This window comes from Pyxicephalus adspersus, chromosome 3 (assembly GCF_032062135.1).
Source record: "Pyxicephalus adspersus chromosome 3, UCB_Pads_2.0, whole genome shotgun sequence".
Lineage (NCBI taxonomy): Eukaryota > Metazoa > Chordata > Amphibia > Anura > Pyxicephalidae > Pyxicephalus > Pyxicephalus adspersus.
The window spans coordinates 27,174,439-27,313,334 of record NC_092860.1 but is presented as its reverse complement, the minus strand read 5'-3'; the positions used below and the strand labels follow the sequence as shown (position 1 = coordinate 27,313,334).

Below are 138,896 nucleotides of genomic sequence, written 5' to 3'. Positions count from 1 at the left end.
ATTTGTTTAATACATAGTATTATTTACTAAATTGGGGCAGCCAGGAAACAAATGCCAGGCCATGGGGCATGAATGCTAGCTGTATATATGTCAATTTTGTGATAATTAGACATTTAGCCAATTATATAATCAGCTTTTAACTAGAATTCCAGCAGTTTCCAGCTACCAAATAATTACATAAAGGATGGAAACCTTCAAAACTGTCACAAATATACTGAAAGAGGTATTGTTGATCTATTTCTATCAGTTATTATCATTTTGCAATTTAGAAACAGGAAACTTTATTTTGGTTGATAGCTGATTAAAAACAACAAAATTCCTGGTTTGCCTTGCACTGGCCAAGAGATCATTTGTCCTTTACACCTCATTCAACCAATGGAATCATGACATTATTCATCAGCAAAAAGTGTGATTGATACATATTTGTTCCATGTCCCAATTTTTGCAGGATTTGTAAATTATCCCATGAACCCCCCAGCCTTTCCATGTCCTCTAGAATGTCCCACGAGGCAGAGGGGGAGCATAAATGTTGCCGCTGCATGGCTTTTTATGGGAAAAGTTGTGTGAATCTGAGATTAATCGATCATTTATATGGCCAGCGTTATAGAGAGAGGGTCCCATGTTACTGACAGTTTACTTTAAAAATAAACTGGCCAAATGCAATTCTTAAAGTCAGTTTATGAATAATAAACTATTCAGCCCGTACACACAGCGTGTCATTATAGCATACATACAGATAAGTGGACCTGAAGAGGGTTGTATGAAGACTTTGGCATAATGTGCTGAGAGAAGCAAGAAACCAGTTGGGTGTGCTTCAGAGCCTCTATCAAAGAGAACAATGAGCATTGCAGAAGTGACATCACCAAATACCACTCCTAATAGTATGTATAGATGTCCATATATATATATATATATATATATATATATATATATTGATTAGTAACCCTACTGGGGCAGTTAGACCATGGCCTGGAGTGGAAGAACTGCTAGAAGGTCCCATAAGCCATGTTTGGCTGTCAGTAACAAATATTCATATGTGATGAAAGATTTTAGACCGTCATCTTGCCTGCCATTGCAATCTTGCCAGGTTCTTATGGTTGATCTCCCAATTTGTGCATTTATTTTTTTGTTGTGATTTGTATTTATAGTTTGCCCATTCTGTGCCCATATTTCTATAGCCAAACTGCCAGTGAAGTAGATATAATGGCAGAGAGAGGTCATATTGTATCTTTCTTTCAACCTCTTAGTCTTGAAGCTTACATCTTGTGTAGCTTTATTTAATCATGCGATACGTATGCTAAGTTAAGCCCTGAAGCTGGCACAAGTCTTCCCATGCTGGCACCTTGCCTCACTGCACTGGTTCTTAAAAAAATAGTATTTTCTATGTGGTAATGTGCAGTACTGAAACGTTCGCTGCCATCTCAATTCATTCTCTAGCATCTCGTCGCATGAAAGTGGTTCGGGGGCATAAGGAAAAGCCAACTGCAACGCAAGCCCGCTGCCACTCTGAACATATCAGTCATGTCACACTAGCAAAGCAGCAACAAATCATACTGCTTTTTCTTTTTTCAACTAACTACATAACTGCTGATCCAACTGACTAAAACTCTTATCTGTGCAACTACAAATTTCTGTTGTGCCATGAATATCAGCATCTACATTTTATAACATGAGTAGCTGGTGAAGCTGAGAATTCTACAGCTGGACCAAACACTTCTAAAATATAGTTGCTCAGTGTCTGAGCTAAAAAGTGTTTGGAATCTCTGAGTCACAGACCATTTCTTTACCACAAAAATGTTAAGAATAATAATTCTGCATCTGCTACTAAAATCACATGTGCGATTGTCAGAACCAGACATTTGGTGAGGGCAGGGCTGAGGGGTGGCAAAAAAAGGTGGCTGCTTTGGGGGCTTCAGCAGTAGGAAGGTGCAAATAGGGCACAGCATGAAACATTTGCTGCTAAAACTTTTTTTTTAGCTTACTTTGATTTCCTCTTAACTTCCCCGTAACCTTTAGGGTCTCTCCTAAAACTCCTGCGGATGCATCAGTTAGTTCACTGCTTATAACAATCGGTAATCCATGAAACCTGGAATGAATTCCTTAAAAGTAATTTGCTATTTGTTAGCAAATGTTTTGAATCCTGGACCAGTTCCATTCCAGGTTTGCTGCATCACCCAGCTTCACTGATGAAAGTGTATCCTCTCCAGCCTTAGAGAGCTTTAATAAATCAGGCCCAATGTGTCCATAAAATTGGGTTCTTGTATTGATGTTGATATTAGCAAAGAATCGTTAGTTAATAGGTCTTCTCCTTTCCTACTATGACTTAGGGAAACCTGGTTCACCATTTGATTTAATAAAAAAAAAAGCCTTGCAATGAAAATGTTTTACATTCTCGATATATATCTATATAGTCTATATTTACACTTCAATCAAACTTCAATAAAAAATGCAATGGCTGTCCATATGCAGTGCCAGACTTGTGGAGATAAGAAAGAGACATTTTTTACCCAAAAGTATGTAGTGGACTTACACCCCACCAACCATATAAACATTTTTAAATAAAATATCCACCCAGCTGAGAAAGAATAAAGGATAAGGGGACGTGATCTAAAAAGTGACAGTGCCTCCAAATCAGGGGCAATGGGCACATATGGTATTACAATCAAAAGTGAAGGATATGACAGTTCTGGCAGATTCTATATTAATATTATTATTAATAATAAACAGGATTTATATAGCACCAACATATTATGCAGCCCTGTACATTGCAATAGGGGTTGCAAATGACAGACAGATACAGACAGTGACACAGGAGGAGGAGAGGACCCTGTCCCAAAGAGCTTACTATTTAGGTTGCCCTGCCGTCATTGCGTTAATAAAAATTCTACCTTTAAAGAAGAAAACAAACTTAATTTGAAAAACTGCTCTTCCAATGCCATGTATAAAAAGAATCATTAACATCGTATAGCGCTTTTTTTTCTAAAAAAATAAAAAAAATTGAAAAGAATAATAAAAACGAACAAAACTTTATTGAAAACTTTGTAAACAAATTTCATTTTTTCTCTTTTGCTTTAGAACTCCTTTTGTACAACTTAGTGCAACATGAGATCTTTGCAAAAAAAAAATCAGTTGCAGTTTGCATAATACCCACTAGAGGCGCAATGCGCAGTCCTCGTATTGGCTCTGCCCAGACTACGAACAGATGTGAGATGTCTATCTGCTCCCGCAGCGGTCAGCGCAGCTTCAGACGCTCTGGATTGAGAACAAGCAGCTGTGGGAAAGGAAGCTCATTGCAGCTCTAGCTAAAGAATAACTAGCCGAGCACAGGAAATCATAGAACGTGCTGCAGTATCATGCTTGTGGCTGCTGTAGTCTGTGCTCTGTGTACTCCCTGCACACTATAACTGCACATGGAGATCACCGAACATGCTGAGTATTCAGCCCCTATGTAAGTTTACTGCACATCTTCATTAATCAGCTGCAGGATTGTGCTGGAAGATCCGACATCCCTTCAGTTTGAATCACTGAAATTTACTTTTTTGTGGACTACTACAGTGGAATAATGGATAGAAGCAGCCTGGTGACCCAAACACAGACCATCCTCAGGACAGATCCATTCAATGATAACTACAGAGTGGTGGGCAAAGAGCTGGGAAGGTAAGAAACACCATAAGTTGGGCTGGATGTCCAGAAGGTGGGAGATCTACTACCATCAATAGCCCAGATTGGGGTTATAGAACACACTTGTACATTCATTTTATTTTTATGTTTAGGTAGTTACACCTGGACCAATAGGTAGTTCAAATACATCTTTTTCTCCATGGAAGAGTTCTTCCGAAGGTTCCTATGGGTTCTTTTAGAAGTGCCATCTACGCCCATCACCAATGTTAGGGGCAACATTTATTATAAGAAGTCGCTTCTTTATAATCAAGACACTTTTTATTGATCTTCAATAATATAAATATATATATATAAATCCTGTTTAATAATAATTAACAATAATAATAATATAAGGGTGATCATTGACAACAAATGTAAGGAACTATCTAGTAGTCCCATTCTAATTTCCTAGATTGTAAGCTCTTCGGGGCAGGGTCCTCTTCTCTATCTGTGTCACTGTCTGTATCTGTCTGACATCTGCAACCCCTATTTATTGTACAGCGCTGCGTAATTTGTTGTCTCTATATAAATCCTGATTATTAATAAAAATATTAATAATAATAATATAAGGGTGATCATTGACAGCCAAGGTGAGGAATAGCTAGTAGTAGTGAGTTCCATTCTAATGAACTTGTTCTTGTTGTAATGATTTTTTTATAGCTTGCCCAAACCACTTTTTCAGAACATGTCTAGTTGAATAGGACTAAATACCTCTAGAAATACAATGTCCTGGATGAATTAGAACCTTCTCAAAATGTAAGGGTCTGATCTCCCATCTCTAACCTTCCATGTCAGGGAATATTTCTCTAGTGACCACCAATATAAAGTGGTAATTCTGACCAATCACTAGTATAAGGGAATGCTAGAAGTTAATGTATTGTCCTTTATTATTCATTTCATGATTACTACTCTTTCCTGAAGACCTGAAAGTTAGTTTAAGGGGTTCCCAGTTGAAATACGGCTTTATTGATTGTTTCCTATTACTTTGCTAAGTCGGGAGTTTCCATGTCGGGGTAGTTTTCAGACAAATGCAAAGTTAGGGTAAGGTCACACCAGGTTGCAATATTTTCCAGGGACACTTTGGTTCTGAAACATCAACTTGTTACATTGTTTTGCTTTATAATTGCTAATTTTAAATGAGAAATGTGAAGATCTTGGTAAAGTTGTAGTTGTTTAAAGGTGAGAACATATATATAAGGATAAGATCAATACTTGGGGCGATATGGGGGGTTCAGCCCCATGCTAAGCATACCCTGGAATAGGGACAACCTTATCCTGCCAGACAAGTTCTGAATAGGTGATTAGCTGTAGAAATAAAATGTATAATAGACCTGTGAAGATATTTGGTGGTGAGTTCTCAGCTCTTTGGTTTCCGCTGAGCTATGTGAGTAATAATTGTGTTATCATACAGAAAGTATGGTAATAATGTGTCGGTGGCTTTGTACATGGTTGGAGCACATTGTTTCCTGCTTCTTGATAGAGCCTAAAACACTCATTAAACTATCCCTGAAAATGATCATTATTGATAGATTGCAGTGACAATTGAATGAGCACTGTACAGACTGTGCTATACTCTATTCTACTCTACTCTAAATTATGACCACTTGTAAGCAAAGGTCCTGATTTATTAAAGCTCTCCAAGACTGGAAAAGATAGACTAATATATTATGATCCAGCAAACCTGGAATAGAGTTTCCAAAAATAATTTGCTAATAGATGGCAAATGTACTGGATCAGATCCATTCCAGGTTTGCTGGATCACCCAGGTTCTCCCATGATAGTTTATCTTCTCCACTCTTGGAGAGCTTTAAGCAAGGCCAATAGTATTATATGAAATGCTTCTTTGGAAACTTGTTTTCTTGTAAAATTCTACTATATGTATGATTATCTCCAGGATTTCCATTTCCGACTGTCCAGGGCACAAACCATCCTACAACTGAAGAATTCAGTGCATTTCTGTGCAGACTGGTCATTTTGTACACCATTAGATTGTTTTACTCATTGCTGTTATAGTACCCTTGCTTCCTGTCCTGGTTCATTGCTATTGTACTAATAAATAAATGTTATCTTTAGAGTAATTAAGTGGTAGTTGGTGAATCTGTAAGATAAGACTTTATTGGCTTGCAATCAGATCTGCAAGAAATTGGACCTGATAGGATCTTCATGACTTTACTGTTCCTGGATATACAATGTTTAGCCAATTTATTTCAGTAATAATGGCTGTGGTGTGTGTAGAATGGGGACTGTTTACCATTCCAGCTGTGTACTCAAAAGACCTAAAAAAATGAGAATATCACAAGGGTAAGAAGATCTATCATGGTCACAAATTGGAGGATGAGGATCAAAATGGCCCCAAAAAAGGTGCTGCTCTAAAAACATTACAGCATATAGCAATATAATCCTGTAGTTTATAATATTTTATCCATGTAAAAAGAAACCAAAATACATATTCCAGATAAAAATAATAGAAATGAAGTAAAGAAATGCAAACTGTATTAACTACATAACAAATTGGTCATTTATTCAATGTAATGAAGCAGATCTTCCCCTAAAATGGAAGGTCCACTTACACCTAATGGGTCCCATCCTCCTCCCCGGATCACATAATCTTAGTAACAATTTATCTGAAAAAACCTGAATTTTATTTACCCTATTCTACCTTCCTCATCTTCTAGCTTCATGTCACTGTCCTGTAAGGAAGATACCTGTAGAATGTTGAACAGCTGAAAGTCTTTTGATGGGCACTCATGCAATGGACTGGAGTGTCTTCAAACAAAATTTTGGCTGTTCCACAGTGTACAGAATTCATCCCTAATAGACCGTGACATTGAAGATGTAGTAGGATAAGTATAAATCTAAAGCAACGTACACACTTCCAATGGTTCTCAGGGCCAATATCAGACAAGAATCTGAATTGTGTACAGCGAGCATCGTTGATCCGAACGACTGTCCTGGCGGATCCATGGACGATGAACGACGGACAATCGTAATGCAAATGAAGGGGCAGGGTGCGCAGCGGGGTGCTGCTCTGTCGCTCTCCCCCTCGCCTTTGCATAGAGCAGAATGGTGCTGTATGTACAGCGCTCGTTCATGCATCGTGGAGTGCTTATTAGTTGGAAAGGATTGTGAAAGACCTTTTCCAACAACTATAATTGCAAGTGTGTATGCGGCTTAACTTTTCAGGTACAGTTTTCACCTACTAAGAGAGAGGATGGGGCCTAGAGAGTAGAATATGACCCTTAATTTGGAAGTTCCACCTTAATGAGCCATTTTCAAAATAGTCATGAAATGCAAAATTTTACAAGCTAACTTTCCAATTTTATAAAAAACAAAGGATGAGTACACACAAACCCTGCATGTCATGTTAAGGTAAATGATGTGTGAACCGATGGCTAGTTTCAGGTAATTACCGGGGTCCCTGGTGGTAATGATCTATTCAGCCGTAGACCTACACTGGTGTCTTAGCCTCCCATTTGGAATTTTATTTGCTAGGATAAAAAGGTTGGAAAGAAGTAGAAGGGAAACCTAGGAAATTTGTAAGCGATATCATACCTTTTGTATCCCCAGGAGCTATATAAAGCAAACATTTTATATACCCTACCACTGGGGTGTCCAACAAGTGGATGGCGATCTGCCGGTAGATCACAAAGTCAACAGGAATAGCCTTTCAAAATAAACTCTACTGCGCACAGGAGTTTCTAAGTCTAAGTTTTTATTGTTGGTAGATCATTTTGACTTGGTCATTTTAAAAGTAGCTTGCAAGCCAAAAAAGTTTGGGCACCCCTGCCCTACCAGTATCTTCCCAAAACCAGAATACCAGCCTTGGATGGAGTGATCATTATAAAGAATTTTGAATCTCACTTGGACTTGTCATTTCAACATTAACAACATTAATAAAACCCACCAGCATATCATCCTTTCTAGGAATTACTTTTGGTTAGATTGCCTGCTAGGAAATATTGGTATATGGATAAGTAAAGTAGTAGAAATCCACAACCTACCAATACATTTATTTATTCATGAGGAATGTGATCTGTTCAAGAAAATAGTAATGGAAGTAGAAAGGTTGTAGTAGGTCCACTTTATTAGCCTAAATATCTGCCGGAGGTATACCCTACTATGTGATTTAGCACTTAGGCTTGACTGATTTTTTTAAAAGAACATACCAAATAAACACAAACCCTCCCCAATACAAATCAAACATGTCTGTCGGACTGCTTTGGGAGTCATTTTACTCTGCGCCCTTGCACAAAGTAATGGAGACTTGTGTAATTGTCAAATACCTGCTGTGTGCTTTTCTCAACTATTCATTAGTAACCATTATTACATGTTTACATAAGCACTCTACCCAATTATAGCCTTTGTTCAAATAGGTTAAGATAATAGTGACAACTTCTTCCCAGGCATTCTTTTATTACTAGCCATGAAGCAGATGTATACTCTGTGATCCCTCTGCAGAGATTCCCTGCAGTAACTAAAGAACATCCTCCATAATTGAGACTTGTAGAAAAGGTCTGTCATCTATGTCACCTCCCGGGAAAGTACAAAATATGGTTTAATTATATGTACTGTGCATAGTAACGGAGAATCCAACAGAATAGCAATGTTTTACTTTTACAGTTCTATATATGATCATATTTTCATCAATATTTGAACAGAATGAATATTGAACATTGACCATGCAAGTATTCTTTTATTTCTTGTTACTTGACTAACCATCATATTGAAATCAACATCATTTTTTATGGTAGATCAATGTTTTATTAGATATAATGGTAAGAATGATCAATTATTGAAGAAGTAGATGGTATAAATCGATCCAATAATGATTGTAATATCAAATGTAATATGGCAAATCAAGAGCAAGTCACATGATATTGTATTTATAAAAAAAATAAATGTGATATTTATTAAATAATTCCTTGGTGAAGAATCTTCCAGGGCCATGTGTTTGAATAGCAGTAATTGATTACACCTGCATTGAGTTCACCAGGGACTGTTTCAGTGAATTTCAGATTCACTGTTTTATAAATAAACCCCCTTTGAGCAACATTTATTGGACACACTATGCAGACTACAAAGACTGTATGGTCTCTGTACTATATTTATTGGCTGCCACACTAAAGCTACGTACACACTTCCAATTATTATCGTTGGTAAACGAACGACGAACGATCCTGCACGATATCTGCGAACGATCGTATAGCACCGATCCTGTACATACAGATAACGACACGATCGTTCGTAGATATTGTACACACAATAGATGCGATCGTTTGAATGATACAGGAAGTTACGTGCACCACAGGAACGTTCGTTCATCACGCATGCTCAGACCATGGACGATCAATGAACGATCGTACACACGAACGATGGTCAACGATCGTCGTCCAATCCGATCCGCCGGTCCGGTCGTTCATTTCCAACGACTTTCCTCGTTCGTCGGTTACTTTTTTTACGAACGATTTTTGCCCAATCGATCGTTCGTCGTTCGTTCGTCGTTCATTTTGAACGATAAAAATTGGAAGTGTGTACGCAGCTTAATACCATGGCTAAGTACCTATAACTATGGATGTAGAACAAGCATATAGATAAATAATTCAGACTTAATTTTGATTTTCCTGATTCCTGATGTCAGATGAAGGCTAGTGTTCATCCACTTAGAAGAGAACTGAGAAAGAATCTGTATTGGCTGGTAACTCATTCTGAGAGCTTTAGTCCTATAACACATAATGGACATTAAAGGAAACCAGGTATTTGGAGATAAATGGAGATTGCCATTGCTGATCTTTCTTTCTTTGCCTGGTTATCAGCCTGCCAGTCTTGCTTCAGTCCTTTTACAATCACTGACGATGGAAAAGTATGTAGAGGAGAAGATCGGACTTTATGGTTTTGGGTTAAGGAATCAAGTACTGAACCGGGAGGGAAGCTTAGCAGCCCAGCTTTTAGCTTTTGCTGGAAAATATCAGCAGTGGCAGCCCCTGTATTCTTTTAATGACAAGGTTACATTAACTTGCTTACTTACATCCTTCATAAAAAAAAATTCTATTTTATTCTAGTAGTCAATCTGTATAATAAATATAATATGCTATTTCTGACAATGTTAACATTAAAAATTATGCAGTCCAAAAACACCATCTAAACTAAAATATGCAATGCTACAATAAAGTGTTGGATATGCTATAGCTTCCACATTGCCTGTCTAGTTTACAATATGTTGGCTGCACCATCCGGTCACTGCAGGAAGGGTTAAGATAAGATGTTTATATTGTAAGGAAAGGATTACTCTCTCACAGTCCTTAAATTTCACTGCACATCATCACGATCATTTTTCTGATATAGGATTCACATGGATTGATAAAAGAATCTCCTCATTAGAATACAAAAAAAAAATAAACATGAAATACATTGATTTATGAGCTGAAAACATATTGACTATATTAACATATAATAGAATATAAATAGTTTTATTGATTAGGTGATTAAGTGAGGTAGTATGAGTCCTGATTCATTTATAGTTTGTAATTGTAAAGATATTTCTTATATAGGAATTGTTTTATTTATGTGTCATCATAGTGTAATAAATTGTACTGTGGTATTATTACTGTTATATTTATGAATATGTTGTATGTTACTAGTTTTTATAGATATGAAATATGTTAAAGATTATATATTCATTTATTTTAAGATATATATATTCTTCCAAAACTTTAGGCCGGTATTCTTTTAGTGAAAGTATCATTGAACATAGGAGAACGACAAAATAAAGTATCAGATAGTTACAAGTCAAAACAAGGTGTATGTTGACCATTGCAGGAGGTTTACTTAATCTATGTATGCAGTAGATTATTGCCACTGTAGGAATGAACAGGTGCTGTTAGAACAACAATGTTCCAGCTTTGAAAGGGGGAAGGATAATCTGCATCCTTCTCATAGGAAACAACGCCAGTCATTAGCTGTCAGTCATTCAGTTAACTGGCCGGAGGGACCTCTGGGGACAAATATTTTATCAAAGACAATCACAGTCATTTTGGGTAACAAAAATTAAGCTTTGGCATGAAGCTTTCCTTCTTATACATACCTGTGAATGCCTTTCACAAAATGAACAGTAATTATCCATTACAATCAGAATAAACCCATTGTGGTTTGACAAATACTGAGCATTGCTTGACATATTGCTATGTGAATGAGATAATAAATTCTCTCAAATACCAAGCCAAGTTGGCTCTATGTTGACTCTCCTGATCCAGAATTGTGCCTACAATCAAAAAGGCATGGCCAGGCCAGAAAGGCCGTTTGGAAGTGACAATAATCGAGGGGTTAATTCCATAGATTATGTTTCAATCACACATCCATGCTACTTCTCAAGCACACCAACTTAATGAGTAACACCAACCTTACAAATTCATTCCGAGGTTTAAATGACAAAGCTAATATCTAATAATTGGTGTTTGTCCAGACAGGAGAGCACACATGGCATTGTATTCAGAGAAGAAATACATTTGTAGAAGGGATGATATTATATCCTAAAAAACTCACTGATTTCATTCTTTTTTTTTTTAAACTAGAACCACTCACTACTTGCAGACTGAAACATGGTGAATTGTAATGCCCTGAAATAATGCAGAACTTTCACTATCTTGAACAGTGGACACCACTGTGGTTGAAATTTTTAAATTAGTTCTCAACTGCCATGGTTAGGCTACGTACACAGGTGCAAAAATTATCATTGGAAACGAATGTCTAACCATCGATTGTCCAATAATCATTAACAAAAAAAGTGCACAACAACTGCCCAAGACGCCGATGAATGAGGAATGTCGCTGGGAACCAACGACTGTCCCGGTGGACCTGATTGGGCGACGATTGTTCGCTATCTATTGTGTGTACAGTCGTTCAGTGATCATGGATTGCTCTGTGATACACTTTCTCCTGTACATGTCACTTCCTGCATCGTTCAAACGATCGTATCTAGTGTGTGTACAATATTGGTGGATTATATTTGAACGATCGTATCGTTTCAGCATGTACAGAATTGTGCACAATACGATCGTTCAAAATAGTCGTGAATAATCGTTAATTGGTCATTAATTGTTCGTTTTCAAAGGATAATTATTGCACGTGTGTACCTAGCCCTAGGCTAGGTACACACGTCCAATGGTTCTCGCCCAATAAACGGCTCAGGGCTGATATGGGACGAGAATCTGGCATGTGTACAGCGCCTGAGAGCACACAGCAGGGTGCTGCTCCATCGCTCTCCCCCTCCCCTCTCTGTATGTACAGCACTCGTTCATGCATCGTGCAGTCCTTTGGCTTTGGAAAGAATCGTGAAAGATCCTTTTCAACGACAATAATTGCATGTGTGTATGCAGCTTAAGCCTTGGCCTGATGTCAAGGGGAACCTGTATGTACTTCTGACTTTGGCACTGCCACATGCTGTGTATGGGGTAACACTTCTGGGAAAAGACAAGTACACTTTAAATTTAATTCAGCAATCATCATGTTATCTGTCTGTCATGTGTAATATATCACTCTAATTGCCATTGTCTATTTGTTATTATAGGGCTTAAATATGAGCCATGAAACAACCAATAAATTTGCAGTTTTTTATGGCCACTTTGAGCTCTGACAATCTATTCTAGTTGGAGAAGGATCATCAGAATGATGATGTGCCTATGAACAATTCGAATTGGGATAGGATATGTGACTATAGTTCTGACCTCATGTTTACCCTTCTCATAAAATTAGAGTTGGACTTCTCTTTCAAGGTCCCTGGGGATTTGCTGGAGCCACAGTGAATATATGAGCACACTACATAAAGAGAAAACGTGACCTGCTGTCTGAGAATGTTAGCATGGGATCAGAGACTGGTCAGGTGTTGTGAATGTGTCCTTAGATTTCTAGCTATACATTTACAGCTGGAATGATATCCTGGCCTGTTTATACCAGAGCTGCGAGCTGATGGATTGGAATTCCAAGCTGCCTGCTCAGGTCAGAAGACAATGATTACATGACCTACGCTTGTTTACTGCAAGGAAGTAGCACTCCTCATTTCTTTGTGGTTAGGTTGTTTATCCTCAGAGGACATATGGATGGATAATAAATAAAGACCAATTAATTGGTGAAACTGAATAAACAATTATTTGACCTTCACCTTCAAATTAAATCAGACCTATGCAGAGAATTCCTGGATTACCCAACCTTTGGGTTAAAAAACTTCTTTGAGCACATCAACACATTTTCTCCTGTATATCAATGGGGAAGTTTACCCAGAACTCAAATGGAGTGCAGTTGAAGTATATATATGAAAGGTGGGGGGATTAAGTAGAAGACAATACAGACTGGTTGATTTTATTGATTGGCATAATTGTGGGCACATTATCGTCGTATTGCAGGGTTTAGGTTTGCAGGGTTTCCTCAAAAAAGCCAGTGAGGAATTATTTTTGAATATACCTTTAAAACACCTAATAGATTTCATATGCACTTTTTTTTCAAGACCCATTGGCATTGGCTGTTTACATGTAATTGGCTAAAAAGTTTGCAGCACATCTATCCACAAGGAGATTAAAGTGGAGGGAGCAGAATTGTCAGAGAGATTAACTAATCAGTCTTCTGCTACTATCTGGGTGGGGTTGTGGAGGAGACCCAGAAAGCTACATACACATGCTAGATTATTGTCACCCAAGATAATTGATCGTCTTGAACAAAAATCTATCATGAGTACAGTGATCTTCCCACATTGTTCATTAGTGAGTCTCTCCATAGAACGAAACAGGGCTTTGTGCAACAAGAAAAGATCAGGCCCCTACTTGCAAGGCAGAACTGTGCTATGTAATTCTGACGATTTGTATGATGTGAATTTAAATGTGTATTTTGCTGTTTACCTGGAGTTCAGCTTCTTATACTACTGACCTAAAATCCCTTAAACCCTTTGCCAGCATTGAAAGTCATCTGATTGACTATAAGCTTCTCAGACTGTTCATTCAAACTCTTATTAATCAGTGATCCTCGGGACATGTTTTATTATAATAGCCATACACAAGCTTACAAGGGTCACCCAAAACCGTTGTTCTGATTTTATCACCAAATTCCCATATTTTATTGAGGTTTATTGCAAGTGGTTATATGAGTCAGTGTATGGAGGAATGATTATATCTTCCTTATATATATGATATTGAAGTGGATATTTGTCAGCCAGAATGATTTATACAAAACAATAATCAGCCTATGTTTGGTTGCCTGAAGTTCATCCAGAAGTACTATATCTTTTAAAACTTGTGTTTTAATATGTGTGTTGCATTAGCACACCACCTTTGAATGTTTAGACCAAATAATAGGTTCTTCAGACACCGAGCCACGTGAAAGCATTGTTGTAACCTGGGAGGAGAGTTCTGCCACCTCCAAGTGTCATTGTATTTTTCATTGGTTTTTCCACCTTGCTGTTTCACCATCTTTGGCCTTTATGCCACTGGTGTTCTGTAAAGTGTGTGTCCAGCCAAATATTTTTAGGGGTATATTTCTTCACTTCCAGTCCTAAAGATGCAACATGAAATTAGAATATACAATATTTTCCTCCTAGAGAGTTGTTCCTAAAACAAATCACCCCATAAGAGGATTACCCCTTACCTATTGCTTTGAAAACTACCCAAAATGTTGGTTTTCCCCTCACTTTCTGAGGCAAATGGGCCATCTGGGCAAATAAAAGGGGCAAATGTTAACTATCGGGATGTAGACAAAAAGAAAAAGGAGGTGTAACCCTTCCCTACTTTATCGAAAACAAAGCCATTTAGGAGCTGTAGAGGCACACTTGGACCCTAGATGTTTTAAGTAAGAAGTACCTAAGTCACTGCACACAGGGCTTCCAGAGAGTATCTTTATCTGTAAACTTTGTCACATTAATTTATTATATTTATCTTTAACAGGTTTGTTATAATGCACCAGACACTGGATCTAAACAATGTGCCGAGTCGTATTGATTCTGGATATTTTCAACATGTTCTGTATCTTTTGTGAAAGGCCAATCTAAGGATTTCTATATTCATAAAAAAGTATATTTGTGTAATTCTGGCTTCTATGTCCCAGGAAACCACATAATATAAAGCTGTCAATAAAATGACTAAAAAGAAAGTAATAGGGAAGCCATGCAGATAAAAGGAAGGATGGGGCTGTGAGAAGAACACAGCTTCTCATTATCAGGAGGTTTGGTGTAGAGATATGTGGGTTAAACCTTTCATGACCTAGAGAAATATCCACCTTATCAGGAAACGGGGACCTGTGTATACACACAGGGTATTATGTATACAGCTTCAAAGCTGAAAACACAGACTACTAAATATCAACACAGCACACTCCCAATGATTTGCTTACACAAGATAAAATGATGGGCTTACACAGTAGTAAAGGTGATTTTACATAAGAGCGTGTGATTGAGCTGCATTCCCTCTATGCTGCATGGTCACCCATTGACCTACCAAGATGGCCACATTGGCATATCCAGTTCAACGAGCCTCAGGCAGTGGAATGGGCTGGGTGTAGTTAAAGTAATTTTTAGGGCAAAAAATATATTTATTACAAGTAGAAGATAAGTGCATTATTCTTTTTTAAAGCTTATCTCTAGGCAGATATAAAAGGCCCAAATCAACAAATAAAGTTCTGATTTGTAAGCTCTTCGGGGCAGGGTGCTCTCCTCCTCCTGTGTCTGTATCTATCTGTCATTTGCAACTCCTATTTAATGTACAGCGCTGCATAATATGTTGGTGCTATATAAATTCTGTTTAATAATAATAGTAATTTAAGTAATGTTACTTTTGTCCCTTGTCAGGGCATTACCTACATTCACTCCCAAACTTCCCTGTCCCCCACTTTTTCTCTTTCTTTTTACATCCCATAATGAAGACCAGCTTTTAATACTGCTTGTCATATCATCCTCAGGCTTGTAAATTGTCTTCAGGGGTATTTGTTGAAAGCTCAATTCCTATTCACATAGACATACAAGAGTTCTGTAGTTCACCAGGTAGAAGTGACCAGGCTGGTTGGGATATCATCATAGAAAAAGGTACTGAGATTTTAGTTATTATTATTATTATTATTATTAATATTAATAATAATAATAATAATAATAATAATAAAAAAAAAACAGGATTTATATAGCACCAACATATTATGCAGCGCTGTACATTAAATAGGGGTTGCAAACGACAGACGAATACAGACAGTGACACAGGAGGAGGAGAGGACCCTGCCCCGAAGAGCTTACAATAGTTTATAGGACATTAGGATTTTGAAGTGCTTTTAAAGCGATAACACATAACATAATAGCATTCTCTACCATACACTTTAGCAATGGATTTCCTTTTCATTTATGTATCCCAGACCCTCTTATGTACTGATCTGATAAACTATTTAAGTGCTGCAGTTTGGAGATTACATTTGTAACTTATCTGCTCCATGACACCTCATAAATACACAGCAGACCCATGAACTTTAAGGTATGTACAACATTGTGTACATTCCAGATGGAAAGTGTGGATAAAACCTTCATAAACGTCTCAAAATATGTTAAATTGATAAATGGCTTGGTACAAACTTTGCTTCTTACTGCAAGTCAGAGTATTTTAAATGAAGGATTATGTGATCATTTATAATTCATTATGAGTTACTGCAGTGCTTGCTGGTAATGAGTAAATCCTATATTACAAAATTGTTCATCAATGGGCAGTGGACAACAGGAGATGATGAACAAACAGATAAAATGAAAACCAGAAGCAAAATGCAGCCATAAAAAGCAGAAGTGTGTCAGGGCAGCATGTTGTATATTCATAGTTGACACAGAAAATCAGGACACAGCTTAAGTAAATAATTTAGCAGTGCAGCCATGGAATAAATACCAGGGTGTAAGCAGGAGCAATTTATTAGGCAGGCATTTTGGTGTCCAACACCTTACCCATTGGGCCTGATTTATTAAAGCTCTCCAAGGCTGGAGAGGGTATACCTTCATCAGTAAAGCTGGGTGATCCTGCAAACCTGGAAAGAATCTGGTCCAGGATTCAAAATATCTGCTAGCAAATAACAAATGGCTTTGAAGAAATCCATTCCAGGTTTGCTGGATCACCCAGCTTCACTGATAAAAGTGCATTTTCTCCAGCCTTGGCAAGCCCATTGTCAGAGATAAGCAGTGATCAGTTAAAAAATGAGTACCCTAGATTCAACCAAAAAAGATGCTTTGGACGAACCATTTGGCCAAAAACACTGTTGACTATGTTCATTATGGACAGCTCTATTGGTGTTAAAGATGCAGTCTGTTGACCATTTTGATCCTTGCATGTATATGGTCCTAATGCAATTTGGTATGTTTTACTGCAGTAAATCTGCAGATGAGATAATAAAAAAAGAAACTCAATGATTTGTTTTTTTTTCCAATATGTTTTTATCTGGATAATATCCACTTTATATCTGTCTGTAGGCACAGATAAAGTTATACATAATCATATGTATCCAAGAAGTCTGTATATGTCTTGGCTTGCGTTTTGCATTTGTGAACTGTACCAAGTGTCAGCAGCTGAATTTATCTCACAGTCACATAAATCTGTCAAACAGGGTAGAACCAAACTGTAACTGAATTATATCACTTATGTAACTGGTTTTCCAGGTACAACCAGAGGAGGGAATGTTTTGGTAGTCTATAGTGTTCCAGAAGAAAACCACAGCAGGTAAAAAGTTGGAAGGGAGCAAACTTAGTAACAAGCTTCTGTGTACATAACCAGACATTTTATATGTGTTATAAATTTCACTGTTCTATTGTTGGCATGGGTTCAGATACAAGCCAGTTCTAAATATCAGACATTATGTCCGTCTCTCCACCTCTGCTAAGATGGAATTCTAGGAATCCCACCCTATTTGTAGAATACGTCTTCACCGTCCCTCTGACTGACCACCTTCCAGCTTCTAACAATGAACCTCTTGTCTTTGCATTTTTTGCTTTGTCTGAAAAAATGCTTCCTTCCACAACATTGCTGAATTCCTACTTGAAGGAAGAGGTCTATAAAACAGCATGCCTTGTCTATCAATCTGCTAGAGTCCGACTGAGATTGATCTATGAACACTAAAGTAGTTAAATTGCCTTTCAGACACTACTCACCCCAAGTAAAGCACACTTGTTATAATTCGCATATACATGCTCTTTGGCTGTGCTCTAGCATGTTTGTTTTATTTTGTTATCTACTGGTGCATTTAACACTCATTAGTCTAGCAAAGAATACTTAAACAAATAAAAGCATGTGAAAACACATTTTTCTAAGCTCCAGTTGGGATATATTAGTTCTTTTGTATAGGTGGCTGTATCTTCTAAGAAAATGGCATTTGGAGAAATCAGTCTGGCCATAACCGATCATTATTAATTGAATTGAGGGTGTATAACTTTTTTACATTTAATTTTAACTATGTATTGAGAGAATACATTGCTTTGCTTATTTGTGGTTGCCTGATTATGTACACAGGGTATTATCCATAGTGACTCAAAGTTGCCCCAATGGCATGTGTCAATGAAAATCAGCCTGAATGTATTGTTGGTTGAGGTTTTTGCAGTGACTAATATAATAATATAAACTTTAGGAATGTATTTCTTCACATATATTTATGTTGGCTGTTGTCAAAAATGTCAAATAGGTACTTTGGCTCATGGCCTAAAAGGTGTTTTCTGATCGAGGATACTGTTCTACCCAGTCCATAAACATTAGAGTTAGTGTTTTTAGTTACAATATACTTTATAGCAACAGTTTAGATCAGAGGTTCGCAATCTTTTTCGGCCACTAGGCCATTTATGAGGTGGGCAGGAGCACACTAGGCCGAACTCTCTCTGAGTCCTGCCCTAATTGCTCTGCCCCCACTAGGAATACCCCCTGAAGGGAAATTCCTCTCCTCCGTATGCATTGCGGAGGAGAGGGAATGTTCCTTCTTTACTGCGGCTGCCGTTAACACTTTTGCCCTTGCGGTAAATAGGGAACATAGGGAAGAAGGGAGCCAAAGCAAGAGGAGGCTCAGGAGCCGCATGCTCCAGTTACAGTAGTTTGTTCCAGCCTAATGCTGGCCAGTAACCCGCGGCTCTGGAACCGCGCATTGCCGGCCGGCATTAGGCCGGATCGGCCAGGGGGTGTTAGGCCGGAACAAACTACCGGCTAGGCCGTATCTGGCCTAAAGGCCGGAGTTTGCCGACCTCTGGTTTAGATCATTGTGTAGTTCTGGTCAGTTCAAAAATCAGCAATAATAAGTGCTCATTAGCAGTTCTAAGTGCTTCTGAGTGCTTGTTCAGGATAGCACTTGAAAATGCTTGATAATAATGATTGCTGTGCACTAGGATAATCAGAGTTTTAAGTCAGCAAATCCTTTTTTTATTTTTATATAGAGTGGAGAAGAATTATTTTATTACAGAGCTTTACCTATGTCTTTTTACTTTTCTGACAATAGCTTTACCAGATAGGAAGTGCAGGAAAATCTACAAATAATCAGAGATAAAAACATTGGTGATTCCCCTATTCTCCAGCAGCCATATTTTTTCTCTTTAGTTCTTAGATTGTAAGCTCTTCGGGGCAGGGTTCTACAGTCAAGAATCTCCGTAAGGTGCATTTATATCAGAGAGCAAATATTGTTATGTTGTGCCACTTCCCTTCTATTTGATCGGAGCACATGTTGTCTTCTGATTGACAGATTAACAGAATTTTGAAAAATCTATGTGAGCATTTATTGACTTTTTACTTTTATTCTGCACTTCACAATTAATTACATTGGGCAGATATGGCTGAAGGTACTATAGATTTCAAGAGAAGGCGATAAGAAGTCTCATCACCCAACCCTTGTAGCACTCCAACTATAAAACAAACACCATGTTAAATATTGGACAACATAGGATTAGTACCCAGGATACCTTGATAAAACAAAATTGCTCTTCCAAGGTATATTTTTGTAAATCAATTGCAGCAGGTTACTTTGAAGCCAGTATGTAAAGAACAAGGTCTCTGTTTGACTTCTTACATAGACATGTATAAGAAATACTAGCTTCTAATCTCTGTATGGAATTTAGGAGCTTGCTTGTCCTAGATGAGTAGAAATGACACATTAGAATGTTCCTTATCTACTCAGGTGCATTAGAGAAAGCAAACTTGGCCCTTTTCTATTCACTAATATCTCTAGATTTATGACCTCCAACCCCTTGGCTAATACTTATATAAAGTGTTCCCTCCGTAAGTGCTGAAGAAGAAAATCTGGTTTTCTAGCTAGAAACAATTAGGCCGTTAGACTGTCAAATAGTTATGTGTCAGATCATACGAACATAACTTGTACTTCAACAAATCGATATGGACTTATATTATTACCAAATATATAGGTAGCAGGTGTAGTTTAGATACAAACTCAAAAAGCAAAATTAGGAAGATACCCATACCTGTGTTTCCTCGATTACTTAGCAGTAAGCTAGGGCTAAAGCCTTGGTGACATGGTTTTGTCTATAAACCTGAAGAAACACATATCCTTATTAAATTTTGTACTAAGGTTCGGTACACACGTGCAATGGTTCTCGTCCGATAATCGGCTCAGGGCTGATGTGAGAATGTGCGTGTGTACAGTGCTCATCATCCATCGTCAGAACGACCATCCTGGTGGATCCATGGACAACGAACGACCATAATGGAAGTAAAGGGGAGAGAGCAGAGCGGTGCTGTATGTACAGCACTCGTTCATGCATCGTGCAGTCGTTGGAAAAGATTGTGAAAGATCCTTTCCAATGACAATTACTGCACATGTGTACATAGCCTAAACAAAATCCCAGCAAACATCATGGAGAACTATGTATGAGATGGAGTCAGGCCACAGCCTTCTGACTTCCAATGAAATAGATATGTATAAACAACTTTCCATATCTTCCTTTCAACAAATTTAAAACAATGGAAGAATAACTATATATATATATATATATATATATATATATATATATATATATACAGAGCTCAACCCAGGAATTTTTTTGAGCCGGTTGGGAAGAAATTGTAGGCGGGGGGCATCCCCTGTATTGTGACCCAACTCTTCAGCAGCCACATAAAAACAGCCGGGTGGTTACTAAAAAGAGCCGGGTTGTGCGCCCAGCTAAAAGGGGCTGGGGAGAACAGTGATATATATATATATATATATATATATATATATATATATATATATATCACAAATACCCATACCCCTCACTATATCACAACCCACCTATTTTCTTCTGATTTTTAGCTATTTACCTTACATAATCTAAAAACTATCTAGATGTGCATTATTCATATAAGTTTAATTTATATCTAAACCTGTTGCTTTATATATCAGGTAACCAAGGTAGCCCAGTCCATACACATATGTTCATCATGTGGCTAACATAGAGTTTCTATAATTGCACATTTTGTTAGGTTAAAATTAACTTGCCTTCCATTAAGAAGCATTGACCTTTGTGTACTGAAAAAGAATAGGCCCATTATTGTAATAGAATTAACATGTTTGGTGTCTGCAGATAAAGTCTAGCTCAGACGCGACATGGCTCGGTTACAGCTTAGTACCAGTGCATAGTCACCTCTGGAGGATACGCAGGGAGTTTGGGATTTCATTCCACATTCCTGTCTATCTGACCTTGAAGATGAAGTTCTCTGACTTGGCACTTACAGGGCACAGGTGGAAAACATTAGCACTTGTTGGAGATCTGCAGTTCTTCATGGTGTTTTCCTTGCATTTGTTAGTGCACAGATGGCTTCAGTTAACATAATAGATTCATTTGTTTGGTTAGCGACCCCATTCAGACAATTTTCTTTGTCTTTTGTATAGAATAAAATGAAAATGCAGGTTTGTCTCCCTACTGATACAGAACATCAGACACCTGGATGTAGCTTAATTGCTCAAGGGTAACTGGTATGTAGGGAACATCATTGCTCTAGGAACTTTCTTTTCATATATCTGATGTATAAATCATGCAGGTATTACCAGCTGTAGGGCGACATCCAATATTTTCATTTTTGTTTTATATTTATTTTACGTAAGTATGGTTGTATATGTGCTTTATTTAGTAACCAGTCACTACGAAATCATGAATTCCTCATGGTCCTGCTAGCCATGTGGCAGCTGGCTGTTTGGATCCAGGGATCATCAGGAGTGGAGTGGCCCATGGTAAAAGAGAAACTGAGGTTCTTGAAACAATTTATACAAGCTGGTGCTATGTACATTAATCATATGGTGCTTCACTGGTAAAAACTGTCAGACTATTGGAGACCCTCTTAACCTCCCAGTACTGGTCCTACTTTGCCAATACAAGTGTGGCCCAGAGGGTATTTTCCCCATTGTTAGCCTTCTCCATTTGAGATCTGTTGATAAATGATCTACAGATATATAGGTGCAGAGGTTGGAATTAGTTCGGTTGTAACTCACACATATTTTTGCATTATTTAACTTTTTAAGATAGAGGTATACAATATTCTCTGATTTGCATAAAACAAAAGTAAGGTCATTCTATTGTCATATCGTAGTTACATATTTCATTAGATGCTTGGAAGGACACCCAACAGGCACAGCAGTGTTTATGGGCCAAGGATTCTTCCTTAAAGATGGTGAACATGCAGAAGTCATGCACTAAACTTTATGGTCAATATATTTAATGTTTTTATACTCTTTGTGACATAGTATGGTAGTGTAGGGGAACTATGGGGAACTAAGATAGCCGAATTCCTCTACAGACTCATGGGTTTTGTTGTTTAATATTTGTGTTGAGTTTCAGTGTTTTTACATAGTTCTGGTTGCATCTAAAATACAAGAAATATTTTAACTGCATTTAGCCCTGCATGCAGGATTATCTATCTGTGTCACAGCTCCATATAATTGTTCAATATAGGGAACAGCCGTAAGTGATGCAAGTATTTATGCAATCCCCTCAACAGTTTTCTTTCTGCTAGTGGTAACTTCAGTTAAAAAAACTTTAAATAAATGGATATTGGCTCTATAGCAACTAGTTAAATCCTTTTTTTTTCACAATACAATTTTTTTTTCAAATACAATACATGGAAGATAAAATTTTATTGGATGCCATAAGCAACATATTGTATGCAGTGTTTAGTTAAATATACTTTATTCGAGTCATCCTAAAAACTGATCCTTAATGATCTAATCCCCTTTTTCAACTTTTACTGGGTATATATTTGACATAAAAGTGAATGTTGATTAGCTAGTAGTAGTCAGACTTAACTTGTTTTTCCAATGTTGAAAACATTTCACAACTTTCCAAGCCACTTGATCAGTTTTACCATTGTAGGAAATGGATGTTTACTGCTTCTCATAGCAAGCATATTTGATTGCAAGTTCCTCCTTAACAATGACTATAAACATACATGTTTATAAGCTGCCCATCCCCTGAACACAATGATTGTCATAGTATACATTTTTTAACACAAAGGGGGGAAGGAGAAAGATGTGGGCAGACAGTTTATGTTTCAAGAGACAGAATAGTGATGAACAATGGTTTTCTGACCTGTCTGAATAATATTTCCCCCTGGAAGTGATCACCCAGGAGTTTGTCTTAGGAGATGGTTTCCTAGTTGCATGTAAAGAGAACATTGTTATTTTGCAGGCCTATTTTACATTGTATTGTAGTCATCTGCTCACTGTAAATATTGAAACTAATGTAAATGACAATATAGAAATAGATATATGGGGCTTTATTTAGTTATATACGTATTAGTGATGATTCAATACCTTTAAAATACCAACTAAGTGCTCTTATTTAACTAATTTTTAAAAATTCTATAAATACATGGGCTAATATGCTGTATGAACAGTACATGTCATTCTGACATGTAGCCTTACAGTTCATTATGTTCTAAAGCAGCTACATCTGGAACAAGAAAACTGTTGCTTTCTTGTTGAAAAGCTGTGGTCTCTGTAGAGGTCCGTCACATTGTGAGGAAGCAATCTCTCTGCAGAGGTCCACCATACCCTTTTCTGAGTCCAGGCCAGAACTCTACAGCAGGGTGCATGAGCTTTGCTGACTGTAGAGCTATGGATCTGCTTCAGTAGGGACGGCATAAGACCTCTGTTTTAAAACCAATTTTTCCCCATGGGGAACACCTTAAGGTCCTTCTTTGACAGATGTTATTTAACTATATTCTGTTAACAATTTTTGTTTTGTCAGTTGACAAATGATATTAAAACTTGGCATTGGTTCCTTTATCCTAGCACTATTCTGCACCGTTTGTTGTAATGCACAAGGATGAGTTATTATTATTATTAACTTTTATTTTCAAGGCACCAGGGCTGTACACAGGGCTGTACAATAATTAGAGAATAAAATGAAATAACTTTCATGGTATTGATTGATACCTCATGTTACCAGCACTTATGTGACAGTTTTTGTCCCCAATTAATCATACAAAAAATAGTTGGTTTACAGGTATTCACTGGGGATAATAATTATTACCCTGTTTTCAAAAATAAATGCAGAAAACATGTTTTATTATTAAGTAAGTTTTCTGTAAGACATACAAAATGTGCACTTAGTGAAACAATATATAATGTCCCTCTAAGAGACTTTTATCTTATTAATAGGATTATGGCAATAAAGGGAAAAGTGGTTTTCTCTTGGCAGCACCTGTGTCTATTCCTTAATGGAGCTGGCTATAGGCAGCAGTCCTTCTGGCACCATTTAGAGATAAGGTTTTTGTGGAGTCAGTCTGTGGCCTTCCTTGACATCTCAAGGTTATCTATAAGACTAGCACCTGATCTTCAGCCATTAGCAAGGCAACCCAGGTAATCTCTTTGAAGTGGAGGATTACAGGTAAAGTTCTGAGCCTGATAAAAGCAGTTTTGTCCAATCTAATCCAACATCATCTTTATACAATCTTCGTAATACCTGAAAATACATTCCCATGTCTTATGTGTTTAACCTGATCTGCTCTTTATTTGTGATTTTTAGGGGAAATGGTTACTAAAGGCTAAAGTGAACAGTACTGTGTAAATAACATTATACCCCTTCTCCAAAGTAGATTACAGTCTTTTGTCCCTATACACCCCTCATACACAGTTGTGCAGATAGCAGGGAAGAGGTTAAATTTAATGATTTTTTCTTTTTTTTTTGGAATACATTTTGATCAGAAAGCAAGTGACCTGTGTAGAACAAACCAACATGATCACTTTAAGGCCAATCTTTCCCCTTGTAATTATTATTCACTCTTTCTATTCTCCATTCACCCATCTGAAGCAAAACAGATGCTTGTTCTTTCAGGTATGGAAAGCATTCTATAATTTCGGTTGATTGCGCTAGCAGCCTTTCACAATACACAAGCAGTATTATATGCAATAATATATGGAGGAGAGTCATTGTTTTCTGTAAGCTCGGACCAATTTAGCTTAAAACAGAGCTTACACAGAGCTCTCCCTCTTTTCTCCCATGGGTAAATAGAACAGCAAGGAAACAAACAAAAGAGGAAGAAATATATTGAAACACCAATGGTGGATCAAACACATACAATGGTATGATTCACAATTGTATACATGTGTAAATTAATCCTAAATTCTGGACAAAAAGTAGTGGGGGGGGTGCGAAAACTAGACAATGATTACTTAGCGAGCAGAAATAAGGTATAAAGAGAATTAAATGCCGTGTCCCGACGCGTTTCGCCAATACTGGCTTCCTCAGGGGACTTGTGGACATCGGAGTGCAAGATTAGAAGCAGGGAGATTCAAAAGGAATCATTGCCATGATTAAATGATGAGAAGACATCAAATCAGATGCTTGAAAAGCCTTTGAAGTGATGTAGAGTATATCCTTGGAACAAGGGGGTCTGATGGTGGTGCTGTTTGTTGGAGATTGGCAGCATTTATCTCTCCTTATACCTTATTTCTGCCCACTAAGTAATAATTGTCTAGTTTTCACACCCCCACTGCATTTTGTCCAGTGGGGAAGGAAATTTAGGATTAATTCAAACATGTATACAATTGTAAAGCATAACATTTTATGTGTTTGATCTACCATTGGTTTTTCAATTAATAGCTGCACCCTAAATACCCTGTCTTTTCTCATTTCTTAATTTACCATATACTTATCAGGGTATGCAGCCCAGTATTTATTAGAGGAGATGAATTGGTGTATTACACTATATTTCCCTATTTATTGTACAGCGCTGCGTAATATGTTGGCGCTATATGAATCCTGTTTAATAATAATAATAATAATTTACAAAAGGGGAAGAAAGGCAGGTGAGGGGCCCTGGCACTCACATACCCTCATATTTCACGAATCTATAGAACTCAGATACTTGCATTGACAATGGGTCTACAACATGGCGGAGTTTTACAGGTCACCAGAAAGTTCATCCTCATTTACAGGGTCACTGGACTTTTCTTTGTGCTATAGTGACCGATAAACTCATCAATATTTCATTTCAAACATTGTTAATGTAAGCCATTTCAAAAATTTGAACATAGACAGAACACTAATAAATTACTAAAAAATGAAATCTTCACCACCTATGCCATAGAAACTAGTTAAGTAAAGTTATTTCTAGAAAGCCTGCAGAGCTAACCTTACTCCAAAGGTGAATCAGGGTACAGTTAGTGGAGAACTGCATGTTTCATGGTTCATTGGACAACCGTGAGTTTTGTCATTTGTAAGCCAAGGATAAAGGTAAAGTTTAACATGGCTTTAGTATTACAGCGAATACCATTTAGTATTGTAAAGTAGGGAATTACAGGCTTACACTTACGGCCCTCTTATTTCTCTATAAACGGAAATCACTTATTTTTCCAAAGAGCAAAGATAAACACATAGCTGTCATTCTAGGTTTTATTGCAGATATGGTCAGCGAAGCATTCACAAGAACAAACAGCTAGGCTTAGCTCTAATTGCTTACATTCATTAGCCTTAGGCCCATGTTTGTTGACAGACACACAAATACCACTTCACATATTGCATTTTAAAATATAAAATTTAGCCATGTTAAGGCTGTGTCTTAAGTCCAACAGAATCCCATAGATCTTATTTATTTGGACCCTATTTAAACAATTTATCATGTTAAGATCCGTAACTCTGTGAGACACAGGACCAATGTCTAAATAGCAGAGAGAACATTTGTTTTATTAAGGACAATTATAAATGAGTTCAGTTTCCATTAGAGTACACTCATTGATATTTATGGCATCCTTTACATGTCTCAGCTTTAGGCAGCAAGTTTTGGCTTTGGGCAGCAAGAAATGTTAGTATAGATATCTTTGTAACTCTTGTCCGTTTTCTTACTTCCCTGGTTGTAGCCTGTTCATCATCATTCTCTGCAACATTCTCCTGCATCAAGCTAGGGTGATAATATCCAAGGTGTGTTTTTATGGTCTTCTGGGGTTCCAACAAGTGGACTAAATTCTGATATATTTCAGCCTAGAAGTGACTAATAGCTCATAATGGAGGAAGGTGTGAAGAACAATACTGGATCATTGTGAGGCTGAGCAATGCTTGGAAAACTTTTTCAATATGAGCCAGGGAGGGCTAGTTATTACAGGACATAGATTAAAGACGTGTATTGTAGTCAAAATTGCCCTATATTTTTTACTATTACTTGGGTCTTCCTTTTTGTTTATCTGAAGTTCAGGTTTACTGACATGCTGGTCTGTGTCATTTGAATTTTTTTTCTCATTATGTATTTTGAGGTCATTGCTTACTTCATTGACAACATAATTGTTGTATACAATATGAATTTTCCTCCAAGTTTGCTTGCTCTAATTTAGTAATCGTGAGAACTCTATTCAGTTTAATAAAGTACTCATTTCCTGGTTTGTGAATTTTCCTTCCTGTTACTCAGACTGTAAACCAAACTAAAGCAGTTGTTATGGTTATTGACTGTTGCTGGTTAATTATTGTTATATTGATAGAGATTGTACAATCCGTGCTTTTATTTCCCATTAGTTTTTTTTAATATTCATGGAGCCATAAGAGCTATATTTGGTGTACATCAGATTTGTGCTATCACCAAACCTGGACTAATATGAGATGGTATCTCCGCAGTTTAGCTATCAGAGAACATTTATCAGAATGGTTCAGTTTACAAAATAAATGTGTCTGCTTAAAGTGGAAGTCAAGTTCTGTACAGGGCAACAAAAATCTTCAAGGTCAATTATTTACAAACTTAAGTGCTTTTCTTCTGAAGATATTGATATCCAGCGCATTTGCTTTAAGTAGACTGGAACCTCAAAGTTAAGATTTGCTTTGGTATAAGAATCATCTCGTATTGTAAATTGTGCTTTAGCAAAACCTTAAAATATCTATATTATGTCAGGATTTTGCCTAAAAAAGACCAAACACTTTCTATTATGTAATCTTCCTGAGCTTGCATTGTGCCTACAGCCTCATATCTGTTATGTAAGAGTGCGGCTGCCTTGGATGGAGGCTTTTCATTAGCCATGCATTGATCAAAATGGCCAACTGGTAAAATATTACTTAGAAGAATAATAGGGAAAGGTCAACTGCATGGACATCATAGACAATGCTGATGACTAGTTATTATTATTTAACAGTATTTATATAGTGCCAACATATTACGCAGCACTGTACATTAAATAGGGGTTACAAATGACAGCCAGTGACACAGGAGGAGGAGAGGACCCTGGGCAGAAGAGTTTACAATAGTTATTTGCCACTGCTTGCCTTTTTCGGGGGCAAAGTTAAGCCTCCAGAATTCAGTTCAGTCCAGAACATGAATTTTAACAAAAATCCTCCCTTAAAACACCTTGTAAAAGCTTTCCATATGTTGACATCCAAAAGCCCTGACACTGCTACTGGGTGCCACCATATTGGATGTGATACCAGCAACTCAGACCTGTAACTTAAACTGCAGTGTGTTTAATAAATTATTATTATTATTATTATAACAACAACCACAACATATTATGCAGCGCTGTACAATAAAATGACAGACAGGTACAAACAGTGACACTGGAGGAGTAGAGGACCCTGCCCAGAAGAGCTTACAATCTAAGAATTGCCCTTCTTTAGTGTGTAACATGAGAAATAAGGGAAGGGGCTTTGCTAGGGAATCAATGTCCTTGTAGGCACAGAGCATAAATGACTGTATTGGAGTCTGAGCATTGCTGAGAATCTTGCAGGTAACTAATACAGTTTGCAACAAATTACAAACAATACAAGGAATAAATAAATACACAAAGTATCATCAACAGTCTTGCTATTTTTGATTCCCCTAATATATAGTTAGCCTTATTCAGTGATCATTTGCAATTTGCAAAGTGTTACACTATTTCAGGTCTAAAGTCTCAGTTCATTGTATTGTACTACATAAATCTGCTGCAATAATTACTAGAAGTTCCAGTCCTGCTGATTTCAGAGTGTGGCTGCTTTAAGCTGCGTACACACGGCAAATTTTTCTCGCCCGATAATCGGTATCGGCCAATTATCGGGCGAAAATCTGCCGTGTGTACAGTCGGTCATCGTCCATCGTCCGACGACCGTCCTGGCGGATCCATGGACGATGGACGACGACCGATCCTAATGAAAGGGAAGGGGAGAGCGCGCAGCAGGGTGCCACTCCATCGCTCTCCCCCTCCCCTCTCCATAGAGCATGAACGGTGCTGTATGTACAGCATCGTTCATGCATCCTGCAGTCTTTTCTCGTTGGAAAGGATCGTGAAAGATCCTTTCCAACGAGAAAAATTGCAGGTGTGTACGCAGCTTTAGTCCAATGTAACCTTGGGATCCATGGTGAGACTTAATCACTAGACTTACATCCTGGGGAGAACCTTCTTTCCCTGGCATTTGTTTTTTAATGGAACTTAGTTCCTGCTGAGCTTCTTAAATTGCTCTTGAAATGTGCTGTATACACTCTCGGGTTAATAGTCTTTGTTTTATTTTATGTGACTGGTAAATGCAGCTTTGTGTACAGCAGCCAACGCAAAAGCGGAAGAAGAATGGAAGGTATAAAAAGCCGTGTTTACAGATGTTTGTGGCAAGCGTGGGATGAGTATGCTTCAGTGAAGACAACCTTATTTCCTCTTTAAAAAACGTGAAAGCTGTGTAATAGCTTCCTGTGAGCCTTTGATGTTAGGGCTTCATGCTCTGCAATATCAGCATTTATTACTACAATATAAAATTGGAAATCTGGTTATGGATAAAACATTCTTTTTTGCTGAATGATAAAAGATTCAATATTACAATCCATTCTACAAATCTTCCCAAACTACTTTTGCTTGTTATATATGTACGCTTGTATGTATCACATGAAAAGGTTACTGTAATAAGATAATAATAATAAGCATGTACAATTATATGTTGGCTGTGGATTTTAACCAGGTATATATGTTACAAAGTGTTAATCTGTTTAGAGATAAAATCAGTATAAGTGAATAAGTTCTTGAATTTTTACATTAGTTTTTAAAATACCCTGCGCAACAGGCTTTACCCTGAGAGAGAAATGCTAAACTAGATAAGCTGTGCTGCATTGCACAGTTAGTCCAAGGCTAAGTACACACGTGCAATATTTGTCGTTGGAAAAAATCTTTTAAGATTCTTTCCAACCACTAACGACAGTACGATGCATGAGCGAGTGCTGTACATACAGCACCGTTCTGTTCTATAGAGAGGGGAGGGGGAGAACGATGGAGGGGCATCCTACTGCACTCTCTCCCCCTTCACTTCCATTAGAATCATTCGTCATCCATCGTCAGTGGATCTGCCAGGACGGACCGTCGTCGTTGGATGAGCAACGAGCACTATACACACGCCAGGTTCTCGTCCAATATCGGCCCTGAGCCATTGCACGTGTGTACTTAGCCTAACACTGGACGCCTAACGACAGGAGATAAGAGCAGAATAATGACTTAATGTTTTACTTTGTTCCATTATTGGCCAGACAATAGGCTTGGACATGAGTCTGGGTTGCTTTAGGCAAACCTTTAATGCGAAACTTAGTAAACCTTTTGTTACCTTTAAAAGACGACTCTAAATACTCATCTTTCCCTAAGCTTGTACTATGGAATACTGTTCTGTTTCCTATAACTCCTCCTCTGACACATCTATGATCCCTTAAAGTTTTGACCTCCAGTTCACTGCAGGACATAGTAGAGGTCAACAGAAGAAGCCGGGTAGAACTGCTGGGGACCCTAGAAGTACTGATTTACCAGTGAACTTCAGGGGGTAAATATTTATCTTACATGAAGAAGATGTGCCCTAAGCTGGATTTGTAATGATCTTGAGCTCATACCAATAGGTCAGATTTAGAACACCTGTTGTGTATATATGGAACAATTTCCTCTCTAATAAAGTTCTCTAATTACAGTTCACTACAGAGAAAGTTAATTATCCTAATGAATATATAATAAAAACCCAAATTCAATGCTTTTTTTTTCATTTTCTTTTAGGGGGAAGTTTGCAGTGGTCAAAAAATGTGTAGAATTACTGACTGGTAAAGAATATGCAGCAAAGTTCCTAAGAAAGCGCAGGAAGGGTGAAGATTGCCGCAATGATATCCTCAATGAGATTGCCGTATTGGAAATGGCCCGCTTCTCACCCTACGTGGTTGATCTTCATGAGGTCTATGAGACCAACAGCGAAATCATCCTTGTTATGGAATAGTAAGTATAAACACAATAAACATGCTGTATGTAGATTTACCAGAATTGCTATGGTGTTAAAAGTCCAATACCCAGGATATAAAGTATACTTGATACCTTGGAATGTGATACAATTTTTATGCTTTATAATTAGGTAAGGCAGTCACTTTGTCTTGTATTGCTCCATGTTTGTGCTACAACTTAACAGGCCAGAGTGCTGTCATTATGAGGCACGAGGACGCATTGGCAGAAGCAGTCAGCCGGCTCCAGCTGTATAGCTGAAAGGCAACCTGTAAAAAATATATTTAGTTAAAATGCATTTCTAGATGCATGGAGTATAACTTATTATTACATTGCATAAGTAATGACACCAAAGAGATGTATCGAATTGCCCGTTGGAAATAATTGAACCATACTTTATAAGACTTTTTTGCCTTCCTCTGGATTAACTGTGCATATCAAATTTTTATTTCTGGAATATGCAGGTTTTCTACCGAATGCACCGTGATTTTTAAAAGTTTTTCTTTACAAATTGCTCACAATATATGTAGGCAACTGCTTATAACTGTGTCCTCATTTTGGAGTTGTCTTCTTAGTTGCTATTTGACTAGCTTTAGAACAGAAAGAGAATCTCTACTTCCCTGTTTAAAAGATTGGTAAATAGACACTGGTAATAGAGTCAAAAATGGAGGGGAAATCTCCTCTGTGTAGACAAATTCAGAACCTTACACAGGTTCTTTATTTAGTTTTGAAGGTTCTAAGGTTCTAACCTTATCTATCTTGCAACTTGATATTTCCACTTCCATGTAAATGAACCCAACCAATCAACCTTATAAACCTGCAGCATCTTTCTGAGAATCTTGCACGTCAGCCTATGTAGGCTGCACACAGGTGACCACATCCTACCGAGAGACCAGACATGTCTATAAAATATGTTCCATCCCTTAGTGTGTCACCTTATAAGGAGATTGTGAAAGTATGTTAGTAAACCATGCAAATAAACCCATTAATCTGTGGTTTGCAGTTCCAGAAAAGCTTGCCACTGCTGACAAATTCTCTGATCTGTCTGTGTATCATTTCAGTAATACAGAATGCATTTACATATCTTTCACAGAAATATATAGTTCATCCGTTACTGAAGTGGAAGTAGCCATTGTGACTAAAAGCCAAATTTAGGTTTCACGAGACCCCGACAGGACAAGGGTTGTTCTAAAGCCGAACTTACACTAAAATGACAGATCCCCTTATGTTGGTTAGGCCCAATTCGCAAATCACGTACTATATATATGGAAGATGTACCTGTAAATAATAAAGTTACAGTTATAGTTACCTTACCCCCGTCATTGACTCTCAGCACCTAGAACAGGATTAGGTCACGGCCCTGTATGGTAGAGTCGTACATAAAGCAGAGCAGATGAAACTTTTTGAGGAGGTGTTCTTGTAGTGGTGCCTTCACTTTCACCTTCATATAGCCAGCTTAAGCAAACCTTCCATTTTAGTTGAAGATTCAATTTCGGATGCTAGCCAACCAAAGGGGTTGGTGAGGCGAGCTTCTATATACAACATACTTGCCTATTATGGTGCACACTTACCTTTTTCAATGCGTAGTGATAACAGGTCCAGGATTCTGCCACTGCCGCCTGATCAAGCCACCATGACACCACTGCCGACTCTTCTGAGCCGAATGAAATCATTTTTGGCCATTGAGTTGCCATTTATGATGATTGTCTCTGATATCTAGGTCTATTCTTCACCGCTGAGGCTAGAGCCAGATTCTACAGTCCATAGTGCAGAGTATGCAAAAATAACACTAGGAGCCAGGAAAAAGTTTCTTTGGTGAAATAGATTTTGCATGTCTCTTCTGCCAAAAACCTCTACCTATTGGTGACCTTTTGCATTATATGTTTTGCTTCTCTTCAAGTCCTCCCAAATAATTTAGTACGGAATTTATACTGTAAAAGTATCTTAGGGATTTAATTTAGGTATGAAGTGATAGGATAACAAAGTGTAGAAAAGTAATACCTCAAAAAAATGGATCATCTAAAATAGAAAATAAATAATCATGGATATTCCTATTGCCAAATGGAACAGTGTCAAAGAGAAATAATTTATTATAAGTATTTACATGAAATAATACCCAAATTCATTGGGCCTCACAAATTAGGTTTACCGTATTTTTCGCCCTATAAGACGCACCCAATTTTAAAGGAGGAAAATCTAGAAAAAAAAGATTCTGAAAGATTATTCCCCCTTCTGATCACTCATGTGCCATTCATACCGGTATTCCCCTTCTGATCACTCATGTGCCATTCAAATTCCCTTTCTGATCACTCTATGCCTTTCAAATTCCCTTTCTGATAACTCTGTGTCATTCAAAATTCCTTTCTGATCACTCTGTCATTCAAATTCCCCTTCTGATTACTCTGTGCTTTTTTTTCCACTGTACGGCAGTTAGGACAGGGAACAGCAGGTGGCGCTGTGCCGGCTTCTTTCGCTCTGCTTTACAGACAGGAGAAGACACGTGCTGCTGCCAGAGAGAAGAGGAGACAGATGCTGCTGCAGCCAGAGACACACGCAGGATCGGGTACCGGGTGAGTATATTATTTTAGTTATTTTATCACACCTTTGTCGTATAGTACGCACTAACTTTTCCCCCCCAGTTTTGAGGAAGAAAAAGTGCGTCTTATACTGCAAAAAATACGGTAGTTAAATGTTGCATTTGCATTTAAATGGTAAAAAAGAAGAAGATAAATAATACTTTCTGCTACAACCTCATCTGATCAGTGCTGAGCGGTTGTCCAGTTCTCTGACTGTAAATGTCTCGAGTTCTTGATTTGGGGTGTGAGATACAGAGAGAATGATTTTGGCTGCCCAGGAGGACAGAACACAGATAAGGGAAAAGTCTCCTGATTATTTAAAATTGAAATTCATTAGGAAATATGTATGCATAAAATTTCCAACGCATTTCGGTTTCCAACCTATTAATCATATAGACAAATGTAAAGTCATAAAGTAACTTCTGGTATTTAGATTGATACAATGAGAAAAAATTGATTTATTGATATTTGAGCAGAGATATTTGAATTCATAAATTGCTCCTAATTTGAATAAACAGGGCAGACAAAATCAAGTCTCGAGACGAAAACTGAACGTCTAGAAGACAGTGTGACCAATATTATCATGTTTGACTGAATTGTACTGTCTTTAAAAATGTATACAGTGATGTGGGTGTAAGAAAGGTTCTGTGGAAAATAACCGGAAACAAAAAAAGCTAAACTACTAAATAGGATTATAACATTCCTTCTCCAAACCATCTAATGGATTTTTAATGTAACATGCACAGGTGACTTGATGTTATAAATGGAAAGCCAGGTGCTGTTTAAATACTACTGGAGATTACCAACAAAGACTATTCTTGGCTTATTATTTGATTATTTATTTTTCCATGACGTACATAAAGCAGCTGGAGTCACAGAAGAAAGCTGCCGTTTGCAGTCCTTTGTCTGTTGGCCTTGTGCTTCATTGCTCATTACCCGCTCGTGTAGACAGCAAATGAGTCTTGCAGACCCCTGAACATGGAATGCGCTGAGACAATAAATTCTCATAAAGGCATCTTATCAAGGCCAGAGAGCCAATTAACTCCTTCAAGTCTGACGTGTAGCAAAGGCTAAAGCGTCTAACAATTTTTATGTGAACACTGGGAATTCATTTTGAGAACGTTCCTCTCTGAGGTCAAACATTACATAAGTTAAATATCTAACGTCTGCTGAATTTCACATGAAGTTTAATGATGAATGCCTCTTTTGGGCACAGTTTTTTAAAAACATACGGAATATGCTTAGATATGGATAATGTGTAATCATTAGTAGAGGAGATTGGTAGGTACTTTTCCTGGGTTTGTAATGCCATTGATGTCTCATTTTCCGCCCTGGTGATAATACAATATAAGATGTCTGCTTAACAGGAACACAAATAGCAAAAAAAGCCAAAGATTTTCTAATTCGATCCAAAACAAACAAAAAGAAACAGGTCAAGAATCAAGTGGTCTACTGCACCACACACTGCAATAAATATACTCTATTCAAATGAAATAAATTAAATTTAGTTACTGATTCATTAAAATATATTTGTATAAAGAGTACATATTTTTTCATAATTGGGAAGGAGTGACGTTATTTCAAACCAGTGATATATTTATTTGTCTTGTCAATAGTTTAAACTTACTTATAGGAGAGAAAAAGGTGTCTAATTGTCCAATTACATGTCAGGGGCATATTGGTGACTAAACTGTATTGTACAACTGTATTAGAGAGAAGTGGGATCACAAGCCCATTCAACTGGGTATTGCATTTTTTTGGACCCAAAAGTTCACAGGATTCGAAAGTTACATATATTTATTTATTAAATAAATCAATACAAGCCTATTTTATTATATAGCAGAAAAATAGGAGATTTTATTATGTTTGTGTGTCCTAAATAATTTGTATAACTGAATTAATGTTTAAAGCATAAAAGGTTAAATAAGAAACAAAACTGAGAATTCCATATTTTGTTCTATATGTTCTGTGCCATTGGGAAACATTGCTTTGGTTTTCGTCTGGATCATGTTATTTTCCAAATATAGAAAATGGTTTGATCTGAATTCTCTTAACTCTGTATTCATTACTTTCTTACATCCGTCATTTTACAATATGAGTTTGAAATTCTTCCAAACTACAAAGACTACTGAGAAAGTACGGGGGCTTTGAAGGATCTTGTAAGGTATTATTGGCAGCACCTTTCTTCTAGCTGTAAATGAAAATTTACCATGGTGACACAGGCATGTTAAGTGTTTTCCTCCGGCTATAATGCAGGCAGGTTGTAGCAGTAATGTGACAGCATAATGTGACAGCATGAGAAGGCCTTTTGTGACCACAAATGTGGAAATGCTTGGTTGACATTTGCAGAGCAGTTACGCTTAAGGAGCCTCGGGGATATCAAGATAATGTACTAAATTTACTACACAGAACAGCAATTACAAATTACAAATCTTACCAACTATCATCTGTTTTTTCCTACCTGACAATCTGCATGAGTTGATGCAAAATGTAACAATCTACCTGACAAAGATAGCAAAATAGCGCAATAATGAGCAAACTTTATTAGGCTTGCCCGTACTTTGTCTGAGTTCCACAAACTCCGAGAGATATGGATTATGACCAACAACTGGTAGTGCACACTGTATGACCACCTTAGAGTAGATGTCAAAGCCCAATTGCTTAGCTAAAAATTCCTGAAGGGAAGAGATTTGTAGTACCAGCTGCCAACATAATGATGTAGCACTAACTTGACCCACAACCACTGCAAATCCCTTCTTCTTTTATTTCAATTAATGACTGCCATTGTGACATGTCCCAAAAAGTTATTCTATTACCACTAATAAATTAGAAAGTACCTTTATTTTTTTTTTGGCTACAACTTCTTTACTTTACTTTTTTTTTTTTTTTATTTTGGGCGAATCTACATTTTAAGTATTGGAGTCGCTGTTACCGACCTTGCCTTTTGACAGTGTTAGTTCTGACTGTCATTTTAATAGTTTAGCTGTAGCAATTTTTCAAATGCTGGCTAAGAAAAAGTTTAGTGGGAAATCTAACAATTTTTTATATACATATTTAAAGTTGTTTAGTTGACTAGTATTAGACAGACAGCAATGCCATACTTGTACACCTCCTATGACTGGTGCACTTTATTATGTTCGATACTGAATATAACCACAACATATAAATATATATGGCCTTGTATATTAACACATATGCTGGAGATGACTACCAGAATATTCATCTCATATCACTGGGTTTTTCTCCATATTAACTTATCACCTTAAATACCCTTTATTATAATCCACCATGAACACTGAGGATCGTTACATTTGTTATAGACAAAACACAAGAACACACACTTTTATATTATAACACAGCCAATAGCAAAATTTAGAAACAAGATTGCACTTGTATATTTGGGATGGTTTAGCATAGAAAACAGTAATTCTCCACTCACCTTGAATAATCAGAACATGTTTACACTGTCATTTCAAGTGAGTAAGTAAAACATATTACTAGCCAGAGGCTATATGATTTCAGGTGAGAGATTGCTAGGGTGTATAATAAAAATAATAAGAACTGACAAAAGCACTGTACTCATATTACTAATAAAGAAAAACAGTACCCATGCCATGACATGAACATAAAATCATGTTCATCTACATTTTCATGCTTCCTTTTCTTTCATTCTTCTAGTTGAACCTTTGTAGACCAAAGGCTGCGTACACACGCGCAATATTGGTCGTTGGAAACGAATGATCCACAAAAGATTGTTCGATAATTGTTAACAAAAAAAGTGCACAACGACTGGTCAACAACACCGAGGAATCTCACAAACGACGTCCCGGTGGATCTGATTGGGCGACAATTGTTCATAATCTATTGTGTGTACGGTCGTTTAGTGATCGTGGATTGTTCTGTGATACACTTTCTCCTGTACATGTCACTTCCTGCATCGTTTGAATGATCGTATCTAGTGTGTGTACATTATCGCTGGATTATATTTGAACGATCGTATCGTTACAGCATGTACAGAATTGTGCACAATATGATCATTTAAAATAATTGGGAACAATCGTTGGTCGTTCGTTTTCAAACGATAATTAGTGCACGTGTGTACCTAGCCTAAGACCTGGGGCTTGGAGTTCCTTTGCTCCTTCTCTCACTGTACATGTTCCTATAATTATTGGGCAATCCCCCCAAAAACCAGGAAGGGACCAGGGGCCCGCCAAAGAGGTGGTGGCTGACTGAGTGCAGTGAAATCAGAGTAAGTTCACCACAAACGGAGAATCTGTACATCTCTGCCACCATAGATGTAATGGCAAGTAAGTGTAAGTAAAAAAAAATACAAGAAAACCATTTGAAAGGAACGATTTGTACGCTGTGAGTTTTTTGTATTAGACAGTGTCAACTGATTCACTTTAGCAGAGTGGGAATTGGTCCAGATTGTCCCATAAGATACAGAGGACAATAGAACCCGACAAAGCTTCTGTCCCTTCCCCGTTCAAATCTATTATGATTTATGATGATTGAGTTTGTTTGAACAGCTGGATATAGTCATCTTGTATAAAATAAAAAATCATACTGTAGTTTACACCTGTGTACTCTTGTTTTTGTAGTGCGGCAGGTGGTGAAATCTTCAACCAGTGTGTAGCAGACCAAGATGAAGCTTTCACAGAGAAAGATGTAATTCGGCTCATCCGCCAGATCCTGCAAGGGGTGCTTTACCTTCACCGAAATAACTTTGTCCACTTAGACTTAAAGGTAAAATTCTAATTTTTAAATCATCAACATATTTGTACAACTTTGTGTTTCCCAGCTACAAAAGCTGTGTTGGGTCTGGGCACACTAATGGTGCCATCCTATGCAGATCTTTTTATGTTCTCCCTTTATTAGATGCCATTTACCAGTTCCCTGTTTTTTGATAATATATGCTTTGGAGTCTTTAGTGAATTTCCCATCCTAATGTAAAACATGAAAAAATTCTAGCAAAGAAAGAAAAAATCTCCTTTAATCATGGCAATGACAAATTGAGGATTTAAGTGACATTTCAACAGAATTTTCAGTAAGCTATAGGGCCTGCTCATACCAGTGTGTTTTTAGGTGTGGTGCAGTAAAAAAGTATTAGCATCTTTAAAGTGCATTAATTAGAAAGCATATTAAATAGAGTTCAGTTGTAACACATGCAAAACAACTGAGAAACAATAAAAGCACAAGACTCCTGGGGACCTAGTATTAATTTAACGCACTAAGGTGTGACACGAAAAGCAGAATGCAAGAGTAATATTATGTATACTCGAATATAAACCAATCTAAAAAAAATTGAGAATTACCTAAAATACAGGAAAATGGTATTTGGAGTAAAAACCTAGATAAAAACAAAAACACAAAAAATGAAAATGTGGCTGTTGCTAACATACAACACAGTAATCAACAAATTTGTCAGTAAAATGAATGTTAACACATAATTCCATGGTGTTTTTTTTTAAACATTTTTAAACATAGGGAAAACTAAAACACATTGGTTCAGTATATATATCAACCCCCCCCCCACCCACCGACACCTTTTAACTGATTTTTTTTCACTTTTAAGTTAGGTATGATGGGTCACTTGAACCTAAATTATATTTTGTACATTCTTGTTGGCCGCCAGTAGATGGCGCTGTGTCCTCATGTAAAGTGTGCAACAAATTAATGCCTCATGCCTCATGCAGCGTTTGTTACACGGTTTACATTGACACAGCACCATCTACTGCTTAACAAAGTAAAAAGAAAAAAACTTTATGGAGCCTAGACATTCAGTAACTTCTGGAGCAAGCTGTGTTTTGATATGCAAAAAGAAGCAACTGCAGAGTTTGTCTTGGTCATTAAAGAGTTACAAGAGGTTGGAGAAGAGCTCAGTCCCAGCTGTGTTTAGCAAAAGATTTCTTCTGCAAGTCATGCAAACCGTTCCCCTCACCCCTCCAAGCCTCCGTCCTCCACACGAACGAGCAAGGCAGCCCATTCATATCTATGAGTCGTCCGTATGTCGGATGTCCTTAATTCGGGGACTACCTTGAATATATACAGTATCTGCAATCTATTACCAGTAAAATGACTGATCACCAAGTTTATCTTTCTTTACTCGTGTTTATTAGTTTACCTTATACTAACCTTCTTTTCCTGGCTTGTGCTGTTGCAGCCACAGAACATCTTACTTACCAGCAGCAATCCTCTGGGTGACATCCGTATTGTAGACTTTGGCCTCTCCAGGCAAGTGGACAATGTTAAGGAGGTTCGAGAAATTTTGGGGACACCAGAGTATGTAGGTAAGTGTAAAATTGGCCTAAATTGTTACCAGTTGACATGGCCAGTAAGAAATTATCGATAAAGTATGGAATATACTTCTTTCTTCTTCAGAAACTAGCAGTAGAATACATTTCCTTGCAAGAGACTTGCATAATATTTATAAAGCAGGGAATATGTATTTCATTAGACATTCATTGGTAGAGAGACAATCAATGCCATAGAAAACATATGGACTTTAATGGATTTTTTTATTTCAGCTGAAGCTTGTAGGATAGATTTTTGATATACTTTGTATCCCAGAAGTTACATTTGTAGCATCTTTGGCTTCAATATGGGATTACTTAGCTGTCCAAAAAGTTGGGGACCACTGATCTAAAGTATGCAGTTCCCAGTGTTCTTAACTAGACATAAATACAGCAATGTGTCATGCTAATTCTAGATGTTCTCTGGATTTGGTGCACTTATCCATCTGTATTCAATATATAATGGGGGCTTATAATTCAGAAGGTGTCAGCGTGATAAATATCTCAGTGTTTCCATATGGAGTTAGTGCTGATGCCCTGTTGAAATATGCCAAACACACCTTTGACCTTGTTCGCACGTTTGTGATTAATTGCATGTTTAACAATAGGAGTCAATGCACGTGTACAGCTTGCTTGTGTTCACTGGCACTGGTTCAATAAAACACATATAATGTGGTTTTAGCACATGGCGACCAGTCCCCAACTTTCATTGCCTGACAGAACCCAACAAAAACGAAACAAAACTTGCACCAACTTGCTTTATAAACATGTTAATGCGTTCAATATAAGTAAAAATAAAAGGCACATGGAAAGGTGTGAATCCAACCTTATGTTCACAGCTTTAAATAAACTTGTATGTTTTTCTATTTGTTTTAGCTCCAGAAGTGCTCAGCTATGAACCAATCAGCACAGCAACTGATATGTGGTATGTATTCCTTTATAATATTCCTTTGTCATAACCAATATAATATATTAAATGCAGAGACAAGAACATTGAACTATGGAACATACATTTAAATAATTATTGTTGTAGATCATTCTGTGTTTCTAGTTTATCCAGTGTAAAATGAACATATTCACTGTTTATCTGTGCATATAGGAGAAATAGTAAATGCACAAAGACAAATTATCATAAATTAATCAAAATCATTATATTAATATTCCCGGGTACCAATGTATGTCACATAAGTGAAAATAATTATTTCTATTTCTTTTCTTTATTCCAAATATTGGGATATGCTAATGCTATCCTAATGTATAATGTAATAGGGAAATGAGCTTATAAATGAATAATATTTTCTGTAGATTTTTGTAACTAAAAAAAAGGAAAACTCTCATTAGAGAGACATTGGAGTTTCCATTTCTGATAATGCCACTTGCCTGCGTGTCTTGGAGAAGAGATAGGAATTTCTAAGTTTTCTCTGTATTTTATGAACTACACAAGCACATCAAGTCAGTAGCTCAGAAAGCAATAGAAGGAGAACAGCCAGTCAACTTCAGAAATAAGCCGCGTACACACATGCAATTATTGTCATTGTAAAGGATCTTTCACGATCCTTTCCAACGACTAACGCCTGCACGATGTATGAACGAGCGCTGTACATATAGCACTGTTCTGTTCTATGGAGAGGGAAGGGGGAGAGCGACGGAGCGGCACCCAGCTGCGCTCTCCCCCTTCCCTTGCATTAGGATCGCTTGTTGTTCATCGTTCATGGATCTGCCAGGACGAATCCACAGACGATGAACGACACGGGCTGTACACACGCCAAATTCTCGCTCGATATTTGCCCTGAGGCGATTATCGGGCAAGAAAAAATTGACGTGTGTACGTAGTTTTAGATCGGCATTGACAACCATCATGTTTTGTTGTGCCAGGTCTACCTACTGTATTCTAGCTGAAGTCTGATGATGATCTTATCTTTTCTTGTGCAGGAGTGTTGGAGTGCTGACTTATGTCATGCTTACTGGGGTGTCACCGTTCTTGGGTGACAACAAGCAGGAGACGTTCCTTAATATCTCACAAGTGGCCATTGAGTACCCCCAGGAGGAATTTGAGGGAATCTCTGAACTAGCGATTGACTTCATTAAGTCTCTTCTAATCAAGAATCCAAGGTGAGCAACAGTAACAATTAGCGGGAGTGATAACATCTGACATAACAATTTGTTTTATAAATAATTTGAATATTTTAAGTTTTTGCACTTACTTTATTTTATATTAGGTTCAGGACTAAAAAAATACAATTTTAAAAATGTTTAATTATTTTAGTGAAGTAAATGAAAAATTGCATCTGAATATTTTATATTTACTATTTCTAGGTAGCATTATGAGCTTTAGGAAATTTTCTGGTTTACTAGGCTATTGATGAAAAGAACAATGTTGATTTCCCCTCCTTCAATGCTAACTTTCTCCCTGCTGTCTGATGTTCTCTATGGACTTTAAGTTATAGAGAGAATCTGAAAGCAAACAGTCAGGCAATGCTGCTTTTCGTGATTCCCTTATCAAATCAGAAAGTCAGAAAGGATGTGTTTTAAATTGTGGACACCAAGGCTTGGTGTCACGACCATTGTTGAATTGTACAGCAATATTCCGAAAGTGAACCCACATTCTTCCATACTTTTTTCTTCTCTGTTGCTTTTAGGGAGAATTCAGAAACCCCCCTACTGTCCTAATATACTCGTGTGTTGAGGTTTTTCTCACTCCATAGGAAACGTCTTGCTTTTTTCTATTAGATAGAGATAATGGGTAGTGGAATATACTTGCAGATGTTTTATTGGCATCATAGCCATTGTTGATTTGTACAACTGTATTGTGTGAACCCCACCACATTCCTCCATACGACATTCTCTTTTACATTTAGGGGGAAATTCAGAGACTTCTACTGTTTTATTACACTTGTTTTGGGTTTTTTTTTTTTTACTCCTTTGCTTTCTTTGTAATGAATAGGGATCGGCACCCAAAGGTTGTGTAATATGTTGGTGTCCAAGATATCTATGCAGATGTTTCATATGAACATGACCATTGTTGAATTGTTGTATTCCAAATATAAGCACACATTGTCCCATACTTCATTCTCCTTTACGTTTAAAGCAGTTCAGAGGTCCCAACTGTCTTACTGAGTGGATGTTTTTTTAATTCCATAGGAAATATCTTGCTTCCTTTGTATTGGATAGAGATAGGCAGCAATTAGGTATGTTGGTGTCCACTCTATTGATTCACCTTTATTCCTGGAATAAATTGAACATGCTAGTTAAGGGCATAAGAGAAGTAACAACCAAAGTAGATAAAAAAAAATAAAGCTATAGTTATACTTTACTACCTGTCAAAATGTGTGTAGAACATTTGAATTACCTTCTATAACCCCTGTCTCTACAGAAAGAGAGCTCGTGCTGATCAATGTCTTAAACATGCCTGGCTGACCTCATGTCAAGAGCCAGAGTCACCAAAGGACAAAACTTTGGAGCCAAAGGAAAGTCAAGTGGAGAGCCCTGAGACAACAGAGAAAATTGTGCTTTTGGCCTCATACACTGTGCACTGTCCATGCCGGGAAACCATAGAGACTGATCTGAAAAGTGTGAGGAACCAGTTTACAGCTCTTACAGAAATCCATCAGGAGGTGGTTTGTTAACAAAGTCACAGCCAGAAGTGAGATTATTCTCTCTGGGTCAAGATTGGAGTACCACATGAACTAATCTTCTGCCTTGCTAGAATGAAACGGGTACCTTGAAAATTACAGCTCACTGATCTGTCTGATTTTTTAAACTTGGACTTGTTTGCGTGGTCTTGTTACCTGTGGAAATACTTGAGCATAGAGATCTCCATATATAGGGTTGATGCGTTGCACAATGGCCATGCAGACTCATCACTGGCATCTTCAGGTCTTTACGCTTTGTTTTATATTTGAAGACCTTCTTCGGTTAAAATAAAAATGCTCACAAAAGAGCGCTTTTCAGAATTGCCTTGGCATGGCATGGACACCTAGAATTTTCACTGACTTCCTATACCAAGTTCTTTTTTGGTCTATGATCCACGGCTAAATACAAAACTTTCACTATATTTTACACCCAATCATTTAAAGATAATACTTTTATTGCACTTGGGATTATTTTTGAAACTGTGGGACAGGGAAAGCCTGTTTGTACTGTAAAAGGGTAACTTTTTGGAAAATGCCATTTAGAGTATGTGTAGAGCTATAAATTAAACTTTTAGATGCCAGTCAAGTATCACTTCCTATGGTTTCATGTTTTATAATAAGTATAGATTTCAGGACTGTTTTCAGTATTTAATATTCAGTAGAATTACTACTGGTTCCTAAATCTAAAGGCACACATGTGCTTTTTATTGATTTGCACAATGCAACCAGAATTCAAATGCATCTTGTGCTTTGGACAGCCATTTAGGAGTCCATTCAGAATTTCCTGGAGACATCATGTTAGTTGTGCTGCCAGTTGTGTGTTTATTGGTTATATGACTGGTCCCTGAGAATGAGTACTCGTGTTATATTTTCTAAACAGCTTTAAAACACTTGCTAAGGGTTCAGTAGACCTAAAGTGGCCTTACTGTAGGTAAAGGAGCTTCACTTGTAGATATATGAAAGGAAATATGAGTTCGACACTGTATGTAACTAAAGTAATTACACCGAAAATACCCTCATTCAGTGGCTGTATCATTGCATACATACGTTTTACAACCATCCAATTCACACAATTTATTTATACACACATCAACCATTGTGCAGCTCACTGATGCACATTTATACTTATTTCATATTAGCTAATTTTTACATTTTGATAAACCTCTGCTTGTCCAGTGTCCCCCACAGCTTTGAAATTATGTGATACGTTATGTTCCACATATGCCTTACTCCTGTTATTGAGATAAAGTTTGTGTGTACACCATTGATCCATGGCATTGCAGCTCTATATCTGGGAAGATAACTTGTTGGTAATTGATCAGATGCTTGAGCATTCACAAGCAAATATATTTTCAGCATATATATTGCTGATTTCAAGAGTTGTGCATTTTATGCCTGCACATTCATTATAATAAGGTGTCCTGATGGGTTGCCAATAGGCCAACACTTGACAACATCATAATGAATGTATACACTGTGAATTACAAATTATATACAAGCTTTCTAGTGGTTTTAATTTTTATAATAAGTCAATGGTTTTGTGTTAACGAGTTGAAGGCCATTCTTGTTTGACAGCCATGATGGGTGGAATCATTGAATGAAGGTCTTTTCTGTGTAACATTTTTAACAAACAAAAGAGAAATCAGAGAATTTGGAGGCAAACACCAAGAGTGCCTGGTATATTGTGATTAAAAAGGTTTGGATTTAATTGTATATGATAGTTTTGCATTACCAGAAAGCATAGATTAGACAAAAATAACAGAAACATGTTCTCATTTGAAGACAAGATATTCCTTGTAGGTTGGACATCACCACTGAATGGTATAATATAATGATTTGTAAGGTTGTAACTCCCACAGTATTATTCCTATGTATTGTAAGATAGTCACAATACCCTATGTTATCTACACACTTGTAGAAAAACGCGTTCCTTGTACAACAGAACTCAAAACCTCTCCACACGTACTGCTGTAAATGATAAGAAAATGTACCAGACCTGCAGTTTTCTGTTGTACTGTATCATAGAACTTTCTTGTGTTAATATGCATTTGTTTTGTAAATAAAGTCTTTCATATTTATGCACTCTTGGGCTCAGTGATAACAAAAAAAACTATTAGGTACTATTAATACTCTCAACAATGAACATAAAGAAATCCCTTTTTTCTCGTACCTGACAGACCCTCTTTTGGCTCATGCCTGCAAACTTTTTTATTAAACTTATTTTCGGACATTCCTGTTTTTTTACCTCACTTGCCATCAGGGTTTTTTTTGGTCTCCATAATCCCTCCTAGAAGAGCAACGTCTTAAGGGTTATTATTACCAAAATAAGGGTTGATGTGTATCCAAATCTAAACCAAAATTGTATTATATAGCAGCTTAGAAGTGGTGGCACATTACTACTTTTCAGACTTTTTAACAAATTCTAGTCTAAAGAGTGACAACATTTACTCCCTCTGTCAGAAAAAAAAAATTCATTGCATCGGGACAACTGCCCACTTTGTAGATTTGAGGAATGTAGTTTCCCTTATTTCTTGCCAGAATTAAACACGGGCTGGATTGAGCAGCTCTACTTGCCAGCTGCAGAGAGGTATGGAGCTGTGAGGAAGTAAGTATATGGGGGTTGGCAGATTATGTTTGGAGAGATAGTGTTTGACCTACATGTGTCTCTCTAAAGTATGCATTCTCCTAATTACCTAATTTATTATTTAAATGCTGCTGTGTATATGCACTGATGTGGAAACATCATAAAAAAGCATCAGAAGGGAAACAAATCAGCCCTACTGTCTGGACAGACAGAGATATAGAATCTGAAATAAAAGGATATCTCCCAACTTTCTATGATGAGAAATAGGAACACCTTTTAGCACAAAGTATGCCGAAAGAGAACACATCCTTTCTGCAGTTACACATATAATTCAAAATAATTAAATTAAAATAGTTAAACAAAATTTCACAAATTAATTTTTATCAATTTATTTCCTTTTAAATAGTTTATAAATCAACATTTGGAATATCTTAAAGCAGTGTTTTTTTAACCAGGATTCTATGTAACCCTAGGGTTCTTCCAGGTTGTTAGAGGTTCCCTGAGCAATTTGCAATTTTTGCAGGTCAGTTTAAGTGACACCAAGATCTTTTTGCTATCTGTAAGGACGACAATATTTCCAATGGCCAGCAATGTAGGAGGCATTCTTCCTACTGACCACCACACTAATGTACCGTGAGCTGTGGATATACTAAATAAAGCAGGGGTTCCCTGAAGTTATTAAAAGGGGTTAAAAAGGTCGAGGCTAATTTGAAGGTTGGGTAAAAAAAATCCACCCAAAAAAGGGAGAACTGAGGAGCGAGGAACTTGGTTACAAAACTTGGACCCTTTACATGGGGGACAGCAGAGAGCTATGTAATATCAGGCTTTAGATTAGCTATTCTGATCTGATTTCAGTCTTCTATACCTGTGGCAGTACCCTCCAGAAATGGGACATCAACTGACACCCTCAGAATTGATGTGGGAAGATCGACCTTAGAAGGGTGTTTCTAAAAGATAAAGGTTATTAGTGGTACTGATGTAAAACAATGGTCATTCTACAGTGGAATGTTCTCAAAACTTTTTTTTTTATATATAAAAGTGGTTTACACCAACATGGTTAAACATGTTAATAAATATCCGGTAATAGAGCACTATGTCTTACGTCCTACATAAAATCCATCATCCTTGTACAGTTTGTCCCTGAACAGTATACAGAACCTTGAGGGCAGTCACACCCGCCATAAGTGATGTATGAGCATACATGTCAAATTTTAGATGACTCTTCATGTTTTATGAGGCATGCTGGCAGTACAGTCACTTCCTCAAAATTTTATTACCTCATCTCCTACCCTTGTACCTATAATTAACACTTATGCCAACATCTGTTTGCTGGAACACATCCAAAACTTACATCATGAAACAACTTATTTAGAAGGTAGACTGGAAAGGAGAAACATCTACTTGGCAACATTAAATCTGGTTTCTTCAAGTATGACCTGTAAAGCTCAAGATTAATTTGCTTATATGTTTACTTCCCCTGTCTCCTCCTCCATTTTTTATTTTTACAAAAAAAAGACTTTCCATTTTCAGTACATAACTTATTTAAAACCCCAAATTATTTGGTGTTATACAAAGCTTCTTACACATTTTGCTAATAGGGCGCTTGCATTACATTAGGTTAGCACCTGTAGACATGTTCTGCAAGCTCCGGCCACGTATCCATTTCGGACACTCAGTACAGGTAGTCCCAGAGTTAATGACATCCAACATACAGACGACTCCTAGATATGAACTCCTAGATATGAACGGGGCTTCCCTGCAAGCTTGTGTGCAGGACAAAGGGTCGGAGGGGGCGGTTTGCATGACTTGCAGAAGAAATCGTTTGCCAAACACAGCTGAGGTTGTGGATGATCTTAAGAGCTGAGCTGTTCTGCAGCCTCTTGTAACTCTTTATTGACCAAGACAAACTCTGCAGTTGCTTCTTTTTTCATATCAAAGCACAGCTTGCTTCAGAAGGTAATGCATGTCTAGGCTCCATAAAGTTTTTGTGTTTTTGATTAACTCACAGTGAGCATTTTATACAATAACTGACACCACACTGCCTAGTAATATATTGAGCCAAACATCTGTCCTAATTGCATTTATTAAAATAATGTACCCGTTCTGACTTACATACAAATTCAACTTAAGAACAAACCTACAGTCCCTATCATGTATGTAACCTGGGGACTACCAGTAGTTGATCGAGTCCTCACTAAAGGTGTCCAAGCCGGGACTCATTGACCATCATTGGCGATTGCTACCTGTACATACTAACTGCACAAGACCTGGTTTCTGCTTTTACTGGAAAAATAATGTGCAACCTTACTGTTAGACCATGTTGTCTATCAGTGGTGATGTTACTGCTTTTTCCTGCTTGTCTACCATGTATGGTGGAGTTGTGGTCACTAGCAGATGGATCCCTTGCTTCCTTCGATGGACACGAGACACAGAAGCCTTTCTTTCCAAGCCAAAGCCACTCCACCTGTGTTGTTGGGCAGTGCTTAATTGTTGTTACCTTTTAGATTCCTCCTCTTGACTAGACTTTAATTGACAGTAGGCATTGGGAGGTGACATCTTTCTTCAGGAAATCCTCTGGACCTGTGGAGGACTGGTCACACACAATGACATACCCTGGTCTTCCTGGTCCTGGTCTTCCTCCCTTGGCTGGTTCTCCTCCTCACCAATGTATGGAATATCTGTATCCCCTTTTTCTGCTTGTTCTAAAGCTTCATCAACATCCCTGAGTTGGAATGCTGAAGCACTTCTTTAGACGGTGTGTCATGGACTACTTCAGAGAGTGTGTTGAATTTCGCACAGAAGGGTGTAGAAAGAACCTGTTCATGGCTCAACTGAAATGAGCTAATCTGTGTCTAGGAAGAGAAGAAGGAAAAAGTGTTTTTAGTTGACCCATTCTGAGTAACCATTTTTAGCTTGCTGCAGTTGTAAGGAACGGGCAGCACCGCATTTAAAGTTATGAAGGTATAAATGCATTTCTGCAGTCTGTGACAACTGGGTTGTGCTAGAGCTGTTTGCGCAGCCAATTTCACCCTTCCACCTAGCACCACTGCCTCTTCTTCATTCTGCTCATATTGCTCCTACTTGTTCAACATGTACAGAACTCAGGATTGGAGTTAATCAATATATTGCAATATTGCCAACAAAATTGTGTCCAAACTATGTTACTGCAATAATTAGTATGTAGGAAGGGGTGCAGGAACCCAATTATAATGTATTTTTTCAACATTTTCATATAAAGCTCTCTATGTATAACGCATTTGATTTTGACACTACTAAATTGAGCACACGCAAAGTGTAATGTCACGGGTTCAGAATTGGTAAAAAAGTTACCCAAATCAGAAACAAAATTTCCCGTTTAAAGATGTACAAATTTAAATTGCAAAAAACTACAGACTATTAAGGCTGGGTACACACTAGCAATTATTGTCGTTAGAAAATGAACGACTAGCCACAGATCAATGATTATTCACAATTATTTTGAACAATCGTATTGTGCACAATTCTGTACATGCTGTAACAATACAATTGTTCAAATATAATCTACCAATAATGTACACACTACATACGATCATTTGAACGATGCAGGAAGTGACGTGTACCGGAGAAAGTGTACCACAGAACAATCTATGATCACTGAACAACCGTACACACAATAGTTAGCTAACGATCGTATCCCAAACTGATCCGCCAGGACGGTCGTTCGTTTCCTGACACATTCCTCGTTCATCTGCGTCGTTGTTCACTTTTTTGTTAACGATTATCAAACTATCAGTCATTAATCATTCGTTTACACGACAATTATTGCACGTGTGTATGTAGGTTAAGTTGCAATCATCACAAGCAAGCGTGACAAGCAACCAAATAATAACTGACCAGTGGGGATGGGTACACAGAGCTATGAAAATGCTATGGTTTACATGAGGAAACAGCGCCATCTACTGGTCACCAACAATATTGCACAACTCCAGCCTTACCTACTATATTGTACATTTGATATTTCTGTTTTTATTGAAGATTGTAACAACATGAATACAAAAATATATAAAAAAATGTATATAGAAAAAAGAGAAAAAGAAACATGACTTTGACCAACTGTCTAAATCACCATAGATTTGCAGAAATAGCAATGAATGATTGGCCTGGTGTAGGACAGATTGCAATCAATGTATTGTCTAGGTAGGGGAAAGAATTGGCGGTCCATTTGGAGTAAAAGGTTTGCTCAGGAAGACCAGGAGAGAGGTTGATGTACCTGGCACCTATGTTCTATGTCTTCACAATGTATTCCATAGATGTTTTGATTGCTGTGTCTAAGGGTTGATTGCAGGAATATTGGGCACCATTGACATGTGCTTCTTTTAATAGTTTCAGGCTAATCTGCAACCTTTCATAGTGATTTGAGCTAGAAGTGAATTGTAAAGTATTAAAAGAGAAAGAAGGGGCCAAATCTCATGGGGTATAGAACAAAGAATAAATAATGCCATGTTAGGGTAATTAAAGCTGTCTGCATATTTATTGAGATGAGCTTAGCTTTTCTCAGACTTTCTATATCCCAATTTGAATTAAGCAGCGGGATCAGATCCATCGTCTGCATGTTTGGTTGGGTGCTTGCTGATGGCAGAGAAAGCTTTCTTAATATGGATGAATAAAATGTACTAAAAAGGCTTTGGCAGTATATCTCTCATTAGTTTTAAGTCACAGGTAAGAGAGATTAGGTGATAATTTGCCGCACTGGTGGCATTGGTCTAGGAATGACATGTATCAGTGTGACATCGTCATCTGGGGAATGGGGATCTACCTCCCTGAGATAACTGAGAGGTGAACCAGGTGAGACACCTGGGAAGGTGCAAATTTCTTGTAGTGGAAATTAGAGAATCTATCCAGACCTGGGGCTCCCACCGCCAAAAGTGTTTTATTAATTTTTAGGGATTTTTCACCTATGAAGCCACACTTTATTATTTCTTTATGGCTGTGTGTTAATTTGAATAGTGATACCTTAGATAAGAAATTCTCCAAGACTAATTGACCTGGAAAAGATGGCTTTTCATCAAGATATCTGCAATTTTTATGAAAGGTTTGGGGGATAATAATGGGGTTTAGTTTCACTTTACCTTCACCTATAGAAAGCCTATTTGTGGGGATGGTAAAAATGTTAGGTTTTAGGTTTAATGCTGTGGTACCTGGTTTGTGTCTCCAGGTAAAGCATTTGTGTTTAGCCCAACTAATTTACTTTCTGGCCATTGTAAGACAGAGGTGAAGTTCAGTCCTCATTTGTTCAATCTGTGGTCTCAAATCTAAATTGGGATTTTGTTTGAGTTGTAAGTGCTAGGTATGAAATTGTGCTATTGGCTGATTTTCTGAAAGTGCAGTTAGTTTTCTTCTATCACGTCAGTTTTTTTCTCTACCGCATATATCTTAATGCAATAACTATAATGTGGATTTGTATAGGCTATTCATTTATACGCAAGACAGTGTGGTCAGTGGTTGTGCACTGCTCAATGTAGTGAATAAGCTAAATTTATTTTTCTACTTACACACATATTTCCTTTCTTTCAGATCATGTCTGGCTTTTCTGTTTCACGTCGCAAGTGCCGAAACAACTCTGATTCATTTTGTTATATCTGTGGCAGTTTCACCATTCCCAGTCAAAGGGCGATCAGCAACACTTTTGTAGGGCAAACCTATTTAGTATATTTCAAAGTTAAACTTGGTGATCAAGATAAGTTGTGGGCCCCTCATAAGGCATGCAAACAGTGTGTCGTGATAAGATGCCATTTGGTACACCTATGGTTTGGCGAGAGCCAGGAGATTATTTCAGTGACTGTTACTTTTGTATAGTGAAAACTTCAGACTATCCTAGTCTATCATCGGCTATACACCCAGTGTCTCATTCAGAAGAAATCCCAGTGCCGGGTTTTCGTTACACTACCCTCTCTTGAAGAACAGGATTATGGTGATGAACTAGGTGACATCAATGATGAAGAATTTGAAATTGAAGAGGACTCTGTTTGTAAGGGATCAGCATGAGTTGAGTGATTTGGGACTATCGAAGAAGGCTTCAGAACTCCTAGCATCAAGACTGCGTGAGAAAAACTTACTTGAAAAAGGAATGAAGGTATCGTACTTTCAAACCAGAGAAAATGCATTTTTGCAGTACTCTAGAACTGACAGTGACTTTGTGTATTGCCATACCATACCTGGTGTAATGGAGGAATTGGGAATCTATAACTAACCAATCTATAACTCAACTGAATGACGACTATTCATCGATAGCTCAAAGCGGAGCTTAAAGTGTGTCCTCCTTCACAATGGCAATATATTTAGGTCAGTTGGCCAATCATTTTCGCTTTGTGAAGAATATGCAGACATAAAGAGAGTCATTGAGTTGTTGCAATATCACCAACACAATTGGGTCATCTGTGTTGACCTTAAAATGTTGTGCTTCCTTCTTGGACAGCAACGCAGATACACCAAGTATCCCTGTTATCTGTGCATGTGGGACAGCAGAGCTTGTGAGAGGCATTGGGTGGAAAGGAATTGGCCTCCAAGATCTGCCCTAAAACCAGGTGATCCAAACATTCTACATGAGCCACTTGTTCATAGAACGAATATTATATTCCTGCCCCTGCACATGACACTGGGTCTGATGAAGCAGTTTGTTAAAGCTTTGCCAGCTGAAGGAGACTGTTTCAAGTACATTTTGGCATGTCCTAGTCATTTGAAAAAATAACGACTAGTGTGTTTGATGGTCCACAGATTCAGCAGCTCATCAAAGATAAACATTTTATCAGGACAATGTCAGAAGTCGAAAAGAATGCTTGGTTATCATTCAGAACCATTGTCAAGGACTTTCTTGGAAAAACACAAGCAAATAATTACACAGAAATTGTCCAGACACTCTTGGAGAGCTACAAAATGCTTGGTTGCAATATAGGCATCAAGGTGAATTTTATGCATAGCCACCTTTATAACTTCCCGGAAAACCTTGGTGCAGTCAGTGATGAGGAAGGTGAACAATTCCACCAAGATTTGAAGGTCATGGAAGGACGGTATCAGGGTAGATGGGATGTACATATGATGGCTGACTATTGTTGGAGCATCCGGCGCGATTGTCCTAACACTGAACACTCCAGGAAAAGCTATAAGCGTACATTTTTATCTTAACCGCTTACCCAATTAATTTTCAAATGTTTTATTTAACAAATAAAATGTGTTCAACATAAAATGTTTTATAACAATAAATCCTTTGTATGAACAAAACAAATTTAAATAAACAGTACATTCAAGTTATTTCATTATTTTTTAATTGTATGTAAAATTTGTATGTTTTTTGACAAAAATGGTGGGGTACCCTGTATTGTAAAAACTGGATGTGATAGCAAAAAACTGGGGTAATTTCTGGATTCACCACCCAAAAATTAGTAAAAAAAAAACAAGTGCAAGATCTAACTGAACAAATTGCGTTCCCTAGGTAAATAGATTGTAGAGAAGGAGGACTATTTTCTATGTATATTTAATGGAAGAATACATTTTTGATATGATATTTGAATGTAAATTGTGCAATTAGATAATGTCTCTTGTCTCTGATGGCAAAGTTTGTTACACACTTTATTTGAGATAACATTTCAGGGCAAGAATCTATAATCACATATATGATATTACAAACTGTGAGGATTCCATAAAATCCCAAATCTGTATATATATTCATTAGTGTATTGGCATTATTTTATTGTAAAACTCATCTAAATAAAAATTCACAGGATAACAGTAAAAAAAAAAATACTTATAACAACATTTTTTGCAAGTGGGAGTTGCGGCTTAAAAAAGGTTCAGATGGGACACGTCGCTTATATTCAAATTCCTTTAATAACAAAGCAAAACTCCAGCCTTACCTTCCATCCTGCACATTTATTATATATTGTGTTGTTCTATTTGTTTGTCAACACAGGTATTAAGGTGCTATATATGATATATGAAAATATGAATTACCAAACATGCTATTGCAGAAGATCTAAGACTGCAGACAAGCTAATACATTTATTTCACACCTGAATTGAGCAGAAGAAATTCATATATATATATTTGCAGGGTTGGCTGCAGATCAGCTATAACTTTCTCAGATATTTACTAGATGGGTTGCGTGCAGACAGCAGTAGTCACCTCTGTGAAACACATGAGGGCAGTATTTGCAAACAATTGAATACCAAACTGATGAATTATGGCAAAAAATTATACCTAGCACACAATAGTGACACTGCCTGTAGAATAAATATAGATATCAATATATATTGTATAACAGAATATACTCCTAGCTTTAATGTTATATTTTATTGCCCTTTTTTAATCTTTATAAACTTGGTACCCATGGAATATATAGTGATTGTCATCCAGTTTCCCATTATACCTGTGGTCCAATCTGAGTCCCAGCCAATTTAAACGTTAGACAAGGGGCTACATCCTATTGGCTATCTATCCATCCATCTATCTATCTATCTATCTCTCTACCTATCTATCTATCTATCTATCTATCTATCTATCTATCTATCTATCTATCTATCTAATCTATCTACATTTGGCAAATATGTTTGTTTGAAGTTTGCAGAGACACTTTATTTTATACAAGGATTACAACAATCCATTAAATGTGGCAGGACTAGTTAATTTCTGGGTTTTTTGCTTCAACATTTTATGACATTCCGTGGTACAATCAATGTAAATCTTCTCTTCTCACCAGGCTATACCCTTGTTTGCACCGAAATGTGTCGTTCTACAGTGAGCACTGTATTCGTATATCAAACTAAGATTGGTGAGGCTGGAGATATAACTATGATGTCCCCACAGTTATATCATCTTAGGTTGCCCTTATCAGTATGAGGATGTGATCAAAGATATGAAGAAATCATTTGTGTGATATCATCATTGGCATAATTTATCATTTACTAAAAAAAATATTGTATTGCTATACATAAAATAGGTAAAATACTACAGATTTTATGAATGTAGGTGCATAGCTTATAGATGTTCATTGTTTAATAGCAATAAAAATGTATATAACAGTTTTCCCTCCTTCATTCTTATGGCTTGCCCAGTACCTCTAATGCAGGCTTTCTCAACTAGGGTTTCATTAAACCCTAGGGTTCCTCCAGAAGGGGAGGCAAGGGGTTCCCTAAACTGATTGACCTTCCAAAAGATTGTGTCTGCATAGTTACAAGGCCAACACGACTTGTTAGAGCCAGTTGCAAAGAACCAAGGACTTCTGAAGCTATCTGTAAAGGTAAAGGTGGTATTCTTCCCTCTGGCTACCAATACAAATAGTTTTTTTCCCCACTGATTGGTTATAGCTGGGGGTAATTAGCATGTTCTTCCTCATGGTGACTATTGATCTCTTTCCTTTGCTTAAACGAGTTCTTCCATTCTAGCCTTGTAGCATTAATGCAACACGGAGGGAAATCAAAGAGCAGTGTTTTTTGTGACAAATATGAGGAATGCACAGCAGCATGGAGACACTTAGTAATGCGCAGATTGAGGAGCAAGATTTATGTGGTTCAGGCAGGAAAACTGCATCTTTTGACTGCTCCTCCTATGAAGAGGCAAAAAACTGTGGTTTGCACATAATTGAACCGCATAGCAACCTCACCACCAACAACCCACGCTAAACTGCACTGGATGAAAGTAGAGCAGCCAAACAGGAAAACAACTTCTACTTGACATGTATCTGCAAATGGACAATTAAGAATTTTCCCTATGGCCCACTTGATTGTGCAACTAATGGCCCCTGCAATTGGATTATGAAAATAGACCTGAGGTTTTGCACTGGAGAAAATGACCCATATACAATATGCAATTGCCAATGCAGTGGGCTTGTGTGAGCAAAGTGGGGGTGGAAGGGGTGTTCAGCTGTTCCTATTTAACTCTGCTGATGGATGAGAATATCCCATATGTATGAGCAATGTGATCATCTCCGGAAAAGGGGGTGGCCTGCATGTATTTCAATCCAGAAATGGGCTTTAAGTATAAACAATGTTTTTTTTAAACTTTTTTGAGCCTTCTTGCTTATATTACATGTGGATAAAAAATACAATATTGTTACAAAATACTAATCATTGAAGCTTCAGGTACATAGAAGTGTCTGCCGGCACTTCAAACAATGGGTAAGATTTTTCCAGGCAGTGTTCACAGCAGGTGGGAAAGGGTTGTTCGTATTTAAGCCCCTCAAAATGAATAAAAATGTTATAGCTTGTTTATTGGTTTAAGCTTAATTTTGTTTTTAACACTGACTGGCTCCTGATTTCAATCAGAAAGAGGGAGCATTGAAGTGAACAGGTTTTGTTGTGTCATTGCTTTGGGAAATCCATAATTCTCTGTAATATTAGCATTATTGGTGTGCCAAATATTACATAATACACAGAAATAAAACAACAGATTAGGGTAACCAAGTGAAAAGCGATCCATTATAGTTTATGAAAATGTCAGTAAAAACACAAGCACAATATCTTGGTTGTCATAAATTAAAGGTTTATTCCGGGAGCAGGGAGATGTCACTCACCGATTCACAGCAGCACAAACAGGATCACAAGAAGGTCATCTATTACTTAAGTGTGATATTACTATTGTAAACAATATAGGGACAGTGATAGGTTTAGGCTACGATGGGTCAGGCTCATAGTACCTTAATTACTCAACCTCTGACTTCAGAAAGGTTCACATCAGTATCATTTCAGTATTTACCCATCATCTACTCAGATTAAAAGCAACCATTTGATGCCTGTGTTCAAACAGGATTCAGCTTTGAGGTTTACACAAAGCGTCCAAAATCTTCCTTTCATTCTCTCAAACCAATATGGTAGAATAAAAGGAAGAATAAAACTCCAATTTGTTTATTATGGGTAACAACAGTTCAGTCCTTAAAATTGCTGCCCTTACACTTGAGCATAAATGAAAGATGGGTTGCACCATCTGATCTACAAATCTCATAATTAGTAAACCATTTTCACACACTGTTTTACCATGTTGTAATGGGAAACAGCATGTACTTATATTCCTTGATTGCCAAAATAATCACTCTGCTGGGTATATAAGAAATAGAATTAAACATTACAATTATGTCAGTCCTCAATAAACCCTGCAGATCCATGATGATGATAAAACATGTGCTGTTGTCCATTATCAAGCACAATTGAATAAGCTTATTACTGCAATAATACAATTACTACCATGTATCACTGGTGAACAAATAATGAGGTAGAAAATAACAGCAAAAAATAAAATGCATGTTTTAGGTGTAGACATTTAAATTCAATCATATGAAATTAGTATTTATTTTATATTTTCTATGTAGTTTGTGATTTTGCTGACGCTTCCTAGCAGGCTTCCCATCCTCCATTTTTTAGTAGACAACTGACTGAATATAGAGGGCTCCAGCACAACAGTGGCCAGTCTAGGACAGGTACACTTCTTTGAAGTTTGATTTATGGGGTTTCACACCATGACAGGAATGACAGGAAAACAATATAGGAGAGGATTACATCTAGGAGGGAACTCAGTCGTCAAATTTGCCCTCTCGAATGCTCTCGAATGAAAATGGCATGAATTTGAAGCCTGTTCCACTGTAGAACTTATTCTGAAACTCCACCCTGGAAGAGAGAGGGTGAATATGTAAGTGACATATTTATAACTCATAAAATTATAGATGTGACAAACACATAAGCATTATTTTAGTAAGATAAAGAAAGAAGCATTCAGGCACAGCAGATTTATGGTCAACCTCAGCGTTGTAATGGAATTCCCAACCATCCCTATTCAACTACATGGTAGCAGCTGGGAGCCTCTTTCTGTATGCATTTGTGAGTTGTGGAAGTTTCATAGTTAGGTCCATAAATATTTGCACAGAGACAATTTTTTTCTAATTTTAATACATTTCTAATTTTTTTATACATTACCATAAATAATTTTAAATTAAACACCTCAGATGCAGTTGAACTGCAGACTTTCAGCTTTAATTCAGTGGGTTGAACAAAAAGATTGCATAAAAATGTAAGGAACTAAAGCCTTTTTTTTACACAATCACTTCATTTCAGGGTTCTCAAAAGTAATTGGACAATTGACTCAAAGGCTATTTCATGTACTTATGTGGGCAATTCCTTCGTTATGTCATTATGAATTAGGCAGATAAAGGGCCTGGAGTTGATTTGAGGGGGGGTGCTTGTATGTGGAAGGTTTTTGCTGTGAACAAACAACATGCGGTCAAAGGAGCTCTCCATGCAGGTGAAACAAGCCATCCTTAAGCTGAAATTCCTCCAAGAAATTGCTACAATATTAGGAGTGGCAAAATCTACAGTTTGGTACATCATGAGAGACAAACAAAGCACTGGTGAACTCAGCAACGCCAAAAGACCTGGACGTCCATGGAAGACAACAGTGGTGGAGAATCATTTCCATGGTGAAGAGAAACCTATTCACAACAGCCAACCAAGTGAACAACACTCTCCAGGAAGTAGCCGTATCAATATCCAAGTCTACCATAAAGAGAAGACTGCATGAAATTAAATACAGATTGTGCACTGCAAGGTGCAAGCCACTCATAAGCCTCAAGAATAGAAAGGCTAGATTGGACTTTGCAAAAAAAATTCAAAAAAGCCAGCACAGTCCTGGAAAAACATTGTTTGGACAGATGAAACCAAGATCAACATTTACCACAATGATAGCAAGAAAAAGGTATGGAGAAGGCGTGGAACAGCTCATAATCCAAAGCATAGCACATCATCTGTAAAACATGGCGGAGGCAGTGTGATGACTTGGGTGTGCATGGCTGCCAGTGGCACTGGGACACTAGTGTTTATCCATGATATGACACAGGACAGAAGCAGCCGAATGAATTCTGAGGTGTTCAGAGACATACTGTCTGCTCAAATCCAGCTAAATGCAGTCACATTGATTGGGAGGCGTTTCATAATACAGATGGACAATGACCCAAAACATACAGCCAAAGCAACCCAGGAGTTTATTAAAGCAAAGAAGTGAAATATTTTTAATGGCCAAGTCAGTCACCTGATCTGAACCCAATTGAGCATGCATTTCTCTTGTTGAAGACTAAACTTCGGACAGAAAGGCCCACAAACAAACAGCAACTGAAAGCCGCTGCAGTAAAGGCCTGGCAGAGCATTAAAAAGGAGGAAACCCAGCATCTGGTGATATCCATGAGTTCAAGACTACAGGCTGTCATTGCCAGCAAAGAGTTTTCAACCAAGTATTAGAAATGAACATTTTATTTTCAGCTTTTTAATTTGTCCAATTACTTTTGAATTTGAAATGAAGTGATAGTGCTAAAAATAGGCTTTAGGTCCCCATATTTTTATGCAATCTTTTTGTTCAACCCACTAAATTAAAGCCTAAAGTCTGCAGTTCAACTACATCTGAGTTGTTTCATTTAAAATTAATTGTGGTAATGTACAGAACCAAAATTAGAAAAAAGTTGTCTCTGTCCAAATATTTATGGACCTAACTGTATATACCGAAAAACATAAACTCATTTTTCCCCTCAGAATGCCATCTCTGTCTATACCAGGGTCACACCAATAGATGGTGCTGTGTCCTCATATACAGTGTGTAACAAACTCTTGTCAACAAATATATGAGACATGAATTTGTTACACACTTTACACGAGAACACAGCATAATCTCTAAGCAATAATTTAGAAGTGACCCATCATATCCAACTGCCACCATAGAAGCTTCTTATCTAAAAGATGAAGGAGTTGGTTAGGGTGGGCCTTTGAAATATACGTAGTTTAATATTTGAGCTTTACTATAAAATTGGTTTATCAAGAGTAATGGTAATCTGCGCTGACAGAGATATGTTGCGATTGCTGCAATACAATTATTGAAGCAGCTCACATGCACCTTTATTCTGATCAGCATAAATAATAAAGAATTTTTAGTTGAGTTCCATGTGATAAACTGTTATTTGGGCAGCAAGGCAAGAATGCCGGAGTTATGCCATGAATTTCACTAGCTGGATCCAAATAAGGAAAAAGTCAATTTGCCTGCAAGTTTGGATGTGCACGGGTGAGTCCCCGTATAAGGAACTGCTCACAGCTGCTGAGTTTGGTATTCATGTAATACTATCATACTTTTCATCTTCCTCTGAAAATCACAATGATGGCAGGATCACACATTTTCTACTATACTCACTTGTTTCATGTAGAATGTAAACCTGCGATTGCTATAATACCATTGTGAAGCTACACTTGTCAAGCTGTGTCTTCTGCTCTATACATGCACACTACTGCTCCCATCCTCAGCTCTTTACAGGCCTAACAAAATCATCACAGGCATTCTTACTTGTGGCAGTCCGATAATAGTAAGGTGAAAGTGGTTTGTAGAAAAGAGTCTTCTACTTGTGTGTATATGTATCCTCTATTGTCAGTGTTATTATTGTGGACACAGATTAAAGCTCCTCAAGACTTGAGAGGAAAGACTATCATAGGTGAACCTGGGTGATTGGCAAACCTGGATTGGATTTCTGAGTCTGAAAACTGATAACATTCTAAGTTATTTATTACACTGTTAAGACACCTATTAGTCCATTCATTCTTCCTGTTGATGAAGAACTGTTTTTTTTTTTATTTTTTTCATTTTTTTTTATTGTCATGAAATGGAAATAACAAACAGAAATAAAGAACCATCACATACATTGCAATCATACATGTAGCCAGCATCCAGACGGAACAATGAGCAGAATTATACAATAAAGAAAAAAACTGATTGCATAGTCATCAACATTTCCTGTCCCTTTTTTTCCATTTTTTTAGTTCTAGCGTTTATGTTAAATCGTTTCCTTACCAAGTTTATTGTGTAATACAATAAACAGTATAATCCTCATATTTCTGTAGCAAATTAGTAACAAAATAAGAACAATAAAACAACTGGAAAAAAACAAACAACTAACCAGGGGGGCTGTCAGCCTGAAAAACCATTGTACAAAAATGAACGTCCCATAACTCATGGATGGTCGGATATGTGGAGTACCTACAGAGTGTTGATGTCAAGGTAAATACTTACTAATTAGTGTTAAGGGCTAACACCTACTGAGATTATATAACCCGAAGAAATGATATCATCTGCCAGTCGTTCAATGTCAATGAGAAGACAGCATTCTCTGTTCATACCAAGTTGTGTGTTTAAAGAGGTCAATAATCTCTTGTAGCTGTGTGGATGAGAGTGTGTGTTGTAGATATTGCATCCAGGTTTTAAAGAATCTCTGAGGGTGAGTGTCTAAATGTTGTACTGCTTCGGTCTTATCTATGACCATCAGCGATTGAACATATTGAATAAATTGGGAAAGTAAGGGGGCTGACGGAACCAACCAGTATACTTAAGTATACTTTTCTTAGCCGCCAAAAGACAAGTGCTCAAATTTAGTAAGTGCTACTATACGACCAGCCATGTCACCGGTCCCAAGGGGCATTTCTGTATGAAATTGGGCTAGATGAGGGGTTGGGTGTCTAGTATGCCCTGATACTTTTGCCATAAATTCAAATACGGATTCCTAAAACACCATAATATTGGGGCAATCCTATTAAGCGTGTTTTCCAAGGGAGCAAGGGATAACTGGCATTTAGGACATGCAATTAAATGGTCAGACATCCCTTGCTGCTTAATTTTCATATTGAAGACATAGTAGGCCCTATGTAGGATTTTGAATTGCAATTCCCTCTATCGTTCACTCACCATATTTTTACATACACTTCTCCAACTGGACTCTACAAATCCAAAGTGAAGAAGTATTTTAATGGTCATGTTTGCTTACATAATTTTAAATGTTATTGGCAACAATAGTTTGTAATTGATTATAATTATTTCCCTTGTTCTTATTAAAGTAGCTATTGCGGGTGTTTGAACATGTTTTGAACTTTTGCATTTTAATTGTGGATGCTGAAGTGTGTAACAAATTTATGTCTCCTGTCTCTGATGTCAATGGACTGTTACATGCTTTATATGAGGACACAGCACCATCTACTGGTGTGTCCCTAGTGTAGATCAAGTTTCTTGTTTTTTATGGCATTCTGAGGGAGGAAAAAATCCTAGTTTATACTTACGATATATACATCAGTTCATATTGCCTGGACCTCTTCACATTGAATGAAATTAGTTTAGATCGTGTACATTTTTTTTGTTAGCAAGCAGGATTAAAATCCTTTACATGCAATAAACTACAGATAACCCCCTCCCCCAACCACTGAACCTCCTCTTGTAGAAGAAGGTGACATTTTTCTGTCTCTCACTTTATTGTACACATTCCTTTTGGAATTTCAGATATGTTAATATGGTCATTGTCATGTTCCCTGTACTGCTATACCTTTCATCCCAAAGCAGATTTAGTAGTCTGTTCACACTCATGGGAAACAGCAGCTGCTAGGACTTATTCTTTTATCCCAGATGTTATATAGCAGTTAAATGTAAGCACAAGAATCCAACTAATACAACAATCATATCTGATAACTAGTAAATTGCAATATATATTTTACACGTTTGTTTTGGTTTTACCTATACTTTAATTTTATTATTCACTTTTCTACTACAATGGTAAAGAATGTTTTATGTAATTTTTCAGCAATATCCTTGGAAGGCATTAACTGTAAAATTGTGTGTCTATCTTTGTATGGTAAATTATCTTCAGGTTCTTTCATCATACTGTGAGAGGCAAAGCGATTTTTATATGTGACAGTGGTGTGCGCAGCACACAGGAGACAGCTGCAATATGCTGCTACCATGTTTCTTCCATGCACTGGAAGAATGACAGCTATGTACCGCAGTCTTGGGTTTCACTGAAATTCTCAGCTTTAATTAGAGCAGCTGAAAAGCTCACGCAATCCTTAGAGAGGAACACTGGACATGCACCCTCTGAATGGAGTATGTGTGTGTGATAAACAAGTGGGTTTGACTACATTTCTTCTTCAGGGGTGTCATCGTAAAATACATTTTTCAAAACAGATATACAGTCGATTCAACTGCAGAACACCTTGAAAATGCTATTTGATTGACTAGAAAAACTTACCTGCTGGCATGACAACCAGAGAACTGACAGCATGATAACCAGACAATCCCATCCTCTATGTTTCTGTCATGGAGGGTTTCTTACAAGGCTTCTTTAAGGTTACCACCATTATCATAATAAAGAAGCCCTAGTTCATTATTTCTCAAAAATGCCAACAATTTATCCAGTCCTCTAGTTATAACTGACTATGTAATCATTTTAAAACTGCCAAAACTCATAACTACTTTAACCTGAGTAAAACACGGAAACTACATTGGCTTCAGTATATGCAGAGTACAAAAAATTGTCATCTGCCACTGCTTACTGTGAATAAACTGATTTACTGTGAATAAATCCATCCACAGTGTGATATTTTTAAACCATTTAAAAGGGGGAAACATTAAAAACATGTGGGCTCAGTTTATTTAACTTTTCTACTCCCCTTTTTTTAGATAAATTATTTTGTACTTTTGAATGCTATGCTGGGTCACTTGCTCCTAAATAATAATTTGTGTTATGCTGGGTCACTTGCCATTAAATAATAATGTGTGTATTATTATTGGCCACCAGTAGATGACACTATGTCCTCATGTAAGATTGCAACAGTTTGCTATACACTTCACATGAGGAGATATCACCATCTAGTGACCATAGTGTAAACCATTTTTTTCTAGTGGCATTTTTAGGTTGTACTTTTTGTTTATACTTCAGTATATAAGTAATGTTTACCTTTCTAGGGCTCCTTTGCAATAGGATGGACTTTAAAACTAGCTGGGAAACCAACAATTTCAGGAGTTTTCATTTCCTACATTTTTTACAGACATACAGACTATTAACTAATTAACTATTTAAAAAAAAACCCAAATGAATAGCATCAATCCTGGTGCAGCACCAATCCCCCTCATCATCATTGCAGAGCCTTTATGATGTTCCAGAGTCAGGCTACATGCTAGGCAGCATGTAGGAGCACTTTAGTTGCATGTAAATAGGGAGTTTTTCTGACTTACTGGCTGCACAAACTGTTTCAGGATTGTAGATGTTTATACTCTTATACTATTGAGAAGAACCTTAAAAATGGGTTTCTAGACTTACCAGTGCAGACGGAGGGCATGCAGGAAAGCTGACAGTCCCTCCATGATAAGCAGGATGGCAATAGTCAAAGTAGAGAAGGCTGCAAACACCATGACCAGGAGAATGCCTCCACCTAGATTTTTTACATGAAGGCCCACATGCATCACCATAGTCCAGAGGACCTCAGAGAGCTCTATGAAGAGGGAAGAAAAAACAAAAAATCAAAGAATATGAATTTATGCAGGGAGCTAACACACTGTACCAACATCTTCCTTGTCTGAAGTTCAAAAAATAAAACTGTGTATTTTAGAAAATTCAAAACAATCTTGCCTACGTGGTGATAACATTCCTGTGCAATTTTATTAAGGAACAGTGTTGTCACTGCATTGTAGAAGGAAAATAAATTGTTCTTCTGACAGGATCAACAATTATTACAACAATGCTGTGTGGGAGATGTCTCATCTTGCTGATCTTTGTAACTGAATTTAAAATACAGCCTTTTATTTTACTCTGCCTTTCTGATTTTTTCTTTTTTTATGAACCTGTATTCCATTTATTCAAATTCCAGCATAGTTCTCAGGCAAAAAATGCTTGCATATAGGCATATTTCTGACTTTTTAAAAACCTGAAAAAACAGTGTTTTTTTCCTATTCAGCAAGGACTGATGAGTAAATCCCTGGCTTTAAATACACATATAAATGCCTATAAACCCCTGCATGCAAGTTCAATGCATGGCTATGGAGGAAAATTTTGTTGCCAAACCACCTTAAGAAGCTGCATGGAGCTTCTGAATAACCACTTTAACACTGCTAAATGCTACTACCTGCAAAAGCCTGGAAATGCCAGCGCTAAAAACGGAATTCTTTGTTTTCAATATTTTTATAAGGCGATTTCAAACATTTGACATAAGAGTGGGAATGCCACTGTTCTGTGCAGCAGTGAAGCATTGTTGCCACGCCATTCCAGAAAAGTGCATTAGAAGTGTACATAATTTAATAATGGAAGGCGATAGATCTACTTAAAGCACTCAAAAACGTCAAGAACCATTACAACATATACAGACATGACACTATTTATTAAAAATAATGGAGCTTGGATACAAGCTTATCACATGTATTTTGTACCAACAAGAACATTACATTAGAATAATATACTATGTCACTTACGTGCATGGGCCAAACTCAAGGCCCAAAGTCGAAGATAAGAAGCTGTGTTGGAAATGCACCCCAAACAATATTCTATTGTATGAATGGCCTGGTGGACTACAACATCCCCAAAATTAAACTGCAGAAAAAGAAGAAAACCAGAAAAATAGTTACAATGTCCTGCAATAGATAACTGTTCTGGATATGAAGATTTTTGGCTGGATGTCCCATCACAAGTTCACCAGGTGCACAGATGTGTTTGTGAGCAGTTAAACCACAAAATCCAGATACATGTGTTCTACCATTTTTGTGTCATACTAACAGCCAGAAGAACTATAATATCACTGAGCAACATCAGTACTCACCCTGAAGAATAGGTGCTCAAAAGATAAAGTCCAGAAACCTAAAATGATCACCACAACCTCCATTTTTTCTTTTAATCTCAATTAGGAGGATATAAGGAATGGTGCCTGTGCTTTTCTTTATCAGTAAGCTGCTTTATACTTACAGACTCAAAATCAATTATTGTAACCTGACCTTCATCCTTATTTAACTCCTCAGATGTAACCACTATAGAGTCTTGTTGATAGGAGAACTGGCTGGAAAGCTGGAAATTGTCAACCAGAAGAAACATTATATGGACTTAAGAGTGTAACAACCCTTATGTGTATCCAATTGGATTGGAAATATGGGATTCTTGTTGATAACTTTGTGTTACTGCACCTAAAATTTTATATTCTTTTCAGAATATAACTGCAGATGGTATGTTTTTTTTCCTGATGCAGGGCAGCACTCAAGGAAATACAAGTAATTAACAATATGCTGTGCATGTGGTTTTCATCCACTGCCAAAATACTGAATCCCACTATATAGATACCAGTGTTTTCTCAAAACATTTTTTAAGCTGGAAAAAAAGCTGTAGAAGAGTGGCAGCCCCTGAATTGTGACCGTTTTAGCAACCACCACAAAACAGCTGAACGGTTACTGAAAAGTGCCAGGTGGTACACCCAGCTAAGAGTCTGGGGTTCTCAGAACACCAAGATACATTTCTAGACATACGCAGCCAAAGCTTTGTTTGCCTACCTATGCATGTATCAATACTCAGCAATTGGTAATGTTAAGCAGCACGCATACTTGCACCACAGAAGTGGAAGACTATGTACTCGCACACAAAACCACTCACAATTTAACATTCTACGACACAAAATATACACAATACACAAATATATGTATATGATTATATATACATATATAAATTTAAAAAAATGTACACTTTGTTATTGCTTTAAATTGATACAGCCACATTAAAATTGCAGTTCCCTTGAAATTCTGTTACTTAATACAGGGTATTTGTTTTTTAACAATTTTTTTGAACTAATTATTTTCAGCGGATGACGTGTAATATCAGAGGTTTCTATAATTTAATTTCTTTTTAAGCATAACATCTACACACATACTTTGTGAGTGTTTAGAAAAGGTCAAATAGATATTATAATTTACTTAATGCAAAAAAAATCAAATTTAAATTTTTTTAAGGAAAGCTGCAATTTTAAGTGAGAAATTGCGAAGCATCAGGATGAATGAAATGAAGGCCTGCAGAAACGTCATGGATTATTCCGGGAAGCCTCATAAAGCCCACCAAGCGAACTGAAGAAACAATGGTTGAATTATATAATGGATTTAAACAATGATGAATAAGCCACATCTCCAAGTCTTCTTGTCTCATTGAGGGCATGCACAATGGACTTTGACTCTTACCACTTCCTCCACGGCAGGCTTGGAATAATATAAATCCAGATTTAATACAGGTTTAAAAGAGAAAGAAATACAGGTTAGCCATAAATATCACTTTAAAACTTCAGTCCCCCTAAAAAGGTTCTTAAATATCAATTAATGTATTCTAAATGTTACCTTATTGTGTTAGAAAAAAATAAAAAATAAAGTTATATATTTTATTTGCTTAAGTCTTGAATGGAAAACAACCAGTGTTTGAAATGGTATCTCACTTCTATGTGTTATCTCAGATGATTTGCTGCAAATCCATAATATTCAAGGACCAAGAGACATTATCGCACCAAATAGAAGAACCAAATAATCACTGCTTCTGATATATGTATAAAAGTAAAATAAAACTATGAAAAATATACATTTTATATTTTAATAAAGCTTCACATACCAGGTAGACTGGACATTTGGTCATCACAGTGTGATGACCAGAGAACACAGGAGGGACTGATATTTCAAAGTAATGTGTGTCACACAGGGCCAGAAATAGTATTTTTAAACAAAGAACCCCTTTGATGGTAGTTGAACTTGCAACACTCTAGGAATTGACGCTTTTGATGCTTTGAAAGCTCCGCTAACAGCAAAGGAGTAAAGGACCAATATAATAAATGATTACCTCCTCGCCTTCTTCTGAGTGCATGGACAGCTGGTCGTGCTGAATAATTTCGGCATCCTCTTCCGTGGGCCCGTTACCAACGCGGATACCTCCAAAGTTATGCGTACCCTGGATTAGTGGGTGTGGGGAGGGGTATTTATAAATCAGGGTCAAGGCTCTTAGCCAATCAGCATGCTCTTTTTCCCCACCCCCAAAACAATCTCTCTTTAAGACAAAAAAATGCCATAAACCTCCCCCACAGAAGCTATGATTGGTTGAGTCATGTCTAGATCTATATAAATAACAATTATCCCATGTAGTAAAAACGCTATAAAGAGAAACCCTGATTTATAATTTAATAGCGCTAACACTACCTTCCCCATGTGAGATAAGAGGAGGGGTCTGCCTATACAAACAGCTATGTAAAAATACATTAGGTCTCTTATCCCAGAACATGGTAGTAGAATTAACCTTATTAACTTATAAAACACACCAGGAAAAGCTATCCCACCCTCTAGGAAAGAGAACATGCTGGAATACACAAACAGTTCAAGTAAAGTTCAGAGGAATTTAAAACAGCTGACAAATCTATTCCTTATAGCACAATGTTGGCTGAATTTAAATGACATATAAATTGGCTACCAGAGGTCTACCTTGTAGCTGCCAGAGCCTTTATATATTATAATATTGCTTTCCACCATGTTAAGCAACAGTCATAAGTATTGTGATTATTGTAATACCATTTTTGTTAGCAAAAGACATCAAATGTTATGTCTTAACATCTACAAACCAATAAGAAAATGTGTTTAACTACTTCCCCCACACCATATACCTGTCTTTCTGTGGTAGAATGATGCCAACAAGTCATGTCTAAGGCCAGCTCAAAAACACAAAGCAGCAAGTGTTCTCAACTCTCTGATTCCTTTGTCAAGCTGATAGTAAAACCATAATATAAAAAGAAATCTGTACAAGACCATCATATGTTCCATTTAATTAAATATTCTTACACCAAAAATCACTTGACTTATGTAAACATTTTTACATCGGGGTGACAATCCAGTAACAGCCAACCATGAAAAACATGTAGTTACTACACAAACAGAAAAATCAGATAATCATCATTTTTAATAGGACATCTCCTATTTTGTATCAATTTAATTTTCCTATTGAGGACAAAAGTTTAACACCTATACGGCCATTTAACCAACTATTCTGCTGAAAACATTTCCTGACAATTAGGTAACTGCATTTAAGTAATTTTATTTTCCCCTAAGCTTACACTTGCTTAAACTATACAAATCTTGACAAAACCTTTTAGGAAAAAGTGGGGAAGGATTAAATATTCTAAAAAATTTCTATTTTTATCTGCATTCTGATTGGGGAGATTTCCCCATCTGTACCAATGACTCCTGTCACCAAGATGGAAATTGGGGGGAAATCTTACAAGGGTGATACGTGTTCTGTGGAAAGTTATCCAAGAGGGAAGTTACCCTTACTTTGGAAGATTTCCATTCTTGTTGTGTATTTGTTCAGAAAGTCATGGGAAATACCTCCAATAGCACACAGACAACAAAATATAACATCTCAGGGCGTTTAACCTTCCCTTATCTACTCAAACCTAAAAAAAAAAAAAAATATTTAGGCTATTTAATATGTTAAAAAGTACAAATACACAGCTGCCATGGCTGATCTAGAATTAAAGTGCTAGATGTCTGGATGTCGTGTTGCCCTGGCTTCAATTCATTTTATAACACAAGTCCTGAACAATGCAGCACAAGATGTGAGAGGAAGTCTCTTCAAAGTAAGAGATATCTGCTCTTTGACAAGTGTCCCAGTTGGAAGCTTTTCCCTTTTTCCTAATTGCAACGCAAAATATAAGATTTTATTGACAAAGGTTGTAAATATTGCTTACTCTAAATTCATTTAAGGAACCATGGTCAACATTTAATAATAACAGCTACAGAGACCTCTATAAAGACACTGTATATGTCACTGTCTATACAAGAATGATGAGCTTTTTGTGCACATATCCCCATAGATACTCCGCCTAAAATAAAGAATATCCATACCCAATAGTTTAAAGTTGGATAGCAGGAATCAAGATCTTTTTTCCCCTCCCAACACAGGGCTATAAAAGCTTTAAAAAAGGGGGAATAATGAGTTGGCACCTCTATTGTGTTTTTGCTATTGTAATCAGCAAGTGTATACTGCATTCTAAATTGAACAAACAACTTTTTCATTAAACTGTTAAAAGCAGATGGTCAATTTGATGCATAGAATTTTACTTTTTTACGTAAATAGCACTGACGTGACATTAAGCCAACAATCAAACAGTCTGATTGGCCCATTTTTAGGTCCCTGTAATTTAAATGCTATTTGCATATAAAAGTCCAAATGCCTGCATCTCAATAAGCACATCACTGTTAAATTCTATGCTAGTATCCTCAGGACTTTAGCTGTGACTGTAGGGAAAATCATACAATAAATGATGGTCTAAAAGCTGCTAAAAAAAAAGGTTACTGAAATGGGCATCTTGTTTAAATTGCTACCCTAAAGATCCCCCTTACCTGACAAGTTAAAATTAAGTTCAATCCTTATTTTCCCTTATACCCCTATTTTCTGTATGAAAGGGTTAGTGCTTCACTGCCTCAAAGTTGAAAACCCTAGTTTTACAATATATCAATATTGTACCAATCAACATAACTCTAAAATCTCACAGTGCATATAGATTATATCAGTCAACATGTAGCTTTGCAGACATTTGTTAAGTCAAATCCCAGTAAGGAGTACAACACATATCATGATCACAATTTTTTTTTTCTGATGTACCTATCCTATTGATGATTATGCCAAATGATAAGGCTACTATTTTTCCTATTTTAGGATATGTACACAAAAAGCAGCATTCAAAAAACAAAGATAAAATCTAACAGCTATAACTGTTTTAAATTCACAAGTTCTTAAGAATAAAAGGACAGATATGTATATATTTATATATTTATGTATGTCAAATTCATACATATCAGAAGTGCAAAGAATAAAGAAATAGAGAAAATGGAAATGAAATACCAGGACACACACAAAATATTATATATATATTTGTGTGTACCATTTTATAGACAAATTTTGGCAGAAATATTTCTTTTATTTTGTTTATGTCCACCTAAAACAGAGATAAAACCTCTCCCTATAACAATCAGTGACCCCAGATAGAAAGCTTCTCAGCTAATATTTTTATCCCACAGCAAAATATGTTTGAATATCATACTAGATCGTCCACATATCTTTATTAGGAATGCTGTATAAAAAGAATTAGGAAACTGCTTGGAACAATATAGTTTGGCTTTCAGTATCAATTTGGAAATAGATGTTGTGAAAAGTATGGCAGGCACTGAGAACCTCAGCTATAAGGAATCATTTTATGAGCTGAATGTATTAATTCATGAGAAGAGGCAATTAAGGGGAGGAGGAAGTGATGACCTTTTTATTGATATGTTTTACACATCAATGTCAATGGAAAGTTGTTTACCATAGAGATAAAACTGGCACTGCCTTTGTGATCTTCAAATATTCCAAGGAATGGTGGGTATCTGACAATAAAGTGCTGAATGTGTCCTCAATGGTTTTAGCGCTGAAATGGAGGTGTTCTGGTGAAGTGGGCCGATAAAGCAGTGAATTCACCACTCTAGGAGCTTACTCACATATCTCTGCTAGAAGTCAGCCATAAGCGACAATTTGTCCTACTTCCTCACATCCATATCCAGTTTTAAGCCCAACCTATAGTTCTTGGGAAGGTGAAACCAGTGAAGCTACATGTGTCCAGTGTTATATTACCACATATGTTACTGTGCAAAAAGAGGTGCAGCCTGTCACTGTATACATAGGTAAACAGGCCTCCAGAGAAGTTCATTTATCAGGTCCTGATTAAAGCTCTCAGTTTTTTAATCTAAGACCTGAAAAAATATGCTAATATTCAACTGGTTATGACGGGACTGGAAAGGTTGCTTTAACAAAAGCTGGATGTTTACTACATGAAAAAAATGTCAATGAACAATTATTGGAAAGAATGTTATAAAATGTTAGTTCAGAAAGCTATTGGATTGACTTCCAATTAGAATGTAAAGTTTATACTTGCAGAACATACTGAACCTTACTTTAAAGGGGGTTTCTGTATACAGGTAGTCCCCCGGATAAATATGAGACTGTAGGTTTGCTCTTAAGTTGCCTTTGGATGTAAGTCAGAACAGGTAAATTTTTTTAATAAATGCAATTAGGACAGATGTTTGTCTCAACATTTTATTAGGCAGTATGGTGTCAGTTACTGTATAAAATCCTCACTGTGAGCTAATCACAAACAAAGCAAAGCAAAAAAAAAAAAACTTTATGGAGCCTAGACATTCTGTCCTGCACAGCAACAAGCGGGGAAGCCCCGTTCATATCTAGGAGTCGTCCGTATGTCGGATATCCTTAACTCGAGGACGACCCGTACTACTCGTACTTAACTCAAACACTACCTGTACAATAAAATGGTGGGTTTATTGCCACAAGAAGACTAGGAGATTTGTTTTTGGTTATTTTTTATTGTGTCCTTTCTGAATAACAATGTAACTGAACGGGGACAATTTATCAACAGGTTGTGATAAGTAATGGTCACCTACATCAAATATGTAAAAGACCACAAACACCACTGATCTCCCATTAAAAGTGGGCATAGGTTACAAGTGGTGAACGCTAACTAACGCTAATGTGGTGATCGGGCCAATAGCCACTTGGTAAACCTGGCATTCTCCATCTTTTAATACTAAAAAAGGCAATCTGCAAAGCGTGGTGATCCTGATGAGAAAAGTGGCAATCTTTTCAACTGATCTCCACTATGGTAAATTTTGTTAAATACATCCTGTCCATCCCTTGATAAATGGGCCCCTAGGTGTAAGATACAGCTACATAATGAAGATTCCAAGCAACCCATTGTGGTCACTGAATGTTAGTAGAAGCTTGCTGGTATTAACACAAATCTGAGTTGTCTGGTTCAGGTGGAAATACGGCACTGATGGTATATAGGTGAATGCAGAGGCACTGCACCAGTTTGGAAATATTTTGCCTTTAATCATATGATTGTTTAACATATCTTAGAGGTTTAGAGCCATTACCATCTGCAGTGTCACTGTATTCTTAAAGAAAAGCAGACCCCATGTAACACTGCAGAGGTAAGTACAAGGCTCGGTAATAAAAACACACATGTTCCAGATACTCACCAAATGTTTTCTCCTTAGGTACTGTTGGCGCAGCATAAAAGGTTTCAGGACCAGCATCCAAGGCACACAGAGCATAGCACAGACTACTAGGAAACACTGAAGTCCTTTCTGGAAGACAAAACAACCACAATCTTGTGCTTTCATCTATAATTACAGCTAAAACATACACAAATTGTTGGGTAATATAATAACGTAAGTAGACCATTCAACAATCCCTGCTACTGTGGGACCAAACTTACATAGTGTTATTGGCCATTCATTTTCGATACAGTTATTTTATGTTTTCATGTAAGGATATCCAGTGTCTCAAAATAGTCCTGATTAGCCATTTGAGCGCATACCTTGTCATAAAAATGTAAGTATTAGGTTATTCCTGCAAATCATGTGGATGTTGGGAAGAGCCTCTACTAAGTACAATTCACCTATCCGCTTGCCCTAGGATCATTTGTGGTTTTCACTTCTATAGAGAATCACCACAGATATCTATGTATGTGACTTGGAATTGCAGTAGCATAATAATAGAAGAGACTGCCACTAGGGCACAGATGTAAGTGACATCTACTAATCAGACCGCATTCTCCATCCTGGCATTTACCGCAGCTAAACTAGGAAATTGCTAGATTTACATATTATTTTGGATGTTTTGTATTTAAAAAAATGTGAGGCTACAAAGGACCATGCTGCATAACGGCAGATCAGTGCATCATTGTTAGGCAATAGTGCCAATAGTCTTATACTATCAAAATATATGTCCAGATTAGAAAAAAATGTTTTAATATAGCTGATTAGGGGGCTTCAGATTGGTAATAAAGCACCTAGATTAAATCAGTTTGATAGCCAACATTATTCAATTCACTTCTGCTGAGCCCAAGTTGCCCCTAGACTCAGCCCAGCATATTATTATTATTACTACTAAACATTATTTATATAGTGCTGACATATTATGTAGTGCTTTACAAAGTCCATAGCCATGTCACTAGCTGTCCCTCAAAAGAGCTCACAATCTGATGTCTTTAATACAGTCTACGGTAAATTTTGGGGGGAAGCCGTTTAACCTAAGTGCATGTTTTCGGAATGTTGGAGGAAACCCATGCAAGCATCGAGAGAACCTGCAAACTCCATGCAGATAGTGTCCTGGCCTCGTGTTGCAAAGGCCAGAGTGCTAACCCCTGATCCACCGTGCTTGCACGGTAATTCAACCCTCCTGGCGTTCTAATTCTGTCCATTTTTTTACAAAAAAGCGGTACATTGTTTTGCATGGTAATTTATTTTACATTGCAGGCCTATAATTTTTCCTCACCAAAATATGTCCAATATGTAATAAATGTAATAATAAACATTAACTTTAAAAATACTGAAAACGGTAAAATAACTGTAGAGAAGAAGCAAGTATTATATATATATATATATATATATATATATATATATATATATATATACACACACACAAAGTTATTTGAATTTCCCGCTGAGTCTCCCACACACACCAACGGGGAACGCCACCGCGCCCGTCGGCTGAGGATCCAAAGAAAAGGACGCAGCAAGAGGATGAGATCCGTCAGAGGACACGACGGGACAAGGTAAGAGTTTTTTTTTTTCTTTTTTTAGCTACCCCCGAATGTGGCTCGGGGTTACCGCTTTTTGCATGTTTTTTTTACCCCGAGCCACACTCGGGAATACCGCCAGGGGGGTTAATACAGTGATAGAGGGCTCCACCTGTATGAAACCCAAGGAATTGTGGCAGATATTGGAAATGTTTTGTTTAATAAGAGCGCAGGCTAGCCAGAGGAAGCAAATCCAGGGAATATGAATGTAAAAATGTTTGATGAAAAAAATAACAGTAAATGGGCTTGGTAGCCAAAAGATGTAGTTACATGTATTGTAATATTGTAATATTGGCAGTCTTACCTAGAATGGGCTCTTAATGTATGTATTAGTATTGTACTGATCACTAGTACTAGAGTGAAGTGTCACTACCATTCACTGTATTCCTATCTTGGTGTACAACATCAGTTTTAATACAAAATTTTATGTCTCTTTGTTTGACGACCGTAGTCAGGGAAAAGATTAATATTGACTTAATATTTGTAAAATTTTTATGCACATGTTGTCAATATTAATCTTTTCGCATAAGTAGTTGGGTCACATCTTTGCTTAATGTGATATGTTTATACTACAGGAAGTGATAACTATGTGTGTGTAGGATGTTAGTCACTGTTGATCCCTGCTAAAACATTTGTATTAAATATATGTATATACATTTTTAAAAAAAATAGTATTAGAATCCATGTATAATAAACAATATGATGCAATCGATACAATGCTCAATATACAGCCAAATACTGTAGTGACCTAAAGAACAAGTGAGTTAATCATTACTGACCTGTCCACTATACAGCATGTGGTTTTCGTTTTTATTGTCATCATCACTACCGTAGCTGAAGAGGAACATGTTAATGAAATGAATGAGAAGGCTTGGTGCAATCTTGGAATTTGAGGCATTATAAGCACACCACTTCACTAGGATGAGTATAACCAGGTATCCAAAGAGAGATGCCATGAAGATCATTTCCGGGATAAATCCCAAGTAAATGTTTAAGGGCTTCTTAAAGTATCTGAGGATATAAAAAGGTAAACTTAGATGTTCTGCTCAAATCAAATTATGTATTATAATGTCCAGCGCAAGCACTGTAAAATATTGCATGAGAGTGTCAAACCTGCACATGACAAATAAATATAAATCTACAGTTCACAGTGAGACTAAAAAAACATATGAAACAGTTTTAGGACGTAACAAAGTGTAGTTGTCAAGGAGCAATCATTGAGGTACAAAATTGTGACAACTGGATTGGTTGCTATAAAACACTTGCAAAGGCCACTACAGGGCTCCAGCTCATTGTTTATTCATTCATTCCCATACTACTATATTCACATTGAAATATTATGTGTTATTTTTCTGTATGATCACATCTACAAAGCCACTACTCTATTATTTCAGGGCAAAATACCTACATGTGATTTAGTAGGCTGAGAGTAACCCCAAAAAGCATATGTATGACACCCAGGACAACAGACATTTTCATCTTGAAGGAGTTTAGGAAGGTCAACTTGTTGGCTGCTATGCTCCAAATCTGCAATAAAGCCAAAACAATTTCAACATTATTTAATATTTAAAGTAAACAATAGTCGCTTTCATCACTTCCATTAAAGCTTTGCTATTCAGTATAATAAAGGGGGTCAGAACTTACCGGGTCAATACCAAAAGGATATGGGCCATTAAACACCCCTGGGACAGCTGGATCCAGCTGTAGGACTGGTACATTCTTGAGAAGGTCTTCTCTACAAACACAAATAAAAAGAAATGGTTTATTAGATACTACTCTGAATTAAAATATCTTCCTTCCTCACAATATCTAACCTTCTGAAAGACAGTATGCGTTAGGAGGCAGACTGAATAGGTTTAAAATGTTTACTAAAAATGGGAAATTGTTTTACCCTTTTCACTTAACATGAGATGACCAGTGTCTTACTAGTCTAAACTTTCTTGTATCTATAGGTAGTCTTGGAGCTTGCCTTCTGCTGTACTGAACACTACCTGACACACAAGTGTTGACCTTCTGGTCTCCACTCTCCAAGGTCTCAATGCACTGAGTATGTCAGATGATTCATCAATCATATTTGCAAATTGATAAATGACTGACTGGGAACAACCACTGTGCCTAACTATGAAGGAGATAACAACAGGGAGATACTTATTTTCCCCCCAACCCTCTTCATAGGACAGAATGGTGCTGTGTATACAGTGCTCATTTATTGATCTGCCCCCGGGAAAATCACAATGATCTTTCCAGCAACATCAATATGATGTCTGTATGGTGCTGTATTTAATGCTTCATATACAGTTTGACCTGGGGGGGGGGGAAATCAACCTTATGTGCAGCTTTTGAACAAATCATTTTACATAGCGCCAGCAAAAGAACTGAATTTATTGCATATATGTAGTAGTCATTCTAAAATAAAATTGTATGATAAGAGAAGTATAATAGAAGATACTCATAAATGACTGATACTTACGTCCAGTTAGCCTGTAGGCTGGTGAACATTGGTCTAACGCTCCAGGAGGAACCAAACATATTCAGAGCCTTGGAGAAGCAGTCATTGTAGATCAGGCCAGTGTAAACGGAGAAAAGACCCATCAGCAGAATGATGTATCTACCACTGAACACCATGTTAAAAAGCTGTAATAGGATAAAAAGACCAATTAGTTGAAAAGAATGAAACAAAAGCAAACCATAGAACTTCATGCACAACACAAATTGTCACAAAATTGTTATTTTTAGTGTTGTAAAAGCAACTGAGCTTACAGATATTCAAGTGTCCAACTGACTGTCTATTTACCATACAGGTTAATTGAAGTTTGCAAATTAAGAAACAGAATTAAAACAATACATACTTTTACTAACAAACAGCAAAAATAGAATAGGCAGATGACATATGAGGTAGTATAAAGGGAACTAATGTGATCTATATTAAGGTTTATTATATACTTATGTGTGTTCATAATTTTTATTTGCACAACTATAGACAAAACAGGACAGGACAAAAAAAAAGAATTTTTGGCAGTGTGTTTCCATATTTTGTTGTGTTAAAAGAAAGCGTGTTGATCAAACTATGTCACAGCAAGTGGAATGAAAGATACCGTAAACATTTCAATATACAGTGTTGCAAAAGTGATTATTAGGTCTAGATTGTTTAAAAAATTCAACATCATTATCAAGAATCACTTTTCTGCTTTTTGGCTAGGTTTAAATGTAGTATCTGTTCTTTTCAGTGTCAGGAGAGGAACAGCCCTGTATTCCTCTGAGGGGAGGATGCAGTGGCTCAGTACGCCTGTCAGGAAGGGCAGCTAGATTGTGATGGTCTGTGAAGGGCTGTCCTATGCCAATTCTCCCGGTATGGCTGGGCCGGAAAAAGGTGTGGGACCTGCTCCGAGAAGCAGCACTCGGACAGCAGCCTATCCCACCGAGAAGGGGTAGAAAATGCCTTGACCTTTTCCACTGACGATGGAGGGTGCAGTTCACCTATGGGTCGGCCCTGAAGTCGGAAGTGATCTGGCCTTATGGTCGAGTGCTCTCCCTTACTGGAAGTCTCTCTTTGGGACCACTCCCAGCCTAGTATCTGGAGGGGGGGCTTCAGCCATCCCACAGAGAAAGGAACCTGTCTGATCTCCGTCAGACAGGCTAGTAAGCCCACTCAGCTTCGGCTAGGTGATCTTTGTACCCAGCCCATCAGGAGCATACTTCCTCTTTAGAGGAGGGATCACAATGGCACCCCAGTGCACATTTTTTTGATATGTGTTTTCGACCACTCACTTTTTTATTGAGCACCAGGGTTTTTTGTGTAGAGGACCACAGTTAGCAGGATTCAATAAAAAAAAAAGAAAAAATTATTATCAAGAAAGCTAAAAAATGGAGGTTTAGGAGTCTAGTCTGGGAAAAAAATTAAATTAGGACATGTAGCACACAGGTTTTCAGCAAGAATCAATGCACAATACAAGAAAATGGACATCCTAATTACTAGTTCAAACACACAACTTTCTGCTATGTACAAGTACAAATGCAATGATAAAAACATGTCAACTACTATTTTTGTTCACCTTCTAAAAATGTTGGTTACCTGGCTGCATACAACAAAAAAAGCAGCTACTTAAAGTCAAATTTAAATCAGTGCTCTTCAGCATTTTTCCAGGTCATTGACTAAGCCATAGCTGTAGCATGACAGCCAAGAAACTTGCATTTTTAGTAGGAGAGGTCAACAAAGACAGACTACATGTTTCTATTATAATGGCATTATTTTTCTTTTAGAGGAATCTGCAGATCCTGATTGAAAAAAAGAGGTTTTGATAACCTTACTATACAGGAGTACAATGTGTTCAGCCAAGAAAATAAGTAATTGCATCCACCTGATTATGGAAAGAGTAAGAACAGAAAGTGAGAACATCTTACCTCATTGTCAGATTTTTGAGATAGAATCCGACTTTCCCTCACGACCATCCATACTGCAAACAGTGTCATCAATGTGCCATGACCAAAGTCACCAAACATTACAGCGAACAAGAAGGGGAAAGTGATAATTGTATATGGAGCTGGAAAGAAAACAATACTGTAAATAAACCTCATCTACAGACCCTGCATTCAGAAAAAGATAACACTATGATCATTATTGTTTTATACTTATAGTACAAAATGGAATTACCTGGGTTTATTTCTCTGTAACTGCTAATACCATAAGCATCAACCAAGTTTTGAAAGCCATATGTGAACTTGTTGGTCTTATTGTAGGTTGGTGGGGTCTGGTTAGTCTGCATCCTATTGAGAATGGAAGGGACAGTGGATCCACTGTGCTCCTGAAAGAAGAATGGATAGTAATTCATCATTAAATCTGTGCATCACCTTTAATCAACAAACATAACCCCTATCTATGTAAGATGCAGCACAAACACATGTTTAATATGTTAAAAGGGGGGTGATATAACTGAATACATACTGTCCCTCTCCTGAGAGCAAACTGAATGGAATCCAAATCGGCCACTGGGCACCAAACTTCTGCGATCAGACACTTCTGTGTTACATCAATGTTGCAGAGGTTCAAAGTATGGTATATCGCTTTCATCTTCCGAACCTTAATGAACCACACTCGGATTGTTTTTGCAGCAGCCTGGAGGACACGCTGACGATGGTCTTCTGTTTGATTGAGGACCTTAAAAAAGTAAAGACAGAAACATGGACTTTGCTGTTTAGTTCTATATGGCTAAGCCCCAACTGCAGTCAGATTTATGAGGTTTTACATTAGAGATGTGCTCTTTAAAAAAAACAACATATACCGCAATCTTTGCATATTGAACTGCATGTTGACAGGCAATGTCTGCTGTGATTTCTAGAAATAAGCCACCCGAACCTTCAGACAGGCAGAAGTCTTTCCACTCATGCATGCTCCTAGGGGCAGGGTCCTCTCCTCCTGTGTCACTTTCTGTATTCGTCTGTCATTTGCAACCCCTATTTAATGTACAGTGCTGCATAATATGTTGGCGCTATATAAATCCTGTTTAATAAATCCTGACATATAACAAGCCACGGGCTAAAAAAGGTTTAACAAAAAGTAAATTATTGCTTTTACATTTAATAATCTTTCACTAAATTATGTTAGCAAAAGTTCCCACAGACAAGAAAACACCCTTTATAATTTTACCATTTGCAAATCATCAATTCTTGTGTTTACTCCAGCAGCCATTTCTTTGCGTTCCTGAGGAGTTTCTGGGCAAGGATAAAGAGAAGCACGGAACCTGTGAAATTGATAGGAATATTATTTACTTACAAAAACAGACAGCAAAAAGTGCATAAGAGCGGATTTTTGGATACATTGCAGGAAATCGATAATAAAGGAGAATAAGTAAAGTAAAAGGGAACATGCTTAAGATTTGTTCCCCTAGTAATATATTATTGTGTGGCTGTATGAAGACCAACATTTTTTTTTTAATTATTTACTAAAGCAGGAATAAACAGCATAATGTCTGCTTTCTTCATAATGTATGCATTACTACCATGAAAATCAAGATTTGCAGAAGTTTTCCTTACATGATGGTCAGAGGTTTAAAGACAACACAACAACAATGCAGAAGAGATTTGTTGCAGATACAAATCTTCCTTAATATTTCTCTGCTTTTGTGCAAACATCTACAACACTGGTCAATAAAAGTGTTGTTAAGGAGGTGTTGGGAACAACATATCTAGCTTTACATGTGCCAAAAAGTCACTAAGCTACCAAGCCTTAAATCTATGCAGTCAATCAAAATGAAATGGCATTATACAATATGCCTTACCCCTCACATATCTTCTTCACTCTGTTTTTCAGCTGATCTCCTTGGAAGAATATGATAAAAACAGATTTGTGAACACTGTCACCCTGTGAAATAAAAAAAAAAATAATGACTTCATATGGTCCTTTGGGGGATCCTATGACTTCCCTATATAACAAACATACACTATAGGGCTGCTGACATCATCAACATTCAAAGTTATTACATCCCAGACCTAAAATGTTAGAAGAGTACTTTTTAATCACTGCCTGTTTCCACTATGAGAATAGAACTTATTATTTCTGCTTTTATCTGCCATGTCTTAGGTGCTCTGTGTTTATTGGCAAGAAATTCTTACTGCCTGTTGTGTCATTTGTACAGAAAGGAAATATGCATTATCGGTTCAAAATATATCTAAACCCAAAAGCAAAAACGTAATAATAAAGCTTACCAGCTCTTGGTTGTGATGGCTGCATTAGTCTTTTCCTCTCGCCTGGTAATCCCTTGAATAACTATCTCTTGTCTTTTTGCGGCTTGTACACAGTAACTACAGAGGTAGCCATGGTGGTTAGTCCATGCTGGACTTTACCCAATTCATGTTTTTAATATAGACTGTTTCCTGACACCTCATTTAAATTCAGCAATTTAAATATAGGACAGCTGGTTTGAATAGACTTAACTCACAAGAACACAGGCATGCCCACACTAACAGGCTATTAAAGTGGCCACTGCTACAGCCATTGAAGTGTCAATTTAGTAAACTTTGCAAATAGATAAACGGTTCAGTATATCTGCCTTTATTCTTTTCATTATGTGACAAATTGATGGGACTGGTTTTTACCACTAGAAAGACAAGTATGGTATGGCTGTTTTTTCAGTCACATGAAGAGACAAGGACATTGCATATTTTATATAATATATTTAAATATATAGCGTTTCTAAGGACTGGTGAGCTGCAGTATAATACATTTTGGTTTATGGGTTGAGATATGCTATTGAATAGCTGATAGCTGTTAGCTATTGATAGCTGTTAAAGGAAAATACATAGCATTCTGCAGAATTTTAAACTGATGTTAAACTAGAAAGCCTTTTAAGTGCAGTGTACTCCAACTTGCTGTGTGATAAAAATATGGACAGCTGTGTGATCTCGCTGAAGTATCATTATTACATATATCAACAGATGCAGCCATACAACAGTGGCAGCTGTGTGGCCTGCTCACAGTATGAAAAATGCTGACATGTAAAGGTTTCCTATCTAATAAAAACAATCACAGACTGATTTTTTCATTGCATACCTGTAATCTACCCATGTAGGACAAACCTGACCCCTTTGCAAAAGCACATACTCATTTTTTGTTTAAACCTGCTCCAGAAAAAAATCTGGTACTTTTGGTTATGGAGAATATGGTTCTGGTTTCTGGTGTTTGTTCTACATACATAGAACAGGGGGAATTCTTCCTCCCTCTGTTAGCTCTGCTAGAGCAACACAAACTTATAAAGAATTACACAAGATTTGATTTAAAGGGAAGTCCAACTTAGACTAGGCATGTATCTGTAACTTGAAGCATCTGCGGGGAGCCATGATTCACACAAAAAACTTCCCCCAGAGTGACATCATGATGCCAGAACCTGCCCACTCTCCCGTAGCAGGCTCAGATCTGCTTGCTAAACATCCTGGGGGACAGTAGCACAAGACTGTGGACACAACAAAAGTTGTGTCTATACGGGGGACATGATCAGCGGGGGCTAGGAGAAGGACCCCACTGGGGGGCACCAGCCAGAGCCGGTGCTCCCGTCCCCCGCAAGACTGGTGGGGGGGGGGGTATTTCTAATGAATGAACGTGCTTGGGGATAAGATCAGTAGGTTTGGGGGGGGAAAATGTAGGATGTGTGAGGATTAAATATGAAAGTGGTAGTATAATGAACAAAGTATTGATGAAGAGGGTGTGGAATCGAAAAGAGGAGAGAAATGGAGAAGTGAATGTAGGTGAGTGTGCCAGGGAAGAAGATTGTGTGAGGGTAATTTCATGTGTATATGTAATGTTTGTTTTTCTGCGGACCACCTAGCGGTTGGCAACCACTGATCTGAGGCAGCCATTCTCACCTAGGGTTCTGTAGAACCATAGGGTTCCTCAGAGGTTGCTAGGGGTAGTTCCCATGCCCAAGTGGCATGACATCAGTGATCATTTTAGTTCTTTATAAGTGTGGTATTCTATACATCACTAGAGGGGTCATTCTTTAAACCCCCCTGGTGTTCTGATTCTGTCTGTATTTTTACACAAAAAGTGTTACATTGTTTTGCATGCCTTTATTTTACATTGTAGGCCTATAATTCTTCGACATAACTCACCATAATATGTCCAATATTTAATAAATTTATTAATAAACTTTAAATTTAAAAAAAATCTGTTAAAACAAGGGTGCATAAAAATACAGAAACACGTAATATAACAATATGTACAGTTGCATGTGTAAAATCTATATATTATATAATTATATATAATAAATATTTCTTTGTATTGAATCCAATACAAAATTATTTGAATTTCTCGACGAATATCCCGCCTGCACCAACGCATGCACCGACGTCACCGGAAAACCTGGGGAACGTCACTGCATTCGCCGGGAGAAGATCGAGACATGAGGATGGAGCAGGGACTACCAGGACGCCGATGGGAAAAGGTAAGTTTTTTTTTTTTATTATGTTTTTCGCTAACCCAAGTGTGGCTCAGGGTTATCGCTTTTTGCATGCTTTTTTTACCCCGAGCCACACTTGGGAATACCTCCAGGGGGGTTAATTTATCACCATTGTGTCCACTTCCCCAGTGACCCTTGATGAATTTATTTTAGAAGCGGTTCCCTGAGACTTTAAAAAAATGTTAAGGTTCCCCTGAGGAAGGGTAAAAAATGCTGCTCTAAAGCTGTAAAATTACTTACAGGTCTGTGGCTGAAACTCACAGAAAGAACAAATGTGGGTTCTGCTTAGCAGTTGATTGGCTGCCTTTATGCAGCAGAAACAAACAAGGGGTGTGTAAAACTATATGATTCTGTGTGAATGATCGCATAACTCTTGTACTTCTCTGATAACAATGTAGTATTCCTATTTCTTAAAATTAATAATCTTTTTATTGTTTTTAATCCTTTAGCTCTCTTGTTGCTGATGTTCTCTATGTTTAGAACCTAAAGAATAAATATAAAGTAGCTGGTATCTAATATCAGACAAAAAAATCGAGAACACATGACCTCATATTTACGCTGATATGAATGAAGACCGTTAGACGCATATCAACACTTTATATGTTTATAGTGGATGGTCAGTGTTCCCTGGCATTGTTCCACCACAAGTCTAATCTCCAAAGACCAACAGTTTATTTCACAGAACAGAAAGCTTTGATCTGGCACTGGCAATGGGCACTACCCACCAAATGTTCTCTTCAGATAAGCAGTGTAATTACAATGACTCATACACAGAACATTTCTTTTCTTTGCCAAATCTAGAGACTGTCTCCACTTCCACACTGACACTGTAGGCCAGAAATAAAAACATTCATTTAATTAACCACTCAAAGTGATCTTACTACATTTCCTAAAAAGCATGGAGAATCTTTTCTTAAGCTTTAGGTTTTTTGGGTCATGCTTAAGGTGATTGTATTCATAATAATCACTCTTTGAAAATTAGTTAGGTGAACAAAAAATATTCCGCCTGCAACCTTTGAGTCGTTTCACCCAAGCCTTTAGGTGTATAGTCCAATCTCCCTGCACACTTCTACACAACAAACATCAGAAGCTGAAAAATGTACCTTGAGCCACCTCATTACCTGACTGATGAACTACAAGCATCATCAAATCAACTCTTCCTATCTGTGTTATTCAGGCCATCCCCCTTCAGTTTTTGCTTTTTGTCCTGTGGGTCATTTATTTAAAAGTTTATGTCTGGAGGTCTCCTAGGCAAGTCTGCATTTAACCTTGAATGAGTCCATGAAGGCCCCTGTGCTGTTACTGTGTGTGAGAGGCAGTGCTGGGAGCCGAGAAGCCTCCTGTCCTTGCTGAATTCCAAGTTCAAGTACACACATACACAGTCTCTCCCACCAATATTAGAACCGTCAGTCTAGACCAACTTCAGAGCTGTCTTGATAAACAGTCTGCCTTGGAGCAACAGGAGGGCATGGTTTTGGAAGTTACAGTTCCGTAGCAGAAACATACCAACATCCGTGTATTATGGAAACATCACTCATTGGTGCAATTTGGGCTTTTTTTTCTTTTTTTAAGTGCAGTGCAACAACCTTTAAAAAAAAAAAGTGCAGCACCTCCCCTTTTCTGTCTTGATCGCTGCGTCACGCATCCTGGGAGGTTCTTGGCTGCTTCTTGAGATCAACCATTGATTGAGGCCAACCTCAAGCATGCCCAGTGAGATCGGCAATCTTTTTCCCCATCTACGTCACCCCATCTCAGGCATGTGCAGTGAGAGATCAGGTGACATAGGAAGAAGAACCCGGAAGAAGAGAGAGGAGGATTATGCCGCCCGGCACTTCCCCTAAGCCAGGCAAAAGACGGATACCTGGACAACGCGGGACCCAAACAAAGAAACTTCCAGCCAGATCGACAGATCTGCGGGATTAAAGGTAAGTGTGTTTTTCTTTATTTACAGTTTAGTTGGGCTTTAAAGCGATAATATACCAAACACAAGATAAACTTTCCAGCAACGTGTGATCTATAAATGTCACTCTGTAACAGCAAGATGCATTAACATTAATATGTCAATAGTTATCACAATAATCAGCTGATTAGTGAAATAAAAAGCAGCTAACTTTTTAGCAATATTTATTGATTCCCTTAAAAAAAATTTTAATACTAAAATATGTACTTATAATTCCATACAAATCCATCTTCAAATAATGACATATTCAATGGCTGTAACTACAAGTCTGGCTGTAACTACAAGTGAATAAATAGGGATAGAGAGTTTGGACTCCTTAAAGCAGCTGCCTTACTGCAGATAGCCAGGATACCTTCCTGTGTTTGTGTGGTAAATACTCTGATAATATGGAAGGAAGTCAATCTGTTAATCAGTGGGGACTGATCTCACTGAGAAAGCACTTCCTCAGCTGCACAATAAATAATATAAAAACTTGCATACAAGAAGGACTGCCAAGCATAAACTGTACAATATACCTATAGGCACAAGTCTGTGCTGTAGCATCAAAAAAAGTACAATTTCTCTGCTACCAGGACCAGATCCAATTGAAACCCGGTTTATTAATACTAATACAAGGAGGGTGGTTGGGCAGAACTAAGAAATTAAAATCAAACATAGAAAGAAAAATGACATTAAAATGTACAGAAAAGCACTGCAATATATGCAGTCTGACTTGAAACACCACTTTCCTTCTGACCTGTTACAGCACTTAACATTACCCTTGGGAAAAACAAAAGCAGGTCAACCAGTTTCATATTAGGAATCCAAGGTATTTCGAGCCTGTTGGGTTTCTTTAGATTTAATGCACTAGCATATAAAACGCAGATAAGTTTTTATCTTACGTTCTAATATTCAAAAATAAAAAGCACTGGTGTGTTATCTAATACACACAAAAAGGGTTCTCCTACCGTTACTGGATCTTCCAATGGGTTTTCAATCTCTGCCTGTCGAAGGAACACATTGCCACGGCAGACACGCCACAACATCCTCTCAAAGGTAGGGATCCGCTCTCGATTGATGACTCCAGCTACAAATCTGTAAATATATCAGCTTTTTTAATATTACATACTCAGTTAACCAAAGGTGGCATACATGTTCAGCTTTGTAAAGGGCAGAATATATTTAAGGACCAGATTTTTAGTGACTGTTTGATGATGTGTTCACTATTGTGTAGATAAGTATAGCATGTATGTAAATTACAGGGTATACTTAAGATGAAATTGCACATACCCAAGTCTCAGCGGGGCTCCTCTTCCCATCTCGCTGGGGTCCAAAAGAGATGAAGACTCTTCCAGCAGGTCAGGATCCGCCATCTGCTGATGATGATGTAATTGAGCCTGAATTCACAAATCAATTAATAAACTAATCAAAGCAGTTACTGGCATGCAGGGGCCATGTGGAGCAGACAATACAGCCAGGAAGAAGGTGGGACACAAGGATCAAGTGGTAGAGTCTATGTATCAAGGCAAATGGCGATCCTATTTTTAATTATTCAGAAGACAACATGCTAAAATGCACATTATATGGGCCGGACAACCCAATAAAGCTTGGTAGCCAATATAGCTTTAAAAAAAAAAAAAAAAAAGTTGATTGTTCCTAACTGTTGCCAGGGTTCTTGAAGTGGATCTTCAACTAAAACTTATTAACATTAAAAACTAACATTTCTCAGGCACAGAGAAATCAAAAATTAGTTAATAGTGGGTAATCTGCATTAATACATAGACCCATAAAAGGTAGGGTAGGGGGACTATGTGCTCCTGGAAGACAGTAAAAGGTTTGGGGCTGCAGAATAGCAGTGTCAGTGTAAAGGATCTTGGGAAAATTCAAATTATACCCATTAGCATATGTTGGACTTTAATATACAGCTCATTTAATTTGCCAGAAATCACCAATAGCTTGTGTATAAAAGTACTAAATCCATGAACTCAACATCTAAAAACAATCATGTAAAGCCAGAAATATGGAGGCTGTAATTGTTAACTTGTTTCTAAAGTTGAAAGGTTTAATTCTGTCATCTTGATACTGGCCTGGTCCCTAACCTGAGACAAGTCACTAACTTTAGGCAAACAATGACAAGATCTGGAAGGCAGGCTACGAGCCTACATAACAAATAAAAAACAAATTGACGATGGAAGTTGCCATATTTTACCCCTCAAAAACCCTAAAGCAAAGAACTGTTAAACTTGCTCATATATAAATATATCTTTGCTGTAAACATGTACAAACATATAGAAACATTTTATATGCAGATTTCAGTCTCAGCCTCAGTACAGAAATTAGTTTCTCAGGTCATCCTAAGAACTAGAACAATTTGTTTTGTATGAGTCATGCTTTCCTTTGGGAGATATGATGGAAAGAAATAATTTGCAAAAGACAGCATGAACAGAATCATCTAATGGGAAAGGTCTGCAGAGAAACAAAAAGGTGGCTAAATGTGAACCCGTGTGGCTATAGTAACTAACAAAGAGAAGGCCACACAGACTTTCTTCTTTTTTCTTTTCCTTAGCTTTACAGAATCTCATTGTAGATTCACACACAAGATTGTAGCAGACACAGACATAGGAGGTGCAAAATGTGCCGCTTCACAAAGACTCCCCACAGCCAACAGGGGCCCCAAGTCAGCTCTGCACAAGGGCCCACTGTTGGGTACATCCACCACTGGTTGGGTGGCACAATGGCAAGGTGGCTAGCATCTAATCTTTCAGCACTATAGTCCCTGGTCCCAATCTTGCCTGCCTAGGATGCCATAGAGTTAGTATGTCCTCCTGAATGAGTTTTCTCCAGCTGCTCTGAGTTCCTCTCAAATCCCCAAAGCACGTAGGTGGTAGTAGTGGTCCCACTATGACTAACTGTAGCTATTTCTGTGTGTTTTCCAATCCCAATTCTAGGTAGGACAAATGCGGTCAGTGCACAGAGTTTCTTACAATAGGCAACACTCCCTTTATCATGAGCTTGATCCAAATAATTTAGTTCTTGTGGGCTGACAAAACTTTTTCTTGTTAATCATTCTGAATACAGTCAGTACTAATATGATAATACTTCATTTTTGAAATGTTCGGGGTATAATTTCCTTTACACAAAGTGTTCCCAGAATCCTTTATTTCTTTAGACCTATTCTGCAGCAATAAATGCTTTTAGATATAAAACCAGCACACAGCACTAAGGAAAAGATACATTTGCAGGTCAACAGAAGGTAACATCAATATTACATCTGTATTAAAACAAGGAAAATGGTGGGGGGGGGCAGAATTTTCACTGCTATGAAAAGACACGACACTGAATAAATAAAATACACATAAGAGAAACTATAAAGCAATACATTATTAAGGAATCCAGGATATAGTTTGTAGAATTAACATTCCTATCATGATTGGGTATACTGACTTTCTCCAAGTTCCTGTCTGGTGTATGATCCTAATCAAATAATAGGGAATGACTTGTCAGCTGACTTTAGGCTGGTTAGCTAACCCTGGCTAATCCAAGTAGTGGTCAGCAAGACACCAATTTTTGGTGCATTGTTTCAAGATATACTACAATTATTAAAAAGTGAACTGCCAATTGGTACAGTCAAGGATAAGGCAAAAATGGCTGCCACTATTTGGGCTATTTGCCACTGCAGAAACCTATCAGGAATAATGAATCTGCATGAAATGAATCTTAAAAAGCCAAATAGCAGAAATGTGCCTGGAAACCTTAATAGTAAGTGTCTGGATTTAATGGGCATGATTTATTAAGCGTCTCCAAGCCTGGAGGAGATGGAGTATCTTGAAAAAACTGGGTGATCCAGCAAACCTGGAATGGATGTCTTAAAAATCAGTTGCTATTAGTTGACAAATGCTTTCAATCCTGGATCAGATCCATTTCAAGTTTGCTGGATCACACTGGTTCTCCAATGATAATCCTAGCTTCTCCAGTCTAGAAGAAATTTATTAAACCAAGCCCAATATGAGAGGCAAAACAGAATAAACAGAAAAGAAAAAAAAACAACAATGAAGGCATTGTTAAAGCAGCTTGTCAAGGTTGTCTGCCATGACAACTGATAAAACCAAAAAATGGTAATGACATAGTTGTACTATCAGCCATAAGTGCTCAAAAGGCACATGGAGCTGGAATCCAGCCATTACCAAATTACCTGAAGTGCAGGGCTACAAAAAATGCTTGTAATGAGAGTTCACAAATACTATGACAGGGCCAATATACTGCATCCTAAAAACCCTCAGAAGCTCCGGATATTATTAGTGTAGGTCAACAATATAAACAGCTTAGGTATTGCAGGCAAAAAAGCTACCTATTATGGAGGAAGTGGGTTAAGTATTCCATCCAATATTATCAAGGAAGAAAAAGAAAAAAATTTAGTGACAGCTACAAGATATTTTATGCAGAATCCCATGATCCAGAAAAACAGAAAATGTCCTGGGGCTACTCTTCATTCAGAGGGTGTGATCAATAAACCATCAATCCATCTTTTTTTTCATTCTGTGTTCAATATATACGCCCAGAGGTTCTGGGTTCTAATACAGGTGCCTCTATAAGCTCTGCATAACAGTTTGAAGTTTTGGAAAATCCTAGATACAACAATTTAGGGTACAGAGGGCAAGAGCGATGAATCTGGCATATCGGTTGGTGCCAGTTTATATGGCAATGGGCCAAACTCTTGCAAAGAAAACATATATTGGTCCAGAGATCAAAAGATGCCTACTTGGGTTCAATAAAGATTTAATTGCAGGAGTTTGGCTTGAAGCCTACATTCTTTTAAACTGGAATTTTACGACAGAATGTATGAATAAAGGGGAAAGCCTGCACCCAAGGATCAGAATGAAAGTGGCTCACCTAGAAAAGTATTATATACACAGGTAACTTTGGTGGGCGCACAACAGATAGGGCTTGCTAAATATTTCATGTAACACATGTAAAAGTCAAGATGCTTTCTTCGGTGTACTATTTTGGATTATTTATTAAGCAATGGAGACATGATTGTATTAGCCGATATCTCTGACTAATCTTACAACATTAAATTTATATCTGCCTGCTATGTGTCACTAATCATAAAGAAGTCTGAATGTTTTTCAGTGGTTTTAGATGTATTTCAGCATAAAACAACCTCTGTAAAAACAGTGTATGTATTTGTTTACATTTCATATTTTCTGGATTGGGTTCATCTGACATCTCACACTTGTGATTAAATATTGCGGTTTTACATATCAGAACTGAAAGAGAGTTAAAAGGATGCAGGTTTAATTTTCAAAGTAAAAAGTACAATTTAGAAGCAACACATAGAAAACAAGGATGAAGGAGCAGAGGAGGGAGTGTGTTGGGGTGAAGCCGGAATGCCACCTGCATGCCATTAACCACTTCCTCAAAAGCAACACAATCTATTTTGATTGGCCCGATCCTCACACCAATCAAGATAGTAATCCATGAGCAAACCTTAACACCTCTTACAGATATTAACCTGCCACATAACAAAGCATTATCCTAAAACTGGGCAGCATTCAGGAAATCTTACACAGCCATTAGCAAAAGAGTGGAGTTGGTGGGTGTTCATTCTGCACTTACCTTACATGAAGTTAAAACACACCCACCATGTTTAAACCTCCCTATAACACAACTATGATTAGCAATCTCTGAAACATGAAAACATAAATGTTAAAACCCACAAGTGCGCCTCGCCTAAATATAAAGAGTCAGTCCACCAAAATGTCATACTTCAGTTAGTGAATGTGTGAGAGGGAGGAGGGATAGATGACAAATGATCCTCGTAGGGTTGTGGTGTGCTGTCTGGGAAATTTCCCTTTACAGTTTGTCAAAGGAAATCTCTCAGATTGAAAAGAATTAGACATTTGTCGCCATAGAAGGTGGGGAAACAACAGTAACAGTAAGTTTAATGTTTACCTCTTGCTCTGGTGACAACTTTTTTTTTTTTTTTTTTTTTTTTTTTACAGATTCCTTAATTTTCATTCTATGTCCATGGCATAATCACTAGCAAAATAGGGGCAAATCTGCCCATTTGGTTAACAGCAATTAAAATTTGACAAAGTAACTAAACCTTACTCACTCTAGAGAAAGTAACATTTGCAGGGATACACTTTAAAATAAAACACCAAATAAACAGCTAGTCACAGCACTAATTCATATATGTGAACATTATTTACTACTACAATCTTTATGCGGTACCTGACCCAGGTAATTGTATTGCTAAATCTGGAACAGTGAGAAGTCATCCAGACAAATACAGCTGTGTGTATCACAAGAATGACTAGCCAATTCCTTGGCAAGTAAAGTGGAAAACATATATGCCCCTGATCTACATATTAAGCCATTTTCCTGGAGTTTCCTTTTAAAGAAGGCATCTGGTTGCTTCTAAGGGGCAGCAGCAGTGATAGTTCTTGACTTGCTTCTTCATTTGTGTTGGATTTACACTAATCCAGGTAGGCAAAACAGTCGATATTGTGATGATAGTCATAAAACTATCAACTTCACTACAGAGATTTTGTCAAATAAATGCTCAGAATGTATAAAAACTTGGTAGGTAGATGAACTCTCTTTATGTTAATCATAACTTAAAATGACAGTTTTGATGGACTGACCTAATAATGTGAGCTTGAAAAGCTGTGGAGGAAGTACAGTCAGTAATGCATGAATGAAAAGAAATAAAAATGAAAATGACAAGACAATCTATGGTGAGAGACAACGGGTTTGGGGTGGGGGGGTTAAGGAATAAATATAGTCAAAGACAAGGAAGCAGAAATTGCAGCATAAAATAGTAAAAAGGTACCAAAGGGAGAACACTGGAGAAGATATCCAGGGAAGGTAAACAGGTCTAAAAAGAAAAAGCTAACTGGGAAACCAAAACAGATAAGGCTAAGAGTAGTAGAAAACAGCCACTTGGTGAAAGAAGAAAAATGGAGAAAATTAAATCACCAGGTAAGAATGGATTATTATAGCAGTAGGCACAAGGAGGAATTCCAAGAGAAAACAGGGAGTGAAACAAATGAAACAGTGGTAAGAGATCAGCAATGAAAATAGCGGAAAATGATTATGGGCTTGTAACATGTAATGTGTTCCAAAGCAGTTTTCCAAAGACCTGCCAAAAAAAACTGGGGCGACACAGCTAAGTTGAAGAGCACTACAGTGCATTCGAAAAAAGGGTATTTTTTTTGTTTTGTTTGCCTTTTATTTCTTTCAACGTTGGAGTGCGTTAGCAGTCTATTCATTAGATGCGGACCATAAAAGAAAAAATGATGGGTAAGTAAGATGGTGGAAGAAAAAAGGTTAAAATGAAGGGAGTTTTTAACAGTAAAGGGACATTTAACAGTAAAAAAATAAAGGCAATAAATAAATAAGAGAGAGTTTTAACTTTTGTGTAAAGGTAAATTGTGCAATACAGTAAATTACACATGTTGTGGTGCCATTTGTTTTACACTGCAATGTTGCCAGCCCATTCATTTTAAATTGGCTGTGTGATTGTAAAGTATGTTAACATGCAACATCATGTGTGTGGCTGCATATGCAATGCATGAATGGGCAAGACCATAGAAAAAAGTAGAAAATGTAAAGCAACAAAATCAAAAGAACCAGATGACACTAGGGTGTCACACAAACTAAAAAAAACTAGAGCAAAGAAAACTATAGCAGTTGTCTCCTGCAACCAATAAAATTTAGCTTCCAACTTTTCTTGCTATGAGCAGATGTTATGCTACAGCTTCTGTTTTCTTGGCTCTGGTTTTGTACATCAGCACAGCTGACACAGTACCCTGGAAATAGACATCAGTCAAAAGCAAGCGAATATTATAAATAGTTATGAAGTTATCAAATGTATCACTAATCTAACATGACTGAGGATGACCTTCTGGAAGAACCAAGTATAGGATTTGGTTAAAGGTTGGCATAAAATGCAGCGAGTAGCTACAATCCTATATGAATAATTTAGTATTTAAGTAAAAAATTATATATTTCATTGAAAGGTATGTAATAAAAAGAGAAAAAAACAACTCATGTGTGGTGCAGACAGTTTCCAAATTAGGAGACAATGAAACGCTGACCTCGTCGAAAAACTGCTGAGTTTTGCGCAGAATGTATTTTAACTCGGTCAGCTCCAGGAAGTTCCTCTTCAATGCCTCCTGATTTGTGTTAATCTCTTTCAGCTCATTCTCAATCTTCTCAAAGTTGGCCTGTTAGTAGAACAGAAAGTGAAATCATTATAAAAAAAAAACTACTGGGCAAAACACTAAAATATTCACATCAATTCAACAGAAGCATTTATCATTTATGACCTAGTAGTGTTTCTAACTGCTCTACCATGTTCCTACCTACTCTTACAACACAGTGACTGCTCTGATCACATTGTGTCCAGGAGTCAATTAGCTGTCAAAGGTCAATATTTTTATTGCCTTTCAGCACAGATTGATTGAGACACGATGAATCCTAAGCAAAATAGAAGCTTTTCCCCATTAAAAACCTGCCTAGGTCGCCTTTTGGATTATCTGGCTCTGTCTTGGGTAAAATGGAAAAAGGTCAAAACTCCTTTAAGTGTTCAAATGTATGTTTATGTATAATATGACTATTTCAGGGAAAATGGAGTACAATGTTTGTTTCTTTTTACTTTCATGTGTTCATAATTCACCCAAAATATATATATTATATATGCTACTTTTTTTTTTAAGAGGTTTTTTTTTTTTAATAAATATTAGACATATTTTGGTGAGTTGGGCCTAAGAATTATAGCCTACAATGTAAAATAAATTTCTATGCAAAAAAATGTAACGCTTTTCGCATGGAAATTTGGACGGAATTTGAACACTAGGGGGGTTAAAGAGAATCTTACCTCCTCCACATTCTGCACATGACGACCACTGTTTATTTATGGTAATGGGGAAAGCTGTATTTCAAGTAATTGCTGCAGGCCGTCATGAACACAAGTAAGTTAATGGGGCAGTGGCCCACAAATGTAGAAGAAAAAAGGAGTCATCAAGGTCCCATTAGAAGGAAATTCTCTGGATAGACCCCAAACTTAAAAAAAAGCATAGGCTGCCAGAACATTTTTGAGACACTATAAAAAAAAAAGCTTTTTTGTACTTGTTAGGAATGTATAAATATTTAATTGTTCACTGACTGGCAACAATTCTACTATAAGCATTCTGTTGCTATTTGTCATCCACCATATTTCCCTTCATCTGCAAACTCACCTCAAGGTCAATCATGTCCCTTGGAAAAGGTACTTCTGGGTTCTCTCCAGTGTCAAGAATCGGGATATTTGCCTTCTTAATTTCTTTCTCCACAAATCCTGTAAGACGATTAATATAGAGCAAAGATGTATTACAAACAAAATAAAATAGGTTTTTGGGGCAGATTCATCATTTAGTCACTAATGAAAGGTAGATGTAGGGAATTATTAGCTGTGCTAAATGTCTTATTTAAGGTCAGTCTTTAACTTGCAGCCCTATGCTAAAATGTGATTATACTTTCTACAGAAGTACATAAAACTGCTTCTAGTGAACGGATATATCACCCAAGGATCTAGTTTACTTGATATATTACTTGATATTTACTTGATATATCACCAACAGATCTCAAGCCATTACAGTGCATGTGAACCCTAACAATGAACTTTTGCAATTTATTTTCCATTTTGGTCTATTAAATATACTACTGGAATACTTTTTTCTAATTATAAAAAATGGTTGGTTTGTGTAGTCTGCACACTTCTTGCATTATCTCAAATGTCCTCTTAATTCCTATATTGGACCATAAATAATGATCTTTATGTAGCAGAGATCTGAAAGTGAAAGTGGTTAAGTAGATAAGAATAAGACAATGGGCATTGTCGGCACCCTTCAGTCCAAAAAGTGTTGTGTATCATTAGCCCACAACAGAACATTAGTGACAGATCAGCTGGTATTTTTCTGTAGCAGGCTAACATGAGGATTGTACATGTATTGCAAAAATATACTGCATACTTTTTTCCAGTATTGTTATTTGGCCTTGCAACATGCTAAGTGGAGCGTTACATTTTAAAAAGGACTGCTGGTGATGCTTTAAAATAAGCACCTGTTAAAAAGACTAACTATATTATTTTCCATCTCAAGGGCCTAAAGCCTTACTCCAGTCCAAATTGTTTTTAGATATATTCAACAGCAATTATGTAAGTTTTTCTTTTATGCCTTCTTCAACCCCCTTGGGCTTTAAATGTTTTTTTAATATTTTTAAAAAAATGTCAATAGAATATACATTTAATCCTTCGGCTATCAGAAACTTTTTTAGACAGGTTTCATTCTACAAAGGGAAAATCTGCGACCACATGTTTAAAACGTACGTAATTTTCTATCCATTTCTTCACATCTTCTGACTTCATTGACAAATTTCCTTTGGAAAACATTAACATCAGGATTCAACTACAATAAAAAAAAATCAGATTTCAAAGTTTGTATAGAAAACATTTTGCAAAAATACAAACTATGACCCATTTTTTTCTTTAAAAGCATTATTTTCCAAATTATACCAGTAAAACAGTATATTACTAAATAAAAATAGCACAAATGTATTTATTACACATTTTTTTTTTAATAAAAGCATTTTGAAAAGGAGCTTAAACTGTGACGGGGTCTCTATGATGCATATCATGTGGATAAAAAAAATGTGTTTTTTTATGTAGTTTGTGTTTTTTAACCCCCCCCCCCCCCGTCAGCCCAGTGTGGCCACACCACGGTTCACCAGGGCAATATTTGTGCTACATAATTGTTATACTTGCAATGCCCATGGGGTTCCTCCAGATCTTTTACAATTCTAGTCAAATGTTACAGATTAAAATGTCTTTGAAAATCATTTTAAAATGAATGATTATGAAGGGGTAATAAAACCAAATAGGCAGCTATAGGTGTTGCATATGATGAAAACACGGTTTGTCTGGTGTTGCGGCTCGTTCCATTACCATTTCTATGCTACAGAGTGAAGCCTGGTTTGTTTAAATGAGACAACTAAAGCCCTTTTCCATTTCAGCAGAGCACACAACATAACAAATTCCCCATACCCACAGCTAGAATTTTATGCACAACCTTTTATGAAGTTTTAAGTTCTCTAATGGCCTGGTAACGTCAGGCCCTTTGTGTTTAGGTTTATTGCCTACAAAATACTTTGTTCCCTAGAAAGAAGTTTTTGTTCATGCCAATCTTCCTAGCAAGCACAATTTATCGCTCATCACTGAGTAACAGGAAATGTTTTTCCTTTTCATATTTCAAATTAGTGTGAAGCATCAACAATCTATTTGAAAGTAATTTGTTTTTTAAGCAGTCATGTCACTATGGAAAGAGAAAAAAATATATATATAAAGAAAAAAAATGTAAAAGAAAGGAAAAGGTATTTCTCCAACCATCAAGACCAACTGAAATACTTACATCTCGGAACTGCACTTTTCCCAGCTCGCCGAGTTCACTGACACAGCAATATGCAGCTTCAGACTGGAGAAAAAGCTGCGCCAGTGTCATTTCTTCGCTCCTGAAAAGTTCACCCATCTTGAAAGATGTGTCTGCTGATTATCCTAAAAAGAAAAGAATATACATTTACATGTGGCTTTAGCAAAGATAACACAGCTTTGAGAGAAAGTATTTAGATACCATTCTGAGACTGGTTTCCTGACTAAATAGTTGACGCTTGCTTGTTATGTCCCTACTTGAAAAGCTGCTGAAGTACTCACACCACCACAAATGCAAACTGGCACAAACTGAATGCAGAATGGTTCTATAAATTCAGGTTTTTAGCCAATTGGCAGAGAGTCTGAAGACACCCATTGTGGTCTGTGGCCCTCAACATTGCATGTATACAAGACTATGTCTGGCAGCACACCGCTACACAAATTGTAAAATGCAAACGGGGACCCTATCAGCCCCATCAGGTAAACTGTCATCTGGTATTACCAAGGCTTTCATTTTGTGCCCAAGGTCAACATGTGATGCCAACCTCAGACCAAAGCACACACTTTTGATTTGCATTGCGCGAAGAAACAAACCCATCCAAAAACAACCACTTCAGAAAGTCAGACAGAGCCATTACCAGCAAGTAGAAGTTCTGACAGGTTCCCTTTTAATGGACATTCATAATAAAAACGGAAATACCACAAATATTCCGATAAATAGAAGATCCTACAACCTTTTTGCCGCTCATGGAGCGATGACTGTGGTACAAAGATCTGGCTAGATAACAAAGAATTATTTTTATTTTCTTGTTGGCTTAAATTACCAGTCAACGGAATGCCAAATTCCTCCCACAAAGGACCCCTACAGTACATCAAACCTATCACATTTTACACCAAGACAACACTGATGCAAACTGCAACCATTGCATTAATAAACAGAACCAAAAAGTATGCATAAATAGCAGCCAAAGGGGGTGTATGGAGTATAAACGTATCCATATCTCAATGTTTTCATAACTTTGTTGGGCACATAATGAATGCAAAGCATACAAAAGCTCTATATACATAAAAAGATGGATGGACCTCATTATCAGTTTTCTTTTACATTTGTCCATTTTAAAGAGCAATTCTAGGCAACATTAGAATCTAAAAATGAGCATCAAACTCTATCCAGGATACATTGTAGCTGTTTAAAAAGTATTGCATTATAATAGAGGGTTCTTCTTTTTTAAAGACCTGAACTTTGAAGGCTGTGCAAGCAGATAGTCTAATAACCAGTATTGGTTGACTGACTTGCCATTCTTTTTGCCACAATTGGCCTGATTTATTAAAGCTCTCCCAGGCTGGAGAGAATACACTTTAATCATGAAGATGGGTGATCCAGCAAACCTGGAATGGATCTGGCCCAGGATTCAAAACATTTGGTAGCAAATTACATTGAAGAAATCCATTCCTGGTTTTCTGGTTCACCCATGATCACAGATGAAAGTGTATCCTCTCCAGCCTGGGAGAGCTTTGGCCCAATGTGTCTAAGTTGGAGGTGACCATCCTGCAGGGCTTTGCTTCCTCATGGAAGAGATGCCTCCTGATGACTGGTGGGGAATATACAAGAAGCAGCAAAGCACAGAGGTTAGACCTCCCTTTGCAGCGCTAGATATCCCAGGTTGCATGGAGTTTGCATGTTCTCCCTGTGTTTGTATGGTGTCTTTCGGGTACTCCGGTTTCCTCCCACATTCAAAAAACATGCAAGTAGGTAATTGGCTTCCCCCCAAATTCTTGGGACTGTAATGATAATAATAATGACAAATGACTATGGTAGGTAGATTTTATATATATATATATATATATATATATATATATATATATATATGACATAGCACCACAAAACAACATTTGTTTAATTTACATTCCTAGATGTTCCATCTAAGCAAGATCCAGCTTTACCTGAACACCATTTTATGTATGTGCTTTGTTTATTAAGTCACATCCTTTAACCACCTGGCCGTTAAACCCGACCTTGGTTTGGGGTAAAAACACTTGCAAAAAGTGTTAAACCCGAACTTTTCTCAGGTGGTTAAACAAACGTTATATTGCCATATTCCGATTGTCATACATTGTACAATACAAAGAAACCTTCTTTAATATATATATATATATATATATATATATATATCTGTAATATATATATATATATATATATTTATTATATAAGCTACTGTACAATTACATTACATTATACACAATTTTTTTTTGAAGATTTTTTTTTTAAAGTTTTTTTTTTTTTTTATGTTTTATAAAAAAAATGTTATTATTAAATTTATAAAATTTTGGACATATTTCGGTGAGTTATGCGGTAATTCAGTGAATTTTAAGTATTTATTGAGTAATTCGGTGAATTATAGCCCACAATCTAAAATAAATTTCCATGCAAAAAATGTAACACTTTTTGCATGGAAGTACGGAAGTTGGGAAAGAATTGGAATACCCGGCGTTCGCGTACGCGTTCCTCTGTGATTCCTGATGATGTCCGTGCGTGCACCCGTCGATGGTGGTCTTAGCGGGAAATTCAAATATTTTGTATTGGATTCAATACAAAGTCCTGTATCCAATCCAATACAAAATATATTTATGTGGTTTTGTCTATAGGTATGTGACGTTGGACTCTGTTTTAAAATTTACCACACTAGGGAGGTGTTTTAGAAAAATATAATACTATACAGTATACCGAATTATTGCATTTTCAGTATTTTTGATTTATTTATGTATTCTTGTTTAAGTTGATTTTTGTGTTTTTTATTTAATTTTATTAAAAGTAAATTTTTTTTTTTACATGATTGTGTGTTTCAAACTTTTTTTTATATTCATGATATCTACTAGACCCTTCTTCGGACATATTTCTGTAAGTTACAGGTCTACAATTTAAAAAAAAAAAATTCAAGAAAAACAGTGTACTGCTTTTGGTACAGAAATCTAGACATCAGTGAAACACCCAGGTGGTTAAAATTCTATTTTAATTCAGCCTAACAAACTACATAACATGTATGGAAGTTTTTCAATGAGTATTCATTCATGATGAGGGTTCATTCATGATAGCAAGTTGTGTTAAGAATGAATGGCAACCCAATGTATCAACAAAACACATTTACTGTCCCTAAATAAATCCTCGCCATAAACTCAGCTCACAGATTTAAAATGGTAAGCAATGCAATGCATTTTCCCCGGTCTCTTTTAGCTGGGTGCACCAGCCGGCAATTTTTAGTAACCACCCAGCTGTTTTTGGGGTGTTACTAAAGAGTTTGGTCACAATGCAAGGCCACCACCTATCTACAGCTTCCTCCCAACCAGTTTAATATAATTCCTGGGGAATTTAAATCACTGCAATAGTTACCATATTTGCATCATCAATGCCAGGAAATTGTAAAATGACGCACCTTGTCTGCTGATTTTTGATCGGACTCAAAGTTAACAAGAACTGGAAAACTGCCCGATGACCTTACGCTGGAAATGGAAGCAGTGATTTTCTGGTGAAATCCTTTGCTTTAAATCCACTTCTGCTTTTTGTATTCTGTATAAATCTGGAATAAAACTTTCTAATGTTTTTGTGGTAAAGAAAAGTTGTATAAACCAGGAACCTGAAATCACTTGAGACCAATGTGATCATCTAAAAAAGGGTTAGCCGGCCTGCCGCTGAGTCTATAGAGACATCACATGTCTGGCAGCTGATCTTTCCAAAGAATAGAAAGCAGTTATTAGAATAATCACTGTGCAACGGTGCAGACCAACGCAATACACAATTACTAGGAGGAAAACCAGCTAGCCATTTAAAACTAACATTGGGTCAGGTACTATGACATATCCATGTTATCCCTTTCTTCTCTATATCTCAAAATATTCCAGAATCTTCATCAGATTTATTACTATAGAAGCAAAGGTTGTTCATATTGCAAAGTATATATTATTATGCTGTATTCATTTTCAATATGCAATCATATACAAGGGTACCTAAAAAAAGTAATATTTTACCTAAAGTAAAAATAAAAAAAATGGTATTTCAAAGCACATCTTAATTCTCTAATATACACTATATACAGTAATGTCAAAATTAATTTTTATTGAAACAGAAGTGAAAACCTATCCAAGTGTACTCAGCTTCAACTACGTACACATGTCAGATAATACTTGCCTGAGAGAAAAAAAGACTGTTCATTGTTAAGCACCAAAATTTAGCGGCTGATTGATGAACAAGCAATCTGATCATTATTCATTCCTATGAAGTAGTGCTCGGCAGGGTGCTGTTGGGCCATCATCCCACTCCATAGAACATAATGGCGGTGTGCGTACAGCACTCATTCATTGGAAACGATCACTAAAGATCATTTTCAGCAACAATCCTCTGACGTCCATCAGACATATGTGGAGAAACACAACCAAAACACTTTCACACACAGCAGAAGTTTTCTACACCCCCCCCCCCCCCTCTGTGCTAAAACCCCGATTTCCTCTTTATGGAAACTGAAATGTCTATCTAACTTGGTTTCAATTGGCTACAACCTTCTACTCTCATTCAATATGACTCCTGAACACACTGACATTGACCACATACAGCACGTAAAATCTTAAAGAAGCCATTCGGACTCCAACATAAAACAATTCTGCCTGGAATCCATGCAGGAATTCTGACACCCTCACGTCAGTGTTAGTTATGGATTGTAGCCCAGATTCTTTTATTAAGAAAAGAGCGACTCTTTAGTTTTTCAATTTAAGCACAAACAACTATAACTAATGCATGACATGAACACCAACAATAACTCCATTATTTTCTGAGCATTCCCCCAATCCTAGTTACTATTTCTTACTTGTTTCATGCAGAAGTATAATGTTTCTTTTCATTTCTAAATAATTATATATGTTTATAGAACAGATATTGGTAGAATAAACAGATTTGCAAGCCTACAATGCAGGGGTTTCTCTGAAGCTTATTGAGATAGCATTTTTGTACTGAATGAAAAAATACTAATCTGAAGGGATAACACACCACACATATAACACAACAAAAACACATTAACAGCAAAACTACCCCTGAAAAATTCTTCATCTGCTTTACACACATAAAAAGCCATTTGGAATGCAAAATCAAACAACTCAGTGGGCATTGGCAAGCGTTCCTTTGCCATCCATGAAGAGTGCCAATCTACTTATTGTAAATACACCAAATACTAGGTACAAGGTTACCATATATTACAAAATGAACATCAGTGGCCTTAGAATTCAACTGGTAATATACAAGATACGGGGCACCTTGATCACCCAGGTAATGGCCACTGTTAGAAAGATCTTTTGTAGACTACAGGTCCAACACCATATTGGTAATAGAACCACAAAAATACACACAAAACTAGATTTACTTTTCTGCTTTCCCGTTTTATCAGGAATGGCTAGACAGATACATCTTTAATGTTCCTCAACTACACAAATGGTGGATCACTTTTTCAATGTGGTCATCTTTGTTCAGAACATTTTACTAACCCAGTGCCCAGCTCAGGAGTCTACAAGCAACATGGAATTCAAACAGAAATAAAAGCTTCCATATTTCTATCCTGACCGGTTCCCTTTAAGGCTAGTTGGCACAGATGTTATTATAGGCAGCGGTAACCAGGCAGTCGATAGATTACTTTACCTATCTATCATTTAAGCAAAATAGTGCATTTATAGAAGCAGTCCATGGCCAAAGAAGATCCCACGTTTTTAGATGCTGCTTGCATCGCCTGGCTGTCATTTGTCTCTTCAAACATGGCTGAGGAAAGCATACGTCTGTAAAATACCTGTCAGCCAGTATGGACAAAGATATGTGTCCGCCATTAAAGACAGCTCATTACATGTGGTATTGGAAAGGCAATAATGCCCCTACTTCACAACCGGCCACCTGAACCATCCCTTAAGGTGGAACTTAAATACAGATAAATATTAAATCCCAACTGAACGTTCAGTTTAAAGCAGCGGTCGCCAACCGGTGGTCCGCAGCTCTGGCCGGTGTGCCCCCCCAGCGGGGTCCTTCTCCTAACCCTGCTGGGTGGGCACACCGGCCAGAGCCACAGACCATGTCCCACGTATGGACACAACTCACCTACTACAAGCTGTGTGTAGTTGCAAATACTGAAGCTACCCCTGAAGAAACTCACAACCCATCTGCCTATTTGTTCTTTGTTTCTTTAATGATACAGGGTTAACAACATCCTGTTGTAGGGATATACCGTATTATCCTTGATTTCACGATACACCACTCCACTATTGATCGTTTAAACTTTGTCTATTTTCACTTTAGTAATATAAGCAAGCTACATGCAAACACGTTCCTGGAGCATCAAAACATGAAGAGAGTGAAGTCGTACACCTTATTTTTTTAAGAAAGCACCCATGCCCTAAGTAGAAACGAAAAAATAAAAATGCCTCCTACCAGCAAGTTATAAAGAATTTGTAGTCTCTTTGCAGAGCTCCACCATACACACCTAAGCACAGCTCATGCTTCATACTGACTGGAAAACTGTAGCTGGGGGCCTCTGCTTCCACAGAGACGTCAAGGGTCCTTTTCTTCTACAGCATGCTAGCAAGCGACTGGTATTTCTACGAGGTGTACTGAAGAATATGCACTGTAAGCCTCTGGACACCTTTGTTTCTGTGCACCTGGAATGGATTTAGAGCATTTAAACTGAAAGTTGTACTTTAAAAACACAACTTCAGAAGAAAAGCTTTTGTTTTGGCATCTAATAGCCTGAAGTGCTCCAGCTTTGTTTACATGTCTTTCCCTGAGCCAGCTGGATGCAGTACAAATAGTCAGTAAATACATGGACCAACAGAAACACAGAAAAAAACTAAAACATCTGCTTTGTGCTTGTACGCTATGGCTGTGCCAATGCCTAGAATACAAATGTCATACATTGGTGGACTAAGGGCCTATTGCCACTGTGCCAATGGGGTGTCTAACATAGAATAGCCGAAAACCATGCATTCCAAAAAACAGGAACACATAGGAGTGCAAGGCGCTGAGGAGCAATGGCAAGGTGTGTTTGGGGTGCCATTAGGAATATATGAGAACCCAGTGCATATCTTGGTGCATGTTGCCTGCAAGTTTTTGCATAAAAACACTTTTCATTAATGTATCTCTCCAATGGGAACAGGCACCAACAGAATACTTAGTGGTCCAAAGATATGCACATCAAAACTAAACTGGACCAATAAAGGATGCCCGGATAGGTTTGGCTAAATCTACCAAAATATTACCCACCCAACTCTGCCTTTATTACCCACAATGAAATACTCAAAGTCTTTTCCATCATCAATGCCCTCTATTCATTTCATCTTTGCTGGTTACTTCTTTCCTGAATGACTTCTGCTTTGGTAAACACTAAATGCTGCCCAAGACTCTCTACTAATACATTTCCTTTTAACCACAAACCTCTGTAGATTTACATGGCTCATGTTATTATGAGTACATTTTGCCTTAACATTACAGCCACAGTGACCTGACTTAGCAATGATTCACTAACTGCAAAAGCAGAACATTTTTTAGAAATGAACAAAGAAAAGAATTAGGTAACAATGCCTTGTGCTGCTAGTGAAACCGGATAAAGAGTATACATTAAAAATGAAGATCCTGCTACCTGTGACAGGTTGGTAATATATTCAGGGATATAAAGGTGACTTGTTCAGGGTGTAGAGTTCCATCCATACCAACTAATTGTTGGGAATGTGGTCATCAGCTACAGTGTTATTTATGGGTTTACCAATATTGAATCTGAAATCTAGACCGATACAATATATATATACAATGTATTCCCCTATTATTTGTCTTACCTGCATGTTACATCAATATCTAAATATGTTCTGATATAAATACCATTCAGTCTAGGAAAGGTAGGGTCACCAAAGGAGGCTAAACAATGCATGCAAGATGCATCATATATATTGCCTGTTGTGAACAGCAAACGTACTGTGTTGTCCATCTCCTTCAAACCCTGTTCATCAGTCTATGGAGGGAGAATCGCTCCCATTTTCCATGCAGATTAACTGCACATCATGCAAGGATGTACCCAGAGACAGATCACCCTGAAGGTCACCTATACCTTTCAATATGCGCTTACTCAGGGCTGTACTTAAGCATTCTGCCTTGTGCTCCCTTGCTGGGAGCGCAGAATATAAATGGACTATAGATTGAATGGCGGATTTTTGGGTGCTTTCAGCAGCTTAGGTACACAGCAGTCCTGATTTAATTAATATTATTATACAGGATTTATATAGCACCAACATATGACGCAGCGCTGTACATTAAATAGGGGGTGCAAATGATACATACAGATCGTGGCACAGGTGGAGGAGAGGACCCTGCTCCGAAGAGCTTACTATCTAGGAGGTGCAGGAAGTATCTGATATTATTTGCCCGTGGCCAAGCTTTAAAATCATACAAATTAGCTACAATACAAAAGATGTGGCTTAGTTTAGATCATATTTAAGTACTGTGTGTGTGCACGGAGGTGTAAATTTTGTATTTTTGCAAGCTAGGGCAGTCTTGGAACAGATGCAAGCTGTCCCGTGACTGTTATTATCATTCTACTATTGGCAGAATTCCTTTCCGCTTGGAAGTGGTCATTTAAGCAAATGAAAGGGCAGGCCTAATATCAATGATGAGAACATAGCAGAATTGGTTACCTGTATCTATGTGAAACCGCAAGATAATCTGCAGCTGTAGGAAAAACATTGGCCAAATAACTGTATGAAGATTTATAATTTGTGGAAATGGCATATTTACATTTAAACATCATATTAACAAGTAGGCAAAAGGTATATTAAATGTGGTCATTGCATGATGAGAATATACTGGTATAATGTGGATGATTCAATCTTTTAGTTCAGAATGTCACATGAATGAAGTCACATATTATGCTGCGCTGTACATTAAAAAGGGGATTGGCAAGTTGCATGGTGGAATGGACAAGTGTTCCTTAAAGAGGAACCCCAATGATTATTTATTAATCCTTTTAAAATGGTACATAAATATAAGTTACATTTAAATTAGGTTTCATCCTTCTTCGTGGTAAAGCTGTTGCTGATTTTTTTGGGGCTCTGGATCAGTTCTGCTTTGCCAAAGCCTTTTTTTTTTTGGTGATCGGCAATGGAGAAAGAGGGTGTAAGAACAACAATGTGGCAAGTACAAAAATAGCTCTCATCTCCTGGATTGTAAGCTCTTCAGGGCAGGGTCCCCCTCCTGTGTCACTGTCTGAGCTGTATATTAAATAGGGGTATATATGTTACCTGGCTTCTTACAACTGCCCAATAGGTACATGGGCCAGCACTGTATTCTCCATGAACCCATTCATGTCTATTATATAGGATGAAATTCACCCAACCCACAAGAAAAGAGAATGACCCGAGGCATATCTAAACCCCAAATATACTGACGCTCATTATGGATGTGGTGGCTGCATAGATTTTCGTGTTGTTTCCTTCTTTATTTTCATTTTATTTGGAAGAAATGCCTTTAATGTCTGCACTTATTGATCCATTGTACCTATGAGATAAGCCATTATTGTCACAATTAAAATGACAGTCCTATCCCAATCAATGGAGAGTGCTTAGGAACATAATTTGTACAGATCCAGGATTCCAAGGTTGAGTATTATTATTATACAGGATTTATATAGCGCTAACATATTACGCTGCGTTGTACATTAAATAGGGGTTGTAAATGACAGACAAATACAGACAGTGACAGACAGGAGGAGAGCACCCTGTCCTGAAGAGCTTACAATCTAGGAGATCACTGGAAAATTTCTATTGGTGTTCCGTTACTAACACCAAGATGGTATTTCGGGGACTTGAAGACCCCCTTTATCAATGCATAAATATCCTATTGTGACCTAATCAGGGGACCCTTTGACACATTGGTGACTACAGTACGGGGCTCCAGTAAAAGCATACTGATTATAATGAACATTGGAGTGTTGAATTTTTTTACATTTCTATGTGACCCACTCAAGGTGATCTTTAAGTACGACTGCCATTGTTCATCTTCTTTACATAATGGATCAATGGGACTTGTAGTTATCAATATTATTTTTTATTATTAAACAGGATTTATATAGCGCCAACATTTTACGCAGAGGTAGCAAATGACAGACAGATACAGACAGTGACACAGGAGGAGGAGAAGACCCTGCCCCAAAGAGCTTACAATCTCTACAATAAAGATCAGGTTCTCTTTACTTCCTTTTTGGCTCACATGAAGTGACAAGGATACAATTAATTTCTAGCAAGATCAACTAGAATTTACTTACTAAAAAGAAAGGACAATATACATTTGTAATATATTACATTTCTGGTTTGCTGTTTCAATACCCGATAGAAAGGCATAGTCAATAACTGGTGATCACAAAGTGCAGAAAACACTTCAATGATGAGCAGCTCTCATAGTAAATCACAGATCAGTGATCACTGCACCGGATCCACTCATTTCTACAAATGATCACAGTATATTTACAGAAATAGACTCAAACCTATGGCACTGTAATGGGGAATTTAAAGACATTGTCTGGGCAGGATTACTGATTTACCATTGAGTTAGAATATCAACATTGTAAAAAGGATAGGAAGCAGGGTAAGCACTGAAATTCTACAGATCCACCCTAAGGAACAACCCTGCTCCATTGATTGTACACATCAATCACCTACAATGGGATTGCACCACAAGCCAGTCTAGGGAGGTGAATTTTCAAAAAAGTGAATCTGACATTCACTGAAACATACCCGGTGAAGAATCTTTCAGGTCCATGCGTTTCAATACCAGTAATGAATTCTCCACCAGGGTATGTTTCAGTGAATGTCAGATTCATTGCTTAATAAACACACACCTAGTAGCTCCCAGGCTATATAAAGAGCCAGCTTCCCCGAATGCTGAGCCTTGTAGTGCCCCAGGACAATGGCGGCTGTGACATATAATAGAAATATCAGTAAGTCTCATACAGAGGAGGATTCACACCCCACCTATATCACTATGTCAGCCATAGGTGTATTCATAAATACAGAAAGAAAACAATACAGTTACAGGTGCCCTTCAGCCACCCCCTGCTATTGTCAGCCCCCCTTATATGGCCCATTCGCCCATTTATTCCCTAATATTCCTTATTATTCGTACCTTGAAGATGAGAACCCAGCATCAGCTTCTCCTTCCTCCTCCTCTGCGATACAGTGTCATGACGTCACCACCCGCTCCACAAGCCGCTGCGCCGCCATTGGCTGTCAGGGCGAGCTAAGCCTGAGTGCCATTCGCTGAGCCTAATGAAAGGTTATCATGTCTTCCTACATTATTTACAATTATGTTTACGACCTGCCTCGGAATTCCTTCTATGAAAATGATTCCCGTGTATATATATTTCGAATGCTGCCAGGAATATGGCGACTTTGATACTGTTCTCCTAATACATTTTATTATCCTATTTTCTGTAATGCCCATAACCAACATGGACGCTGAGACCAAGGAGAACGTGTCACGTGACGATGTCTGCCAGAAGAGAAGGGGGATGGGTATCTGCCGCATTAAGGAGGGCGGAGGTCACATGATTCACACCAGGCTGATGGTGTGATCTGTGTCAGCTCCGGGCTAATAATTGATCTGTTTACAGTGTAAAGAAATGTAACATTTAGATATTCGAATAAAAAGGATATTTTCAATTCTGTCTTTTGAATGGTTTGCAGTCTTACCCAACACATTGCCCATTGTTAGATTAATATTATTATTCTTTCACAGTATATAGCGCCGACATATTACGCAGCACTGTACAAAGTCCATACTCAAGTCACTAGCTGTCCCTTAAAGGAGCTCACAATCTAATGTCCGTACCATAGTAATATGTCTTTATTACAGTCTAAGGACTATTTTGGGGAAAGAGAATATCCTAACTGCATGTATTTGGAATTTAAAAAAATAATGATCTTCTATCATCCTGAAGGGTAAACATATTAAGATTTATTTGTGTCATCAGTTTTTAGATTTTGCAATTTTCTCTCTCTCTGTCCCCTGTGATAGAACAAAGGCAAATAATCACCAGCAATGGGCCCGGATTGATTACGGGATAGTATCACTTTTACTGATACTTCTAGCTTTGTGTCAGTTTTATTAATTTCATTTTTTTGATAGGTGATGTTTTGAACCAGTTTTTGCTCGATATAATCCTAAATAGGTTTTAATGTGACAGGTGAACCCTCCGCTTAAACCAGTGGTCGCCAACCTTTTCGGCCCCATGGACCACTAAAACACGGACTCTGAACCGCGCATGCACGAGGAGCCGTATGACACTCAAAGGGGAAGATACTTCTCTCGGAGTGACGTCATGATGCCAGAACCATCTGGAAACTGCTGGCCTAAAGTGAACCTATGATGACATTGTTGGCATTATTTTAATTAATTATTGGCATTGTTGGCATTATTGATGGTTTTTGTTCCTGGGGAATTGTAAATGAATTGTATGTGGGAGGTGAATACTTCTCTAAATGTACATTGTGCCAAGACAGGATATATAAGGGCCATTTCACTCTATCAAACGCCTTCTCTGTGTCCAACCCTAGTAACATTGATTTAGGAGCTTTTTCCCTGGCCGCTACTAAGGTAGCCACTATTGCGGTGCGGACCCCAAATGTAGAGTGTTTTCCCCTTTTGTTTAACATTAATAATTGCAGTGAGGTAGCGAGATTGGCCTATAGGAGGATACTAATGTTAGATCTCTAACTTCCTTAGGAATCAAAATGGTGTGGGCCTCATTGAAATCTGGAAAGGGTGTTTTATGAGGTAAAAAGGAAGTAAACTCAAAAGTGCCCAAAACAAACAAAAAAAATACACTTACCTTCAATCCCGCAGAGCAGTCGATCAATTGGTTGACGTAGTTTGGAAAAAGAAACTTGCCGATCTCACTGCTCATGCGTGGGATCAGCTTTTTTTTCCCTTTTGACGAAAGGGCTCCTCAGACATGTGCGGAAGGAGCACCCAAGAGCCTCCCGGGATGCGTGACATAGTTATCCAAGGAGGCTTTGCGCTCCCTAAGCAAATGAGAATTAGGGGGCAGTGCTGCATCCTTTTTTTAAAAAAAGGGTGTTTCACCTAAAAAAAACAAAAAATGATTAAACAAATGTTTAATAAACAAATGTTTATTGTACATTAAGGGGGTTTCTACTCCTTTATATAAAGTGAAAATTATGAGTTTAGGCATGCTTTAATATCGAATTATATTATATACCTTTGTTGGAAGTGGGGTGATTTCTGCACTTACCAATTTATAGAATTATGTTGAATAACTATCTGGACCCGATGTTTTATGATTTGCCATTGTGTTGATCGCTTTTTGAATTTCCTCAGCAGTTATGGATCTATTTAAAAAGTTCCTGTGCTCCAAGGATAATTTGGATAACCTGGCCTTGTGAAAAAGATCACCCAAAAGATCCGGGCAGGAAGGTTAGGCTGTGTATAGCTGTTTAATAAAATCTCCAAATTTACTGCAAATGTTTTCCTGTGCAGTGTGTAAGGCAGCAGGTTGGGGGAAATGTGGCTTTTATATGATGTAAACATTTGTTTTTTGGGGGGAGATTACCTCCCCTTCTGCTATGGTGGTAAAGACTGAAGGGGAAACCTGTAGACTCCTGGAATATTTTTATCACATATCTCTGGGGGCTGTTGGCTGCTTCTTCTGCACATGCCTTAGATTGGACATACGTCATAAGGCCAATAATGTTTTTTTTACATGTGTAAGAAAACACTTTACCCGATCTCACTCCTGGCACCACAAGTTTGTGACATGAGAAGAACACAGAAACTTCTGTATTGTGACCCAACTCTTCAGTAACCACTCAAGAACAGGGTGGTCATCGAAAGGTGCTGGGTGGTGCACCCGGCTAAAAAGGGCTGGGGAGAACACTGGGGGTAGTTTGGAAGGTATGTGTGACATATTGTTTAACCCCTTTAACCATAGCTAGGCCTTGCAGCAAGCAATCCTCAATTCTAGCTACCCCTAGGAATTAGTACTTACCTTACAAATCAATTGGGGCCCCGCAGCATTCATACTGATATTATTAGCTTACCCTCGGTTTATCCAGGCTTGAGAAATGCTTGCCACTAGAGCTAGATAGGGTTAAGGGGGTGCAGCAATCTCCTACTTGAATTCAGAATTTTTTTAATCATATGATGTAATAATATATGGTATGCATTAAGGTATATAGTATGGTATAAGCAAAACTTTTAAACTTTTTCTAATATTTTCTAGTTACAGTAAAATTATTTGCTTTATTCTTCACGTTGCTTTATTGGCTGTCTGTTTTACTTCTGTAGGGTTTTCATTTTATTTCACAATTCCTGAAACTACATAACATGTATCACTTTATTTGTAGTCTGAATTTTCCTGAGAATTTCTCTAATACTTTTACAGTACATTTATACTGTTATGTTATGCAACTTCCTTTAAACCCCCAAACCTCTTTTTCTGTCTACACATGTTATCCAAAGGGAACACAGACAGAAATATCAACCCAATAAAGATTTTCATTATATAACATTTTTACTTTACAGAGAAGGGTAGACAAGCACGGGTTGTGAGCCCATTTGGTAAACAGAGATTAATAAATGATTATTTGGACTCTGTGAAGGACTTCATAATATACAATGGCAGTATATGTACTTGAAATACTGCATTTGGAGAAATATCAAGATGTTTATGTAGCACCTCTTTAGGTCTATTTAGGGGTTTTGAGGTTACTCCAGATAAGCAAAGAGGAACACAAGTGGTTATCCACTGGAAAGTAAGAAGTTTGGCTTTCAGCCTGTATTGGTTTCATCATAGACTGGAAGTTGAATCCATTACTGAAAGGAGATGTAATATTTTATAAAGTGGACAGTTTGTTGATCTCGCAATTCCCCTGTATCTGGTGCCATATACCATCAGCACTTAGGTGCTTTCTGTGATTTCAGGGAGGAGGAGAGCTAACAGAGTATATATCTCCTGAGTAAGCAGATGATTATGCCGCAAAACGCGTAAAGAACTCTAGAACGAACAAATATTTCTAGTTATTTGAAATTGTGCACCATTCTTGGTTAAGATGTTATGCGATTTTTGGAGATGAAATGAATAAATGTTATTGTTTTAATGTTTTATATGTTTTGATATTATTTTAAATAAATGGATATATTTTGAATATACTTATGATACCAATTGTTGTCACTCCCTTAAAAGTCCCAGTTTTCTTTTGTATATTTATCTGAATTGGAACAATCAAGGGATGTGGCAGTTGTTAAGGTAGTAACCAGGAGGAACACCGAATTCTCTTAGTTGAACAAATGCAATTTCCTGTTAGTTTGAGACTGCTTTAAACTTGAAATATTTCTTAGGGCTTACTATGTGCTGGGTTGATACATACCTGTGCTCCAACAACGGCTTCTCAGGGAGGATTTCTTGATGGTGACAACAGTAGACCATATCTGGGCTACCAGTCTTTCTTGACCTAACATAGGAGGGCCCTTTAAATAACTTTCTGTTCTTCAGGGAAGACAATAATTAGTATATCCACAACTCACAGTACACTAGTGTGGTGGTCAATGGATACAATGCCAACCATTTGTGTCATTTAAACTGACCTTAGAGGCACAAATTGCTCATTGTTCAAGGAACCCCTAGCAAAGTTTGGAGGAACTCTGAAAAACACTGCTGTAATCCCATGTTGCAGGGTACAATAGCAGAAGTTGGTTTTCTGACGGTGTCAGAAATGGACCATACCTGTGCGGTGATTTTGGTCTCCCTAAATGCTTGTGGGACACAGTGACCAGAAGCACAGCTAGGTGAAAGGGATGGTCAACCTATAACAGAAGTGCTTTACAAAAATACCATATTTTGAACAACTGTGGGTTTAAAAATGATGAAATTGAGTTTTGAAAGCACATATGTCAAACATTGGGCCTGATTCATCAAAGCTCTCCAAGACTGGAAAGGATAGATTATCATGGGTGATCCAGCAAACCTGGAATAGATTTGGTCAAGGACTGAAAACATTTGTCAAATAGTAGGTCAATATTTTAGGTAATTCTTTCCATGTTTTCTGGATCACCCAGATACCCATGATAGTCTATCCTCTCCAGTCCAATTAAATCAGGCCTTATATGGGAAATTTTAGTGATTGACACACACTTTAATCCACCTTGTTGGATTTATTCTTTTATTAGGTTGTCATTCCTATATAAAGACCTATGTTAGTGTCTATTATGCAATGAATCAAACACACACATAGAAGAACAGTCAAACATGTTTAAAAATTGAAGTGGGTGAGGTATTTATATTACATCATTTTTCTGGGCGGCATCATTTAATTTACAGTACGTGTATAGGTAAATGACATATTTCACCCATACAACTTCTTTAAAGCAGAAGTAAACTAAAAACAAAAAAATCATACTTACCTTTAATCCGGAAGCTCCCTCAATGGTGCTGGACTTTCTTGCGATCTGGTCCAGTGTCATCGTGGGATTCCTCTTCGTCCCTGGCGCCGCCATTTTCTGCCTACTTTTCTGGTGTTCTTGCTGCTTCACCCAATCTTGCACTGCCCAGGTGTGAGATGGGGTGACATTGTGAAGGGGGAAAAAAAAAGGGAGCACGCATGCATCTCACTGTGCATGCGTGAGATCGGCATCTCTTTCCCCTTGGTGGAAAAATGCCCCTTCTGTGCATGGGCATATGCAGAAGGAGCAGCCAGAGCTTCATGGGATGGGTTGACGAAGTGAGAATATTTCTATATTTTTCTAAATAACCAACAATTATGTTTTGGTTTGTGGATTGTGGGGAGAAACCAGAGCATCAATGCATCTAAAGGCATTGTAGAGACATTTGTTTTCAAAGTTCACAATGCACTAAGATTGCACTAAAAATTATGCTGTACTTTATGGGAGAAAATCTTCTAGTCTAATCTACTATTACAACAATGGAAAGGCACACCTTTGTCCTCCAGCCACATACCAACTAGTAGAGACTGGCACCAATCACAGTGTGCCCTAGAACAAACTATTCGGAATTGCCATTTGGAAAAAGCAAGACATAACCATTTGGGGCCCTTTATTTAAAGCCTGCCAACTAACTTGGTTAGTTTACTTAGTGCAGTATGTAGAAAAGACATGTTGTATTTCACACCACGGTCTGAAGTGTAAAGCAGTGTCAGCCAATGTAGACACTAGAGGTCAAAAAGAATTATCGTTAGTAGTTAACAAACAAAAAAGAAAGAAGATTAAAAAAGCTAACAAGAAAAAAAATTGGCTTCGGTAAAATCTGCAGGCCAAATATGCAGAGACCGATAGATAGGTGTAATACAGTGAGAAAGAAAGAAAAAAGAAAGAACAAGAAAATAAAAACATGGCTTCAGTAAAAGCTGCGTGCCAAAACAATATGCAGAAACTGATAGATGGGCAGATAGGTAAATGGAGATTATGGGCTTATCTTGACTTTTTCCTCTTTCTTTTTCCTTATATCTGATCCTCCTTATTGGACAATCATGCAGCTCATCACTTGGATCACTTGGGAGTTAAAGTAGATCTGATCCCTAACGGGATGAAATTTAGTTTGCCACAATAACCTGTTGCAGCTGACATTTTTTTTCTAAAATACATTTTTTTGATGTAATATTTTTGTCTGTACTTACATGTACTAATTCCAAACAGCACATTGTTGTTCAGAAATTACTAAATCATCTGAATAATGGTTGTCAGTCTCATCATGGGTACACATAACAGAGTGGATATTCATGTACTTATTTCTTTCACCCATAGAGAAATGACCTATGCAGTGTGGGGGAGCAGAGGGTTGGGGACACCGCATAGGTGGACCTATCATGACAATATATAGAAAGAGTTGGCAATTTCTTTTATATTATTAAAAAATATATTTTATTTAACATTTTTTGATCATTAAAGGCCAAAGAGAAATCGGCAGCCTCTTGGGATACTTGCGTCACATATCACAGGAGGCTGTGGGCTGCTCCTACACATGCCCAGGATCAAGATTTAGGATCCTGTGGAAGGCCAGGTGCTGGTGCATAATTTACCTTGGAACAGATGGCAAGATGATGCACAATGGGAAGACAAGGGGCCAGTGGAGTCAGAGTGGCTTTAAAAATCTGCTGCTAATGTCTTGATGCCAGATGCCATGGGGCAGCAAAAGAGGTCTTTTGAGTTCATACCATGCATGGGGAAGGGTCTAAATGTTTTAGCTGATCAGTGTATTATACAATATAATAATGGTGCATAATGGCAACTGTAACCAGCAACGACTGATTATGTGTCTGTAGACGAACTTCAGAACTTGTATGCCAGTGAATAAATCTTACAAAGAGAAGTTTATGTGATCACTGGTATAAAACACAAAACAGGGGCAGCTTAAAGCTGCAGTGCTTAATTGTTTTATCATATTCACCCATAAAATACCCATAGATATGGAATCATCATCAGGGTGCGGTAAAGTATGCTTGTACATGCATGCAATTTTGTTCAGACTCAGACACCAAACATGATGTGTCTGTATGTTACAAATAATAAAGGGGTATCCTAAAGGGGGACTGTGGGTAACATTCTTGCTTTCGCAGTCTTAGGGTTCCAGATTCAAATCTTAGCCAGGACACTATCCGCATAGAGTGTGAATGCTCTCCCTTGGTGTGTTCACATTTTCTCCCACATCCCAAAATACACGCAGTTACATTAATTGGCTTCTCCTCTAAAATTGCCCCTATACTAAGTTGATGCTATTTTACTATAGTAGGTATATTGGATTGTGAGCCCCCTTTGAGGGACAGTTAGTGACACGCCAAAAGACTTTGTAAAGCTTTGCATAACATGTTGGCACTTTATAAATACAAGAGAATAATAAATCTTGCAATACTAAGGGCTCTATTTATAAAACAGGAAATTATATTCCCTAAAACATTCCCTGGTGGGAATCAATTACAAATATTGAAACACATGGACTTGGAAAATTCACTCAAGGGAATGTATGATTCCCTGTTTAATACCAATATTCCCCAACTGTCCAGGATGTTGTGGGACTGTCACTAATTTCCAACATAATCCTGCAACCTACTTTTATCAACTAAAACCAAATGCAGGTTGGCAGGTATTTTTCCATACTTGCAGAGAAAACATAGATAGTGATGTTGCAGAAGTTTGAGGAGCCACTTCGGATAGAATCGTATCACATGTCCATGCTTTTATTAATTGAGTGGAACTAAAGAGAACCTGTTGTTTATCTCACTTTACAGCCACTGTCTGCTGTCTTCTAGGATTGTCCATGGGCAGCCCGCAGCTGGCATCATCCTGTATATCAATCCCAGGAACCCTAGCCCCTTCCTTTTATCCCGTTTACATACAATTTGGATTTAGTTACTGTTTGCCTAAGAGCTTCTACTTGTGTTGTGCTAGAGTGAACTTGTGTTGTGCTAGAGTAACAGTTTCCATGTATTTTATAGTTTACACATTCAGTGAAGCAAGATTAATCTTTGTCTTTTCGTTCCATTTTTAGCTCACTTTAATCTGCATTGTGCCTTGCCAACATTGTACTACAAGCAATAATTCTTTACATAATTCACATTAGACTTCACATTAGAGAATAGAGCATTCACTGATCATGATTATATTGTTCTTTAACATTGGAAATAAATTGAATATTTTAGGTTTTAATAATCTAAGTAGATATTACATACACCTAATGAGTGGTCTCATTGAGTCCCAATAAATATCCTTGTTCCCTCCCTCCTATTGTTTGCTACTTTCCACCCACATTGTAAATTGTAAACTCTTTTGGACAGGGTCCTCTCCTCCTCCTGTGTCATTGTTTGTATGTGTCTGTCATTTGGACCCTGATTTATTGTATTGTATATGTTGTATAATAATATAATAAGTACACTTTATAAATACAGTTAATTAATATTAATATGAATAGTGTTTTAAATCAACCTTGCATGCACACTTCTTACAGCATTCATAGCATCCCAGCCATGCTGGAATCATCCCTGGATCCTTGCTGTGAAGACATCAATATGGCATGGGATGGTCTCACTACATAAACTAATCCTTGGTGAGATACCATGCCACTTCTACCTAATTTACAATTAGCCAAAGTGCACAAGACAACATCTGGGGAAGTTGTTGTACCTGCAGAAGAATGGAAAATAACTTCTTGTTTATGGCTATTAGTCGTCCAAGCAAAGAATATTTTAGACCTGATTAGGTTCTATGAGCAATTTGAGTATTTTAGAGAGAATCAGATACTGGGCAAATGAGTAAGGTCAGGGTCCATGTACTGCTTTATTAGTGCTCATCAAAGGAACAGACATTGCATATTGTGTTGTATACATACAGTAATCTAAACCCCAGATCCTATGGTTTTTCCATCTAAATACTATATTTACTCTCCCCCTAGACATAAACAAACATTAAACCATTGCAGCACAGGACTATTACCACTGTGGGAAAATGAATCCAGGGTTACGATTGAAGTTAACTTACTTAGTCAACTCATTACCTCTGTAAATCTTTTCCAAGCACAAAATACTCTTTTATTTAAAATAATACTTTCTATAGTTAGATTAGAACCTTCCTCTTGCTAGTATAGGGTTATATTTCCATGTTCTTGATCTTGGCTTTTTATTTATTCATCCCTCCTAAGCCATATTCATACTTCTTTGTGGATATTCACACATATGGATACTCACACATCCCAGTTCTGTTTTAGGTGTCGCCATCTTATTCCTTCTTCACTTCCTCATTCCAATCTTTGGCCATGCCGGCCTTAGGATGACAAAACTCCCACTCAGGCATGCAGGAGATCATTCAGTCCTTCAGTCCTGGCACCCATAGGGGAAGCCAGGATGTGACGGGTAACCATTTCTGAGAGTGAATTTTGACAGCTAGCACAGTGATCAGGCGGGTAGGATTACTTATTGCAGAACAGACATTGTCTGCCCCTTTCTACAATAATGCCAAATTGTTAAAGTGAAAATGTAGTTCCATTTTAAGTCTTCCCTTTCTCTACTTTCTTAAGACTGTACATATTAGGCTCCTGTGTGTGTTATAACACAACAAGAGTGCATGTAACCTTCACACGGTTTTCCCAACCTAGATTCAATTTCACACATTCACGTTAGTTTTCACAGTACTTTTTTCCCTTTTTAAAATAATGGTTTATTTGTTGAAAGATTTGCAACAAGACACACCCAACATCAGTTCCTCAATGGGAAAAGTGCATTTTAGAACCAAGTCCCTCGGTTTCCCTTTCTTCTCTTCTTCAGTGGATACATACAGTCCTTTAAAAACTGTATTGTTTCATGATTAAAACATGCACTTTTGCACCATAAATTTCATCATGCTTCTACATTTTTGTATTTGTTACTTTAAAAAGTTAAAAAAAAAGAAGAGTAGTTAAGAAAAATTGAACTTGTTGGCTTAACTATTCATTTTTTCCAAGTTCATTTTTTTATTGGAAAAATGAGGGAGTTTATGGGTGTGTTATTTGCTTACATACTTTAGCTTTAACGTGTCCCTTTTTCTGCCCCCAAACGTTAGGACCATATGTATGTAGTCCTATCAATGAACACGGTATTTCTGGTCACTAATAAATGCTCTATGGGTATTTCTGTGCACTGCAGATTTTAGTTAAGCCTAAAAAGTAAAACTCCTCTCATACTAATAAGGCTCATTCAGGGCCACTTTTATTAAAGTTTATATCTAGGCAAATCCTATTTTTGGGGAAAAGGTCAGGGACTTGTTAAGTTTTTAATTTCAATATTTCTTCATTGAAGAACTGAAAGTAGGCTACACATACAAATTACAAAATGATACAGCATCAGGGAGAAACAGTTCATATTTATTATTTATAAAAACAAATACATAAGCGAACAAAGAAGAGAAAGAAAAACCTGTTCAGTTTTTTATTGTTGAGTATGTAGTTGCAAGAATTTACCCCTTTTAGAAGAAAATCTTTGTATGGATGCCTGTTCATTTGTGGTAGATTTTTCCCTAACTTCCGGTTGCATCTGGGGGATAGGATGTGAAGGCAAATTTTCCCAATGGTGCACAGACCTTTTTGAAAAAATGTACAATGATTTTCATAGATAATAATGCTAGAATGTGAATGCGCTAACTTAACCACCTGCCACCCAAATTCTGCCTCTGTAGTAAAAAGTATATGTAAAATCAGTCAGTTTTTTAGGCTAATATTTGTAAAAATCTGTATTTTAGTACATTATTCTAATAGTATTATGTATTATAGTATAATATAATAATATTAGTAGTATATAATTTCCTATTTAATATATTATCTTAGGTATGATTGGACATGATTTTGAATCAAGGTATTAGCTATGCCAGGTAATAAACTAATAAAGAGTTTTTGTATTACACATGGAAAACACTCATTACTATACAGTTCAGTATGTAATCTTCTTATTTCAGCATGATTGCTATGTTACAAAGCAGCAACATTGTCTGAATCACCACCTAGTGGTTTCTTAGGATATATCCAAACCAATGTAATAAATGGAAAAAGTGTATTAACTCGCTTAAAACTAGCTTTCACCTTTCAATTATTTAAATTGGAAATCTTGTAACTGGAAATTTATAATTGGGAATTGTGGTTTGCATTTTAACTGTTACTGACTTAGACTGATTTTTTTTTTTCGCTTCCAAACATTATTTATTGAAGACAATGAAGTTCAGTGGACAGAAATAACAAAACACTATGGAAGCCAGTCATGGATTCTGATTATTTGTCCACTGGTTAATACATTTTTCTGTTATTAGTGGCATAATATTAAAGACATGTTGTATAGCTCTATCAGCTTTGGTGATCATTTCTTGTTCTTGCTTTGTGCCTTCAAGCTTGTTTACAAAGGAGTTACTAAGGCCGGACATTTCCCTTAATGATATGTGTTGCATTTCTTTGGCTGCAGCAGATCCTATTGAGATGTGTTTAGATTGCTGTCAAAGCAAAATAAACATTTTATGACCAAATGGTGCCCTTTGCATTCAAACAAATGCTACCGGTATTGAGCAGTGTCGTGTTCAAATGGGAAAGGCTGTTTTTATAAAATGCAAAAGACAGCTTTATGTCAAAAATAAACAATATCACATAAAAAGGGGTTTATGCAAAAAATAAAGTTGATAACGTATTGAAATTCTAGTCAAATAGTTTCTATGCCAGAAATATTATAACCTGTACAGGCTTTATATAACTACGCTACTTTACTTATGCTCTTCTCAAGATCCTACATTCCCCATCCATACCCAGAAAATCATGCATCATCATCATGGCAGGGAGGGCTTTTTGTCCTGATAGCTTGCACTCCAAGTGAAGTATTTTGCCACTATACCAACTAGAAAAAAAAGTATCAATTAAAAATAAGTAATGATTGCCCCATATATATACTCTTTCTATCACATGCAATAAAGGAAAGAAATACCCAGAACCCTCCCTATCCTTTTATAGACTTCTATGTCATAAAAGCAAAAAGTTGTCAATTGTTTCCACTGACCCAACACATTCCATTCTTGGACAATCGTGTTCACCCAAAGACTGGTACTTCAAGTTCATTTTCACATTTTAGTTTACCAAGGAAGGCAAGACTGGGTTCCTTAACTTTTACAAGTTATTATTATTATTATTATTAAACAGGATTTATATAGCGCCAACATAGTTCATTTAAAAACGTATCAATCATAATTGCACCCTTAACTAATATTTTAGAAGATTTGTATTTTTGGGATTTTTTTAGTGGCTTGGGTAACAGACAAATAACAATAGAATTAAAAAAAATTAATATTTAATAATTTAGAATAAATGTACCCCCTATACTCCTGAAGAAGCAGACTTGTCTGTGAAACGCATTGAGAGAAAAAAAAGTGGTAGTTTGCCCTAAACAGAAACTCCATTTTGCAACAAACTGATTGTTCTTCTCACATTTCTTCCTCCTAGATTCTTATACCTGCAAAATATCTTTGGAGAAACCTGGTTGTGCCCTCCAAAACCAAATCCACAATTAATTCTCTCTCTCGAAGAAACCTTACTTAACCTGTATATCAGGGAAACCCAAAAAGAGGACAATTTAGTACTTGTAACTACAATTTAGGATCTTGCCATAGAAAGTTTTCTTTATACCAGCCCTAATCCAATTCCCCTGTCTGGTTTTATTTAAAAAAATAAAAGAACGATCACCCTTCATCATAAGGAACATTAAAACAGGATTTTAATACTTTTTGCTTCATCAGACAAGCCAACTCTTTTACCCCAATAATATTTCCAGAAGATTCTGACATTCTGACATTATTTAATATTTGAATGCTCTGTAGCAAAAACATCACACATGCACTTAGGCAGAGTGGAAATATTACTACTAGAATCTTTGTAAACATTTACATTGTCAGTGGTAACAGATGTGAAAAAAGACACTGCTGGCAACTAGCTCGCTCCGGCCAATACGTGGAACCACTTTCATGCCCTTGGCTGCAATGGTTCCATCATTAGCAAATACAGAGCTCAGCAGAGTTAGCAGACACAATCCTACACACATCTATTAGAAAAATTATATTATATTTTTAACATTGATACTAATGCATTTTACAGACACCTTAACAGACAGTTCAGTCAGACAATCTGTACCATTGTAGCAGTCCATTCTTGTATTATTTCCCACTGCCGCCATACTGTACACAGGCCACCTCTTTCATGGGTACAAACTATATGCCTGACTTTGCTATGGGGTCTATTTCTAAATGTTTTCACCCAAGATGCACCCATGATTTACACATTTTTCACAAGCAGGAAATTACCAGTAAAACAGCCTTTCATACTTTCCAAAGTGTTCTTTGTTGTAGACTTGTGGATCTATCCCTTGGGGCCAGCTACATCCATAAAAAACAATAGCAATCAGCCGCTGAATTCCAGCCAGTCTTTTCCACTATTGTATCTTAAAAATTTGAAGCTTTTGAAAGTGTCTGTTGATCATTTTCCACCCTAGAGAAGAAAGAACATTTTTCTCTGCATTCCAAGTCTGTTTACCAGTCTTTACGTGTGATTTTATGATTTTGTGGTGTATATATTACACAAGTGATATAGAAAAAAATGAAACCTGTGCCAGTAGAAATTTGATGTCTACAACTGCTGACTATGCTTTGAAATTGACCATTGCCTGGTAGTGATGCTGATCCAGTGCCTACAGAACTTTTTTACATTAAAAACTCCTTAAGGAAACTTTAAATTTTATGAGGTTTGCTTTAAGATGTTGCTTGTGGAAAAAATAACCACATAGAGGATACCATTGACAATCCAACAATACAAGGTGCAGGAAGTTTGGCTCATCTAAGTATGAGCGCAGCTTCTGGTAATGTCATTGTTATAGTTCCTTTTTGAAAGCTCACACAATGGCCTTAATGATCGTGCTGTAACCAGCAGTTCTCCCACAGGAGTAAGATATTTACCTACAAAAAACAGAGCAGATATTAACCCCATTGCCACAACTGGACCTATTAATGAGTTACATTTTTGGTTTGTAGTAAAAATGGGATTTATTTTGTGTTAGGACTATGCTTCCTGGCAGGTGGCACAGGATTACCCTGAGTCTCCTGGCTCTCACCAGAGCTCCTTGCAAGGAGAGATTAGCTGTTAACCCATCACGAGTGCCATTGATGAGAACTAAAAACAGTGCATATGACTAAATGGAGGCTGGGGATGCTGCAAGCTGCTAAAAAGAGAAGCTGTTAGGATTGGGCATCTCCATGAACAACAACTGAAGGGCCTACCACAAGCAAAGAGAGAGACCTGTGACATTAAACGACTATAGTTCTGATTTAATAATCATCATCCGTTTTAATAATCTAAAACTAAGTAGATATTACATACGCCTAATGAACAGTCTCATTGGGTCTGATTTAATAAAGCTCTCCAAGGCTGGAGAGGATACACGTTCATTAGTGAAGCTGGGTGATCCAGCAAACCTGGAATGGATTTCTTTAAAGTCATTTGCTAATTGTTAGCAAATGTTTTCAATTCAGGACCATATCCATTCCAGTTTTGATGAATCACCCAGGTTCACTGATGAAAGTGTTTCTTGGTATCTTGTAAGCCTTGGTGAATTTTAATAAATCAATCCCTATGAAACGGATTAAAAAAATGTAAAACAAAGAGAGTTACTACTTACCTTCAGCAGAAACTTTGCATCTCACCCACTTCCGGCTATGTTACCACACAATACAATAATAACCTGGAGGCCAATGGATTGCCTATTTAGAGAGTAGACCTTTAGAACTGAAACAAGCTAAACTAAGAAATATTAACCACCAGGAAAATTGGTTAAGTTTTGTTACTAATTGCTGGAAACTTCTTCCTGGCCACAAATGAACACTTGGGACTCTCTCCCTTCCTCCCCAATGGCTTGCAGGCCTTGTTGTTGATCCATAGCCCACTAAATTGAGCTGTGAACTAGCCAAGGCAGCATGCACCTGCTCTGGCCACCCCCCTATGACTTTGGCATAGGACTACGTCACCTTTGGGCACAGGACCTGTGCATTTTGGGAGACCAAGAGGGGGGACATGGAGAAGTTGAAAGGGGCCAGGACTCTGAGCATTTTTGTGACACTGAGGCCAAAGAAGGACACCTTCCACACCAAGTACATGTAAGAAAACAATTACTAATGCATGGAAATATCTGTAATTTAATCCAATTATACCATATTGGGTGGGTCTGAAGGCATGGAGTATGTTCCCACCAAAAATCTTGTCCTGGCCCAAGTGTATTAATACAACCTGGAATGCATTACCTAGCAACTAGGAAAATCAGTGCATCTGAATATTGGACTAGGGGAATGATGAAAACCAGACAGCTGCTGGCAGCATTAAATATTGTCAAAAGAAAGACAGATAGGTTATCTATTGTTGAGGCAATGCATGTAGGGCAGTGTGTTATCTTTTGAATGCTCAAGTTGGACACAGAATTGTACTCCTAAACTCTCTAATTGTTTATGGAGAAAGCAAATGTTCATAGTCATTTAATGTTGAGATCAAGCAAGTCAGTCCCATGGTTTTAGATACTCTGTCAGGCGCTCTCTAAGCTATCCCACAATCTGCTACAAGGTCCCTTGTGAATCCATCAGTATTCCTCTACCAGTAGCCGCTACTAGAAGACAGGGCAAATGTTGACAATCCTGCCAAAAAGCAGGAACAAGAACAGGATTTGTGACACTGTCCTTCATATAAAACCAACATGCCTCATGTCACAACTCAGATTTCAGGAAAGAACACCCTAAATCAGTCAACAAATGATGTTAAGAAGTGCAAGGTGTAATAGGCAGATCACCAGCAAACAGTATGATTGGGAACGAGTAACTGAGATATAATGTGTTTCAAAAAAGGCTCAGTTAATAATAATAATAAATAATAATAAAAGCAAATGCAATTACATTGCATACAATCTTAAATGCTTAACATATCCCTGAACAAAAAATCCCTCTTTAATTATTTGCATTAAAGGGGGAAGGCTCAACCGCTAGTGGCAGCGGTATCCCAAGTACTCCGAGGTATAGTTCAAGAAGGTTTGTCCTGCACTTTCAATCAGCAAGGGGAAAAACCTACACGGTTTAATCCAAGATCCATAAGACATCTATACACATTTAAGATCCATAGCAATAAACAAACAAAACGGCTGCCCCTCCTGACCACTAACTAAATTTTTTGTCCGTTCCTGATTAACACAATGCCCAAATGTACAAGGGGTCCCCAAAAACAAACAAGCAGCATGGGCACCAGATTGGCCCAAGTGTTTGCATCTGTAATGTGGCCTTGTAGGGCGCTTTCTACTATACAGGTGTGATGGTTGATAGAAGATGCCCAGAAATAGCAGCAGCAGGCAGCAAATGGGGGGGAGGTCAGGTGAGCAGGCCAAGGTCAGAAACAGGATATTCAAGGTTCAAGTGACAAGAAGAGGGGTTAATCATCCAAAAGGCACAACAGGAACATAGGCTGGGTCAACACAGAGCATTCAATGTCACAGATCAGGTTAAAAACCAAACAGTTGTAGACAACATAGCAAATTGGCAGGGGGATTCTAAACCTTAAATAGCCCACTGGGTACCACTGTGGCTAATGGGCATCCACGCAGCCCATTCTTGCTCATTCTTCTTTTTTACACAATCTATACATATTCCTACCTTTGGCCTATATATTTCAGCAGTTGTTTAATGTGGAACTAAACTGAAAACCAAAAAATGACACTTATCTTTAATCCCGCAGATGACGCTGGTCCTTCTTGCGATACGGTCCTGCGTTGTCCTGGAATTTCTCCCTGAGGAAGCACCGGGCGCCACCATCTTTGGTCTTCTCTTTTGTATTGTTCTTGTCTTCTTGGCACGTCACCCAAACTCACACTGCGGGGTGAGTTCAGGGGTGACATAGTCCGCTGTAAAGCTGATTTCACTGCCCTTGTGTCAGATCGGCATTTCTTCCCCTTAACAGAAAAAATTTCCCTTCTGCGCATGTCCGAGTTTAGAGCATGCGCAGAAGGAGCACCCAGAGCCTCCCGGGATGTGTGACGTAGGTATCCCAGCATGCTCTGCGCTCTAACTCTGCCGCTGCACCCTTTTTTTTTTTTTAATAAAAAATAATTAACATTTTTCTTTACATATAAGATAATAAGACAGTAGAAATATGTTTTGTCCCATAAGTATATTTAAAGAATTTACTTGTATAGAATGAAAATAGCAGACAGGTTCACTTTATTAAACAATAAAGTATAGTCACATCCAGAGGGCCTATGGCTTACTTCCAAGATCTACAGAAACAATAAAAAGGAAATGGAAATATTAAATCACTGAACCTTGTTGATGCCAAATAGAATTTTCTACCTTGAAGTCCTCAGTAGTAAACCTGCTAACTACCATGGTTAGATGTGTGTTATAGTAAATTTTCATTGCTTAGATTTTTAGTTATACTTGACAATACTTTAGTATTGTTTTTAATTTTTTTTTAATAAGTAGATAAAGGGAAATTGCTTATCCCACCTCCTAAGTAAGATAAAGGCAGCCGCCCCCCTCTTATGAAAATTGCATATCAATCGTGTCTTTCTTATTAAAGTAATGGGAAATAAGACCCTAAAACTAGACAAAGATATTCCCTAAATGATTAAGGAAAAGACGCCCCTCATCCCGATGCATTTTGCCAACTGCCTTCTTCAGAGGATGTGCAGGGACTGTTTATATGATGTACCGGCATGGTGGTTTTTCATTGGAAGGAGAATTGTTCATTTAGGGATTGTAAGTATTCCGAATGGCTTTTGGTTATAACGATGAGGGTTGGCAGGGAGATGGTTAATATCCTGCCGTGCAGAGCGTACAATATATTTGAATTTGCCACAAATAAACCCCCTGCTTTCTCTTTCTTGCCTTTGATATACAATTTTTTTTTAAAACCTTGAGAATTTTATTAGCCACTGATGATCACTGAAGCATCAGGCCCTCCATCCAATATGTGATCTTACTGGCTTCCAGTGAATTATAGATTGGGGGATGGGTTAGTTTACAGAACAGCTGCCTTTATAATGTGATGATGACAGGTCCACTTGATATCTCCTTCAGCTAAAGTGAAACTAAAGTTCCATTTTATAAAACTGCAATCAGGCAGGGTATTGTTGCAGAAAGGGACAGGTGAAAGAAAAATAAATATTCACTCTCTCGTTTTAACTCCAAATTACTCAACCATTCCCACTCTCAGATCTCAACAATAAAGAGGCATTTTTTCTGCATTTCAAGGTAGGAACTAGGAAGGCTTTTTGAGACACAGAGGGTATAAGAGTATACAGGAAACCTCTACATTTATAGCACAGAAAAAAACGAATTTTATTAACAAAAAAGCTGACTGAGCCAAACTACTTCCACTTTTAGTGAAAAAATGAACTGAGTACATACATGACCAAGGTAGCTTGGACCTTCGCCCCCCTTTCTTTACCTTCCCCTTTCACACCCACCCTGATCCCAACTAACCAGCCCCTACCTTCCCCCCTTTTACCCAAAAAGCAGCCATTTAATATAAAAAACTTCCTCAACCAATTCACCAAAATATAAACCCCCCAGTTAATCATCAGTGCCCAATTGCCGATTGTCAACCAACCAGCTCTAAATGTAAAGAACAAGGCTGCAAGCCCCTGGGAAGGTAAAGTCCATGCTAACCAAGTATAACTTTCATATATACCACACTGGCCCTTATCTGCCCAGCACCTCAGGGGCCCCACACCGTAACACCCTTAAGGGGGTACCCTACCTCTGGGTTGCCCTTCCAAAATTACAAACAGGACTCCAATCCAATTTAAAATCCAATTTAACCCCTCTTTTCTCCTCCCTATTCTTTTCCAACCCGACACGTAGCTAGCCCCATCCTAACCTGACTCAAGATAACCCTTTGACCTACCTGGCGGTCTGAATATATAGGTATTTTAAAAATGTCAAAGTGGTACATATAAATACTTTTTATTTTAAATTTCCAGCCTGGTCCCGCCCCCAGCCACACGCTTCCACCCCCCAGCTGCATGCTCACACGTCCCATGCCCGCTCCGCGGGCTGGCAGGCATCGCCAGGCTACACAGATCCTGGGCAGGTATCGCTGGAGGACACCGTGGGCACAAGGTAAGCTTTCCAATACCATTTAAACTTCCCCCCTGAGTGTGGCTCAGGGTTACCGCTTTTGGCACTAAAAAATTAACCCCGAGCCACACTTGTGAATACCACTAGGGAGATTAAACACATTCCCAGTGACACAGTGACAGATGAACAAACAAGCGTTGTTAGACAGATCCATTCTATCCTATGAAGAGGGGAAAGGGGGAAGAAGAGCAAGCGGCACCCTGCTGTGCTCCCCTCACTTGATTGGTATGGCAAGTCGTTCCCCATCGGTCCTTCATGGATCTATTCTGATGGATCTATTAAAGGTGACCACTGTACACTCCCGATTGTCACTCGGGAGAAGCACAACTGTTTATATCAGGTTGGAATCATCTGATGTGTGACATAGCCTAACTTCCTAAATCAGCCCCAATAAGTGTAAAACTCCCATGACCTGTATGGCCCTATTAATATGAGCTCTGAAATATTCTTTAATATCAGTGAATTTAGGCAGGATCCATATTCCCATCAGATTTTCCTTCTTTGATGGAATATTTGAGCTCCCACATTTGGCCCACCCATTCCACATATTCTCCTAGCTGCCTTATCTCATACTTATGAAAATATTAGTCAGCCAGGCCAGACCTGCTCTGGGATTCCTATTCAGAAGGTATAGGAATAAACACTGTTATTGCTTCAGCCTTTCCATTTTCCCTATGTTGTTGTTGGAAACGTGCAGTTTCTGGGCATACTGCCAGTTGGGAATGCCTTCATACAGATTTAACTCCTAAAGACTCGGCTCCGCCATCTCCCCCTAGCATTTTACATAGCTTCCATTTTTCATTATGAAGCACATTTGAAATAGCACCTGGCACTGCAGTTCACTGAATGTACTTATAAAATTCAGCGCTCACAAGCATATGCTTGGGTATAAATACAGTGTCTTATTTATGGGAATTTAATGCATTGCAGAGGTGTACAATGGAGGCACCTTTATATGATACCTGTGCAAAGGGAAAATGGATGCTGCATTTCCTGGCCCCTTCTTCTAAAAATGCTACTTCCCTGTCTGTATTGCTGAATTGTTTGTCTGTGTACTTTCCAAATAACAGCTGACTTGGAAAAACATAAAGTCACCAGGGGCTAGATTGTGAGCTCTTCGGGGCAGGGTCCTCTCCTCCTGTGTCACTGTCTGTATTCATCTATCATTTGCAACCCCACTTTAATGTACAGCACTGCTTAATATGTTGGTGCTATATAAATCCTGTTTATTAATAACATTAATAATAATATTATTAATAACAATAATAATAGAGAAAATCTCTTTTGTCTAAAGGTAATGAAGCCGGAGACCACCAGAAACATAGAAAAGAAATTTATTAACCAAGAAATTTAAGCACATGAAATTGTCATAAAATAAACATTATTATTAATCATTATTTAAATAGTCATGTCCACAGTCATCTCTCAAGGGGCCTCACAATCTAATGTCCCAACCTCAGTCATATGTCATTAACACAGTCTAAGGTCAATTTGGGGGGTAACAAATTAACCTAACTGCATGTTTTTGGAATGTGGGAGAACTTCACACACAGAGTCGCTGCAAAGGCCAGAGTGCTAACCTCTGAGCCACCATGCTCATACCAATGCAACAAAATAAAATAATCCATTTTTTAAACATAATAAAAAATGGCCAGACTGTTGGAGCTTCTCAATATGACAATACATGTATTACAAATATGAGTATCCTGACTTAATGGTCACAACACAGGTATTATTTTAAATGAATAAATTAATAGTAATACTAATTTAATATTCTCACTACTATTATAATAAACAGTTGATGAAAAGTGCAATTTTCATGTATAAAAAATAAATCATTAGAGCACCCTAAGCAGTTGTGGTACAGGAGCAATCTGATAAAAGGAGAGATCAGAAAGATGAGTTCAACAGTGTGCTGCTTCTTTTTTCTTTTTTCTTTGTTTATTCACAGGCTAGGGGAGAGACGAAACCTTTAACTGTTACTAAATTGCAGTAGAAAAAACACAGATCTCCTGTCTCAGGATGAGAAGGTTCCAAGAACATATGTGTGCAGAGTTCAGAGTCTCAGTTGTCATCTATCATTTGTTAAATCTTCCTATTCAATATTTGTACAAACACCTCAATTTACTCTTATTTATTCAGTTCCTGTAGTTTCTCCATTTATTCTTCATGTATAGCTATACTTATAACTGCTTTCAGTTGACCTTTGGCATTGATATGTAGGAGTGCAATTCACAGCTATGCCCGGAATGTAACTCTTCATTGGCCCTCACCCCTCTTACCCTCACATAACTGGCACCTTCCTTTGTCAGGTACCTGGAGAGTGTTGAGTGAAACAGGAACGTCAGAAATTCCACTCCCTCCCAGCATTCCAGGGAAGCTCTGTTGCCATGGAAAAATCCCTAAACCAACCTAGGAGTGGCTGCCCTGGTCAGAACCTCAGAAGATTCTCTGATATTCACATTGCCTTGTGAAGTGCTTGGGGAGGGGGATTAGTATCTTTACTGATACTTCTTACAGGGCTGAGTATTAAAAGACATTCCAAGAGTATAATCATCCAGACAGGTCCGAAAGATGGTCAAATATTGTACAAATAGAACCGTAAAGAACAAACGTAATATTAACAATTGTCCTTTACATTGTAACCCACAGAGCAGGATGCTTACCTTACCTGAGAAAGGTCCATGCCAGGACCTCTGCCTATTGAACATGAACACACCTTGTCCTATTCATTCCAATAGGGAGCAGTAGTCCTCTGAAAGGCTAAGGCCACTATCACAATGACCTTCACCATAATGATTCATGGCATCCCAACCATCTAGATTTGTGTGGGATTGTCCCTGGGTATGAACTCTACCCTTAGGTCTCACAGACCTACCCTATGTCCTGGCACCAGGTGCTGCAAAACTCGCTCCAGCACCCAATGCCTGTTTTAGACCTCAGATAAGCACAGTGTGCCAGTAGAAGAATCAAACCTGTCCTACCCTAATTTATATTTCTGGTCATGGGATAACAACACGGATATAGAACCACAAGGGAAGTCCACGGATAGACTCCTTTTCTGTTCTTTGAGAGGCTGTCTACCGAACTGTAAATATTCTTTTGGTTCCTTTAGGACCATTGATGATCCGTGAGAAAATGTTGGTGATCTGCTGCTCTGGCTGGTGTGCCCTCCCAGCGGGGTCAGAAGAAGGACACCGCTGGGGGGCGGACCACATCCCCCGTACCGGTTGCAGGCTCTAAGCGGTGGGCAGGTTGTGTCTTTGGAATGGGCGGGTTCTGGCATCATCACGTCACTCTGGGAGAAGTTACTTCCCCTTTGACTGACACACGGCTCCTGGCCCATGCGCAATCCAGAGCCTTTAAATTTAGAGGTCCGTAGGTCTGCAATGGTTGGCGACCACTGTTCTAAAGGACTAAGACCACCATCAGAATGGCCTTCACTATAGGGATACATGACATCCCAACCGTCTATATTTAACTTTACCCTGAGGTCTCACAGAGTAACTCTATGTCCCTGCACCAGCTGCTGCAAAACTCACTCCAGCACCCACTGCCTGTTTTAGACCTCAGATAAGCGCAGTGCTTCATCAGAGAAGTAATACCTTTTCCTACTTCCTGTTTCTGGACACGTGATAGAACCACAAAAATTCGGGAATTGACTCCCGTTGTGTTTTTCATGTGGCTTTCCTTGCTTTTTTCAGGGAGCTGTAGGCCTTTGAAAAGCTGGGGCCTTTGCTATTGGAAAACTTGGCATTCGAACCATCTAAATATCTTTGAGTCTGTTCCGGGGTTTGAACTCTACCCTGAGGTCTCACAGACTCATCACATGTCCTAGCACCAGGTGTTGCAACATTTTTTCCAGCAACCAATGCCAGTTGTGGAGCTCAGCATGGTGCTTTAACAGAAGGACAAAAATGTCCTTTCGGGCATAAAACTGTAAGGAAAGTATAGAATTCTACTTTTTTGTGTTCTTTGAGGTGTACATTAACCTCCCTGGCGGTATTCCCGAGTGTGGCTCAGGGTGGATTTTTCATACCAAAAGCAGTACCTCCGAGCCACACTCGGGGTGGAATTTCCAGGAAGATTAAAAAAGTCCTACCTGGTTCCCACGTTCCAGCGGCATCCTCCAGCAGTATATGTGCAGAAGGAGCACTTTCACCAAAAGCGCAGTGAGATCGTCAAGTTTTTTCCCATCTACGTCGGGTGACGTAAGAAGAAGAACAGAGAGAAGATGGCGGAGCCTAGCGCTCCAGCCCAAAGACAGATGCAAGACCCAAAGAAAGAGACCTCTGTACGGATCAACTGCTCTGTGGGATTGAGGGTAAGTGTATTTTTTTTTTTGTTTTAGGTTTACTTCCCACTTAAGGGGAAGCACTATTATTACACAGCATTAATAAAGCAACAACATATTATGCAGCACTTAACAAAGTCCATAGTCATGTCACTAGCTGTCCCTCAAAGTGGCTTACAATTTAATGTCCCTACCATAGTCATATGTACTCATCATCTTTACTACAGTCTAAGGTTAATTTTGGGGGGAAGCTAATTAACCTAGCTGCATGTATTTGGAATGTGGGAGGAAACCAGAGTGCCCAGAGAAAACCCACACACACAAACTCCATGCAGATAGACACAGGCCAGAGCACTAACCTCTGAGCCACTGTGCTGCCCATGCATGTGGTAGATTAGGTCAGTGTGGTAGGGGAGAATGAATAGGGCTACTTCTATTAAGGTATGCTTATCCTTTAACTTACAGGAAATGTTAATTGGTACTAATGTACCTTTGTCCTAATTCCCGTACATGGGACAGAGAATACACAAAATCAGTCCATACAAATAAATAATTTTTTATAGCCTGAATAATGAATTGCTCCTTTTAATATTTTTATTTCTTATAGCTAGGTGCAGCGTGAAGCTCTCGATAGATAAAATGAAGCCTGTTACACAGCTCTCTTGCTCAGTTTGGCAATCACTCATATGAATTCATCACGTCTGGCCTGTGACCCACAGATCAGTGATTGAGTAACTATGACTAAATCCCTTGTGGAATGTGCTGGCAGTACACACTAGCGTTCTCTATCAACGCTTATCATTCTGGATGGCCTGGCATGTAGACTATATGTAACTGGTAAGTTCAGCGTGAACACACTCGTAAACACTGTTTACTGCATGTGAGATCTGTTCTTCACACACCTTGTCCCTGATTTAGAGGTACTGACCTCCTTTTAGAAAAGAGTCCCTCTGTCCTACCCTGCTCCTCAGCTGTCTGTCTTTTTGGATGGATATATTAGACCTTTCATCATTTGAAAGGGAAATAAAGTTGTGAAAAAGTCCTTGTTGTCAATTTTTTGCGTATTTATTTTTCATGGTCCAAGAAGGTGCATGACAGGTGTGTTTTTTGCCTACATACTTTGAGATTGAATGTGTCACTCTTCCCTGTCTTCAAAAGTTGGGAAGTATGTCTGTGAAAGAAACTCAGTGGAAACATATCACAAATATATGTAAAGGCTGCAGAGTAAAAATCTTGCGGTGGCCTTGAACCCAGCATTGTTGCAATGCACTTATTAATGTTCTCCGAAACACTCTGAGTACTATGCCACACCCCGATTCCAATCCAAGTGCAGCATTCCTGCTGAAAGAAATATTGTATAAGTCATGTTCAAATACAGACTGTGCAGTGATCACAGCAATGGGACAGAATGGATGGGTAACAATAAGAAGACCGTGGACCTGATTTATTAAAGATAGACTGTCATGGCAAAACCTGAATGATTCAGCAAACCTGGAACTGGAAAATCATTTGCTATTAGTTGTCTTATGTTTTTAACCCTGGACCAGATCAATTCTGGCTTTGCTGGATCACCCAGGTTCTACCATGATAGTCTCTCTATCTTTTTGCATCTGCATGTTGGTTAAAACACAGGTGACGGAAGTGAAATGGGATTTTAAAAAAAGAAATACACAATCTTTATTGTGATTTATTACATAGAATAAATAACCATCCTATATGAATAAAATTAGACCATGGGTGGTGCGTTATTTTTGAAAGCTGTGATACACTCAGATCCTTCACTATAACCTTGAGCTTTTGATCCGCAATTTTTGATCCACTTGAATGAATGAGCAAGTTACCCCTTTCTTTTTCTAGCTAACTTCATTCTTCCCAAAGGTTAACGAGAGTAGACTGAAAAATATTTCAAATGTCTACTTGGGCCCTGAAGCACAAAGAATCCAAGATCCATTATTGTGCTACGCTCTGTATGTGCTCTTCTGGCAATGGGCACCAAATGAAGAGAATGAGTTCCCCAATAAACATTTGGCCCTGCACCTTAAAAACTACCCATTTTTGGTGAAGTTCTTGGCAAGGGTCAAGAGGTCATTTTATGTTCCCCTTTTGATATGTGTGTGGGTACAGCCAAAAGGGATCTAAGCTAAACCTTAGCAGTCTAAAAAAAATAAGGGATTATAAAATATACTTTTATTTGAGGGTACCTCTGGCAAAAAAAAATACAATTTCCCTGCCCTACTCAATAGAGACATTCTGTGTTTTTTAAGCATTTAAGAACCTTAAGTACCAGATGGAATTGTTATGGACAAGCTGTTTTCAATGAAGGTAACCATCCTTGTGCCACAATTGGCTGAATACCTAAGCTGCATACTCATTCTGGCTCTGTACTATACCTTTATTCCTAACAATAACTAATCTGCAGTTAGCCACCATTCTTCCAGCCAGGAAGAAATCACACATTTATGACTACAACAATGGAAGTGGTGCACAAAGACCAGGGGAAGGGGAGACAGGGGGAAATACATTTTGGCCACTGGATATTAGCTTTACCCTTTTCGTTTGTACAATTATACCCATATAGGAAATTATAATCTGGCAATTGCTACTCCAGAGACAAGGCTGGTCTTGTACCCAGCATCGGATTGTCTTCTGTTCTGAAGAATGTGGCATGTAGGTTTGAATGAACAATGGATGTATATGGAAACAAGTGGGAGCATGTGGAATAGAAAATCCCTGACTACCCTGGAAATGTTGTGGTATGTTACTTATTCTAAATCTTCCAGCTGTATGGTAAAATAAATATAAACACAGAAGTATTCTTTTCATTAAAGTAACTATCTGGCTGAAGCTTTTATGTTGTATATATAGCAAGCAGCTAGGGAAATCATACTTTTTTACCTGTCCCAGTAACAAAAGAGAGGATAAATTACATAAAAGTTGAACAGACAAACAATATTAATTTTAAATATTAACAGTTTTGAAAAGAGTGTACAGTCTGGTTGGGTTTGATTCTTGTCTGAATCCTAGTTGCTTTCTATGTCCCTCTTGACACTTAATGTCCTGATGATAAATTCTCAAAAGCTGACAGGTCCTCAAGTGTATGTAAAGTATTTTTTTTTAGTTTTGTATGCCTGCCAAGGAGATTTCCCCTTACTTCTTGCCTTAAAAACACATTAGGAAATATGAGGAACTTCCTCCAAGGTGAAAAAAGTTGTCCCAGAACAATTATTGCTTTGACGACAGCTGAAGATGTTGGATTTTCCATCACTTTATACCTTATTGTCAGTTGTTAGCAATACAAAATGAATAGCATATGATAAATGCATATGATTGCCAGTCCCTTAATTAACTGGAATTGGACAAGGGGGAGGAAAGAATGTTAACATCTATAGATTTGGGACTTTTTCAGTGACATAAAAGGTAAATGATAATATTTTTTATAAAATACAAAACCTTTATTTACAATATATTATAATAAATATTAATATATTATATAATAATATATAATGTTGTAAAAAAAGGGTTTTGTATTTCATCTCCCTTGTCGAATAGCAATGCAAATAAACAGAGTGAATCTCTCCATGGACACAGGCACAGGCAGCAATGAAAACTTGACATACGGTCTAACCTTTCCCTGCATAAGACACAAAAAAACTTTTGGGATGCTCCTAGTTCCAGTGTAATACTCTCTGCTAATCTTCTAGTAGTTATTCTGTATGAAAAAGACCCCAGTCTGATTGGTAACAATATGTGTGTGTGAAAGTGGCTTGACGAGGGTAGCTCGGACTTTGTAGCCCATACTTCACCACCACCATCAGAACCTCCGCCTCCCCCGGACACCCCGCCTGCTTACCCACCACTCCCCCATCTTTAAATACCCAGACACCAATCTTGGATTTAAATTGGCTGGCAAGCAGCCATTTATTATAAATTAACTATTCAAATAATTAACAAATATCCAATAATAAATAAATGACAAACAAAATAAATACATTTACTGTTATTAAATACTTTTGATATGCAAGCATACATTACCATTTCAACACTCGATTATTATTAATATTATTACTTAACCAGGATTATATACCGGAAACATATTACATTAAATATAACCTATTTAACCAACAACTTAATTGCTCCCTTTTATTAATACATAACCATAACAACAATATCCATAATGTTATCAAACTCCATACTCCCGGTTATACACCCAAACAACCAGGCTGCAGGTCTCAGAAGGCAAAATCAGCATCCAAAAGGACTTTAATACACCCAACATTTCCACCTTGGCCCCTAGCCGCCCAGCGCCGCCTCAGGAGCCATAATCACCCCTTCACCATAAAGGGGGAGACCCCACCAAAGAGGAACCCCCCCGCCAAATTCCACTACTTTACCAATGCACTGGATCCTTGCCTTCCAAGACCCCAACCGCTAAAATTAACCACACTTTCAAATTATAATTATAACTATAAAAGGGGTCGGTGGGCAGGAAACATTTTCTTCCAAAAGAGGGCCTCCCACTTCTGTCCAGCCCCTTTTTAACTCATCCTACTCCTACTCCCCTCCTACCCCACGCTCCACACTAGCACAGCCCCCTCTAGCCTTACTACATTTTAATAACCCTTAACACCCCTGGGCTAGGCCTCCCACCCTGTCATGTAGGCTCTGTGCCAAAATTCTTACGGCTACGTGCCTCTCTATATTAATATTGGAAAAGTCACAAGTTTACCTTTGCTGGTGATCCCTGTTTAGTGCACCTTACATTCACATTTGAACATCTATCTATCTATCACTATTTTCTGACCTGCCTAAAATGTTTTGACATTCAAATATTTAAAATACTCTTGGCTTATATACTTAATGTATGAATGCCTTTACCATCTTTATATGGACATCTTCATAACATTATAAAACTCCATGATTGTGGTTAGGAATGTAGAGATTCTAGGTGTCGGAAACCATTTAAAAATGTTGACAATTGTTTAAATGGGGAAGAAGAGCAGCTTACAAAAGATGAGGACCTACAAGTAGACTGAGCATGCAGAAGTGTCACAAATATCAGGTAAGCTGCACCTTAACCAACCTATCATCTGTTAACAGTGTAGAATCCCACACTAGTGAGGGCATAAGTAAACAGGTAAAGAGGACCTGTCAAGAGAACAAGAAGTAAAGTGTACCTGGCCTGAAGTATATACAACAGCAATAATCAATCTGTTTTATGCAGATTGGTAATTTACCTGATCATGGTATCTTATAAACAAGGCTTTCTAGATACGGTAATATAATAGTAAATGTATTGCCTTGGCTGCTAGTATTTGAATCGCCTGACCTGGCAATGACCCGCCTAAAGGTAAGGTTTGTGTCATTTTGTGTAGAGCAGAGTAGAGCAGTTGGGTTATTGACTGATCAGAAAGTAAAGACTGGTATGGAATGCCTTCTTCTAGATACTAAGCATGGCCTGTTAAATAATTTTTATGTAATAGATTTACTTATGATTTCAGGATGTAAAATTTATATAGTAAAATATGACCAATTTTTAGAACAGATCTTATTCCCTTTGTGGATAGCTGGTTAGTCGCACATTAATTGCTGAGCAGGGAAAACTGAGGAGGCAGAAATAGGAATGAAGCAGAGGGGTTGGATATAGCGAGGATCACAGTTAAACTGAATGCTGGAGGAAGGTGAAAAATAAGGGGTCATAGTGGAAATAAGAGAAGATTTTTCCTATAGGTAACAAAAGAAAGAAATGTAACTAAAGATGGTGATTGGTGTAGTAAAAGAATGGGCCATGACTTTCACTTCTAAGGGGTACAGCGCTGCGTAATATGTTATATGTAATATGGCCCTATATAAATACTTTTAATAATAAATAATATAAATAATAATAAAACGGTATTGAACCCATTTTGCTGCTAAGGCCTTTAACAATGTAAAGTTTAGCTATCATAGCAACATTGCCCTGACACACTAGAAAAATAAGACATTATCTATAATCCCTTTTTCTGTTGATGATATATCTATTAGCATGCCCAGCATTGGAGTACAAAGTATATGAAAAAACAAGGAAAGATGAAAATCAATGAACCTTTCTGTGTAGTTTTTGTATATTCTCTTTATTATGTGTATAGTTAATATTTATCACTTGAAGCTCAGAGATTGCCAACTACAAAATGCCATTTTTGTAAACTTATGACCTTAAAACATAGGGAAGTTTAAACAACCCACTGATTGGCCAGGTTACAGGGGCCAATAAAGACTTTGGTATGTGCCAGCACCCTCCTGATAAAAGCCTGTGCTTCCTACAGCCACATTGACAATGTATTTGAAACAGTGTAGGGAGACCTGACAGTGTTTTTAAGAAAAATTAGACTGTGCTACATTTCTATAAATTACAATGTGATGAGGAAAATTCAGTGGGAGAGAAGACTATAAGGCTAAGGTTTAAAAAATAGACTGTGATCATTCTGTGCCCTAATGCTCTGTTATTCATAATCAGATAATAAGTCATATTTCCACCTGATCTAACCAGTTTTCCTACCTACTCCTACATCTCAGCCCTTACGTGATCCTTGGAATTCCTACACATTCAGCACTGCCCTGTGACTCCCCTTTTACTGTTTGGAATCCCCTGACATGCAAAGGGAGTGTTCCTGGAGGGG

At 37.6% G+C, this 138,896-nt stretch overlaps 2 protein-coding genes across 7 annotated transcripts; one reads left to right on the top strand and one right to left on the bottom strand.

The window, feature by feature from the left end:
• The first annotated feature begins 3,212 nt into the window (after positions 1–3,212).
• On the top strand, positions 3,213–45,866 carry LOC140325935 (serine/threonine-protein kinase 17A-like). The gene is made up of 7 exons (XM_072404057.1): positions 3,213–3,657; positions 31,072–31,284; positions 38,462–38,606; positions 40,024–40,150; positions 41,030–41,078; positions 42,086–42,265; positions 43,527–45,866. The coding sequence occupies exons 1-7, from the start codon at positions 3,563–3,565 to the stop codon at positions 43,777–43,779; spliced, it is 1,062 nt and encodes a 353-aa protein (XP_072260158.1). The 5' UTR covers positions 3,213–3,562; the 3' UTR covers positions 43,780–45,866.
• Positions 45,867–56,860: 10,994 nt separating this feature from the next.
• Positions 56,861–108,554, bottom strand: ATP6V0A1 (ATPase H+ transporting V0 subunit a1). 6 transcript variants are annotated; one of them, XM_072404050.1, is made up of 22 exons: positions 108,396–108,554; positions 97,194–97,336; positions 96,116–96,194; positions 94,989–95,086; positions 93,846–93,974; positions 87,034–87,140; positions 86,712–86,838; positions 81,132–81,214; positions 80,501–80,594; positions 79,799–80,011; positions 79,508–79,658; positions 79,258–79,397; positions 77,327–77,490; positions 76,501–76,591; positions 76,265–76,383; positions 75,636–75,867; positions 73,253–73,360; positions 68,019–68,126; positions 67,376–67,393; positions 65,639–65,756; positions 64,494–64,665; positions 56,861–57,999 (listed from the first exon to the last, which is right to left on the bottom strand). In XM_072404050.1, exons 2-22 carry the CDS (start codon positions 97,308–97,310, stop codon positions 57,906–57,908), a joined length of 2,562 nt encoding a protein of 853 aa, XP_072260151.1. In that variant the 5' UTR covers positions 97,311–97,336; positions 108,396–108,554; the 3' UTR covers positions 56,861–57,905. The 6 variants fall into 6 exon arrangements, with proteins under 6 accessions (XP_072260151.1, XP_072260154.1, XP_072260152.1 ...); XM_072404053.1 differs by having other exon boundaries at positions 87,034–87,116; XM_072404051.1 differs by lacking the exon at positions 108,396–108,554 and adding an exon at positions 103,717–103,737.
• Positions 108,555–138,896: the final 30,342 nt, after the last annotated feature.

Excerpts from the sequence above, each read along its gene's own strand:
- ATP6V0A1 (XM_072404050.1), bottom strand. The coding sequence starts at position 97,310 with ATGGGTGAACTTTTCAGGAGCGAAGAAATGACACTGGCGCAGCTTTTT. Across the intron at positions 96,195-97,193 it reads GAAAAGTGCAGTTCCGAGAT|TTGAATCCTGATGTTAATGT; the intron begins GTAAGTATTTCA and ends TTTTTATTGTAG. Across the intron at positions 80,595-81,131 it reads GTGAAGAAGATATGTGAGGG|GTTCCGTGCTTCTCTTTATC; the intron begins GTAAGGCATATT and ends TCAATTTCACAG.
- LOC140325935 (XM_072404057.1), top strand. The coding sequence starts at position 3,563 with ATGGATAGAAGCAGCCTGGTGACCCAAACACAGACCATCCTCAGGACA. Across the intron at positions 31,285-38,461 it reads ATCATCCTTGTTATGGAATA|TGCGGCAGGTGGTGAAATCT; the intron begins GTAAGTATAAAC and ends TTGTTTTTGTAG. Across the intron at positions 40,151-41,029 it reads GGGGACACCAGAGTATGTAG|CTCCAGAAGTGCTCAGCTAT; the intron begins GTAAGTGTAAAA and ends TATTTGTTTTAG.